The sequence below is a fragment of the Carassius gibelio genome, chromosome B4 (assembly GCF_023724105.1).
Source record: "Carassius gibelio isolate Cgi1373 ecotype wild population from Czech Republic chromosome B4, carGib1.2-hapl.c, whole genome shotgun sequence".
Taxonomy (NCBI): Eukaryota; Metazoa; Chordata; class Actinopteri; order Cypriniformes; family Cyprinidae; genus Carassius; species Carassius gibelio.
This window is the reverse complement of record NC_068399.1, coordinates 162323-277409: the sequence shown is the minus strand read 5'-3', so window position 1 is coordinate 277409 and position 115087 is coordinate 162323. Positions and strand designations below refer to the sequence as shown.

General features: G+C 41.7%; 4 protein-coding genes across 6 annotated transcripts in view; 1 reads left to right on the top strand and 3 right to left on the bottom strand.

Annotated features, from left to right (window-relative positions):
* Positions 1-5241: 5241 nt before the first annotated feature.
* On the bottom strand, positions 5242-19508 carry si:dkey-286j15.1 (uncharacterized protein LOC796378 homolog). The gene is given in 12 exon segments (XM_052554149.1): positions 5242-5467; positions 5469-5532; positions 5535-5544; positions 8562-8685; positions 9551-9569; positions 9691-9783; positions 10744-10909; positions 11018-11094; positions 11776-11783; positions 13165-13256; positions 13785-13900; positions 19472-19508. Coding segments are annotated over 12 exon segments (1032 nt in total).
* A 7268-nt stretch (positions 19509-26776) lies between these two features.
* Positions 26777-39071, bottom strand: LOC127956159 (tripartite motif-containing protein 16-like protein). Of its 2 annotated transcripts, XM_052553904.1 has the most exons (9): positions 38553-39071; positions 38024-38319; positions 36561-36623; positions 36391-36425; positions 34173-34268; positions 33853-34086; positions 28945-29104; positions 28744-28791; positions 26777-28027 (listed from the first exon to the last, which is right to left on the bottom strand). In XM_052553904.1, the coding sequence occupies exons 2-9, from the start codon at positions 38277-38279 to the stop codon at positions 27504-27506; spliced, it is 1416 nt and encodes a 471-aa protein (XP_052409864.1). In that variant the 5' UTR covers positions 38280-38319; positions 38553-39071; the 3' UTR covers positions 26777-27503. The 2 variants fall into 2 exon arrangements, with proteins under 2 accessions (XP_052409864.1, XP_052409865.1); XM_052553905.1 differs by lacking the exon at positions 38553-39071 and having other exon boundaries at positions 38024-38353.
* Positions 39072-58155: 19084 nt separating this feature from the next.
* On the bottom strand, positions 58156-79989 carry kdm5a (lysine (K)-specific demethylase 5A). Of its 2 annotated transcripts, none has more exons than XM_052553886.1 (27): positions 79492-79989; positions 76698-76775; positions 76486-76608; positions 72451-72621; positions 72228-72371; positions 72076-72133; positions 71896-71990; positions 70937-71095; positions 70735-70854; positions 70470-70628; positions 66587-66768; positions 66351-66513; positions 66055-66174; positions 65750-65944; positions 64448-64629; positions 64241-64365; positions 64016-64166; positions 63813-63936; positions 63376-63731; positions 63129-63267; positions 62153-62332; positions 60849-61553; positions 60647-60775; positions 60417-60561; positions 60121-60341; positions 59612-60040; positions 58156-58823 (listed from the first exon to the last, which is right to left on the bottom strand). In XM_052553886.1, the coding sequence occupies exons 1-27, from the start codon at positions 79636-79638 to the stop codon at positions 58608-58610; spliced, it is 5016 nt and encodes a 1671-aa protein (XP_052409846.1). In that variant the 5' UTR covers positions 79639-79989; the 3' UTR covers positions 58156-58607. The 2 variants fall into 2 exon arrangements, with proteins under 2 accessions (XP_052409846.1, XP_052409847.1); XM_052553887.1 differs by having other exon boundaries at positions 63813-63933; positions 79492-79949.
* Positions 79990-112187: 32198 nt separating this feature from the next.
* LOC127956153 (patched domain-containing protein 3) overlaps positions 112188-115087 on the top strand; it is a 3463-nt gene continuing 563 nt past the window's right edge. The window contains exons 1-4 of the mRNA XM_052553889.1: positions 112188-112935; positions 113221-113348; positions 113426-113571; positions 113643-115087. The exon at positions 113643-115087 is cut by the window's right edge and continues 563 nt beyond it. Of these exons, the coding sequence (XP_052409849.1) occupies positions 112243-112935; positions 113221-113348; positions 113426-113571; positions 113643-115087 (2412 nt within the window). The 5' untranslated portion in view covers positions 112188-112242. The remainder of the gene's footprint in view (positions 112936-113220; positions 113349-113425; positions 113572-113642) is intronic.

Below are 115087 nucleotides of genomic sequence, written 5' to 3'. Positions count from 1 at the left end.
TATGCAAAGTGATGCATTTGTGTAAAAAAATACCCATATTTAACAAGCTATAAAGTAAAATACCTAGCTTCCACCAAACCACTTTCAACTTACAAAGTGTAAAACTCTCGCTGTTCAAAAGGTGTACACTATGTCCTACACCTTCCCTATTAAACTAATGGGAAAAGTAACTATCGTGACGCCAGAACCGTTTTTTTTTTACTTTAATACATAAGGCTGTCTGGCGGAAGCTACATATTTTTGTTTAAATATTTTTAGTTTTGTTTCTTTTTTCCACAGATGCATCGCTTCGCTTCAGAAGGCCTTTATTAACCCCACAGGAGCCGTGTGGAGTATGTTTATGATGGATGGATGTGGACAGAAGCAGGTATCAGTCACTGCCATTATAAGACTTGGAAACTTCAGGATATTAACCCTTGTGGGTTGTTGGGGACGTTTTCGTCCACTAGGGGGTAAAGTTGAGTCTTATTTTGGCCACAACTTTCTCTTTGTTTGAGCTAATGCTTTTAAATTTTTCAAAAACTCAACGGTACACTATGGGCAAATTCACTACCCTTTCGGGATGTTCGTGGGTGAAAACATCCACTCAATTAAACTGCTGTTAAAATGTACCAGATAAATATTTTTTTCAATTTTTTACATAAATCTATTAATCAACCTCATTCCTGATCAAAACTACCAATTTTTTTTTAATTCCAAGATTTTAACTTTTTAATTACCAAGTTCATAAATGATGTCATTGATTTGGAAAAAAAACCCCACACAAAATTACATATTTTCAATATAATAAGTGATTGTGGGCAGGATATTTTTTTATATATCACAGTCTTGGGCATGTCAAAGATTAGTAACAAGATTGGCTTTGATGCATTGTTAGTTTTTGTGCAGCATTAGATGAAATTTTTTCTCCCTAATTAGTTGTTGGTGGCTGTTTTTAACCCATTGACTTCCATTATAACGACATTTTTTGATTGCAAAGCCATGACACCATATAATCATGCATTCTTGATTGTTTGTGGTTTTCTCTTAACCCTTTAAATAGGCCTGTGCAAAAAAAAAAAAAGCTTAGTTTCTGGCTTGTATGGAGTTATATGGAGTATAATAGCAAATTAGGCCAGTGACACACTGGATGTGTGGCGTCTCTGCTGCGTGCCAGAAGCGTGGTGGTTGCTTCGCGTTTTCTGTGTCTTTACACACCAGAAGCGTGCCTGACACGGCGCTGGCGCGCTGCTGCTGCTGTAGGAGACATAGAGGGAGGCCGCCGAAAAACCAGGCTCTTGTCTTCATGACAACAATATCAACTTTTTTTTACAGACCTACTGATAGGACACCGTTAACAGTATTGACGGCAAAATAGAGTATGTTTGACAGGTGCAATATTTGAAAATCTATAATAATTTATTTTATTTTTTAAATGACATTTATATCTGAATTTATACCAACCTATAGACTTTCAAATATCAAAATGTCATGAATGAATATGTATTTGTGTACAAAATGACATATAAACATATTTTCCTAGTATATTTTGCCTTGAAACGCTTCCGACACGCGCGCGTCGCGTGAAAAATAGGCGTCGGGTTCTATTTCTAGTATGCACGTGTTTTCGGCGCGTCTCACGCAGGCAGTCTACAAGCTCTAACCTGTTAACATGGGAGCCGAATTAAAAACAGACACGCCGCGCAGCTGAGACACTTGCACCATGCATCCAGTGTGTCGCCGGCCTTATAGTGTGTGTGTGTGTGTGTGTGAGAGAGAGAGAAAGAGAGGGTGTGAGAGAGACCTTTGTACACTAAACCTTGATGTACAGTATCTGAAAAAATCCAAATATGCACCTCATGCTCTCAGAACTACATGGAGTAAACAATATAAAAAGAAGTTTGTTCATGCACCTGCTGCCTTTTGATGGTGAAAAGTACAGATGGCCTATATGTGAAATGCTCCTCTTTTTTTGATGGTAAAGCCAGTTTAAAACCTTAAAGGGGGGGGGGGGGGGGGTGAAATGCTATTTCATGCATACTGAGTTTTTTACACTGTTAAAGAGTTGGATTCCCATGCTAAACATGGACAAAGTTTCAAAAATTAAGTTGTACGTTTGAAGGAGTATTTTTCGAAATTAGTAAACAATGTTGTTACTAATCTTTGACATGCCCAAGACTAAAAAAAAAAAAAATCCAGCCACAATTACTTTTATATTGAAAATAAGTCATTTTATGTGTTTTTCCCCCCCAAATCAGTGACATCATTTATGAACTTGGCAATTAAAGAGTTAAAATCTTGGGATTTTTTTAAAAAACATTTGGTAGTTTTGATCAGGACTGAGGTTGATTAAAAGATTTATGCAAAAAAAAAAAAAAAAAATGAATCTGATACATTTTTACAGCAGTTTAATTGAGTGGATGTTTTCATCCCGAACAACTCGAAAGGGTAGTGAATTTGAACAATCCACAAGGGTTAGTTAGTAAAGGTTAATTAGTAATACATCAGAAAGAAGAAAGTCTATGGATGGCTTGAGGGTCAGTAAAGCTTGGGCTAGTTCTCATTTGAAAGTGAACTAATCCTTTAAAAGTAATTCATATTGTGATGTATCTGGTTGTCAAAACAGAAAGCAATAATGTCAAATAATGTTAGATTTACCTCAGGAAAGACATTTAATGAATTAAACTGATATGATATGGCTGACATGAAACATTTTATCAAGATCTTTTTTGTCCATTTCCTGTGAAACACAGATGAGTGTAGGCTCCATGAATGAAATGAGCACAGCACAACACTGTTTCTGTGTGCCTTTCAGAAATCAGGTTTTGTTTTACTTGTTTAAAGAAATGTTACAATTATAATAAAAAACAAAACTAATTCTGTGAGTTATACAAATGTCAAATGAAAACTGTAAAGGGAACAGGCCTTCATTTCTGGCCCTTTCCACCATTTTAAAGATTTTTCTAAATACAGATTCAGACACAAATAATTCTGAGATGACTACAGATATTGGCTCCTTTGCACACCCCTATTATTACTATTATTACCTTAGCGATTCTAATCCCTAATAAAAAGTGATATATATATATCCCTAATAAAAGATGAAACTTGTGTGTTTAAGGCTGTGGTTTTCCTCCTGCATTTTGAATTTTCAGGATTTATCCTGACAAGAAACCTGTAAATACAAAAAAATTTAAAGATGTGTGATCACAATATGTAGCATCATCTCTAATAAGTCATGTCACAATAAGGGATAAGCTCTAAACATCTTTGCATTTATGAAAAGCCCATTGGTGTTACTAATATAAACTAATTTGTAACAAAAGTGTATGAATGAAATAACATTTTGTTTTAGCCAAGTATTCTGAAAATACTCCAGCAACATCCCTTATACTTGAACATTATTTCATGCTGATGCCTCTAGTCATATAGTGCCTCACTGTAATATACACAGATCTACCCCACAGTCTTAAAAATACAGCAGCGCTGGTTCTTCAGAGAACTTTCTTCTTGTCAAGAAACTGTTTTCATCGTATATGGTTCTTGAGTTGAGCTAAACGCTTCTCTGGAGATGAAAGAAGGTTCATTACAGGTTCTTTAGATAAGTACGGTTCTTCAAGGTGAGGTTAGCCCTGAGGTGCAGTTTCCTGCCGAATCTGTCTTTGTCTTTCTGCACATCCAAACTTATACCTGTGTTTCTGACAAAGTATTTTTACTTCACTACTGTACTTCGCTCGTACAAATACTTGAAAAATCTACTTGAGTAGTTTTATTTTGTGTAACTTTCACTCAGTACTCCTCTAATTTGAAATGAAGAAATCATGACATGGTCCGAGATGCAAAAGCGGTGTCCTATTTATAAACCAACTGATTCTTTCCTACACTATTACAGTTTTCTACAAATGCAAACAAGTTTTTTTTTCCAAACTCTTCACACAGTGAACACAACAGAAGTCTGTGTGAGCTAAACAGAGGATCAATTATCATTGCTTTGGCACAAAATGCATTCAGACTACATCTCTCAAATCTGTACGCACGGGCCAATTTACACACGCTTACATACTGTTTTCACAACTGTTAAACTTATGTTCAAAACAATAACGATACAAAACTGAATAAAACAGCAATTTACTACATTACTACAGTAATATTTAAATGAAATATATTTTAAATCTTACAGTTTTTTTCAACTGCTTACACACATTTTCCAAAGTTTTCCTCTTTTTTTCAAAACTTAACACACAAGAATTGCACACACAAGACGCAAAATGCCCCACATCTCTTTCAAAATGAAACACCACAGTCAAAATATCACAAACATATTTCAGAAGCAAACATTTGTCTTACGTTGTAAACACCTTTACCATAATGTTATATTTTTGATTATGTCATATACACACTGTTATTCAAAACCTAAAGCTCTTTTAAAAGCTCACATGTACATGATTGAATGTGATTGGGAGAGAGCGGTTGAATATATAAAGTAAAAACAAAAGTAAACTTGAAAGCAAACTTTTTATTTATGTTTTTATTTGTGGTTGTAAATGTAGTATTAGTGTACACAGTTTGAAAAGAAAAAAAAAATACATCAAAAATATGTAGTGTTGTAGCATGTAGTGTAAAACCAAACATAATGTGTGTGCTTGCGTGTGGAGATGGTTGGGTGTATCTAGCTCCATCTCTCCTCCACAATACTTCATCCACGGCTCATGCTATATTCTCTCTTGCCAGACAGCGTTGAAAGAACCTTCTTGTATGCGTATCCAACCTTGGATGGAGGCAGCATCAGTGTCTCCACATGCCTCCTCCATTGCCTGGAGAAGTGTCATGTTAACATAGGGACGACGATCGTACACTTTCCAGCGCCATGTGGAGAAAAAATGGTGAATATGGAGGCAGCTAGACAACAGAAAAATGGGGATGCATAGCAAACCAGTTTTGGACCTGATGGGCATGATGAAAGCTGACATTATCCCAGATGATGACAAATCTTGCCTGGTCTTCATTCTGCAGACCCTGAACAAGCATGTCATGAATAGTTTCCATTGGGTTAAAATCCTGTTGGGTTAAAAGTTACATTTTCAAGTGTATCAATTAATATTAATATCAAAGCACACAAATGTGCACATACGGTTCATAAATGAGATGAACATAACATAAACATAATAATAAAACAAAACATAATCATAAACACAACTAATAATTATAACAATAATCTGCTAGCTGCTGGACCTACTGATGATTAGTAAAATAAGAAGTTTTTTACTGATTACTAAATACAAAGTTTTTAAGGAGGAGGCAGTGTGCAGAAGGAACTCTTCCTGGAATATTGAAGACTGTGTGTTACAAAAACTCCCAAATATGAGCAGAGGGCTTTGGGAAGAGGATGTCATATACAAAGAAAAGTTCGAAACACAGATCGACTGCTTGTAGAATCATCTTCTGTTCCATCGCCTCCCCGTTTAAAATAATAAAAACTTGGGAGGAGTTCCTTGTCACCGAGCACCAGGACATGTGGATTCTGGCTTATCTCGTGATTCAAGTACAGCACTAATTAGTGCCAACCTTAAAAGAATTAAAAAAGTTTAGTTAACATGCATTGTGATGATATTTCATGGATACAATAACTTTACAAATGAGAAATAAATGAGAAATAAATAATAAATTTAAATAAGGCTATAGATCATTGGTTCCCAACATTTTTCAACTCGGCCCACATAACAAAACACATGTTTGTGCGACCCCCTGCAAAGTGCAAAAAAATGAATTGACCCCTCTATTGTTGGGTTACTAACTTAGTACTCAGAAGCTAGATTGTTAACTGTCTTTATTGAATGAACTAGCAATGAACAGAAAATAACTCGGTGTGGCACCGCTCAACAAGATGGCAAAACCAGACCCAGGCAGAGCTCGGCAGAGGGTAGACAATCAGTGAAGCAAACAGTCAGGAGGGAACATGAAGAGCAGTGTTGAGACGAGAAGTCAAAACCAGCAGAGAACTAGAGCACTGCACAAAGACTAGAGTCAGACTCGAGTGATGAGCGCAAACGGAGAGCAGATATAGAGCGAAAAAGCTGGTGAGAAACCAATGAGCAGCTGCTGCATTGAAGGGAAAACAAAAACACGATTTATTCTTAAACCAATCAGCGAGCTCGAATAGTGGAAGCATAGTTACAGTTTAATATTTATATTAGTTAATTCTAAATGTTATTTAATTATATATATATATATTTTGACACAAAATGTATGAAGCACAAAATATTGACAAAATGTAAGAAGCCCTTTTGTTGGTTTGATATACACCATAGCAAATACAAAAACATGAACAGCTGAAAACATGTAAAACCTCTCTAACTTCCTTTTTTTTGCTCCATGACCAGTGTGTGACGACTGGGTGAAGGAGAAGCTGGAAACAAGTGAGAGTATGAACAAGGTTTAATTAAAGACAAAAACAAGCTGGAAAACGAACAATGCTGGGAAGACGGTAATCCAAGATGGTGGAGGCGGTGAGTAATCCAGATGGTGGTGGAGAGTTGGCAGCAGGAGAGGATGGCACAGGAACTGCGGGGAATCGAGCCGAAGGTAAGTGGTGATGCTTGTGATTGTTGCAAAGAGTGGACGAGTAGTGATGTGACATTTGAACCGAGGCGTCGGAGCTTGTGTGGAGAAAAAAGGGGCGTGCCAGATGAAGCTGTGATTCGAGGCTTGTGTTGTTGACATGGACATCACGTGACTGATGACAAACGAGGCCTCGGTTTGTGTGGGCACGTCATCGGTTCGGTCCAAGTGTCGGTTGTGTCGTCATCGTTATTGTGTCATATATGTGTTACGGCTGTATATTATTAGATTATATCAGGTTAGATTAGTTATAGTATATTGTTATTATTAATTAAAGTAGTTATATTATAGTATTTTTATTTTAATTAGATAAGATTTCTTTGGAATGATTTTATTTTATTTATTTTTTTTGGACTGGGCTGCTTTTTGATTTGGATCGCCCTTTTGGATTTGTTTGCTTTTTGTGACCTCTTCCTTTTTCCTTGTAATGGAGCCAGCAAGAAAGAGGAAATCCTCCTCTGTCTGGGAGTTTTTTGAAATGGTTGGTCACAATAAAGTATGTGTATTATTATTATTATTGTTATTGTCTTGATCTAATAATAATACTCACTATAAGGCTGTATTATATTTCATGTCTATTTGTTTATGTTTCTAGGTGAAATGCTTGCTGTGCCTAAAGGAGCTGACATACAACAATAACACCTCCTCCATGCTCAGGCATTATCGAGCACTGCACAAGCATGCACAGACCACTTTTCAATCAAATCAATATTTATCTGAAGTGAATCTCACAAGATCTGAGGATCCACTAGTATATTGGGCTCAACATAAACATCTGTATCCTTATTTATACCAGCTGACACCGACATTCCTCTGTTCCATGCGAAAGGACCTTTTCCAAGGCTGGAGAGGTTCTGTCCAATAGGAGGAATCGTCTAAGCCCCAACACAGAAAAAATTCTGTTCCTCAATAAAAAGAATGTGTGATCCTTCCTTCACCCACCCAGTGTTGCAGTTTGTTCCTCTAAATCCATAGTCCCATGAACACAACACTGCACTAAAACTAGTAACAGTTTACTGCACAAAACACACCAGAAACAATTCTTAACCTTTCCCACCCCACACTTTTCTGTTGTAATTTGCGTTATTACACTCCCTCCACTATAAGAACTACACTCAACACAGTCTCACTTCTGTTGTTCCTACAGTCACTATCCAAACAATTTATGAATAATGAATGAACTGTGTGTGACAGTTGTCTCTGCACAAGTAAATTCAGACAGACAGAGAAACATATTTTATTTGATACCCAGGCAATGGACAAATGTCTGCTCAGGTCATTGATTCAGTATTTTTATTGGTCTGCTATTTCTTTGCACAGTAGCTAGGTGTCACTAGTGAGCAATAATGAATGAAGCTTCGAGTAATGAACCTTTTGGTGAAGCAATGGGCTGCAAGGTCTCAGTGGTTCAGGAAGCCTCATTTTGCCACCACTATGGATGAGGTTCCGGGGGAAGACACGGACATCCAGACCCAGAACAACACAGAAGACTTCACCCAAAAGGTGCAAACACCCCGAGATCACGGTTTACCAACCGTGACACAGTGTCAGAAATGGAGTAGCGCAGCCTGCTGTTCCACAAGGTTTGTTCATAAAAAGTGTGAACCTCTAGGCAGTGATTACAAATTTAACTGGTTGATAATAATATGTCACTACAGTGTGTGTGTGTGTGTGTGTGTTTTGGAGAGCATGTGCGATTCACAGTGGGAGGAAACAACGACAAATACTAAAGTTTAGCGATCAATTTAAAGTAGGCATCATCAAATGATGCGTGTAGGCCCAAGTTATGTGGGAAATCTGTAGCAGTTTAGAAAAATTGCAAGCTCCTCTGAATTATGCATTTAGTTTTATTTTGCATTAAATTCATCTATTGCAGAATTGCAAAATCCTGGAGGGACTGAGTATAACAAAAAAAAAAAAAAAAGCATCTGAAGTCAGGATGAAATATATAACCTATGTCCAACTATTGCAAGTGTTTCCAGATTTCCTGGAAGGACATTTAAAGCCCTGGGTTCTTTCTTTGCAAAGAGTAAAATCTGGTCAGTGATGACAGGAGCCCAGAATTCATAAAGTGCAACAAACAACAGACTGCAACAAAAGAATAAATAAGCTTAAGCATTTTAGTTAAATTAATGTAGTATTTCTGCTACGCTAAGGCCCGGCATACACTGTGCGATTTTCATCCGATTTTGAGCCGAATTCTGACTCGTGTGACTCTTTTTCGTGGTCGGGCCGAATTTCAGCATTTTCGTGCGTTGTTTGTTGTGCAGTGTTCGTGCAGTGTACAAGGGGAAACGAGAGGCGATAAGCCTCTCACGACCGGCAATCGTTTGGTCGGATGGAGTTATGACATGTAAGAAATTTTGGTCGCCTCTCGTGAGGTATCACACTATTGAAGCAGGGCTACGAACCGATTTTCCGTGTTTCCCTCACTGCGCGTGCGTGAAACCATAAACGAAACCATGGTGACACCTGACACGGCGTGTAGTGTGGACTGGTGTGATGGAGGGATAACTTGTGGAGTTATGGCAAAGAAAAATAAAAGAGGCGAAAAAATGCCTGCTTACCTCCAGTTCGCGTTGCAAAATGGATTGACCATATTGGCCACGTCTTCCCAGCCACCTGTGCGTCTAGCCGACGCTTTTTTTTTTTTTTTTGGACGTTTCAGCACACACAAATATCACCAAAGCAGTGCGTTTATCCCGGGAAAGCATGTTTATTCTGAAACAGCCACAAACATCCGGGTTCTGAGGGATCCTACGTGTTGATTCGGTTGATTCCTCACGTATAGTGTGAGCAGTCAAATCGCAACTCAACTATCGGACCGTACAGTGAGCGCACAAAAATCGTGAGCTTTGGCTTTACATCACATGCGATCTACCCGTACAGTGTGAGTTGGTACCTTGCCGAAATCGCACAGAAATCGCACAGTGTATGCCCGCCTTAAGACAACCCTTCAGAAAAGTCTTGTACTGCAAATCATTATACTCACCATTCCAGGAATGTCACAAAGTCTTGGATATTCTGTGTTGATTTCCTCAACAGTTTTTGTTCCAGAAGTTCAAATCCATGCAGCCCTATGAGGTGCTGTACGTTTCATGAACTCCTCAACTTGACTGTGAGGGCTTCTGTTGTTCTTTAGCCACTCAATCATTGTGTTAATGTCAGTCAAAGACAACTCAGACTCTGCTGATGTCAAAACATTCAAATGAGGGGGAAAAATTACGAGAGAAAAAAACAAAGACATTCAGAATGTTTACAGCTGGAATAGTCTAGGTGTGACCGGTGAAATCTGCGTTGCGTTTTCTTTCCTTAATAACCAGACGGACATCAGTTGACGGTTCTTCATTTACTGTTAAACATAACACAAGTCTATTACAGTGAGTTTTCACCCTTGTCTTTTCTGTTTAATGAATGTCAAGTTCAATGCAATCAACACATGCTTCAAGTGCATCAATCCACAGAAAACTAATTAAACTAAGTGAAAATACAGAAATAAATCAAATATGCATGTAAAATAATATAATATAGGATTTAAATAGAGTATTAAAGTATAAAAGTGATTTTTAAAGCAAAGATGAAATTGGATTGATCAGAGCCAATTAGAAACCCTCCTCTCCCATGTACAGACAGCGCAGAAAGGGAAGAGGCGCAAAGACAGGAAATTAAAACCAATTCTTCCATCAGAAATTTAGAGGGGAAAGTGCACACACAGACAGACATATTCAGGAATACATATTGAACAGTTTTTGTGTAATTCTATATATGAAATGAACATTAATTTCCATACCTGTTAAATAGGATCTTAGTTGATAACCACTGTGCCAACTTATTCTATGCCCTAAAAGTATACTCTTTTTGTGACTGTTACCATGTTCTGTATTTTTCTGTTTTCAACATTGATAATCAGCATATTAGAATGGTTTCTGACACACTACAACAGGGCTATTCAAATTTTGTCCTGGAGGGCCAGTGTACTGCGGAGTTTAGCTCCAACCCTGATCAAACCCGCCTAGCTGTGATTTTCTAATGATCCCAGAGACATTGATTAACAGGCTCAGGTGTGTTTGATCAGGGTTGGAGCTGGCCCTCCAGGGCAAAATTTGAATATATATATCTCCATCGTGACCCATCCCAAGCTCTAACCTGGCAGTGGAAAACTTGGTCGAGAAGAGGAATTCTGAGATGAATGTGGCTGCCTGTACTGTCTCTGGCTGTGTGGGGGTCTAAGCCATTTCCTCAAGTTGTGCAGTCTTTCTTCTTAATACCTGGTTTCAGGGTGAAGATAACGACCAGGTGTATGCAATGCCTCCTGCAAAAATATTGAAAAATTAAAATAAAAATCAGTCATAAAGTGGAGACTGGTTCTCATTGCCAGTTTGTGATTATCTTTTAATCATAATCTGTTAGCACAACTTACACATCCATGTCCCTCACTATTTTTCAAACAAGGAAACTGGCAAGTTAGCGCTAGAGCCATCTACTTTTTGATCTCAGCTGTTTACAAAGAAACAACATATGAACATTCATATAGGCCTTATTTGTGTAGTTTTTTTTATTTAACCCTTATGCGTTGTTGGGGAAGTTTTCGTCCACTAGGGGGTAAAGTTGAGTGTATTGAAGACTGTAGTATGCACTGATTACTGTTACGGTTCTAAATCACCTTAGAGGACTATTTACACCACTAATGTCCAGTAACTAGGAGAGGATTCAAGAAGCCAGAATCATGTGTCCAATTCACTCAATGTATGAATGAAAAAATGAATTATTTTCTCAGAATGTTAACACAATGTAAATGACACAATAAAACAGTGTAGGCCTACGCAAAATAACCAAAACAATAAAACAATATTCCTAAAATCAGAAGATACAATAATGTTGATATAAGGCAGTGAAATGTGTTGTTGAGAATACTCAGTCCCAACTAGTCCCAGTTTTCCAGAGAATGTCCATGTAATGAAAGGAAGGCACAGATATCTTCAGACGTCGATCCTCAGACGTGATGTCATCACATTTGGAACTTGAACAGACGGTATGTTAGTAGGAATCTTTGTTTGATACTGATAGGGTTAATATGATGTGGTGATAACAGTGAGGCCTGTAGCTTCGTGTGCTGCGATATTCAGTGTGTGTGTTGGGTTTGTGTGATTACAGTCTGCTGGACAAACGTGGATAAACGTGTGGTTCTATAATGAAACAAATAAACTCAATCAGTCTCTGTTACATTTCGTACAACAAAGTGCTGTGTCATTATCACTTCACATGATTAAACGCGAGAGATATCGAAAACATATGATAAAAGCATAATATAACAGCTGTTCTTTTATAACTGAAGAACTGTTGGTAATACTTTATAATAACGGCACACTATTAATCATTAATTAAGCATTAGTAAACAGATAATTCATAATTTATAAAGCATTAATAGACAGTAATAATCAGTTTATAAATACAGATATAAATGCTTTATTCTTGATTTAAAAGCATATCTATAATGTGTAATTTCATACTTTATTCATGATCAATTTATAATTTCTCAATGAAGTATAGCATTATTTACAAACCAGTTATTTAGGAGTTGCCAGTGATTCATAAGATCACAAGAAATGTAGTAAATTCAGGTAGTTATAAAGCATTTAGTAGTGGTCAGTTAACTATTTTTGTGAGCTCATCTAAAGTGAGGACTAGTTATGCCCTGTAAAGCATTTATAAAGGATATTTAAAGGCTCCGTTATCTTCTAAACAAAAAAACAGAAACAAACACAACACACTGATACAGAACATAGAAATATTAACAGCCTTTAAATGTCATTTGTAAAAGCTTTACAAGGCATAAATAGTCCTCACTTTAGATGAGCTCACAAAAATAGTTAACTAACAACTACATATGTTTTATAACTACCTGAATTAACCCTGAATTACAGTAGAAATACATGTTAATAAATCATTTATTAACACTATAAGTAACTATTACTATATGTCTGAATAAAAAGATGTATGAATGCACATTTAAATAGTTTATTAATCATTTACTTAGAATTTCTAAGTGATCTTATGAACCACTGACAACTCCTTAATAACTGATGTGTAAATAATGCTATACTTAATTTAGAAATGATAAATTGATCATTAATAAAGTATGAAAAAACAATTATTAAATACATTATAGATATGTTTTAAATCAGGTATAAAGCATTTATATCTGTATTTATAAACTGCTTATAAATGTCTATTAATGGTTTATAAATGATGAATTAACTGTTTCCTAATGCTTAACTAATGATTAATAGCATGCAGTTATTATAAAGTGTTACCAAAACATTTGGTAGTTTTGATTTACAGATAACAGATTTATGCAAAAAAAAAAAAAAGGAAAAAAAATATGAATCTGATTAATTTTTACAGCAGTTTAATTGAGTGGATGTTTTCATCCCGAACATACCGAGAGGGTAGTGAATTTGAATAATCCACAAGAGTTAAGAAATTTTGTCAAGTGATTATACTTTAATACTTCAATCAATCAATTGATTGATTGATTGATTGATTGACTTTAATACTTCTACTCACTTTTCCCCAAATCTCTCCATCAACTGAGAAACCAACAACCGCACCATCTGACGTCGCTCTTTGAGATGTATCCATGTAGAATTGGTCTCACCCTTCCCAATTCTCATACATGTGTATTTATCTACCCAACCCCGCTTAACCCATAGTGACAAGTGTGTGAAAAGTTTAAAGAGGTGCTTGCATGCACATTCTGAGGCAAATGAGTCTGGTTAAAAAGGAAACCTAGAGAGGAACTGAATATAGTGGCATTAGTGCATGGAGCACTAAAAACGCCGATACCTTAATGGTCATCATCAGAGTCAAATGGCTTAACTGCATGTAAATGGGTGAAAATCATGCAGTTCACTGACACTAAGTGCTTCCACTGCCTGGTTAGGAACAACAGCGTAGGCAAAGTAAAGTAATTATTTTAATATGTGCCTCTTATATGACCACAAATAATTGAATTTTCTGTTGCAGCCATTTTCACAACATCTGAAGTGCTAGCACTATTAATGCTATGAACCAAACTTAGATGTGCAAAAAGTTTTGTGTCCCCTGAAATTGATCGTTTGCATTTGAAACATGTGATAAAAAAGTGATTCAAAAATTAAATCATCATGGCTTAGTGCAAACTTAACTCCCAAAAACTCTGAATGAAACTTTTTGAATTTAACCCTGAGACCAATTCTTGGGATTAGTGCAGCAATGCTGGTGTCATCCAGCAGCATAAAACTTGGTTTATCCACTCCTTCCTCTGTGATAAGATGAAGCAGAAGGAGAAATATTTTATAGATTGTGGTGAGTGGGGCGGGGCCGAGGGACTTGGGAACAAGGAGTGAGGCCGGCGGAATGATTGGGAAATCAGCGACACCTGCGACCCACCGCCGGTCTCGAGTCCCATGTAGGAGATGGAAGGATATAAAACTGGAGCGACGATAGTGAAGGACGAGAGAGGACCAGGCCTGGGCTTTTAGTTGTGTTTTGGGTTTATTTTGTGATTATTAAAGTTTCTGTTTGATTGTGCGCCGGTTCCCGCCTCCTTCTTCCCGATGATTACAAAGGTTGAATTCATTACATCGATAAAATACGAAATTAGTTAAAGATGCTCAATTATGGCAAAAATATAAACACTCATTTTAGTCAATACTGAAATCATGATTATTTAGCATAATTATTGGTATTCATTATGAATAAAGTCTTTCATGAAATTAGCAATTTTAAATATCAGAGAAGTTTCACATTTATAATACTTAATCAAAAACTAGTACTAGGTTAACTTATGTGAGTAAATTATACCACCCTTTACATATTTGACTGATTCGGTCATTAAGTTTGGACTTGTAGAGAGGAACAAAAGTACACTGTAAATGAAAGGAAGCTTTGTTGGACGAAATGTTGCAGCAACACACTTATCATTTCATAATTGTTGGAAGTCAAAGGTCTAATTAAAACTTACAAGTATCCGTAGCCACTTCATCTACAGCGATATCGTTGACTTGATTGCAAATAAATGCACAGACACTATTTCAACTGAACAGTGATGACATCACTGAATTCAATGATGAACTGCCTTTAACTATCATTTTGCATTATTGAGACACTGTTTTCCAAATGAATGTTGTTCAGTGCTTTGACAATGTATTTTGTTTAAAGCGCTATATAAAGAAAGGTGATTGATTGATTGATTGATTGAACAGATGAAAATCCTCTAGTTTACCCCCCATTAAAACGCTTCTCACTGAATTTGGTGTCTGTCGCATGATGGCTCAAACAGTTTCATTCAGTGGTCCAATCCGATAAATGGTCAGAGCGGCTTTTCTAGCTTAATACTAATGATTTCGTTGACCTTTCACATTTCCCAGACAATTTTATTAATGTTAAATAATACTTATCTAAATAATAATAATAATAATAATAATTCCTTACATTTATATAGCGCTTTTCTAGACACTCAAAGCGCTTTACATAGACAGGGGGTATCTCCTCATCCACCACCAGTGTGCAGCATCCACCTGGATGATACGACGGCAGCCATAGTGCGCCAGAACGCCCACCACACACCAGCTTATTGGTGGAGAGGAGACAGAGTGATGAAGCCAATCAGCAGATATGGGGACTGTTAGGAGGCCATGATGGTCAGAGACCAATGGGCGAATTTAGCCAGGATGCCGAGGTCACACCTCTACTCTTTCCGAAAGACATCCTGGGATTTTTAATGACCACAGAGAGTCAGGACCTCGGTTTAACGTCTCATCCGAAGGAAACAGTTTTGCTAGTGTTTCAGCTGATGTTTTAATGTATTAATGCTAGCGGGCAAACGGGAATAATAATTTACAATCGATCTGATTCTCTGGGGAAGAAAAAAAAACTAAATGGAATTAAAACTTTTTTAAAGAATAATAATAATATATATATATGTATCAGTACACATAACTTAAATGTTATAACAGTTATATACATCATAAAATTATATCAACAGTTACTTACCTTTAATAATCATGCAGGCTGCCGTTCATGTCCGCCTCAGACGCTGACTGGACCGTTAAAATTTGAACTGAGTGAAGCGGGAAACATATTTAACCTAACAGTTGGGTTATAATTGAAAATAACCCAATGACAAAAAAAACATGACCCAACAAATTTTAAGATAACCCAACACAGTGACCAAATATGTGTAACCCAATGGTTGTGTTAAAAAAAACAACCCAACGTTTTTTGCTGTGTAATATTTAACAATATGGTCAGATTGTCTTAAAGTTGGGTGTTTTATTGTACAGTTTGATACCTTACCAAACTGTGACCAATGCAATGCTCTGTAGTAAAGGAATGCAAGGGTACTACAGTAAAATATATGTATTATAGTATAGACCTATTGTTTGTTATGGTAAAAAAGCCATTATGTGTACATTAGCACATGTGTACATTACATTAGATTGTTACACACCGGTTCTCATTTCTAAAGGTTCGAACTATACCCGCCACAGACTCTCAGTCCAGCCTCTCTCATTGTTAAACCATGGTTTATCACATGATCGACTACTGTACCCCTAATCTCATTCGAGACCACTCTTTTTGTTCCTTGTCCTCCTCCATTTCTGACTCGTCCTCTTCCTCCTCTTGCTCCTCTTAGTCGAACTCGTCCTCTGGCTCTCCCTCCAACTCCTCTTACTCTGTCTGCAGTGTTTGCATCCATTGTCCAAAACCTATTACTTGACCTTTGGCCTATTTATAGGCCACTAGTAAAGTTATGATTGGTTGTTGTTAAGTAAAGCAGGAAGTGTTTGCGCATGTGAGGAGTTAGTGTGAGGCGCTGATGAATTATTGTGGCATTTTGATTGGTTGTGTTTATAAAAGGAAATCAAGAAACTTCCTGTCAGATTTTTGTGTTGCATAGAAAATTGTGTGTTGTTTTTTGCAAAAAGTGTTTAAAGAAATTGAAAACTGAGTAAAAGGCCAAAAATTTGTGTATGGTTTTGCAGATTTAGTGTGTGGTTCTGGTGTTTGAGAGTCAGGTTTTAGAAATTGTGTGACAAGTAATAATTTTGTGTGTAAGCAGTTGAAAAAAACTGTAAATTAAATGCTATAAAAACAATTGGACAATTAGTAGATTAGCATTACTATTTCATCTGTATCAGTGGATGGTGTACACAAATTATTTTACTTTGGAATTATTCAGTGCAAAAAAAATGTAAATAAGTGAATGACATAAAATATTGTCGAATGCTGCATCATGTCTGATTCATTCCAGTAACATATTTTGTAGTGAATTATAAACAGATGTGTCCTTGTTTTACACAAGAAAACATTGTATAATGTGTTTTACAGGTGATTGTTTTGTGGATGACAAAGTGTGTTTGTCATTTGTGTTTTGGAAGAATGAGTTGATTTGAGACCTGAAGAAAGTGTTTTGGTAGTTATAGTGCATTTTGAATGTGAAAGGAACTGCTTTGCCAAGCTTAAAGTTTGTTAGGAGAACTGTGTGAAGAGCTTTGAGAAGTATTGAGAAATGTGTCCTAGCTTCTGTAAAAAACTGGCCTAACACACATAGCTACAGAATAGACATCTATTATCTGCGTCTTTTTTTTCTATTTTCGAGAGTTTGCTCATTTACATTGTCTCTATTAAGAAGTTTGCTGTATACATTTATGAATTATCTATAAGCTTTTTATGTTGGGTAATGTATGTATTTGATGTGTCAGATATTCTGTGTATCAACATATAAAAGAGTATTTCATGGAGGTAAGAGCTAATGTTAAAAATATAAAAAGGTTAAACATAATAAATATAATTCAGATAATAAATACATATATATATTTTTTTAATGTTAAAATATCAGCTTTTTTTTTTTTTTTATTAAAATATGTCAAAGTACTTAAAGTTCTAGGTTTACCACAACCTCAAAAGCCTGCCACTTTCCTCTAATACATTGGAATGTTCAGCAGAAAACATGTTGGCTACATAAAACCAATGTGTGAAATTGTAGAATTATTGTTCTTTTTAAGAAAAAACTAAATTGATTCAAATGGAACCATTTACAGGTGATACATACATATATAATTAACAAGTAAATGCTGATTTCAAGATGACCAGGAAGTCAAGTCAAGTCAAGTCCCCTTTCTTTATATAGCACATTAAACAAAATACATTGCGTCAAAGCAACTGAACAACATTCATTTGGAAAACAGTGTGTCAATAATGCAAAATGATAGTTAAAGGCAGTTCATCATTGAAATTCAGAAAAAAACCTTGGGAGAAACCAGGCTCAGTTGAAAATAAGAGAGAAACAGACTAATATTAGCGTAGATGCCATTCTTCTAATGATGTAGCAAGTACATCGGGTGTTATGGGAAGTGTTACGGTTCCAGTTTACCTAATTAATGCAGCCTAAAATCCTTTAACGGATTTGGATATTAAAAGCATATTAGTATGTTATGTGTAAGCCAGGTTAAAGAGATGGGTCTTTAATCTAGATTTAAACTGCAAGAGTGTGTCTGCCTCCCGAACAATGTTAGGTAGGTTATTCAGGTATGGTTTTCAGGGTGTCCTTTGATAAATTTGCTTGCAAACAAACCCTACACCATATTGTCCTGCCAGGACACTTAAGCTAAAAAATGTGCAAAGTTTTTCCCGCACATCGTAAGTCTCTCTGCATCCCCTATTTCCACCCATGTTTGTAGCAGGGGCTAGCACTTCCTCTCTCTCTTCTGCCTCATCCAACCACCTTTGATTGTCCGATGGGTTTGTTGTGAAGGAAGTTGTGAAGAATGCAGGCTGCAGTTACAATAGAGTCTTGGATTGCCTGGCTTCACGTTGATCTGTGTATGGAGTACCCTCCATCTGGATGACAGAATGCCAAAGGCACATTCTACAACCATTCTTGCTCGTGACAGTCAGTAATTGAACATTTGTCTCCATTGTGGGATTCTGTTCCCTGGAAAGGGTCTCATCAAATATGTTTTCAGTGGGAATGCAGCATCACCCACCATGGTGTACGGCAAGGGGCCTTGTACACCAGATTGTTTCCCCCTGTATAACATATGCAGTGTATATACATTTATAAACTCTAATATTAATACACATTTATGTGTTTTACAGTGAACGACTGTAAGCGAAGATGGAAGTTGTTGAGAGATTTTTAACAGAAACAAGAAGCAAGAAGCAGAAAAAATTGCCCAGTGGTTCTGCAGGTGGCACAATCAGAGAATGGAAGTACGATAAAGTAATATCATTTCTGTTGCCATACATGCAGCCTAGAAGGTTAGTATGTCACTTGTTGATCTCATATCTTACTCTAATGATTTTTTAAATTCTGTTATGGACAGTTACTACAAAATATTGTTTCAGTGAGAATGAGTACTGTACATTATTATTTGTGTGTAATCTAAAAAAATACATACGTGTTAGTGCCAATATATTAATGTAATATATTTATTAACTTGTAGTTCCAGACACACTTTGCAGAGGGGAAGTCGTGGCCTAATGGTTAGAGAGTCGGACTCGAAGGGTTGTGAGTTCGAGTCCCGGGCCGGCAGGAATTGTGGGTGGGGGGAGTGCATGTACAGTTCTCTCTCCACCTTCAATACCACGACTTAGGTGCCCTTGAGCAAGGCATCGAACCCCCAACTGCTCCCCGGGCGCCGCAGCATAAATGTCTGCCCACTGCTCCTGTGAAAGATCAGCTACCCCCACACCACTGCCGAGAACCTACACACCACAAATAACACCCCTACCCCCACTATACATCCCAGGGTTCCTGGATTTCAGCCTATTAACCCCAAACCCACCTACAGAGAGGAACAAACTCATCACCCCCAACATATCACACCTCCATCAATCTCCATCATGCCTGGGGCTTGTACCATGATGGTAGCTGAACAAATTCAGAGTTACAGGATTAGTTTTGAGTTGACAAAACCAAACCTCTCCAATCCGGCTTTGTTGGTACCATGATGCTGTTCATTAACTTTCTTTGTCAACTCAGGCTTTGATCCTGAGTTTGTGGAGCGCATGCACATGAATGTGTGACATCACTGGCAAACAGCCAATCACAAGCCTTGCAACACAAAGCAAGTTTGATTTACTTCTCGTGAGAGACCCAGCGAGATTTAAAACTGAAGGTTAAATGTTTTGCCTAAGGTTAAGAGATTGAAGAATATGACCAATTTAAAAATCATATAAAAAATAAAGGAGGACAAATAAAATAAATAATCTTGCTTCTTTCAGTGCAGTGACAAGTGAAACTTGTTAAATTAGTTTATACATTTAAAAATATATAGAGACTCGAACATGTAAGGTCAGATTTTTTATTTTTTAAGTAGTGCAATCTTTTGATACTACGGCTTTTTTATATTACATGATCTGTATACATTAAAATTTATTTAAAATAAATGATTTAAAATAACTGTTAAACTAAAATTGCTTGTGTGTAAAAGATAAATAATAATAATGATAACATGAATCACAATAATTATATAAATCATAAAATGACTCAGTAATTATCATTAAAGCCAGACTTCTATTTTATTTTTATTTTTTTGCATTAGTGACCTTTAATTTGGAGCAAAATAAACTGTAGTGTCTTTGTGTCAGACATGTGTCACTTCTCTCACATCTGATTGGTTCACCTTCAGTTTGAGATCTCTAACCCAGAACATAACCTGCCCCGGAGCAGGTTAGCCGTGCAGCGCAAGATACCATGGCAACGAACACCGATTAAAGCTGAGCTACTTTCATAGTACCTAAAACCCAGGGTTGGCGGAAACTAAACTGAAACATAGCTGGCTAGCCACCTAATCCAGCTTTATGGTACAGGCCCCTGAACAGCATTCCTCTGTTTACCATCAACTGTACTAATACAATTTAACATTACAATGGTTTTAATTTATTTTATCCAAAATTATGTTGTAAATAGTTTCAATGTAATAGTTTTTTGAAGGGTTATTTTTGTACTATTTTTCATGTAAACATATTGTTAATCATGCTTGGTTTATAACTTCCTGCATAACTTTGTTTTGATTTTTGTTCAATTTACTTAATAAATCCTTTTTATTTCTTGATACCCAAGTCAAAGTTATTTCTTTGCAGTTTGGAACTAGTGCAATAAATGTTTAACTAACTTATTCAAACAAAAAGTAAATGTATACATAAATATTTACAAATACATAGATTAATATTTGATCTAGATTTTATCACTGACGTGTTGATACCTCAGTGTAACTGCAAGTCGCTGCTTAGGTTCAATGGACTGCCTGTTGTTTGTTGTTTGCCTTGAAAGGTGGCCTCCAATTAGGGAAAGAATGTGATCCATTTGTTCTGCACTAATCCTGAAGTACTTTAGATGCTGGTCACGGTCAAGACGCAGTTCAGCGACAAGATGGTTTTATGCACCATGTTATCTCCTACGTCGGTTAATGGGATGAACCCAAAGTCTGCGTCTTTTTCGTAGTCTCCTTAATAACAAATATAGGATGATGGCATTCCGTCTATCAACAACGACGCAACAAAAGTTACAATGAAATTATTAATTAAAAAAAGCTTCTTGCCTAGTCTTTTTAAATGTATTTGAAATGGAAATAAAGAAATGAGAACTCATCCATTATAGATTACTCGGTCCAAAATCCGCTGTTCAGTTGCGCGCTGCCTCCACTGCCGGTGTGAAAGCAAAATAGCCGCGCGTAGCTTCCACTCTGCTGCAGCTTGTGGTGTGAACCTGGCCTTTCTCTTTCAATTTCATTACAAAAGGAGACAACTGCTGTACAGTTTTTTATTGTGATGTAAACATGGACCCAGCCAGAAATAGAGAAGTGGTTGAAAGAGGAAGAAGAGTGGCTGGGAGTGGCGTGGTGGAAGAAGAATAAGAGGAAGATCAAGAGCTGTAGTCTCATGTAGTAAATAATGGTCTCTCAATGAGAGAGTGCAGCCAAATCTGCAACGCTCTACAGTGGCATCCATTGTCAAGAGTTTTCCGGCAAACCAACAAGTAACTTGTATTCTGCAAGGGCATTTGCACATTACAGAAGTAAATAAACTTGTGTGTAATTGTTTTTGCATTTCTGCTTAGGACTCGACGGTTACCTCACACAGATGAGAGAGCAAGGATGCTCACTGATGTGCAGGAAACTAGTCTCACGTTACGTATGTAACCATAGTTCCCTGAGTAGGGAACGAGACACTGCGTTCTCTAGGGGCCACTTTAGGGAACACCTCGTCGTGACCCGTGTCTGAAGCATACATTAAAAAAACACTAACTTGTTGGCCGGCGACAGCCTCCGACATCACTACCGGCGTGACTATAAATGAGCACCGGGAGAGTACGTCATTATTTTCTTAGTCTGAAGCTTGCGTCCGAAGCATGGCAGGGAGCTAGAGGACGCAGTGTCTCGTTCCCTACTCAGGAAACTATGGTTACATACGTAACCTAAGACAGTTCCCTTTCGAGGGAACTTCGAACTGCGTCCTCTAGGGGTCGTTTTGGGGAACAGTATACCCACGCTGCCATTCTGAGGGGAGTGCAGGCCAGAATCATGGCGAGTACTAAGTACCAACTCTACCATTTCCATGGGCGTGGCCCCTGGGACGTTTAGATGTTAAAAGTTGAAAGTTAGTTAGGAGAACTGTGTGAAGAGGTTTGCAAAAGTGACTTAAGGATTGAGAAATTTGTCCTAGCATCTGTAAAAAACTGTATTTCTTGCAATTGTGAATCAGATAAAGTCTGAATTGCAAGATGTAAACTCGCAATTCCAAGAATAGAAGTCCAAAATGTGAGATAAAAGGTTCAAAATTACCGTTTTTACTTTTTATATCCTGTGACTGAAACAAGCTTGCATAGTAACCAAAGGCCATGTATGTTGTAATTTCTGATCTCTGGCATCAGCTACCATCCACATCCAACCCCGACCCACAGTTCAGAAAGCAACTTCAGTCAAGGTTCAGTTGAATTTCTGCATAGACGACCCCATTTTTCTATTGTACATTCTATAAAGTAATGATATATTCAGTTTTAGACAGTATGTTGCCAAGAATGAATAAATTCAACACTTAAAAAATTTAAAATTGGTTTCAGTTGAAGGTAACTTAATTGCAAAAAACAATGGAATTTTGGAACATTTAACAATTTTGCACTGATCTGTTTTACTATAATAGTAAACTAGAAAAAAAAGTTTGTTAAGACAAACTTTAGGTTGGCTTGAGAAAGCCTAGCCTGAAAGTTTTTAGCAGTTGTTGCCTGACTAGAGAGTTTGAAAAAGTTTGAAAAGTTTATAAGTTTTAAGTTTGATGGCAAGTTACAAGCATGTCACTAGCATGAATAGCGTGTTACTATCATTTTCCTAGCATGATTTACAAGTGACTAGCATGTCGCTAGCACGTTTCTAGCATGATTAGCATGTTACTAGCATTTATCTATCATGATTAGCAAATGACTAGCATGTCGCTAGCATGTTTCTAGCATGATTAACATGTTACTAGCATGATCAACAAGTGACTAGCATGTCACTAGCATGATAAGCAAGTGGCTAGCATGTTCCTATTATGATTAGCAAGTGACTAGCATGTTGCTAGCATGATTACCAAGTTACTAACATGATGCTAGCATGAGACTAGCATGTTTCTAGCATGATTAGCAGGTTACTTGCATGTTTGTAGCAAGTGACTAGCATATTCCGAACATGATTACCCTTACGAAAAATAAGTTTATTCAAGTGTGCTATTAGTATACTTCTTTTAAACTAAAAATAGGAAAGTATACTTTTAGTTTACTTTTTATGTACTACTCAGAAATGCTCTTTATGTACTTCTCAGAAATATACTTAAAATTTTATACTTTAAGTATACTTAAGTATACTTGACTTATACTTACAAAAAGTCTAAATATATTTGAGCTATACTCCTAGAATCTGTGTTTTCATTGTTTTATGGTAGAGGGTGCTAGTATGCATCTTATGTACACAATTTTAAAAAATACACAAGTGAAGAAGAAAAAGAAACACCACCCAGCAGGCACAGTGCATCAATGTGACTTCAGGAAGACGTTGAACTCCAACTAATCCAACGTCAGTCAGACGTCATATTTTGGTTGAAAATTAAAGTTGGGTTGACGTCTAAACCCAAATTTGTTTGACGTCAAACTCCGACATCAGACAGACGTTGAATTTTGGTTGGAATAAGCACCACAATGCAAAAATGGGTGAAATGCAAGGCAGCACATTAAATATCTCAAGATCTCAGTAGAGGAGGATTAAACAACTCCACAAACAGCATTACCAGCTTCACGTATTACTAACCAGACTGACTTTATTTCTGTCAGACATCTACAAAAGCTTTTATTGAAAATTAACGGGGGTTTAACTCTAATGTGTTTAATTTCCAAAACAGCATAACAGTTAAACACCATACATGTGATTAGTGTTTCCATTAGTTGGGCTCTTAACACTTATTATATGTTTTGGCTATTGTGAGTGTGTTTGTTGAGCACATTTGCAGCATCAAAGAAAGCTAAAGTTACATGAGATCAAGTGATGGCTGTTATCTGTTAATGGTTTTATATGCATGATTTATATGCATGATAATCATAAGCATGATTAGCAAGTGACTAGCATTTATTCAATTCAGACACATTACTTAAGTCAAACATCCAGTAGTGTGTCTGAATTCAGTCAAACATCCAGTAGTGTGTCTGAATTCAGTCAAACATCCAGTAGTGTGTCTGAATTCAGTCAAACATCCAGTAGTTTTACTGAATTCAGTCAAACATCCAGTGGTGCGTCTGAAATCAGTCAAACATTCAGTAGTGCGTCTGAATTCAGTCAAACATCCAGTAGTGTGTCTGAATTCAGTCAAACATCCAGTAGTTTTACTGAATTCAGTCAAACATCCAGTAGTTTTACTGAATTCAGTCAAACATCCAGTGGTGCGTCTGAAATCAGTCAAACATCCAGTAGTGCGTCTGAATTCAGTCAAACATCCAGTAGTGCGTCTGAATTCAGTCAAACATCCAGTAGTGCGTCTGAATTCAGTCAAACATCCAGTAGTGCGTCTGAATTCAGTCAAACATCCAGTAGTGCGTCTGAATTCAGTCAAACATCCAGTAGTGCGTCTGAATTCAGTCAAACATTCAGTAGTGCGTCTGAATTCAGTCAAACATCCAGTAGTGCGTCTGAATTCAGTCAAACATCCAGTAGTGCGTCTGAATTCAGTCAAACATCCAGTAGTGTGTCTGAATTCAGTCAAACATCCAGTAGTGCATAATGCACACCTCCTATAAATATAAGTTTATATTTATACTTTTTGTACAATTTCTAGCCATTTTTCATGTCACAGTTTTAACCTATTAATCTTGATTTCTCATAACTTATATTTTTATTGTCATGGTGTGAGTCAAGAGTAAGTTGCGATGCGAATAGAGTGATGAACGTGCAGCCTTGCACAGAGAGGACCAACAACCAAGGTATGGATTTTTCATTCAGAAACTTAGACTGAAATGACAGCTCCTTAATACAACATAAGGAAATTATGAAGTTTTAATGGTTTTTATAATGACTGTTAAATTACCATAAGATACAGTAAGAGCCTTTATGTAATTTTTTATGCATTGTGCTGCACATATGACTATCACACATTTTGAAATTAACTTTCAATTAATTTTCTGAGTGTTAAAGATTTTATAATGTTTAATTATAATGTTATAGTTTTATTTTGTTATTTGATCTTCTTTTACAAAACAAAATATAAATTTCAGTCAGTTTGCAAACTCCCTTTATGCCACCTGGTGGAACAACTTCAACACGTGACTGACTTGCAGTTAACGCTGTGGAAATGTGGCGGCAGTACACACGGCAGGAGTAGCCATTTTGGTTGGCCACCTATTGTATAATTGGGCTTTTTATATTGACTAATGACTATGTATTCTGTTAGTTTTTCTAATTGGTATGTCTCTCTGGGCAACGAAAAAATATAAAGCTGAGTATCATCATTAGAACAGTGAAAGCTAACACCATGTTTCCTGATGATATCATTGATGGCTGTAATATATGTAAAATTTGAACCATGCTAATGCACTTCCATTACTGTGTAACACCTCATTTCTTTAAAGCTGTTACTCTGAGGGGTTCAACAGATTTTTAACATGTACTGATTAAAATACTCTTCACAACACAAATGATCTTTGTATCTTAATTTATTCTTCCCACCAGTGTACATGTTCATACAGGAACAAAAACCAACAAATAAACCAAAGTCAATTTAAACACCCTTCGTCTTCTAACTCAGTCAGTGATATGAAATAAACTTATCATTCCATGTAGAGTTGAAGTAAGAGAATTGATGAGTGATAGTCCACAAAGTTATTTGAGTCTGATGCAATGTTTTCCTATATCCCCTAGTGTTGTTGGCATTGGGCGTGTTGCTGTCCTGTATGCCGCATTGGATGAACCCAAAATTGAATTAAGATGCATCCATTCAATTACACCCGAAGAAAGCAATCATTTGTAGGACAGACAAGTGTAGACAGACTAAATAAAGTCCTTTCTAAAAAGAAAGCAGATGGCTGACATCAGTAACTACATTGTACAGATGTTGTAAGATAATTAAACCAAACCATACTCACAGCTGAGCGGAAACTCAAAGAGTTCTCAACCAAGGACTTTCATAGAGGAAGCCGGTAGCATGAGTTCAACCAAATGGTTTCCCTCTACCAAACGAACTGACTTACTCTATGGTGAACAGGCTTATATATCCGGTCACCTCCAGACAATAGCACCCTCAAGCTGCTCCTAGAGGTACTACATGTAACCCAAATACATTACCTACGCAAACCACCAAGAGAAGTGGAGAGAAACACACAGTAGTCTAATGAGAAACAAAGTAATGTTTTTGTCCGTTACAACTGTCAACAAAGTTTTCTAGTCTATGCAAAAGAATGTTGTGTTCGACAGTGTCGAAAGTGGACATATACTTGAAGTGGTCTTCATTTTTGTAGTGTACTGCTTGCAAATGCTTACCTGCATAGCTTGTGTGACCTACAATGCAATAGTCAGCTGACAGCATTTTGTGTGTGGGTGTGTAAAAATAAACTTAGTACTGCTGAAAAATAAGATTCAATATACAATTTTATTAAATCAAACAAGGTACATTCGTATACACTTTATTCAATTATTCATTAAAGGATAAATACTCACTAATCACTTATGTAAAGGATATAATGAAAATGAGGTGGAACATCAGTTCTGATTCCCTTCATTATCAACACAAACAAAATTTGAGAAAATCAAAGATACACATTGCCGTTCGGCACGATTCACACACACTGATCTTACTGCCTGTATAAGAATTTCTAACACATTTATTCTGACATGTCATTTCAGTGACACAAGTTCATCTGCAGGATTAATGTCATTAAGAGAAAAGAAGAGACTATAATATCACTGTTACTGATTATCATGCAGCTCAGTCAGTGTTGGGAAGGCTACTTTGGAATCAATTTGAGACTTTAGCATTAGCTGTTTTTACTTTGAGATCGTTTTGTGGTTAAATACTGATTTAAAATCATAAGATTTACATTGATGTATATACACTGTTATTAAAATCAAATCTTTGCATAGTGATGACAGGAAACTCTGGCATCTAATAGTGCCTTGAGAAAAAAAAGTTAATGTACAAATAAAGCCAATGCACAAACCCCAAAAGAAAAGAAAATATTTATCAAATATGCATGTGTCCTATTCTGTGTTTTAAACTTCTGAAGCCTTTTCTCTCAGTAACTGCAACAGATTACAGAGTACATTTATTTTGTAACTAGTTACTCCCCAACACTGAGCTCAAATCATAACGAGTAGAATCTCTGATTAATCTATTCTAATTTATCAACACAGTTTCACTGATGATCCATAATCAACACTAAACCCAGGAAAGAGCGGCTGAGTGAATGTGGTCTGTTCTGTGTGGATGAGACTCATTGTGTTTTTGGAGACGCTGTAGAAGGACAGAGTTCCTGCACTGTGATCCACAAACACTCCTATTCTAGGGCTGCTGATGGGCTCAACAGGGAGAAGCATAGATTTGCTATTGTGCATAAAGAAATTTTGCGTGGGTGTGCAGTACAAAGTCCAGGACTTATTATTTTGTCCAAACCAACACTCATCACGTCCCTTCCTGCTTATGCTCTTATATGACACTGCAATATACACAGTATTTCCACTCCACTCCAGCTCCCAGTAACAGCGTTCAGACACACTCTCTCTACACAACACTTGATTATTCACACCAAATCTCTCTGGATGATCTGGTAATGGCACGATATTGCCATTGTAAGCCATCACTCTGTTTCTCTCAGAGAGTTGGATGCAAAGATGCGCTGTGTTTGGATCCAGAGTGAACTGATGGTGATCTAATGGAGATAAAACACATCAGAATCTGTAAAAATGAATCCGTTTGATCTTTTCATTTAGCCGCACTATTCATGTTCAGTGCATCTTACAAGATATCCTGTGTAAATCATCATTTACATCATTACATACATTAAGCCCTGTTCATTCCACCAGTGACAAACAGCATGATTCTGTTCATTAAAAGTGGAGAGCTGGGGACGACCAGTGACATGAGCGACAATGACCACTGACAAAAGAGTGGAGCTCAAGTGTAGACACACTCTGATTTATGAATTACATATGCACGTAAAAGACACTTTAAACAATCTGAGTGTTTATGATTCATACACTGATGATTTTTTAAAACATTTTAGGACTGATGCAGTTCATATTAAAACAGTTTTTCCCTGTATAATGTTTAATATTAGAGACGAGTCAAATTTAAAATTACATTTTGGACATATTTGGCAGCGTGAGTTTAAATTATGTATTGTTAGATCATTCATCTGGTCAATGATTCAGTGATCCATAGTTTATAACACTCTCCAATAGCACAACTGATGTAACAAGAAAACCAATTCCTATTTAAATTAGAATGCTAGTTTTATCAGCAATATATCATGTGATCACATTTGCTGAAGCTATGTCCACATGAGCACTTTACCAATAGCATTAGTGGGATAGGAACATTGAGCGACAAGTCACTGATGGTGTGAACGCAGCTTTAGTGACTTACATTGAAGGAGGTCATTCCTGGTCTTAGAAGCAATGCTGTTGTACGTGACTGTGGAGATCAACAGAGACAAGAACAGTGTGATTCTCATGATCCTGTATCCATTCCTGACACATTTCTAATATGATGTTCTCCAAGATATCAGATGATGGAAGACTCATTTCTGAGAGCAGATGAATTTTAACCTCTGTCTGAGGACTTTACCTCTGTCTGAGATGTTCAAGATCTCCTCTTTGCAGACATCATTCAGTTTGTCTGTCAGCTGACGGACAGTTTCTTTCAGGCCATCAAAAGAGAAGAAAGAACCAAAGGGAATTTTGGGTACATCTGTAGATTCAGGAGGTGCTGAGAGAGACTGGAAACTCTACAGAGAACAGAAATCAATTTCCATCACCTCAAAAATGAATAATAAAAAATAGTAAAAACATGAATGACATTCAGGGCCATGCACAAAACTACGTAAATATGAGGTGCAATATATGAGCTTCAACTCTGCTCTGGGTCCCTTTTAAACATTGTGTAAATGTTAGTTCTGCTGATTATCTATAAAGATCTGAGTTGTTTAGCTTCCCAGTATCTCAGTGAACTTCTGTTGCATTTCAGCCCTTCACATCCATTATGATCTCAAAATCTACATTCCGTAATATCAAAATCAACTGCGGGCGCGCACCTTTTCCTATTTAGCACCTAAACTCTGGAATAACCTAATTAAACATTGTTCGGGAGGCAAACACACTCTCAGGGCTGGGAAGGTTACTTTTAAAATGTATTCCACTACAGATTACAAAATACAGTAATGTATTTCATTAGATTACTCAGGTTAAGTAACTTAATCTAAATACTTTAGAATACTTTGAAATACTTAAGCTTTGTAATACAAAGGAACATATTAACTTGATGTCTTGATTTTATTCTTTCCAACATTTACCAGCCATAAGATTTGTGTTTTTTTGTTTTTGCATTTTATTTTTAAGAACATCAATTTTCCATAGGATTTCTATGAACAACAAAATATGGTTATGTCATTTAAATCTTCCAATCAATATAAATTCAATTTGAATACAATGAATGGGATTCTGTGCTGTTTCTTGCTGAATTCCAAGCTTCAAAATGAATCCATACACACAAAAACATAATAAAAGTAGCCAAAACAACTGGCACAGTTGTCCTATTTATACAATAGATTTGTTTAATGAATGGACAAAACTTTAAGTGCAAAAGAATCGCTGAGTCAAAATTGACAGAGCTCATTTCCCATGGCCACAAGCAATGTCGTTATTAACAATGCTTTTGGGAAACACACCTGAGGGGTTGCGATTTCAAAATCCCTGGTAGCCCTTCGGGCAGGCATTCTTCAGGTTTTGGTAGCCCAAAATGAATTTAACTAACCCGGAATAAAATAAAAAAAAGACATTTACTGAACTTTTCTCTGGACAAATCTGCATGATCAGCAAAAACCATTGAATTACTATCCAAAAAAACCACGCAAATCAAGATAGGAATTTTACATCACTATTCACGAGAGCCCATCGGGCAAGGCTATGATATATTTTGGAGCTGACTGGAAAACACAATAGCCCCGGGACGTCGGAGCCCTGCACCTCAGATCTATCCAGTTTGGGAACCAGTGTAGATCTGCACCCAGGAATACCACAACATAGCCCTCAATGAGACGAGCCTTGAGCACAGACCTCAGACGGATGCTGATGCTGCAGGTGAGGCAAGTTACGTGGTGAGTGAGCTGATCGTTAAAACGGGAACGCCATTCACAGAAGGGCAGTTTAGAAAGGATTGCACGCTGACATTCTTTGTCCAGAAAAGAAAAACATGTTCAACAATCACAGTGGCAGAGCAGATCAGCAAGTTATTGAGTGAGATTTATGATAATTTACTCAGCAAATCTTTTCACTGCATACTCTGTGGCACTTGACGAAAAGCACAGACATAACCGACAGGGCTCAGTTAGAAATTTTCATCCGGGGTATTAATGACCGATTTGAAGTGACAGAAGAGTTGCTGAGTTTGTGTCCAATGCACGGCCGTACCACAGCCAAAGATATATTTCAGCAGCTGTGTGAAGAAATTGAGTCAACACATGGTGATGTACCTTAGTTTACTGAGGTCCGCTGCTCAGCAGGAGGAATGTCCTGAAGAGATTGTTTGAGTTAAGATCCGAGGTGAAGAGATTCATGGAAGATGGCTGAATTTGACGATCCTAAATGGGTCATGGACCTTGCATTCTTACTTGACATACTTGACATAACCTGAAGCTCCAGGGCCTAGGTCAGCTCATCACAGCATTGTGAAAGCCTTCTCCACAAAACTAAGATTGTGGAAAACTCAGTTTCCTGCAAAAAACCTCAGTCATTTCCCAACATCCAGATCTCTTGTGGAGGAGGGCACAGCATTCAGTGGTGATAAATATGCCTCTGCTATTGAAAACCTACTGAAGGAATTTGATCAATGTTTTGCTGACTTCAAGACACATCGTGGCACTTTCCAGCTGTTTGCAGACCCCTTCTCAGCTGATGTGGAGAGTGTCCCAAATCTTTTGCAAATGGAACTAATTGACTTGCAGTGCAACAGTGAGCTAAAAACTAAATTCAGAGAGGACAAGCAGACAAGACTGGACAGTTTTTAAGAGAATTACCTCCATGCTTCCTAGAGCTGTCCAAAGTGTTCAGTCGGGTAATGTGCCTTTTTGGAAGTACATATCTGTGTGAGAAACTTTTCTCAACTATGAACTTCAATAAATGCAAGTACAGGTCCAGGCTTAGTGATGCCCATCTTAAAGCTGTACTCAGAGTTTCACCTGTGATCTCCTTCAGGGCAAACTTGTTCAAATATATATATATACTGTTATAATAATGATAGAGACACCTCTGTGTAAATGTTTTGTTAAGTTTGATGAAAATATTTAAGCAGTGTCATTTGAAGTAAATTAAAAAAGCAATGAGGTGTCAATCACAGCACTGGCCCCCAGTCCCGGGTGTTAGGCCCGATGAAAACCCTGGGCCAAAGCGGGCCAGCTGGGGCTAGAGGAGTGGTTATGAACAAGGACTGTGTTTCTCCACGTCTGGAGATCATCAGCCGCGGATCATTTCAGAGAGATAACAGCTTTAACACCAGCATTAAAGAAAGCATGAAACTCTCAGCTCTCAGGTTCTGTCCATTTTATTACGAAATTCAGACAAAATACCGTTTTGGCACTAAATGAGACGTGACAGATTGCTTTAGCGCCTCAGTTTAAGTAAACCAATCTATCGTATATATGCCTCATAATTAATATCGATCAATCAGTCAATAAAACAGCAGGAGAACAATTATGAAACAGAACATTACATTAACCTCAAGAAAGCATTTTAAAGACCATAGCAGGTTAGTTGAAAAAATATTTTTAATATTAATAATACATTATATATATATATATATATAACATTTGATTATGCAATATCTGAAAACGGTGCTATTCATGATAATTTTACTTATTTTATTACTGCCTGTTCACTTGTCTTCATTAATGTTTGAACTTAATAGTTAGTGTTTATTGTGGTATTGAAATTGGAATTGTGAAATGAGATTGCAGCTTATTTACAAAGAAAACAATAGCTATTTTATATTTATTTATTTGTTCGTTTATGTATTTATTTTTGGCAGGGTACACTTTTGAACCCTAGCATTGCGCTCTGCATTTGAATATATAAACCTACTTCATGATTTTTAATAAAGTCCTTTTATTATGTTAAGAAAATTTTTAAATAAATCACTACACAATGTTCTTTGTCTTAAATACTCTATGGTCTTAATACTACTATCAGCAGCCAATAGGTCTGAGGTAATTTGTGTAAATTAATATACAAAAAAAACCCACAATAATAAATAATATAATGAGCTTAAATCAGCTCCACAACTAGCTTTTTTCAGGTCTTAAAATTTTCTATTTCTAATCTGAAAAGTGGTGCATGTGTCTTTTTCTTTACTGCACACTTTTTGGCAGCAAAGAACATTTTTTATAACATACTGTGTCTCCATTGCACTTCTCAGCTCCTGAAGCGTGGCGACATCCGGGTCAGACTCATCAGTGGCGGCGGCGAGATGTTTGGCCTGTAAACTTGTAGCACTCCCATGGAGTGGAGCGCCGCGGCTGCTTGACCTGCTGATGAATAAGCACGCCCGGCGAGCGCCGACGTCATACGGCAGGGTTTGGAGAGATGGTTGGCCTTGGCTTTCCATCCAATAGCCGTGGGCGGGCAGAGATGTGGATCAGGACCAGATCACTTGTGGCAGCAGAGGGACATTGGTCTGGCTGTATAAAGAGGACTGGGAAACCCCCTCTGGACGGAAAAGCCGGCGTGAGCTCGCTTTCATCCTGTTGCTTTAATCCTCTGCCCCGCCTTTTCTTCCTGTTCCTTCGGCTTGCGGGAGGAAGAAAACAGGAGGGCGCGAGGAGCGATATTGCTCTCTGAAAAGAAAGCAATTCACAAGCGCAGAGAGGCGATATTCATGTTCTTGCAATGAGGACAGGAATTCCCCAAGCACGCAACACACTCGCTGTGCCTGTCATCAGCGTGCAGAGTGGCATTTGAAACAACGCCGTAGAAAAGGCTTTTCTAGAGAAATTTGCTCTTTCAATCTCTCTCGCCGGATGGCCGCAGGGAAGCGATGTATCTGCAGCGGGGACCGGCAGTGAAGCGATGTGACGTCGTCGCTGAAGGAGAAATCTGAATTCCAGTCGAAGCAGCCAATATATAGCCAGATCCCCCGCCCATTTTGGCGGGCTTCGCTGCCATAGGTTCGTGCAGCACTGCTGCCTAGTCATTGGTTTGTTTTAATAACACTGCACGAACCAATGGCTGTTTTCAGGAGAAAAAAGGAGTTTTTTTTCCCTATAAGCGTCTTCAAAGCAGTACGAGTGAAGTATTGAAACGGAACCTGATTCGGGTCAGGGGAGCTCATAAACCGAGGCACTAAGGCCATACATAGGTGTTTCAGACAAGAAACATACAAAAAGTGCACTTTGGGGGAGATTTCCAGAGTTGAAGTCCATTTATAAGTGCTCCTTAGTCTCCTGTCATAGCAGGATCTAGCTTAAATCCACTAGATCTTTGTTACCTTCAGGAACTGGATGTGATCCTGTGTGTGTGAAAGCTGCTCCAGCTCAGCATCTCTCCTCCTCAGATCACTGATCTCCTGCTCCAGTCGCTTCAGTCCTTCTCTAGCTCGACTCACTGCAGTCTTTTCCTGATCTCTGAATCGCTGTGACACTTCATAGCAGCTTTTCTCAATGGTGCGGATGAGCTCTTTAAACATCTTCTCACTGTCCTCCACTGCTGCTCTTGCAGAGGACTGAAAATAAATCACACAACTTCAGTGGGACTGAAAGAGATCCAGCTCTGGAGGAGAGTCTTAACGGAAACTCCTCAAAAACTCACCTCATAAGATTTCACAGCCTCTTCCAGCTGCTGAAGATCTTTCTGTCTCTGCTGGATTTTCTGCCGGAACATCCTCTGTGTTATCTTCAAATCGAGCTGGAAGATAAACCAGTCAAGTTTATTCACTATTTGATTTAACATTGAAAGCAGGAAAAATTGTTAATAGTGCTTTTTTTTTTACACCACAGAAACAAAAACATTTATTCAGGCTGATTTTATTCTTTTTAGGTTCAGGTATAGACATTAATAAACAGCTGGAATATAACATTTCCATGTGTCGTCAGGCATGAAACAACCCCTTTCACTGATTTGTCAGCCAAATATCAACATGTGCTATCATCAATTCTCCCACAGTTCCATGTGACAGAATAATAATCCTACTCTGGTATAGTTATAGGATATATAAGAATCTTGGAGAGAATCCTTCTTACAATCCTTCTTGATTTTTGCCGTTATAGGCTATATCAACTAATACAACCATTAAACAGAATGTTAAGAAATGCCAAAAACCATTCTGAACAGTGCCATGCAGACAGGACTTTCTTCTGTGTAAGCACAGGTTTGGCTACCAAGGTATGCCAAAGAGATTTGTGTCAGCATCTGCACCTAATTTACCCCTAAACCTACCTCTTTGGCGCATCACCTGAATTATTTAGCTACTACTAAAATATGTATGTCACAGCTGCGCAACCCACTGGACAGCATGGAGTGGATCCATTTGTGTTGTAGGATAACTGTCAGTTGTCAGATGTTAGTTCATCATCACTGGTCCTGCCCCAATAAGCAGTAAAAATGCATGTTAGGCTATATCTCAGCAATGGTTTGGCGTATTGAGACCAAACTTGGTTTGTGTTATAATAACTATGACCTGAGACTAACTGCTGTGTTTTGACGCAGTGCCACCTAGTGGTCAGGAGATATTTAAAATGCATATTTTTGCTAATAACTTCTGAATGGTTAAGACAAAAATCACAAAACTGGCTTCTTTAGATTTGGTAGAGTCGAATGATATCCAATTTTCCCCTGTCAGTCATTTTGCTGTATTTTTTTAACGCATTATCATATCGTTACGAAAATAATTACAAAAATCTTTGGCTTCATGTCCTAAAGGTACTCAAAAAGTTTGGTGGCTTTATAATGTAAGTTATAATAAAATATCTAAAGAATGCTAAAGCTTTTAATAAATCAGACTATTGAAATGAAAATGGTCTACCTAAATTCGTTGGGTCATGCCGAGAACATCGATACCAATTATGCCAAAATTGGCCATCCTTCCTGTTCGCCATTTTGATTAATGTTGAAAACCTACTTTTTCGAACTCCTCCTAGACCGTTAGTCCAATTCTCACCAAATTTGATGGCCAAAAGTTATGGATTTTGTGTCGATAAACAAAATGGTTCTCATTTAGTGTGTCAACAAATTTGCTGGAAAGATGCCAAAAAATGCATCTGAGGCTGTATTTCTGCAAAGCTTTGACATATTTTCACCAAACTTTATATGTGCCATGGACACCTCACATTGACCATGCCAAAACAATTTGGTAACAGCAACACCTATTGGTCAAGAGTAACAAACCATTCATTAATAATGACATTCATAAAAATGCTACTAACTTTTGATTGAATTAGCCTATTGCAATGAAATTGGTCTCAAAATATTATGTGGCTTATGCCGAAAGCATAAATGCAAAATATGCCACAGTAAGCTGAACTTCCTGTCTGCCATTTTGATTTATGTTGAAAACCAAAACTAAATTTTGTGTTGATAGACAAAACTGTTTTTGCATGGCAACACAACGAATTTGAGGCATCATGTCAAAATGACACTTCAGTCTGTATCTCTGCAATGCTTTGGCATATTGACACAAAACTTTTTTGTGCTATTGTCATCTCACACAGAACATGACAAAATGATTTGATTACAGTGCCACCTGTTGGTCAAAAGTGATAAGTCATTTAATCATATTACTAGTGGTTGTATTTATGATTTTTCAGCCATTACAATTATAATCATCCTAAAATTGCTGTAATTGCTCATTGTTGCATTTGGTATGATGCTCTATTCCATGCTTAGCTCCTCAATTTGCTGGTGGAGTGCTTAGCCCCATAATTGCTGCTTGCAGCTATATTTATTATTATTATTATTACTATTTTATCAGGGGCTAGTTTAAAAGGGATTGTTAATTTAAAAGTTTGAAATTCTGTCATCATTTACTCACCCTCATGTCTTCCCAATCTTCTATGGTTTTCTTGTCTATTATTAAACACACACACATATAATTTGAAGATATAGATCATGACACAATAACCATGAGGTTTTTTATGTTACTGGTGTATAGCCACGTGATTTGGGGTATGTATACATTAGATGACAGTAACCAATATATACCCCCAATCGGTTCTGATTCGGCTCCAGCAGGGGCAGGATCCTTAATACTGCTCTCATCCTGAGCTGTGTGAGAGAGAAAAACAGATCAGAGTGAATATACAACAAGATTAAACTACACAAATACTGTACATCAGCAAAGAGGAAAGTTTGAGCCGAAATATGTATGTGTGAATATACAGTACAGACCAAAAGTTTAAAAAGTTTTCTTTATTTTACGAAAATTGTAGAGTCACACTGAAGGCATCAAGGGCTATTTGACCAAGAAGGAGAGTGATGGGGTGCTGCTCCAGATGACCTGACCTCCACAGTCACCGGACCTGAACCCAGTCCAGATGGTTTAGGGCTGAGCTGGACCGCAGACCAAAGGCAAAAGGGCCAACAAGTGCTAAGCATCTCTCGGGGAACTCCTTCAAGACTGTTGGAAGACCATTTCAGGTGACTACCTCTTGAAGCTCATCAAGAGAATGCCAAGAGTGTGCAAAGCAGTCATCAAAGCAAAAGGTGGCTACTTTGAAGAACCTACAATATGACATATTTTCAGTTGTTTCACACTTTTTTGTTATGTACATAATTCCACATGTGTTAATTCATAGTTTTGATGCCTTCAGTGTGAATCTACAATTTTCATAGTCATGAAAATAAAGAAAACTCTTTGTATTGGAAGGTGTGTCCAAACTTTTGGTCTGTACTGTATATATATATATATATATATATATATATATATATATATATATGTATCCAAGCCAATAGGTGTGCTGTTGTGGGTACCTGCAGCAGGTGTGAATAACTGGCTGCTTTGACCACTTTGTAGCTATCGTAAAATGAATAATATCTAGTTAGTTAATCTGCATAATTTTTTTCAATAGGTATCCCCACAGTGGGCGAAACAAGGCAAAACCATTTAAATGGATGATATGATTGGTCGACTAGAATGTGAGGGCCCTGATAGTTCCCCTCTGGTCAGTCATTTGTAAGGTGTGGAGTTTCTTCAATGTAAAACAATGGTAGAGCTGTCTTACAGATTAATCACTCCTTGTCTCTGTGGATCTGCTTAACAATGTATTGAACTTTTTTACATTCATGAAATTCTCTCTAGCCTCTACTATTTTGTCTGTCTACACATGACATGACATGTATTGCATAAAGCACAAGATGTCACTAGACAACATTTAGCAGATTCACAAAGCCACCAATGCTGTTAAGTCAGTTGATCCAGTTCAGTTCAGTGTGAATGTCATTGGTGAAGGAAACAATGTTTTGGGGCATTTGTAGTCAGCCGTAAGGCACAAGGAGATTATTTGTCCTATGCAAATGATTCTTGGTTTGTCCACCTTTACTTTGTTTATCAAACAGATTTGCATTGTGAATATTATTGTTATATTTGTTTTATTTTGTTGTTTGTTTGTTTGATGGCCCATGATTAGTCATTTTATTTTTTTTAGATTTTTACTTTAATGTGTTACCTTTCTTGTGTTTGTCCTCTAACTCTTCGGCCACATGGTTCTGGTTCATCTTCCTCAGGATGTCCACCGTGATCTTCACAGCTTCTTCTGGTCCAAAACGCTTCATCATCAGATCCACTGTGTCATGAGCGTCTGCCTTCTCCAGATGAGCAACTGAAAACCCCTTATAATTCTTAAAGTGCCATTTAAACCTCTTCAGTTCATCTGCATCTAGATCATCCAGAGCGGCCAGAAGCTGCTCTGAAACAGACGCCATCACCCTTCACTGATCCACTCTGGCAGGACAAGTAGAAAAACTGCAGAAGATACAGAAAGTTATCTCATTTTTTTTATCTGAGTTTTACTTCATCTCTATAGTCAGGTGAATCTACATTCTCCAGGATCAATGTTAGGCACCCCTAGATTAAAAGTTTTTTAAGTGTTATAGTGTAATAAATTAATAATTATTAAAATAAACTATTGTGATATTGTGAAAGTCTAGAATCAATTGAAACTTAAGATATAGATAGGTCTGTATTTAATAACTTACCGTGGTAAATGAGAACGTTTGAAGGCTTCTCATTCCACCTGTGATCTGGGATCTTGAGAAAAAGCTCTGAAAACTCTTCTCCGGGAAAACCAGTAAAGCTGGTTTTTCAAGAGACCGGAGAGAAGCTCTGGGGTTTGTCATCTTACACACCTACATCTTATCTGATATATGCAGTAGATTGATTGTGATAGATTGAGAAATAACTGGTAGAGTAAAATACAGTACTGATGCAGATGATTCTGATATAATATACACGTTTCATTTTTTGAACAGAATTTGTGAAATTAATCAACTTTTTGATGATATTCTAATTATATGAACAGCACCTGTACATTAGTAAACTGAAGCAGAAAGGAAAGAATAAGCGTGTCTTCAGTTGTTTCATAAGACTTCTCATTCAACAACTGTAACAGACACACCAGGTTCCATCAATCACAATCACAGCACACTCCCTCACCTGAGTACTAATCACTCCCACCTGCTCCTCATCCACCTGCAATCACCAGTTCACTATAAATACCACACTCTTCCGGCATCCCCATCACCAGCGAGCACTTCAGCTGACAACACCACCACTTCCTCACCAGCTGTGCACACCAGTCCCATGACCAAGCCAGCGCCCTTCTCTGGTTCTGCGGAGGAATGAAGCGGATTCCTGCTCCAATGCTCGCTGGTCTTGGAGATGCAACCGCACTTGTACCCCACTGAACGATCAAAAGTGGCCTTTCTGATATCCCAACTCCAAGGTAAAGCACTTCAGTGGGCCGATTCTATTTGGATACAAAATTACCCTGTTATCCAGTCTTATTCTAGCTTCATCGACCATTTCCAAGAAGTTTTTGGCAGACCTGCTTGGGATTCTTCTATAGGTGAGAAGCTTTATAAATTAAAACAAGGGAAAATATCTATCAATGAATATGCTCTTAAGTTCAGGACTCTTGCGGCCACTAGCGGATGGAATTAGCAGGACATACTGACCACATACCATCAGGGATTGGAACCTCGAGTGTGGTTTCATCTCGCTGCATACGAGGACACCATCAGGCTCAAATGCTTCATTCAACTCTCCATCCGCTTTGCCACTCGTATGCGGTCGTGCCTTTAAGAGCACCAGGGCCAGGTGTATTCCAACTCGCCACTCTGCCGACCAGAGACCATCAGCTCCCCAGAACCAGCTAGCGAGCCCATGCTCGTCGACTCTTATAGACTCACTGGTGCTGAACGGCAAAGAGAGCTGGCCCAAAATCTCTGCCTCTACTGTGCATCTCTGGGGGGAAAATCATCTCCGTATGTCCTGTCCATCCTCCTCGTCCCATGGTGAGTGCAATTTGATGTCCTTTGATGTATCAAATGAAACCACTCACCACTATAGTGACACTTACTGCCACTGACATCTCTCTCCCAGTTTCCACCCTCCTCAATTCTGGGTCAGCTGGCAACTTCATCTCCGGCGCCCTCTCCAGTCAGCTCAAGCTCACTACCACGGCAACGCCATCAGCCTACGAGGTCCATACAATAACTGGTAAACCACTGAGTCGAAGATGTATTCGTCACAGTGTTGGTCCAGTAATTCTCCAAACCTGGCTACTTCATAAGGAGGGGATCCATCTGCTGGTTCTGGAGGAATCCACTGCTGACGTCATCCATGGTTGGAGCAGCATAACCCAGTTATCTCATGGAAGATGGGCGAAGTCCTGAAGTGGGGCGACTCCTGTTTCCAGGGCTGTATTACTGGATTCCCTGTTCCAGCCAAATTCTCCCCTGAACCTCTACCTGTCTGTCTGTAAAAGCAATCTATTACCATTCCAACCTGTTATGCCCCCTTCAGTGACGTATTCTGCCCCAAACAGGCCTCCAAGCTGCCTCCACACCGGCCAAGGGATTGTGCCATCAATCTGCTTCCGGGTGAACCAGTGCCTAAAGTAAGGATCTACCCCCTTTCCATCCCGGAAGAGAAGGCCATGGAGGACTACATGTAGGAGGCGCTGGTGCAAGGTTACATCCGTCCATCTACCTCCAGTGCTGCATCAAGCTTCTTCTTCATGGAAAAGAAGAACGGAGGCTTGATTACCGTGCCCTCAACAACATCACTGTTAAATTCCATTATCCTCTTCCCCTCTCCGTGGTGCTACTGCATTCACCAAGTTGGACCTCCGCAGCGCTTACAACCTCATCCGGATACGTAAGGGGGACGAGTGAAAGACATCTTTTATCACCCCTATTGGCCACTATGAATACCTGGTGATGCCGTATGGACTAGTCAACACCCCCTCCATATTCCAGTATTTCTAACATGAGGTGCTCCGGGAGTTCCTACACAAGTTCGTACTCATCTACATTGATGACATCCTCATTTATTCCCGGAGCTTAGCTGAACATCGTCGCCACGTTGCCTTAATGCAGAGAAATGCTCCTTACATCAGCCCTCAGTGCAGTTCCTTGGGTATAACTTCAACAGCAGTGGCATCTGGATGGACGATGGGAAGGTGAACACTGTCAGGAACTGGCCCACTCCTACCACCATCAAAGAACTCCAACTCCAAGAACTTCCTCTGCTTTGCTTATTTCTACCGGCGATTCATCCAAAACTACAGCTCCATCACCAACCCACTCACCAGTCTCCTCCTTAATAAGCCCAAGTCTCTGTCCTGGACCCCTGCCGCCACGGAGGCCTTCAACTCTCTCAAAGAGGCTGTCACTACCGCTCCACTCCTGGTGCATCCTGACCCAAATCGACCCTTCGTCGTCGAAGTCACTGCCTCCACCACCATCAAGGCTGACACCCTGTCCCGGTGTCACGCCCCTGAGGAAAGCCTGGAAGAATCTGAAACTATACTTTCTTCCTCAGTCTTATTACATGGTCAACCAAGAACCTTCCCTCCTCCAATCCCTCCACCAACACTCCGCCGGGTTGCCCACCAGGACGGCAATATATCCCCAGGACACGGCGCACTCCACTCATCCACTCTGCACATACCTCTCTTGGCAGTGGTCACCCGGGGGTCAATGAAACCCTCTCGCTGCTAAGGGAATGCTTCTGGTGGCCCAATATGGCATTGGACATCAGAAGGTACGTGCACAGATGTAAAGACTGCGCCATCTTCAAGAGTACAGGAACCAGTTCCTAGGGTGGTCCGAGTACGCGCAGAACTCCCTACGACAACCTACCACTGGACTCACTCCATTTCAGTGCGTGCTCGGCTACCAACCACCACTATAACCATGGTCAGGTGAATCCGCCTGCGCCTACCATGCCGCAAGCTAAGTCCCAGATTCATTGGCCCATTCACCATCACCGAGCAGGTCAATCCGGTCACTTTCAAACTCCACCTGCCACCTGAGTACCGGATATCACCCCACCTTACCATCCTTCTGTTTCTCCCTCCACAGAGCCTGGCGTAGCCGAATCCCCCCTTCTTCTCATCCTTGATGACGGAGCTGCCTACGACGTTCATGACATCCTGGACTCCTGGCGGCATGGTGGACAACTTGAGTACCTAGTGGACTGGGAAGGATATGGTCCAGAGGAACGCTCATGGGTCCCACGCAATGACATCCTGGATCCAAACCTACTAGACACCTTCCACTCCAATCACTATGAAAGACCGGCTCCACGAGGAAGAGGAAATCCACCATGTCGTCGGGGTCCTCGTCCCTCAGGAGCAGGCCAGGGGGAGGGGGGTACTGTAACAGACACGGCAGGTTCCATCACCAACCAATCACAGCACACTCCCTCACCTGAGTACTAATAACTCCCACCTGCTCCTCATCCACCTGCAATCACCAGTTTACTATAAATACCACACACATGCACCCAGTCAGCGTCCGGTCTCATTTGCAACAAGGTCTAACCTGCATGCTTACTCTAAAGACTAACGATCTCTCTACTTACCTCTCTCCAGTGTCTCCAGTGTGTCCACTACCTCCAGCGTCTGGAACTCTTCTCCAACGAATCCCATCTACACTACCTCCAGCACCTATACTTCACCCTGCACTACCTGCTCCTCTGCTTGTGTGTCAATAAACTGGTTCACTGTAAAAACAACGTGATCTCATGAGTATTCATTTGTATTAAATGTAAAATGCAGTTCTACAATGTACACATTTGCAAGGACAGTAAAGGGCACCTATTATGCAAATTCACTTTTACATGGTATTTGGTAACTGTGTGTTCCACCCTACAATGATAATAATCCATTCACTCCTAATTTTTTAAACCCCTTTAATGTGCTCTTATTCTAATTTGCCAGTCATTGCATAATTTTTATGCATTGTACTTTATTTGAAACCAATTTTTAGATCAGATTTGGTTGAATTCAACTTTACTGTCATTATGCAGAGTACAAGTACAGAGCTAATTAAATGCAGTAATTATATAACCAGAAGTGCAAGAATATAGAGTTTTATATCCAATCCAATACACTTTATTTATATAGCACAATTTAAACAAACCACAAGATTACCAAAGTGCTTTACAGAGATAAAAATATAAAACAAAAACAAACAACATAGAGTACAACAGCTCTTATGGTGAGTCAAAAGCCAGGGAATAAAAGAAAATGTATTCTAAAATATACAGGGGGCCAGTGGAGCAAGGCCAAAATAGAAGTAATGTGTTCATGTTTCTGGGTTCCTGTTAACAGATGAGCAGCTGTATTTTGGACTAACTGTAGGCGTGAAAGGGAAATTTGGTTCAAGCCCATGTAAAGTGTATTACAGTAATTCAAACGGGTTGAAATAAAAGCATGAATCACATGCTCAAAAATATTAAAATATAAAACAGGTTTAGTTTTGGCTAAAAGCCTTAATTTATAAAAACCATGTTTATCTGCTTGTCAAGCTTAAATTCACTATCAATTTTAATGCCTGAATTGGTCACTACTGGCTTTACATATTGCTGCAGGGATCCAAGGTCTACGGGAGTGGAGTTTTCTTCGTTTTTAATAAAAAAATTTAAAAGACATCCAGGTTTTAATATCCTTGAGACATTCAAGTAATGGAGTCAGACAACTGTTTGCATCTCTCCTCAGTGGTAAATAGATTTGCGAGTCATCAGCATAAAAATGGTAAGAAATACCATGTCTTTTAAAAATATTTCCAAGAGGGAGAGGAGAACAGTAGTGGTCCTAGAACTGAGCCTTGAGGGACTCCACAGAGAAGGGGGGCGATAGATGATGTAGAGTCACCAAGTTTTACAGAAAAAGACCGGGCAGACAAATATGATCTGAACCACTGCAGGGCAGATTCTCGGATGATAAGAATAGCATGATTAATTGTGTCAAAGCAGCAGTAAGGTCTAAAAGCACAAGAATAACTGAGTCTCCACGGTCTATAGTTAACAAAGGATCATTAAAAACTCTTAAAAGTGCAGTCTCAGTACTATAAAAAGCTTTAAAACCAGATTGAAAAGTTTCTAAAATACCATTTGTATCTAAATAGGACTGTAATTGTGAAAAAACAAATTTTTCTAAGATTTTAGAAATAAAAGGAAGCTTTGATATCGGTCGGTAGTTAGCTAAAATAGTGGTGTCCAAATTCTGCTTTTTAGTTAGAGGTACAACAGTTGCCTCTTTTGTTAATAATTTTTTGGACATTTGGCACTATAGTGGTCCAGACCTCCTTAAAAAGGCAAGGGGGGACAATGTCTGTGGGACATACTGAGGGATTAAGCTGTACAATTAATTTATTGAGGCAAGAAAGCAGTGTTTGGAATGACGGCGTTTAAAAGAACGGCGTTAGGTAACAACGTTATTTTTTCAGTAACGGGGTAATCTAACTAATTACTTTTCCCGTTGTTACAACGCCTTTACCATTACTGAACGTTAAATGCGGTGTGTTACTATGCATTGATTTAATAAACTAAGTAATCCGAACGCACCCCTGGCTCACACAGCGAGATAAGCGATTATGATTGGCTAAGGCAGAGTCATGTGTTTCATGGTAGCCAATCAGAGCCCGTTTTTTTACACACATGCCAGCACAAGAGCCAGCGGCGCCAAACACACACACACACACACACACATGCAACAGCTAAACAGAGATTCGCAGCAGCAGCAGAAATGGCGAGTCAGGAGCAATCCGATGAAAAGTTGGCATTTTCAAGGTGGAGATAAAAGCACTACTTCAAATTCATTGTGGTCAAAGGCAAGAACGTGCATGTAATATGTACATGTAATGTGTGGCACACGCATCTACAAAGCTAGTGGCCAAAAACACTTTTCTTACAAAGATAATACTTGAAGTGCAGGATAAAACTATTGCTGTCTGTTTATGTGCAATAAATATCGAAAGTAATGTACGAACACCTGTCTGTTCTACTCATTTCAACTGACTTGTAAAAACTAAAAAAAAAAAAAAAAAAAAAATTCTTTGACATTTTTTTTTTTTTACAGTAACGCAAATAGTTACTTACCCTGGTAACGAGTTACTTTTATTATAGAGTAATTCAGTTACTAACTCAGTTACTTTTTGGAACAAGTAGTGCTTTTGAATCTTTCCTTAAAAATTTCATAAAAGACAGGAAGCTTGTCTTTCTTCCACCAACGCTCTGTTCTCCTGCACTCGCTCCTTGCTGCATGGGTAGTGTTATTAAACCATGGCTCAGATTTAGGTCTGGGGCGCAAAACTTTTCAAGCAAGTTCTCTGTGTCTACTATGATACCAGTATAAAACTGAGATGATTTTTGAAAAAGACAATAAAACTGAGCAGCAGTGGTCGGCTTAAACACACGACCTAGGCGTGCAGGGGCATTTGATTTAGATTTAAGACATGAAAAGTAAAAATCAATTAAAACTGGCATATGATCATAAAATACAGCATCCTGTGTCTGAATATTCAAAATGGGCAAACCATAGGATAACACAAGATCTAACGTGTGCCCCTGTTCCTAGGTCCACTGACATGTTTAAAAAAGTTAAAAGTATCATTCATAAAAAATCTAAAAAATCTTTAGTAAGTGGTTTGGAGGGACAACAGACATGTACATTAAAATCACCAACAATTAAAACTCTGTCATAGCCTATCATAATACTGGCTAAAAATTAAAAGAACTCTTTTATAAAATATTTGTTATATTTCGGCGTGCGATATATCACCACACACAGTACGGGATCCAAACGGCCTAAAACAAACAAGCTCAATTCAAATGATGAAAAAAGAGATGGTGCCAAAAGCTTACAATTTAAGCTGCTCTTTAAGACAGTTACTATTCCTCCTCCACGTCCAGTGGTCCTTGGGGAGTAGAGCTGCAACTAACGATTTTTTTTTCTGTCGACTAATCTAACGATTATTTTTATTACAATAAATAGTTAATCTAATGTTCTTTTTTTAATAGCTAATGAATCCTTTGGATAACTTTACAAAAAAATTATAAGTACAACTTCTAATATAATATTTCAACCTTTATTCATTTTCAACCTATGTGGTTGAAGTTTTTACAGTATAAAATAATAAAGAGGCAAAGAAAATTATTTTACTATGGTAAATATGAGCTTATGATGGCGTTTATAATTAAACCACAGTAGCCATAAATTTACAGTTGTCTGAGACGTCATGAAATGTTCTTTAGCATCAGAAACAATAAAATGTAGTCGGGGTTCTGCCATGGTTTAGCATGGTTATAAGAATCCGGAGATGATTCGGGGTAGCTCGGTGGTTTGTGACTGTTGTCTAGTGGCGCGCTGTCTTTTAAGGGGCCGTTCACATATCACGTCTTTTGCGCGCTCAAGTTCATTATTTCCAATGTAGGCGCGTGATAAGCGCACTCATAATGGAAGTGACGCGGTTTTATTTGCCATTTTATTTGTCCTCTGTTTAAAGTATTCCCATACTTTTGATAACAGTGGTCTCTGTTTTTGTGATAGAATGCATCTTTCTCCATTCCCAGTATGCCATTACGCGAGATGCAAACAAACAGTGGGACGCGTATTTTTGTAGTCAATGTAATCGATGACGTCGATGCGTCGTTGCAGCACTATTGGGGAGTTTAAAGCATGAGCTGACCAGCACAGCAGCCAAAGGTTGCTGTAGTTACTTCTGCCAGGACTTCGGGAACGTGGCACACAGATGTGCAGACCATGTCCCTCCTCGTACAGGCGACAAAAGGTATCAACCAGCTGCTAGTTGGAACAAGGCTGCAATGAGCGACAAGGCGTTGAAAACATCGGTTAAGGCCATGCCTTAATCTGGACTAGCCAGCTGCTACGCACCCCTCTATGTCTGCTTCTCCGGAGAGGTGGAGCCTCGATGCAGATCAAAAGAGCTGGGACATCCGTCAAGAGTGGAGGAGGAAATGTTTTTGAACCACCCTGGGGGTAGTTTGTTGTAAAGTCCACCGTACTTTTGATTTTAAGTAACTCCTGATGATCATACACCAACAGAGAATGAAGGATCTTTTGGACAGACAGCACAAACCACACAAACATAACAAAGACTGCCAGGGTAAGACGTCAAGCCAGAAACACTGGCGCCATCTTCCAGCCTCCTATATATGCATATAAGTGCAGAATAAGTGAAGCTATGATTTACAGAATGTACAGTGAAGTTACTAAATACAGTATTGAGCAGAGAATATACAGAATATAAATAGGAATGTAATGTAGGAATTATAAGTACATTATGAACAATGTAGGATTATATGCACATTATGAACAACAGCAACGTAAGGACAGTGGTAATAAATACTGTTGGATGAGTGTGCAATAGTATTGTTAAACAATGTATTCTATGCAAAATAACAGTAGTGCAATGATATGTTTTATATTATACTGTGCTTTGTACAATAACAACTTTAGACAGTTTATAGTGTATAGCTTTAACAATGTGCAGTCTGTGCAAAATATGACTAGTTTAAATACATGTATGTAAAGTACTGTGACCAGTGCAGTAATAAAGCAGATGCAGGATAGATTGGTGGTGTTGCATTCAGAAGTGTCACAGCCTTGCTGGAGTGCTCTGTTGTCAGATACGGTACATTCAATGGTACAGCGGTAGAATTCAGCAAGGATCCTGGGACTCAGTAGGCCTGTAGGCTGACTTATCGTCAAAAGGATGACCTTTAACTATGTTGGAACACCGTTTGTTGATGTCCAAACTAAGTGACTGTTTACTATAGCTGTAGTTTGCGTAACAGAATCAAGTGAACATAAAGGAATAAAAAACAAGTAAATTAACACAATTTTCCAAAATCTGGTAAGACACTAAGCCTCGTGATGTGTTTGCACCACCATCATGGTCTTGTAGTCATCATGGTTTGTAGTATTTAGTTTTATTGCTATATATTTATGCATTTATGCACATCAGCCTGCCACACCTGGTCTGCTGCTGCCTGGTGTTGTTTTACTTCCCTCACTCATTCCATCTATGACATCATCCCCCCATTCTCCTATTGGTGACATCACTTCCCAAATGACTTTTCTCTCCCCCATCTCTTCTCCAAATGTAACCCCACCGATGGTGCTACATCAGTCTCAGGTCAAGGGTGAATTGGACGGTCTGAAGCCAGGGAAAGCAGTGGGGCCTGATGATATTGGGCCGAGACTGTTGAGGACATGCTCTACCCAGTTGAGTGGTATTTTTACATACCTGTTTAACCTAAGCCTGGATCTACAAAAGGTCCCGAAATTGTGGAAAACATCTTGTTTGATCCCAATTCCAAAGAAGAGATATCCATCTAACCATAACGATTACAGACCTGTAGCACTCACCTCACATATTTTGAAGACGTTTGAGAGACAGGTCTTTTTTTACATCAAGGCCAGTATGACAAATTACGTGGATCCTTTGCAGTTTGCATATCAGTCCAACATGGGTGTGGATGATGCCCTTATTTACATGCTACAAAGAACCTATGCACATCTGGACACTCCTGATGCATCTGTGAGGTTCACTTTTTTTGACTTCTCAAGCGCCTTCAACACGATCCAGCCCCAACTGCTGTGTGAGAAGATGAGGAGGATGCAGCTGGATTCATCACTGGTCCAGTGGTGTATGAACTATTTATCCAGTAGACCACAGTACGTGCGACTGCAGAATAGTGTCTCTAATACTATTCTGAGTAATACGGGGGTGCCGCAAGGAACCGTGCAGGCCCTGTTACTGTTTACTATCTATACAGCAGACTTTCAGTACAATAGTGGCAGTTGCTTCCTCCAGAAATTCTCAGACGATACGGTTATTGTTGGCTTAATTAAAGGAGGTGATGTGGAGGAGTACAGGAGAACTGTTACAGAGTTTTGTGGGTTGGAGTAACCACAACTATCTCCAACTTAATACCTCAAAAACAAAGGAAATGGTTGTAGATTTTAGGAAGAGGAAGAGGAAGAAGACACCGATAATCCCAATCACAATCCAGGGCAGTGAAGTGGAGTTGGTCTCCAGTCACAGATATCTCGGTGTACAGCTAGATGATAAGCTGGACTGGAAGAGCCACATGGAGAAAGTGTATAAAAAGGGTCAAAGCTGACTTTATTTTCTAAAAAGGCTGAGGTCATTCAACATCTGCCGTCCTATATTGTGCAACGTCTATCAGACAGTGGTGACAAGTGCTCTGTTTTTTGCTGTGGTGTGCTGGGGAGAGGGTGCTCGCATGGGAGATCTAAATCAAGTTAACAAATTGATTAAGAAAGCAGGCTCGGTTGTGGGGACTGAATTTGATGTGATCGAGCACGTGGCTGACAAAAGAATGCTATCTAAGCTAAAATCAATCATGGACAATTCCTCACATCCAATCCATGTGCTGGGGTTGATCAATAAGAGCACCCTCAGCCATAGGTTGATTGCACAAAAGTGCAAGTCTGAACGTACCAGGAAGTCCTTTGTACCAGCGGCCATTAGAAGGTTTAATGTGTTATGAATATTCATATGTTACTGAATATTCTATATTTACTTCTGTTATTGAATATTCTGTACTGAATATTCTATATAGGTATTATTATTTATTTTTGGTTGTTGTTGTTTAACTGTAGATTGGTTGGAAGTAATTTGTTCTGTTAAATGTGGTGTCTGAGTGTTAAGCTGCTGTGACTATAATTTCCTGCAAAGGATCAATAAAGTATCAACAAACAACAAACAAACAAACAACAAATTTGTCTTGGTTTTCTTTTCTTTTTGTGAACTACCCATATTATATAAATTTTTCTATTTTGTGAAAAATTTATGAGTAACACAGTATAAATGTTTGTGTGTAGTATAAACTATTAGGCCTACATATGTTAATGTAAGCTTACAAAATGGACAACAATCAGAGGTCAGCTCATGTGCTGTAAAATGGCAACGCTTCCCTCCTGTGATGTTAGGCTCTGATAATAATAGCTTTATAGGACTAGACATTATTTGGATAATTAGTCAAGTCAGCTTTATTAATATAGCGCTTTAAACAAAATACATTGCGTCAAAGCAACAGAACAGCATTCATTTGGAAAACAGTGTGTCAATAAAGCAGAATGATAGTTAAAGGCAGTTCATCATTGAATTCAGTGATGTCATCTCTGTTCAGTTTAAATAGTGTCTGTGCATTTATTTGCAATCAAGTCAATGATATCGCTGTAGATGAAGTGACCCCTACTAAGCAAGCCAGAGGCGACAGCGGCAAGGAACCGAAACTCCATCGGTGACAGAATGGAGAAAAAAACCTTGGGAGAAACCAGGCTCAGTTGGGGGGTCAGTTCTCCTCTGACCAGACGAAACCAGTAGTTGAATTCCAGACTGCAGCAAAGTCAGATTGTGCAGAAGAATCATCTGTTTCCTGTGGTCTTGTCCTGGTGCTCCTCTGAGACAAGGTCTTTACAAGGGATCTGTATCTGGGGCTCTAGTTCAGTGGTTTTCAAACTTTTTCAAGAGCTACCCTTTTTTTTTTTTTTTACGCGACCCATAGGCTTATTCTTAAGACAAGCATTAGAATAACAATAACAATCGCTTTTGATGATGCATGTGCACTGGATTATCATTGACGCGATTGCAATGCATAGTTGATTCTGCACTAATTTCTGGTTTTGTAACAGAGGTTTGCAATTTCATGGCCTTGATATCATCTGCAAGAGACTGCAACTCCAAATTAAAGTTAACCAAGTCAGTCATTTCTCTAACCATTTTCATTATCTTCTTGTTCATGTCTTCGTGTTTTCACATAAGTTGAATAATTCTTCTTATCCTAAAAACAATTTCCTGCTGCTCCATCAGTTGATCTCCTCTTCTGCTTCTCTCGACGTTTGTCTTTCTTCTTTTGTCGTTTGACCTTCTTGCTCCAGTCTCTTTGGAGGCCTTCAACCAGTAGATCATCAAAATCAATCTTTAATTTACCTGGTTCATTATTAAATTTAGCTAGTGAGACACGACTGGGAATATTGTGATTGGGGGACCCCATTCCTAAATTGGGAATCTACCAAACAAAGTCAAATCAATTCAAGTCACCTTTACTTATATAGCGCAATGCAACTGAACAACATTCATTATTAAAACAGTGTGTCAATAATGCAAAATGATAGTTAAAGGCAGTTCATCATTGAATTCAGTGATGTCATCTCTGTTCAGTTAAATAGTGTCTGTGCATTTATTTGCAATCAAGTCAACAATATAGCTGTAGATGAAGTGACCCCAACTAAGCAAGCCAGAGGCGACAGCGGCAAGAAATAATAATAATAATAATAATAATAATAATAATAATAATAATACATTTTATTTATATTGCACTTTACACATGAAGAACACATCTCAAAGTGCCACAGGTGCACAGATAAAAAAACTGAACATAAAAACTGTCAAAAACAGCAATAAAACGGAATGATATTAAGAAGATGCAATACAAAATAAGTGAGTCTTTAGATTATTTTTAACAACCTCAATAGATCGTGGCATCCTTAGGTGGTTGGGGAGGGTATTCCACAGTCGAGGCGCAGCCACCTGGAAGGCCCTATCTCCCATAGTGCGGAGTTTGGACTTGGGGACCTGGTGTTGGTGGCTATCAGAGGAACGGAGATGTCGGGTTGGGTTTTGCCTATTGATGAGGTCTTGGAGGTACACTGGTGCTCTGCCGTGGACACACTGATAGGTCAGGAGACATATCTTATACTCAATCCTGAACCTAACAGGAAGCCAGTGAAGTTTATGGAGGATGGGTGTAATGTGCTCAGATTTACGCACCCTCATCAGAACCCTGGCAGCACAGTTCTGAATGTACTGTAGTCTCTGCAGGCTCCTGCCAGGGATCCCGATGAGGAGTGCATTGCAGTAGTCGGGCCTGGAGGAGACAAAGGCATGAACCAGCTTCTCTGAATCGCAAAAGGAGAGGGAGGGGCGGAGTTTGAAGATGTTCTGGAGATGAAAGAATGCAGTCTTACAGATAAGTTGGATGTGAGTGTTAAGTGATAGGTGGGGGTCAAATCGGACCCCCAAGTTTGTTATAGAGGATGTGAGAGAAATGTCATGGCCAGCAAATGAGTAAATGGTCAGGGTGGAGGATCGGAGTTGGTGTGGGGTCCCAATGAGGAGACCTTTAGTTTTGGAACTGTTTAGCTGAAGGAAGTTGTCAGTCATCCATGACTTTGTCTCCTCCAGACAGGCAGTTAGAGTGAGGAGTGATGATGTAGGGGATTGTGGGGTCCAACCTGACATAGAGCTGAGTATCATCAGCATAGCAGTGGAAGGCAACTCCATGCCTGCTTATGATGTGGCCCAGGGAAAGCATATAAATGGAGAAAAAGGTGGGGCCGAGAGACCGAACCCTGAGGCACTTCACATGTGACTGTGTGGGACCTCGACCTGGCTCCCCCCAGGGCCACATACTCAACTCTTATCAGTCAGGTAGGACTGAAAACACTGAAATGCTGTGTGTGAAATGCAGATGAAGTGTTGCAGACGGTGGAGAAGGATGGCAAGGTCAACAGTGTCGAAGGCGGTCCAAGAGCAGGAGAAGGGATGGATAGCCCTGGTCAGCGGCCACAAGCAGATAGTTTATGACCCTGACCAGGGCTGTCTCAGTACTATGAGCGGAGCGAAAACCAGACTGGAATGTTTCATAGAGACTGTGTGAGTGGAGGTGATTGTGGATTTGAGTGACAATGACTTTTTCAATGACTTTAGAGAGAAATGGGAGGTTAGAAATAGGCCAGTAATTTGATAAAACATCAGGATCGAGGGAGGGTTTCTTAAGCCGAGGGTTGATAAGTGCAGTTTTTAGAGAGATTGGAAATTGCCAGATTGCATGGAAGAGTTTATAATGGTGGTGATGAGAGGGCTAAGGAAAGTCATATTTCATTTAATCAGAGCAGTGGGAAAGGGGTCCAGTGAGCACATTGAGGGTCTCATACTGTGTATGAGAGTCTCAACCTGTCTGTGTGTGGGGAGAATGAAATGAGAGAATGTTGGTGCTGAGGTTGAGGGGATGGATGGAATGAAATTGCTGGGTGTTAGGTTAGAACGGATGGTAGTTATTTTTGTGGTGAAATAATTTATTGCACTGATCGTCTGTACTGTTATTTTGCCTCAGGGTTGGTGGACTGAGAAGATGATTTATTGTTTTAAAGAGCTGTTTTGAATTTCCTGGGTTATTGTTAATGATGTTGGAACAGTATTGTGATCGTGCCTGACTGAGTAATTTGGAAAATTATCTTTGGTGCTCTCTATAAGCAGTTTTATGGACAGTCAGCCCAGAGGCAACATAGCGCCTCTCAAGAACCCTCCCAGCAGCCTTCTGTCTACGCAGCGCACCAGTGTACCATGGGGCAGAGCGTGTAAATGTTACAGTTTGTGTCTTGAGGGGCGCATGGGCATCAAGTATCTCTTGCAGTCCGGTATTGTAATGATCAACAAGTGCATCAGGAGTGATGGGCGGATATGGCCAGGTTTTGTAGGTCGTAAGACAGGTGTTCAGGGTTAATTTCTTTTGTTTTGCGAAAGCATGTTTTGTGTTTAGGCTTGTTGAGTGAGGTCAGGAATGAAAAGTCTAATGATATGGCATTATGATCAGATATGCCTAAATCATGTACATGAACAATGTTAACAAGAAAATTTGTTATAATGAGGTCCAGTATGTGCCCTTTTGTATGGGTAGGAACTGTCAAGAGTTGTCTGAGACTGAGTGTATCAAGAAGTTGTAATAATTCTATAGTATAATGACTAGTGGGAGAATTAACATGGATATTAAAGTCTCCAAGAATTGCCACATTGTTTGATATGGTGCACACTGACAAGAGTAGCTCTGTTAATTCTGAAATGAAACGTGGGTATGGTTTAGGTGGCCGGTATATGATGATGGTTGTAAGTGGCATGGGTTTTTTGCACGTAAATGCCAGGCATTCAAATGATGATAGCTTTGGCAATGTCACAGAGGACAGGTGCAAATCAGAGTGATGAATAACCGCCAAACCCCTTCCATGTCCAATACCCCTGGCTTTTTCCAGATATGTATAGCCAGAAGGGCATGCTTAATTAAGTGCAGAATACACTTCTGATTTGTGCCAGGTCTCAGTGAGGCACATAAAATCAATTTTCTGATCAAAAATATAGTTGTGGATAAAGGATGACTTAGTGGTAAGTGATTGACAGTTTAACAGTTCCATTTTATTTACTGAAGATGGAGTCCACTTTACCAGAGAGCGCAGCACAGTATGGTTCACTCCGCTTTTCCCCCGGGTGCGCAGAGAGTGGTTCCGCCAGCAGGGGGCCTGGTTGTGGCCGGTTATAATTTTTTAGACCTGAACCATGAGAGCTCTGATAACGCATCCGATGATGTCATTGACGCGCGCCACCAGCAGCTGTCCACAGGCTTGTAATTGAGCCCTGGGGGTAAACAAAATGCAGCCGTGACCCTCTATGGACGTAGCGGGGTCGGCGAAGAATGCCCAATTGCTTGAAAGCAAAGATGTTTGATGGGGTGAAGCGAGTGTTAAGTTCCAAGAGTTGGTTCGGCAGGTACCGGAGCATGGTGGATAGAAGAGTCGCTGTAATGCTACAGTTAGCAGTTATCCATGGATCCGGCAAACGTGGATGAATGATGACTAAGCACACCAAGACAAGCGGCAGTGCCCGCAGCAACCCAAGGGCCAAGCGTGGCACACATTGGAGGTGAGGGGAGCCTACGCGAACTACAGAAGACCTGGTTTCAGGACAGCATCTGGTGTCAGCAGCCGGTTAGCCTAACCATGGACCAATGCAGCTCACTTGGTGAGAAAGCCCCAGCCAGCCACTACACTGTGAACCGTTCAAGGGTCCACACCCTTCCAACATCCAAACAAAGCTCAATATCTGCCACCAGCAGAGCAGACAGACAGAACAGTCACAGCAGTCCAGCAGGCTGAGAAGCGGCGAACACACGACGCCAGCGTCCCCTCAGCAGAATGCCTCTCAGTAAGAACCGAAACTCCATTGTGACAGAATGGAGAAAAAAACCTCGGGAGAAACCAGGCTCAGTTGGGGGGCCAGTTCTCCTCTGACCAGATGAAACAGTAGTAAAATTCCAGGCTGCAGCAAAGTCAGATTGTGCAGAAGAATCATCTGTTTCCTGTGGTCTTGTCCTGGTGCTTCTCTGAGACAAGGTCTTTACAGGGGATCTGTATCTGGGGCTCTAGTTGTCCTGGTCTCCGCTGTCTTTCAGGGCAGTAGAGGTCCTTTCTAGGTGCTGATCCACCATCTGGTCTGGATACGTACTGGATCCGGGCGACTGCAGTGACCCTCTGATCTGGATACAGACTGGATCTGGTGGCTACGGTGACCTCGGAACAAGAGAGAAACAGACAAATATTAGCGTAGATGCCATTCTTCTAATGATGTAGCAAGTACATCCGGTGGTATGGGAAGTGTCCTGGTTCCGGTTTACCTAATTAATGCAGCCTAAGAATCCTTTAACGGATTTGGATATTAAAACCTCTTAGCCTGCACCCTGACGCCCTCGTCCTCAAAGCCACTTAACTCGCACGTGTCAGTGTTTATGAATAGATTAAATGAAACGGGACAAATTTAATCTTGATAAACTATGTATCATTATAAAGATCTAAGCCTCAAGCATCGACGACAGATCGCTGTTTCTAAATGGAAAGCTTATAAAGACTGTATTTGCTACATTTGTGTAAGCAGTACACATACAAACATGAACATTAAAAATGCTGTACATACCAGATCCGTGGTAATAACGAGTCATAAACACATCCACAGCTGTAAATCCCGGTTTAGTTAGAAAGGTAAGGGTCAGGGATGTAGTGGAGGCTAAACGTGATTACCATCTGTTTGAGTGCAAATCAGCTCGCTATTACTGAATGATCACGGCTATCAAAGTGAACGCGTCTATATGAATAGAGTGAGTGGATTATTTACTTTGGCACATTTGTGTTATTACCATCTGTATAAGTGGCCATTATCACATCAGCACTTATTTGCATCGTAATTCATTGTAAATGATGCATTTCTAGCAATCTCAGGATTATTTTTACATTTTTCTTACTCAAATTATTCTTGTATTTTTCTAGTGCTCATATAAATCACTTATATGATGTCTAAGTTTCTGTCTAGTGTTTTATAATTGAAAAAGCTATACAGTGGTATGTTTACTGACTAAATAGTTTGTTTACTGACTAAATAGTTCTAAAAGAGAAGAAAAGTAATCGGACCTAGCAGTTTTTAATGCTTTTCTATAGGATATGCTACTTTCCCGCCAAGCAATACGAAATACCTCTAGTTTTGTTTTCCTCCAGCTGCGCTCCATTTTTCGGGCTGCTCTCTTTAGGGTGCGAGTATGCTCATTATACCATGGTGTAAAACTGTTTTCCTTAACCTTCCTTAAGCGTAAAGGAGCAACTGTATTTAAAGTGCTAGAAAAGAGAGAGTCCATAGTTTCTGTTACATCATCAAGTTGTTCTGAGGTTTTGGATATGCTAAGGAATTTGGATACATCAGGAAGATAACTTAAAAAGCAGTCTTTTGTGGTAGAAGTGATGGTTCTTCGATACTTGTAACAAGAAGTAGAATTTACAATTTTGGCTATATGAAGTTTACTCAGAACTAAATAATGATCTGAGATATCATCACTTGGCTGAATAATTTCAACACTATCAACATCAATTCCATGTGACAGTATTAAATCTAAAGTATGATTTCGACAATGAGTAGGTCCTGAAACATGTTGTCTAACACCAATAGAGTTCAGAATGTCTATAAATGCTGATCCCAATGCATCTTTTTCATTATCGACATGGATATTAAAATCACCAACTATTAAGACTTTATCTGCAGCCAGAACTAACTCGGATGTAAAATCACCAAACTCTTTAATAAAGTCTGTATGGTGCCCTGGTGGCCTGTATACAGTAGCCAGTACAAACATAACAGGGGATTTATCATTAACATTTGTTTCTCTGGATAATGTTATATGAAGCACCATTACTTCAAACGAGTTATACTTGGGCACCACTTAGACATCCAGCCATTGAGTGATGACAATCTGCTATGCATCTCGTCACCACGGTAAGCAGGGAGGGGACCAGAGCATATTACAGTGTCTGACATCGTGCTTGCAAGTTCACACACCTCTTTAAAGTTATTTTTTGTGATCTCCGACTGGCGAAGTCGAACATCATTAGCGCCGGCATGAATAACAATCTTACTGTATTTACGTTTAGCATTAGCCAGCACTTTTAAATTTGCCAAGATGTCAGGCGCTCTGGCTCCCGGTAAACATTTGACTATGGTGGCTGGTGTCTCTATATTCATGTCCGTACAATAGAATCGCCAATAACTAGAGCACTTTCATCAGGTTTCTCAGTGGGTGCATCACTGAGTGGGGAGAAGCTGTTTAATGTTTTGATCGGAACAGAAGAGCGGTGTTTTGACCCAGGACTACGCTGCCTCACCGTCACCCAGTTGCCCTGCTGCAGGGGCTCTGCTGGAACCGGACAATGTAGAGGAATCCCTGAGCTAGACGCATCCAAAGCCGTATCTAGAGCCCTAACATTCTTACTGTCCTCAATTAAAGTTTGGATGCGTGTCTCTAATTCTGAAATCTTCTCTGTCAGCCTAACCCCTGCGTTTATCACATGTGAATCCCTCATCAGCGACAGGATAGATAAACTGTACATGTGGCAAGAGGTGCAAATAACAATACCAGGAGAAGCCATTACTCACCGTGCTTGATGAAATATTCTTACTGCGGTTGTTTGATGAACTTGTGGAAAACTGCAGCGTGAGAGAGGAGAGGAGAAAAGAAAACGCTAATGACAAGCTAACGAGTGCTAACGCTTTGCAGGTGTGCTGCAGTCACGGAAGAGTGAACGATCAAAGTTAATCTGATAAGATTGATCGGTAATATCAGAAATATGGTGTGAATTAAGTTATATTTTACAACTTAAAAAACAAACAAACAAACAGACAGTGATAGTAAGAAAGATTATAGAGAAAAAATATAAAATAAAAACAGCTACATGGAGCTATGATTAGCTACAGAAGGCCAACAGGAAGTAGAGAAAACACTGTCCAACAGCGACACCAACAGGCAGGAGATCAATGAGACCAATCGACATCTAGTCATCTAGTGAATGAGACTCAAACTGAAATCGTGAAATTTGTTAACATGGTCAAGTATCTCACAGCATCAAATTAGGTTTTTGTATTTCTTCAAAACTGTTGGACAGAAGAGAACACTTTATTAGCAGTGAAATTCACAATCAGTCACAAACTTGACATGTATCATCATCATCATTTATCAATCATCAATCATCTTTCTTTATTTGACAAAAGCTGAGAAAAAGACCTCCCCATCATTGACTGCTTAAAAACCACATACATAATAAATAGATTCACTAAATACAAGCATTACGTGCCCCGTCCTCCGTATGCTGAGGGCAGAGACTCGGTGCGAACAGGAGGTTCACTGCTGCAGGATCTCATGGTGACGCAGCAGATCAAGCTAGTTTAGGTTCTGAGCTGCAGAGATTTCCCCGCACCATGTTTATTCAGTCTTGATACATCACCAGGGGGCTCCTTCAGGACTACAGTAATAATAATAATAATAATAAAGAGCTAAATGTGTGGGGCCCAGGAGGTGATGCAGCAGCTGCTTGTGTGTTTGTGAGGTTAGCTGCTCTCCGGAGGATTGGTTTGGAGCAGCGCTGGGACAGACACCGGCGAGGACATCACCACAGTCTCCGCTCCCACTGTGACAGCCGCCGAGGCTTTATGTGAGCAGGCCGAGCAGATGTAGTCTTCATTCTCAGCCATCTCACAGGACACCCCCACACACACCTGATGAAACCACTCGTCACAGCCGCCGTCACACTGGACCCAGTCCACCTGCAGCCAGAGGAGAGCCAACACAGAGAATCACACCAGGCCATCTGAACCGTGCCCCGAACTACTGCGATCGCTCCGGTTCATCTGGTCCCTGGCTCGTTAGAAGAGTAGTGTGAGCGCTAACCGCACCGGAGCAGAGCTTCTGATACATGCAGGGTGATTTCTGATCTCTTAGGGTCACCGCGTCCCAGACTCAAAATAATGAAGCACAAAGTTAACAAATGGATGCACTCCACTGTGCTGAGTGAGAGCGCTGCTGCCTTCCACGGCTATCCAGACTTCCTATTTCCTGCTAATAAAGTTGTGATTATGAGCTCGTTGTATTCAAGTGATGTGTAGTTAGAAAGAATAAAATCTAATATTCTACTGATCAATAACAAAAAACATTCACCGCACTAGACGGTCAAATACATGCCTCTTTCATTGTTTATAATCCACAGGCTATAACTGCTTTAAATGCCTATATATAAATAGGCACAATTTTAACGACAAGGTGATGTAGTTGTTGAAATAAAATAATGATAAAAAAAATAATAATAATAAAGAAGAACAGCATCTACAGCAGAAGTCCCTTTAGGTCCTACCTAACTCCCAGTAATCTCCCAGGAGTACACATGACTTGAGAGGCTGTTCATGTCCAATCTCTGATAAAGAAACTCATATTTACAATGATTCTGGGCCAGACTGTAAAGTGTAATGTGAGTGCAGGGCAGCGGGGACAGTTACGCTCCGGCTGGGGTCAAGGTTAGTGAGAGTAGTTCCTCTGTAAACAGTGAAGGGTCACTCACCTTGTCTTTGCACGGCCGCTGGCAGTTCTTAGCAGCGCAGACGGCGTTCTCGTCGTTGGAGTCCTCCGCTCCAGACCAGTCGTACTTGGAGGGAATGTCCAGAATCTTCCGGCTCTTCTTCTCCAGGCCCTCCTTGGGAAACTCCACCTTGGCCGCCGCCTTCTCCTTCCTCTTGCGCTCCTTCTCCTCTTTAGCGAGACGCTTGGCCAGCTGCTTCAGCTCACGGGACTTGTCTGGGTTCAGCTTCAGCTTCTTCTTCTTGGGCTTGAGCTCCAGAACCCGCTTCATGTCTTTGGACTTGGACCGTCCCTGCACGCCACCGGCGGCCAGAAGCAGCTGCTGCTCGGCTCGCTCCAGCTTCCTCTTCCTCTTCTTCTCCATGTCCTTCAGCTTCAGCTTGACGTGTTTGTCCAGCGAAGTGTCCTCAGGCTGCGGGAGCACAGCAGGTTAAAGAGGTCAATGCGTGGACACAAGATACACCTGCATGCACAGGGTTTTGAGTATCTCACCTCCATGACCTGCATGAACTTGTCCTCTGAGGGTGGGTGTGTGGCCTGCAGGATCCTCCAGATGTGCTGCGTCTCGTCCAGAGACACCTCCAGCAGGTCTCCCTCCATCATCAGCTCCTCCAGCTGGGCCTTGGCGGCCGGAGACAGCTCCAGCACCGGAGGCTCCAGGCTGCGCGGCACCAGCGGGGTCTTCCTGGGCTGCTTGCGCGGCGCCGCCGGATCTGAGGAGAGATCAGGCTACATCAGGTCTACTGGACTCTTCACTCTACATGTGTAAGTGTGTAGTGACTTCTCACTCTGAGGACAGGACTTGGAGGCAGAGGAGTACGCGTGCTCAGTGCAGAAAGAGGGCATCGTGGGCCACATGTGACTGACCACCTCCTCCGACTTCACAGGAATCTCCTCGTCACAGAACAAGTACGGCTTCACCTCTCCAGAGTCCTGCGGAGAGAAACACGAGACAGAGAGACTGAGACAGATCTAGTGATGGCTGACTGTGTGTGAGAGGATTCAGGGATTCACATACCTTCATGTCATATCCGTAAGTCTCTCTGATGTCCTCGTCTGAGTCCGTCTCTTCATCATCGTAGTCCATCGAGGGCCGTGGTGACGTGGCCCTGCTGAAGCCGGCCTGCTGAAAGGTCTGGATGTGGCCCTGAGAGTGAAACAGAAGTTAGTGGTGGAGCCCTGATATGATCAGTGGTGATGTGTGGTGTGGGGTCACGTGCCTGCAGGTCGGGGTTGGCGGCCGCCTTCTGCAGCTCAGCGTTGATGATCTTCTCGGTCTTCTCTCGCGCGGCCAGCTCCACCATGCGCTGGCTGAGCACCGAGAGCTTGGCCAGGGCGGAGGAGAGCTCGTCGGTGGCCAGGGCCTGTCGAGCGCGGTCCTGCCAGCCCATGGCTCTCTCGGTCAGACACTGCAGCGCCTCTCCCTCGGGCAGCCGCACCGGCAGCTTCTGCAGCGACACCAGCAGGGACAGGATGGTCTCCAGCCGCGGACGCCGCGAGCGCTGGCACAGCGGGCACAGGAACTTGCTCTCTTTGCTGCCGGACACCAGCTTCTTCTGCGAGCCGGCTTTGGGCAGCGGCACACAGGCGCCGTGGAACCAGTCCCTGCACAGCTCACACTGCAGCATGAAGCCACCGGCCGTCTTACGACACAGACAGAACTTCACCTCCTCGATGCGCTCCACCAGGGCCATCTTGGCCAGGTTAGCGGCGCGGAGCGAGTGGATGGCCTCCAGCTCCTGCCGCTCTCTGGCTTTGAAGGAGGCCACGACGGTGGCAGGGTCACGTGTGTCCTCCACACTGTCCTCCAGGTCACTCAGAGCGTCCAGCTCCAGGCCACGCTCCTTCTCCAGCAGCTCTTTGACACGCTTGCGTTTGCTCTTGCTGGTGCCGTACACGCCGATGTCCACACGTGGACTGAGCACCTGCAAGAGTTCAACCGCAGGTGAGTACAGATGAACACCACAGGGTCACTCAGCGGCTGATTCTCCTGACCTCACTGGTTCTTCTTTTCAGACTTGACCCGCAATTTACATACATTTCTCAGAAAACAAGACTTCTTCTTAAGACATTCTGCTTCTCAAGTAAATGCATCTTGATTTAAGCTATTTGTACCAGAAAACAAAACAAAAAATACTGAGGAAGAACATTATGTTTAGTTCTCCAACTACCATGTGTGCCATGAGGACATTTATATTCATGAAACACTGGTCAAAATTAAACTAAATTTTACTAAACCAAATAATTAGTACATCATTTTCTACATATTTCACTAGTGTAGGAGTTCTGGGGCTGGAGCGAGGGTCATATTCCTGCAGAGTTCAGCTCCAGCCTTGACCTTGAACTCACCTGTCTGTACTACTAGCAATCCTAAACACCTTGATTAGAGTTTGAGCTGAACTCAGCAGGAAAGTGGACCTCGAGGGCCAGAGCTGAGACCCCTGCACTAGTGTGTCATTGTGTGTCACCTGCTGTAAGGGGTGTGTGTGTCACCTGCTGTAAGGGGTGTGTGTGTGTGTGTCACCTGCAGCAGGGTGTAGGTGGAGTTCTTCTTCAGGAAGGTGCGGGCGGTTCTCTCTCTCCAGGCTCTGGCAGAAGCCACCTGTGACTCCACCTGTGGCAGAGCCTCTAATCTGACCGGGATGGAGCGTCCTCTCCCTAACAGACCCTCCAGCTGCTCCAGGTAGGCGTAGTTACTGCCGTTCTGCTCGTGGAGATCGAGACACGGGTCACATGACGTGCTACAACTACAACATCACAGTGATAATCTCTTCCACAGCATTTATACCTTTGATATTTTCAGAAATATCTGTGAACTAGCATGCTGTTCAAGCATGACCCGTATGTCTGCATGTCTTGAGTTTACTCTAACTTCTCTCTTTTTGGGGCCAGGGACCCCTTACATGGGGGAAAAGTTTTAAAGGACCCCCTTATAATCCTAACAGTGATTAATCATCTGCTTACTTCAATGTGCACTCCTAGATTCCATTGGAACTTCTGTTTTTCTGGAATTAGTAATTTTTCTGATTACATTAAAATGTTTAGAATATATCAGGACCATATGAATTTCATTTTATTATTTCTCAAATTTGGTTTTATTGTTCTCAAATTCAGTAGCCAGCTTGCTCCTAATTCCACTCGCTCTTCCATTTACATTCCCCCCAGAAATGTGAACGAACCCTCGTAGTACCATCACAGAGAGACACAAAATCACCCTCCACAACATTTTCTTTAAATACACCTTGATGGTGAAATGATCTCCCTACACACATCCTGAATGAAGAATCTTTACTGTCCATTAATAAATCACTGTTCCAGCTTGTACTATCCTGTACAAAAGCTGACACCTTTTATTACTAACATTTCTTGTGTTTTTGTCTCTTTCAGATGAGTAGTTTGTTGTATTCCTCATTTGTAAGTCACTTTAGATGAAAGCCCTTGTGAAATGAATAAATGTAAACAGAAGTGCTCAGGCATGACCCAGTGAAACACACGGTCACCTGAATGGCCTCCACTTTGGCCGTCCACTCTTTGGCTTTGTGCAGGGCGTCTCTGAGGGCCAGAACATTGGGCAGGTATGCTGGGATATTCTTGGCCTCATTTACGATGCTTTCCAGCGTCAGCAGACTGTGGCGAGGCCTGCAGGGAGACAGAAGGAAGACAGTCACAACCACAGAATTTCACAACAACCCAGGACTACTATACACCCATTTACTCGTTTGACTTTTGTCTATAATGGGAGGTCACCTGGCCTGCAGGCAGGCGCGCGCCCGCTCCTCCCAGTGCTCAGACAGCGTCAGCAGCTCCTGCAGCTCGGCCATGGCCTTCTCCACGGCGTGATGGGGCGGCAGACCCACGCCGGAGTCGATCAGCCGCTTCATCAGCTCCAGCGTGAGGCGCTGCGGCTCCATCAGTGTGAGCCGCACCTCGTCCAGCCAGCGCGCCTGCTGCAGCTCCTGCTTGAGACGGGGCAGCTCCGGCAGCTCCAGCTCCAGCCCCGAGCCCAGCTCCAGCAGCGCCTGCAGCTTCCCAGAGTCTGGAGTCTCGTCGGCCAGCGCCGCCTGTGCCCGCTCGTGGAAGTCCTGCACGCTCTCCAGCAGCTCCTGCGGCGCAGACACACACCAGGGAACATGTCAGACCGTATACCAGACGGCTCAGACGGCTGCGGAGGCTCGTGGACTCACCTTGACGTGTCGGGCCTGACTGATGACGCAGGGCAGGCGGTACAGCTGCTCCACAAACACCTTCAGCTCCTCCACCGTCAGCTTGCTGCGTGCTTTCTGTGCGCTGCTCTCGGGACGCTCTCTTCTTAACACACACACACACACACACACAGGGCTGAGTGACGGGACACACACACATATCTCACACTAGTCTAGTGACTGACCTGTGCCTCTGTTTGTGGCTGAGCAGCAGCTGAGCCACAGACGAGCAGGTCTCGGCCTCCTTCACCGTGTCTCTGAGGCTGTGCAGCAGGCTGTTCTCAGGGTACTTCCTGTCCTCTGCATCCTCCAGCAGCACCTTCAGCTCGATCAGATCTGTGGAAGCACAAGCGACCCGTTTATAACCCGCAGATGTGGACTAACGGTGGTGACTGTGTGTCGTGTCTGACCTTTCTTGCTCTTGTTATCAGCAGCCAGTGCCTCGGTGACCCTCTTGGCCCAGGTGTCGTAAGACTGCGCACGTGACTTCACCCCGTAGAGCATGGCGGGAAACTCGTCCTGATCGTACCTGAACCTGCAGAGAGCAGTGAAAGCTTCTAGTTTAATCAGGACTGATGCACTGATGTGTAGCGAGGCGGAGTGTGTCACAGTCGTACCGCAGGCACTTGTTGCTGGCTGCGCAGCTGCAGAGCTCGGCAGCGTGATGCAGACACACCAGACGCTGCGGGCTGCAGCTGCAGGTGAGCGCAGACAGGAAGCAGGTGGTCTTGCACTTCCAGCACTGCCGCTCATCATCAGGCACCAGCTCAAACACCTCCTGCTCCGAGCACAGCACCCCCTGCAGGACGGGAGGAGCTTCATGACCACCAGGGGCAAACACACTCAAGCAGGAACAGGCGCTCAGCTTTGGATTTTATTCAGCTTCAACGGTGTCTTTTTTCTATCTTTATCATTTCTACTGCTTTTATAAAATTCCATTACTGATACTTTCAAGATGTCGTCTATTTATATGAATTTCTAACAATATTAAAAGACAATATTAAACTGATTTTTTTTAACTTTATAAGGGCATTTTTTTCAGTAAACCTGTTAAATGTGTGTCACGTTTTGTCAAATTATTACATTTAAACAATTAATTCAATTAGAATAATACGATACTAAAGGGTTGTTACAATTGCATAATTGTACATAAAGTTCATAAAGATATCAAAGTACCTCTACTGTGTTTTGCGTGGAGAATCACAGCACTTCTGCTCTAACTTTGTTTCAAACTATTTTCATTCAGCAAAATTTACAGCATTGTTTCAAAAATGTCATTTAATGATAACTTCAAGTTTTTTAACTGTTGTATAAAATCTATATTACATTTCCAAGAGAACCAATATTCAAGAAAATATCACTCTTACCAGGTATTCTGCAGAAATGTTAAGCTCAAATTTAAGACTTTTTAAGACCTGCACAAATAATCGTTTTTTCTTAAGCCATTTTTTCTGAAAGTGTTAAATATCCCCCTCTTCCCAAATACTGAAGCCTGACTGGTTTTGCTTGCGTGGGAGCAATTGAGCTCCCAGACGCATATGACACACGTGTTTCTTGTCTGGGCCGAGCCCACGCAGAGGCCATGCTGGAAGGGTCAGAGCAAATGACAGTCCAAACCCTTCGGGACACTATTTCTGTGATCCTAAACTGCACGTAGGCTAATCCATTGCCTCGGCCCCCTGTCCAGCTGCAGGAGGAAAGGCCGAGTGATAGTAGGTGGCTCCACCCCTAACTCCAGCACTCGAGCGTCTACAATTTACAGTCGCGATGTATTTCAGGCTTCAGTATTTGGGAGGAGGATAACCCCAAGTGTAAGCTATGCAGGGTCTCATTCCCTTAATGCAGCTCTGAGGGACATGGAAAACTTTAACCTACAATTACATATGCATAAGTAATGTTTAGATATTTTGAACTCTCACCGTCTCCTGCACAGCTGCTCTGAGCCGGCTCTCCTCCTCGATCATGTGTCCAAGCTCTCGGACCACAGCCGCCGCCAGCTCCACATCCAGACTCTCCGGATCGGCCGCCATCTTACACACCAGCTCCTCGTGGGAGAAGACGCAGTAGCGCTGCAGACGCCGGTAATGAGCCACACACTGCCTCCCGATGGGCAGCTGCACAACACACACACACACACGTATGTCGTCACACACATCTACACACAAACACAGCAAACCACACGCTGCTCAGTTATGTGTTGATTCACTGGCTCTAGAGGACACACCCAGTCTGCAGTGCAGAAGTTGACTGCCTCAGCAAAGTTGTAGCCTTGATTGAAGCCGCTGTGATAGGCTCTTGGGAAGGTGACGACAAACTCTCCCGCACACTGATTGGTCCGGTACACCTGTATGATAATGAGGCCTGTCAGTGACTGCTGAGGATCTCTGTCAGATAACACTGTCCTAAAATACTGCTGCGAGGGGTGAAAGATTAATCTCTTTGTTCATTTCTTAAGCAGGTGTGAAGCTGGTTTTGCCGGATATGATCAGAACACAGGGCAGATGAAGAGGGGGCTGTTACCGGGACGCCGTGCTCCATGAGGAGGTTGGGGTTCATCAGGGTGACCAGCTGGTGCAGGAGGTCCGGCTGAGAGTCGAAGAGCTCCGGAGCCACTTTCTTCATGACGGACTCCAGCTGCTCAGCGGCGTGTGCTGGGACACCGTACCAGGTCTTGGGCTCACCCCTGATCAACAGACACACGTCACTGGTCTCTGCCGCGCTTCCACACGCTCAACATCAGCACACGCAGGACTCACCAGTGCAGGTAGTTGATGGAGTAGCTCCAGTGGTCCTCGATGTGCCAGCAGAAGGACGAGAAGCACATGCCCACGTACAGCCAGGGCACCTTCATGCCGCTGATGTCTCCACTGATGTGCGTCAGCACCGACTGCTCCAGAACCGGCATGTTGTTCAGGTTCCAGCCCGAGTTTGCGTACTCCTGCACACACCACATCACCAGAGAAATCAACACTCAAATGACAATCAGGAAGACCTGTCTATGGACATATCTCACCACAGAATCACAAGACAAAAAGAGTAAACACACACACATATATACACAGGTGCTTCTCAACATATTAGAATGTCGTGGAAAAGTTCATTTCAGTAATTCAACTCAAACTGTGAAAATCATGCATTAAATAAATTCAATGCACACAGACTGAAGTAGTTTAAGTCTTTGGTTCTTTTATTTGTGTTGATTTTGGCTTACATTTAACAAAAACCCACCAATTCACTCTCAACAAATTAGTATATGGTGACATGACAATCAGCTAATCAGCTCAAAACTAGGGGTGCTCCGATCACGATAGGCCGATCGTTATGCGCATCTCATCAGTAAAACTGGTTCTTTAATCAGCGGTTAATTCCATCAGGTGCGTGATTTCACGTAGAGCAGCTGTTACTACACAGAGCCATTGTTAATAGAGAAGATGCGCAAATCCACTTCATTTTCAGTGTTTTTTGGCGCATCTTCTCTATTAACAACGGCTCTGTGTAGTAACAGCTGCTCTACGTGAAATCACGCACCTGATGGAATTAACCCCTACTCAAAACACCTGCAAAGGTTTCCTGAGCCTTTACAATGGTCTCTCAGTTTGGTTCACTGGGCTACACAATCATGAGGAAGACTGCTGATCTGACAGTTGTCCAGAAGACAATCACTGACACCCTTCACAAGGAGGGTAAGTCAAAAACATTAATTCCCAAAGAAGCTGTTCACAGAGTGCTGTATCCAAGCATGTTAACAGAAAGTTGAGTGTGTGGAAAAAGAGTGGAAGAAAAAGAAGAGAACCGCAGCCTTATGAGGATTGTCAAGCAAACTGGATTCAAGAATTTGAGTGAACTTCACAAGGAATAGACTGAGGCTGGGGTCAAGGCATCAAGAGCATCACTACAGTTGTTGAATTTCTCTTGTTAAACCACTCCTGAACCACAGACAACAAAAGAAGAACTGGACTGTTGCCCAGTGGTCCAAATTCCTCTTTTCAGATGAGAGCTAGTTTTGTGTTTCATTTGGAAACCAAGGTCCTAGTGTCTGGAGGTAGGGTGGTGAAGCTCATAGCCCAAGTTGCTTGAAGTCCAGTGTTAAGTTTCCACAGTCTGTGATGATTTTAAAGTACGTCATGCTTCCTACTACTGACCAGCTTTTTGAAGATGCTGATTTCATTCTCCAGCAGGATTTGGCACCTGCTCACACTGCCAAAAGCACCAGAAGTTGGTTGAATGACCATGGTGTTGGTGTGCTTGACTGACCAGCCAACTCACCAGACCTGAACCCCAGAGAGAATCTATGGGCTATTGTCAAGAGGACAATACAAAACAATGCAGATGAGCTGAAGACCACTGTCAAAGAAACCTGTGCTTCAGACCACCTTAGCGGTGCCACAAACTGATCACTTCCACGCCACGGCGAACTGAGGCAGTAATTACAGCACAAGGAGCCCCTACCAAGTATTGAGTACATGTACAGTACATGAACATACTTTCCAGAAGGCCAACAATTCACTAAAAAAAATTTTTTATTGGTCTTATGAAGTATTCTAATTTGTTGAGATTGGTGGGTTTTTGTTAAATGTAAGCCAAAATCATCACGATTAAAAGAACCAAAGACTTAAACTACTTCAGTCTGTGTGCAACACGAGTTTCACAATTTGAGCTGAATTACTGAAATTAACTTTTCCATGACATTCTAATTTATTGAGATTCACCTGCATACACACACACACACACACACACACACACACACACTAGGGCTGTCACTTTTTATTCGATATTCGAATATGCATTCGAACATGACGTGAAATATCCGTAATCGAACTATAAATAAAATATTTTTAAAATGCCACATGTAGTGCATTTTTTACAGTCTATGATTAGACCGTTTTTTTTTTATTTAATTCTTTGCCATTTTATCCAGTATATGGCACTCTAGACGTATTGTAGTGTAGACCCATGACACAAATAGAGCGAATAAGAGCTAGTAGCCAGGCAGGTCTGTAATCTCCGAACGTGTGTTGTCCACCGCGAGGAACATTGTAAAGAAAAAGAGAGTTGATAGACTGGTGTTTCTTGCAAACAATATTAAGAAATGAATTAATAATAATAATAAATATAGGCTAATTAGGCTAGGCTATATGCTTCAGTCCTGCTGCTAAGTTGTCACATTATTGTTTGTGCCTGTTCTGAATCGTTTTTTTATTTTATTTTTTCATAAAAGGGGGGGTGGAATGCTATTTCATGCATACTGAGTTTTTTACACTGTTAAAGAGTTGGATTCCCATGCTAAACATGGACAAAGTTTCAAAAATTAAGTTGTACGTTTGAAGGAGTATTTCTGTTCCAAAAATACTCCTTCCGGTTTGTCACAAGTTTCGGAAAGTTTTTTTCGAGTATGGCTCTGTGTGACGTTAGATGGAGCAGAATTTCCTTATATGGGTCCTGAGGCACTTCTGCCGGAAGAGCGGGCTCCCGTATAGCAGAGCACTGAGAGCACAACAGACTTCACTGATCAGAGCGAGAGCGGCGCCAAATGTCACAAAAGAAGTGTGTTTTTGGTTGCCAGGGCAAGACAACCCTGCACAGATTACCAAAAGAGAAACAGCATAAAGGGACCAGTGGATGGAGTTTATTTTTACAGAGCATCAACGGAGTTGTGCAAGTGTTTGTGTTTGTTCCCTGCATTTCGAAGATGCTTGTTTTACAAACAAGGCCCAGGTTGACGACGGATTTGCACATTGTTTATTTCTTAAGGATGATGCAATCCCAACGGAAAAGGGTCACGATCGTGTGTTGGATCCGCATGCGGTGAGTAAAACTGCTTCAAATATCTCTGCCTCCTTGTTAGTGCGTCCGCCTCCCATGCCGAGACCCGGGTTCGAGCCCCGCTCGGAGCGAGTCGTTGCTGCTGCTGCTCTCGTTCAGTTTCAGCCTCGGGATCTGATTCTGGATCATAAATAAACGGCTGAATCTGACTGTTAGCCATGGTTTGTTTTGGATGATGGTTTTTTCCTCACGGTAATGTCACAGCTTCCAAACGCTCTCAACGCAAAAGCCTACTGGCGCTCATGATTCTTTAGCTCCGCCCACACGTCACGCCTCCAGTCGCTCGTGTTTTTCCGGGAAAAATCGGCACAGACTATCTTTCTCTTATGAATATAATAAAACTAAAGACTTTCTGGAGTTATGAAGGATGCAGTACTACTCTATAGGTACTCAAGATTAACAGGAGATGCATTTCACCCCCCCTTTAAGCCTAATGTTGTGAGAGATGCATAGTGGCACTTCATATAAGTTGATATTCTAAGTTGATAACCTGCTGTTTCAAACATTAAGTAAAAAAATAATAATCCAGATAGTCCTGTTTATGACTCACTGTTAATACATTTGTCACTGAATCTCCATTAGGCTACAATGTTTTTTTTTCACGTAGATATTCAAATATATTTGACTACAATGCATGATATTCGATATCCGTGACAGTGACAGCCCTAACACACACACACACACACACACACACACACACACACGCACATATATGTGTGTGTGTGTGTGTGTGTGTGTGTGTATGTATAAAATGTATGAATGAAATTTCTTCATGCACTAGTATGGGATGCAGTCATATGAAATGAAGCATCTTACGTCCTCATCGCCGATGAGTTTCCTCTTGCCGTCTCGCACTGGGAATCCACTGCCCATGTCCTTGGAGCTGATATCAGCGCCGTACTCCACGATCACGTCCTCCTCGATGCTGCTGACCAGACGCCAGAACTCCTTCTCCACCAGCTCCGTGGGCACCATCTGACACACACACGCAGCATGTTAACATGTGTTAGCACTGCACCCTGAACCCAGAACTCTGCTTTAAATGCTGGAGACTGTGCAGACAGTCTTGAACAACACTTACGTGAACAGGCATGTTAAAGTAATCAGACTTGAAGTGGTCAGCCATCTCGCCAAAGCTCTGGAGCGTGTACTCGCGCACAGCCTGCTCGAAGCCGAACGCCTCCCGGGGCTTGCTGCACTCCTGTGTGACAGGCAGCAGGACTTTAGTGCATCACAGAGAAGCTTTCGTTACAGCATGTGTGTGTGTGTGTGTTGAGCTGTACCTCTGCCACACACTTGGGACAGCGCCAGTCTCCTTTGGGCACGTCCTGCAGCGGCGGGATCAGGCAGAAGGTGTGGTAGCTGTCATCACAGCCGTCACACAGCAGGAGGCGGTCCTCCTCGTCGCCCCGCCCACACGCCATGCACATGTACAGGTCGATCTGTCAGTCACACACACATACACTCTTGAGTTTTAGGTCAAAAACACAGTGTTCTGCAGAGGATATGCTCAAAACATCAGAACAGAAGACAGCACTGAGTCTAAAGATGTGCTTAGAAATGATGAACTGCTGACTCTCCAGTACTGAAGCATGGAGTGCCACAGGGCTCAGTATTAGGTCCTTTACTCTTCTCCTTGTACAAGCTCCTCTTGTACAAGGAGAAGATATTATCACAAATATCACTCCTCTGATATTATCACAAAGCATTAGCATCAGTTTTCACTGTCAATCAGATGACTTTCAGCTTTATATTTCCTCCAGACATAGCAAATTTGAGCTCATTTAAATTTTCTTTTAAATTCTGACAAAACAGAAGTGATGCAAATCTCGACTGCATGACTGTTTATATCCTTGCACAACGTAACTTTATTATCATTCAGCTGTAATCTGCTCTATTAGACAAAGCATAAATATATTATAAACATTAACTGGTTAGTGGAAATGAGCCAGAAATCACATCACTAGCTGGTCTCTAGCTGGACATCAAGTCAGCCATTGTGATGGTAATAAAGCTGAGCTCATGTTCATAAAACACTACAGACTGGTAATGACAGTAAGAGTCTGATCGCTGGAAGCTTGATTCCACACAGATGGCTTGGACAGAGATGCTGATGCTTTGCTCCTGTATTCAAATCAGGTCAGATACAGAGGTATAATGGTCCTTTAGTGCGGTCTGTACTGTAGAAGCTCAAACACAGGAACAGATATAATGCATTATGACACACAAACGTCATACTCACATAATTGACCTCCAGCACCTCCTTGCGTGGACGCATTTTAATAGCAAACGCCTGCGCCCTCATGTGCTTCTGTTTCCTGAGGAAGCCCTCGTCATCTGGACACACACACACACACAGTCTTAGACGCCGCTGTCTGCTGAACAGCACTGATGTCTGTTAGAGAAGCGCTGAGCGTCTCACCTGCTGTCATGATGTCTAACCTGAACACCTGCACAGCTTTGGGCTCCGTGTTTTCACTCTGAGACACAAGCATCACATCAGCACAGGCTCACAGGACAACATCCAAGAAATACAAGAAGATTGTCTGTATGAGTCCTGACAGAGAAACTGACCTCATCCCTGAGCCGTCGAGGGGAACGTCTCTCCACGCGTCTCTCCTTCTCTTCATCCTCTTCTGCGGCCTCTTCCTCTGCACCTCCAATGCCTTCATCTACATCCTCACTGTCAGGGGCTTCTGGGTAAAGCCTGGGAACGCTCTACACACACACACACACACACGTCAGGAGCGACACGAGGCACACGTCACATCACAGCAGCTGCAGGAGTCAGACTCACGCTCAGCGTCGCTCCCGTCTGGAAGAGCTCATATGGATACAGGATCCGCTCAAAGTGGGAGCGCAGCAGTGTCCCCACACCTTTCCCAGCCGGAAAACCCATGCGACTGCTGATCCTGGACCAGCGCTTCTCCTTACAGACCGCCTCGAACCCTCCTTCAGCACGCACCAGCTGCCGTGACACAGAGAGAGGAGATCAGCTCTTCATCAGTGTCGTTTTTAAGAGACCAACTAAACACACAGTTCAGAAGCATGAGTAAGAGTTGAGTCTCTTCTGCTCACCAGATTCACTCAAATCTTCTGAGGAAATCAGCTCAGTTCACAGAATGTTCTAAAGTGCAGTTCTTGAAAAATTCTCAAGTTATCAAATATATTCTTAAGAAGAAAATAACACCTGGGTAAACTCATGACGCACTGACAAACTCACACTTTATTGTCTTTTGTTGCTTCCTGCAGATTACCCTAATAATCACAAGATTTTCATCAAGAGTTTGACTGGTGCTCAGCTTCACGTTTTAATGCACCATGTTTTTGAACAGTTACTTTAAGAAAAGCCTGTCTCAAGCTGCAGTGATGTTTCATTAGCCCCTTTAGCCTTCTCTCTCTCTCTCTCAGAGTGAACGCTTCTGCTATGTGTCCACGCTTCTACAGCGTCCTGTGCGTTCAGGTGCGCTGAATACTGACAGAGATTATGCACTATTTATACGCTTACATTTATAGTGTTCAGTTAAAGCTCCCTATCGGACTCGTTTTAGAGTTGCTAGTATATGTAACTAGTGCTGTTGTGATGAATAAATATATCCCCATAAATTAATTTAATAATCCTTACTGTTTGGGATTTAAGAGAAGTCTGGGGCTGTTGTTCATGATGATTTTTAAAAAGATTCTTTTCAGGACGTTTTGTCTTAAGAACAATGTTGAAAAAATTAAATAAAATCATTAAATATATATATATATATATATATTTTTTTTTTTTAAGATGATTTTTTAAGAATACGAAATATTCTTAACCTTTTTCTAAAAAAATAAGAGGACAATTGCAGTAGAGAAGAAATTTCTTCTTAAGAATGTTTTGTGAATCTGGCTCCAGTGCTGCAATTACAGGTGCTGGTCATATAAAAAGAATATCATCAAAAAGTTGATATATTTCACTAATTCCATTCAAAAAGTGAAACTCGTATATTATATTCATTCATTACACACAGACTGATATATTTCAAATGTTTATTTCTTTTAATTTTGATGATTAGAACTGACAACTAAGGAAAATTCAGTATCTCAGGAAAGTAGAATATAACTTAAGACCAATACAAAGAAAGGATTTTTAGAAATCTTGGCCAACTGAAAAGTATGAAAATGAAAAGTATGAGCATGTACAGCACTCAGTACTTAGTTGTGGCTCTTTTGTCTGAATGACTGCAGCAGTGCAGCATGGCATGGAGTCGGTCAGTCTGTATTGTTTCATTGGGGAAGTCGTGGCCTAATGGTTAGAGGGTTGGACTCCCAATCGAAGGGTTGTGGGTTCTAGTCTCGGGCCGGCAGGAATTGTGGGTGGGGGGAGTGCATGTACAGTGCTCTCTCCACCTTCAATACCACGACTTAAGTGTCCTTGAACAAGGCATCGAACCCCCAACTGCTCCCCGGGCGCCGCAGCATAAATGATGAACACTGCTCCGGGTGTGTGCTCACAGTGTGTGTGTGTGTGTGTGTGTTCACTGCTCTGTGTGTGTGCATTTCGGATGGGTTAAATACAGAGCACAAATTCTGAGTATGGGTCACCATACTTGGCTGAATGTCACTTCACTTTCACTTTCACTGCTCAGGTGTTATGAGAGACCAGGTTACTCTGATAGTGGCCTTCAGCTCCTCTGCTGAGGTGAGTTTGGACACAGAGCTCTGTGAACAGCCAGCCTCTTTTGCAATGACCTTTTGTGTCTTGTCCTCCTTGTGCAAGGTGTCAATGGTCATCTTTTGGACAACTGTCAAGTCAGCAGTCTTCCCCATGATTGTGTGTAATCTACAGAACTAGACTGAGAGAGCATTTAAAGGCTTGGCAGGTGTTTTGAGTTAATTAGCTGATTACAGTGTGGCACCAGGTGTCTTCAGTATTGAACCTTTTCACAATATTCTAATTTTCTTAGATACTGATTCTGGGATTTTCCTTAGTTGTCAGTTATAATCATCAAAATAATTTTTTTTTACCAAACAGATATATATATAAAAATACATGAAATGAGTCCTGGAGCAATCTAGAAAAGTAATGGGTTGAAAGTCACATGTCTCATGAGTTTCTATTTCAAATATGAATAAGATATCATGAAAAATGAGACTCCTGCAAATATTTTTATGAGACTATGTCTACACCCCCCACCCCCCAAATATAAAAAATACTGTTTTGAAGGCTTCCACAAACTATTTAGTCAGTAAACATACCACTGCACATTTTTTTCAATTATAAAACACTAGACAGAAACTTAGACATCATATAAATGATTTATTTGAGCACTAGAAAAATACAATAAGAATAATTTGAGTAAGATAAATAAGAATAATAAGAAAAATAATTCAATTAATAATAAGATTTAGCTTTGTTTGCCAACTACAGAACTTCCTGAGATTGCTAGAGATGCATATTTTACAATGAATTACGATGCAAATAAGTGCTGATGTGCTGATGGCCACTTATACAGATGGTAATAACACAAATGTGCCAAAGTAAATAATCCACTCTCTCTCTATTCATATAGACGCGTTCACTTTGATAGCCGTGATCATACAGTGATAGCCAGCTGATTTGGGCTGATTTGCACTCAAACAGATGGTAATCATGCAGATACATTCACATTCAACATAAAACACACTCTCACATATATAAAAACTGTTGGAAAATAAAACAAAGGAATATGCGATCGCTGTAAGCTCCGCCTCCACCAGCTGACAGGTGCATCAGAGTGCGTCACGCCTCATTCTGTTTGTGACACTGTATGCTGCAAAACCATGCCGTGTTTTTACTACCAAGATGCAGTTTCCGACCGTGAGTTATTCCATAAGGGACGCAAACAGTTCTGTCGCTGAAGAACTGAAACGTAAACAAAGGAATTATGATCCATATTACAACGCGATTTCTTCGTTGGACTAAACATGCTCCATGAGATGTCCTTCAGTGGACCCTTACCTTCCTAACTGAACCGGGATTTACAGCTGTGGATGTGTTTATGACTCTTTATTACCACGGATCTGGTATGTACAGCCTTAACATTGTTCATGTTTTTAAGTGTACTGAATACACAAATGTAGCAAATACAGTCTTTATAAGCTTTCCATTGAAAAACAGCGATCTGTCGTCGATGCTTGAGGCTTAGATCTTTATAATGATACATAGTTTATCAAGATTAAATTTGTCCTGTTTCATTTAATCAATTCATAATCACTGACACGTGCGAGTTTAGAGGCGTTGAGGACGAGGGCGTCGGGGTGCAGGTTAACAGGTCAATGTCACTTTAGATCAATTTAATGTGTTCTTGATAAAAGTATTGATTATAACAACTCTCTAAAGCATGAATGCTGAAGTGAGCATGTGTATGCAGCACACTCACACAGACACAGTCTCACACACACACACACACACACATTGTGAACACACACCCGGAGCAGTGAACACACACACACACACACACACTTGTTTGTTTTTGTGTAAAATGTGTTCATCCCATAAGTGTAATGGTTTTTATACTGTACAAACTGTATATTCTTCTTGTAATACCTGTGTCATACCCATGTCATTATACAGAGCTGTGTCCTGATATGATACAAAAACAAGATCACACACACACCTGGAGCAGTGAACACACACACACATGCACAGACACACACACACACTCTCTCTCACACACACACACACACAGACAGACAGACAGATGGACAGACACAGTCTCACACTGACACACACACACTTAAAGTCTCTCATACACACACACACACACACACACACACACACACACACACACAGACAGTCTCACACACAGACAAGGGTTACCTTGCTCAGCAGGTACAGGTCCAGCACTTTTCTCTCCACGTGAGGAAGGCGCAGTTTGCAGCCCTGGAGCTCCCAGAACTTGGCGATCTGGTCGAAGAAGTTGAGCTTGACTCTGGTGAGGGCCTGAAGAGAGGAGACACCAGGTGAGAACACACACAGCCATCTTCATCATCATCATCATCATCATCACAGGACCGAGAGACTGAACTCACCTCCAGCTCATTGAGCCGCTGGATTCGAGGAGTGAAGCGGAAGCTGCGCACATCACAGGCGAAGGGAGGCTGCCAGCCCTACAACACACACACACAAACACACACACACACAGCAGCTATGAGTCTGAACAGAGCAGCTGCATCCATACACACATTCACACACACACTTCAACCAGAGCTGACCCTGGGAAACCAACCCATCACTTCAGCATTTAAAATAATGACAACATTTACTTTCATGTACTAAACTAGCCAAAACATCATACAGACAAGTAAAAAATACATACAAATGGGAAAAAAAGATGGTTTCACTACGGTAGAACTGTTACTGTTACGGTACCTGCGGCGGTCAGATCCGGTCTTTTACCATGTTTTACTATGGTAGATCGTTGTTACTATGGTACATCGCTATTACGGTACCTTCGGTGGTCGGATCCGGTGTTTTACCGTGTTTCACTATGGTAGATCGCTGTTACGGTACCTGGGGCGGTCGGATACGGTCTTTTACCGTGTTTTACTATGGTAGATCGCTGTTACTATGGTAGATCGCTGTTACAGTACCTGAGGCGGTCGGATCCGGTGTTTTACCGTGTTTCGCTATGGTAGATCGTTGTTACTATGGTACATTGCTGTTACGGTACCTTCGGTGGTCGGATCCGGTCTTTTAACGTGTTTTACTATGGTAGATCGCTGTTACTATGGTACATCGCTGTTACGGTACCTGCGGCGGTTGGATCTGGTGTTTTACTGTGTTTTACTATGGTAGATCGCTGTTACGGTACCTGAGGCGGTCGGATCCGGTCTTTTACCATGTTTCACTATGGTAGATCGTTGTTACTATGGTACATTGCTGTTACGGTACCTTTGGTGGTCGGATCCGTTCTTTTACCGTGTTTTACTATGGTAGATCACTGTTACGGTACCTGCAGTGGTTGGATCCGGTGTTTTACCGTGTTTCACTACGGTAGATCGCTGTTACGGTACCTGAGGCGGTCGGATCCGGTCTTTTACCGTGTTTTACTATGATAGATCACTGTTACTATGGTACATCGCTGTTACGGTACCTGAGGCGGTCGGATCCGGTCTTTTACCGTGTTTTACTATGGTAGATCGTTGTTACTATGGTACATTGCTGTTACGGTACCTTTGGTGGTCGGATCCGGTCTTTTACCGTGTTTTACTATGGTAGATCGCTGTTACTATGGTACATCGCTGTTACGGTACCTGCGGCGGTTGGATCTGGTGTTTTACTGTGTTTTACTATGGTAGATTGCGGTTATGTTACTTGCGGTGGTTGGATCCGGTGTTTTACCGTGTTTCACTATGGTAGATCGCTGTTACGGTACCTGAGGCGGTCGGATCCGGTCTTTTACCGTGTTTTACTATGGTAGATCACTGTTACTATGGTACATCGCTGTTACGGTACCTGCGGCGGTTGGATCTGGTGTTTTACCGTGTTTCACTATGGTAGATCGCTGTTACGGTACCTGGGGCGGTCGGATACGGTCTTTTACCGTGTTTTACTATGGTAGATCGCTGTTACTATGGTAGATCGCTGTTACAGTACCTGAGGCGGTCGGATCCGGTGTTTTACCGTGTTTCGCTATGGTAGATCGTTGTTACTATGGTACATTGCTGTTACGGTACCTTCGGTGGTCGGATCCGGTCTTTTAACGTGTTTTACTATGGTAGATCGCTGTTACTATGGTACATCGCTGTTACGGTACCTGCGGCGGTTGGATCTGGTGTTTTACTGTGTTTTACTATGGTAGATCGCTGTTACGGTACCTGAGGCGGTCGGATCCGGTCTTTTACCATGTTTCACTATGGTAGATCGTTGTTACTATGGTACATTGCTGTTACGGTACCTTTGGTGGTCGGATCCGTTCTTTTACCGTGTTTTACTATGGTAGATCACTGTTACGGTACCTGCAGTGGTTGGATCCGGTGTTTTACCGTGTTTCACTACGGTAGATCGCTGTTACGGTACCTGAGGCGGTCGGATCCGGTCTTTTACCGTGTTTTACTATGATAGATCACTGTTACTATGGTACATCGCTGTTACGGTACCTGAGGCGGTCGGATCCGGTCTTTTACCGTGTTTTACTATGGTAGATCGTTGTTACTATGGTACATTGCTGTTACGGTACCTTTGGTGGTCGGATCCGGTCTTTTACCGTGTTTTACTATGGTAGATCGCTGTTACTATGGTACATCGCTGTTACGGTACCTGCGGCGGTTGGATCTGGTGTTTTACTGTGTTTTACTATGGTAGATTGCGGTTATGTTACTTGCGGTGGTTGGATCCGGTGTTTTACCGTGTTTCACTATGGTAGATCGCTGTTACGGTACCTGAGGCGGTCGGATCCGGTCTTTTACCGTGTTTTACTATGGTAGATCACTGTTACTATGGTACATCGCTGTTACGGTACCTGCGGCGGTTGGATCTGGTGTTTTACCGTGTTTTACTATGGTAGATTGCGGTTATGTTACTTGCGGTGGTCGGATCCGGTGTTTTACCGTGTTTCACTATGGTAGATCGCTGTTACGGTACCTGAGGAGGTCGGATCCGGTGTTTTACCGTGTTTCACTATGGTAGATCGCTGTTACTACGGTAGATCGCTGTTACGGTATCTGCGGCGGTCGGATCCGGTGTTTTACCGTGTTTTACTATGGGAGATCGCTGTTGCTACGGTAGATCGCTGTTACAGTATCTGCGGCGGTCGGATCTGGTGTTTTACCGTGTTTTACTACGGTAGATCGCTGTTGCTACGGTAGATCGCTGTTACAGTACCTGCGGCGGTCGGATCTTGCAGATGCCCGTGTTCTCGGCGATCTCTCGGATCCTGTGGATGAAGCTGAACGGATCGCTGAAGTCCTGCCAGCTGGGCTCGAACACCGGACACTCCGGAGGAGCCTGGAACTCGCGGAAGAGCGCCATAAGTAACCACTGCGCCACGGGCCGAGCGTTAGATCATGGTCACGGGTCGAATCCTGTCTGCGTTCGTCAGCTGGGGGTTTGTTTATTACGCGAACAAAAGCTGCCGCCGCTTCCAGTCACTTCCTCTCACTTCCGCGCTGGTTCCTCTGTATAACACGCGTCAGTCGCCTTCAGCGATCATATCCGTCAGTAATCCGAGGGATCCAGCGGGTTTAGTCCGCTAATAATTAGACTATACTCAAACAGACGCTGGTAGCATCTTCCGCTAGCCTCCGCTCCAATGTTTCCGGAAGTGTTACCCTTCAGCTTCCGCTGGAGAAGCCCAGGAGAAGGCGCCATCTACTGTATCGGAGTGTGTAACAGACAGAACACCTCAAAGAGACTTCAGTAACGTCACAACTTCATCGTGATCTGAAATTCTTCTAATTAAGACACTTTATAAAAATACATATATATATTTCTGAAGTACACCATCATCATATAATCCCTGATATCCTACAGCATTAATCATTTCTTCAATCATAACACTGAAACAGTTCTGACCACATTTCCTCATTAATATTAAAAAAAAGACGTGTCCATCCTGCTTTTACTATTATTGACCTGTTAGTTAAACATATCAAAACCCAAAGTCTGCTACTTCCTATATTACTAATTTTAATCAATAATCCTCTCTACGTGGATTCAAATTATTTTTCTATATACAAATAAACTGTCATCATTCCGTCCCTATTGAAAATCATACTGATTAATCCATTTCATTTCTCATTTCAACCATAGCATCTGTAATATACCTACCTTTTTTAAAATGACTGACTTCTTTGATTTTAATCATTTTTTCCATCCACATGATGTGATGTTAGATCACTAGGCCTCTATATTTTTCAGGATCTTCCCAGGTTTTTGAAAAGGTAAATGCTCTTTTCCACTGTCCAGGGACTTCACCTTCACGCCAGATCCTCTATAAAAACTCCAAGATAACCTCCAGAGCCTCTTCTGGCAGATGATGGACATCATACAGCTCAGTGCATCTCGTCCAGGGCCTGAATCTTCACATCCATAGGTGCATTTCTCCTTTTTCTCTTAGCCTTGCTGCTTTCCTTTTCTTATGACAATCACATTCCTCCTGGTTATCCATACTCATGTTTTCCTGAAATGTTTAAGAGCACAATTCTTTCATTGATATCAAACATTCATCATTCCACCGTGGAACTAGTTTCTTGTTTTGATTGATAGGATATGATGGAGGAATGTATTCTTCTGCAGCATTTACTACCATTGAGCTGGCTTTAATCATACAAATATCTACATTTCCATTCATTCATATAAACAGAGTTTATCTTTTATACTGTTCCTCACAGTTTGCTTTGACAAAACTCCATTTGTAAACATAATTTACATTACATTTACATTCAGTCATTTAGCAGACGCTTTTATCCAAAGCGACTTACAAATGAGGACAATGGAAGCAATCAAAAACAACAAAAGAGCAAAGATATATTCAATTCAATTCAAGTTTATTTGTATAGCGCTTTTTACAATACGAATCATTACAAAGCAACTTTACAGAAAATTACGTTTCTACAATATTTAGTAGTAGTTTATAAGTGGTGAATGTCAGTTTGTGCGCATATGCCAGATTTTTCAGAAAAATTTATACAAGACGTAGTCAGCCAGACGATTAAAACTATTAACAGCAATTATTATATGATGCAGTCACACTTGTAGCAATATTTGTTAGTTCTGTTGTTGATTCAGGGTTAGCATCATCTGAGGTCCTCTGAGGGTCAGCATCATCTCTTCTCAGGTGTTCTGGATCCAGACTGGAGCTTGTGTAAATCCTAGTTACCACGGGATGAAGATCCAGCAGAAACAGAGAAACACATAGAGACATCATTAGCATAGCTGCTGATCCAACAAAGTAAAATTAGTTTAACCCAAGCTAATGAATAAAAATGCACATTTGATCAGATGCAACTACACTCACAATTTAAGAGATACATTATTCGAATGCTTGGTGAAAGAGATGTGTTTTTAATCTAGATTTAAACAGAGAGAGTGTGTCTGAACCCCGAACATTATCAGGAAGGCTATTCCAGAGTTTGGGAGCCAAATGTGAGAAAGCTCTACCTCCTTTAGTGGACTTTGCTATCCTAGGAACGACCAAAAGTCCAGTGTTTTGTGACCTTAGGGAGCGTGATGGGTTGTAGCGTGGTAGAAGGCTAGTTAGGTACGCAGGAGCTAAACCATTTAGGGCCTTATAGGCAGAGGTGGGTAGAGTACCCAAAAACTGTACTCAAGTAAAAGTAAAAGTACTTCTCGAAATATTTACTCAAGTAAAAGTACTAGTCTGAATAGTTACTTGAGTAAAAGTAAAAGAGTATCGAATAAAAAAAAATCTACTCAAGTAGTTAGTTACTAGTTACTTTGGGTCATAGAGTAACCCTAACCCTAATATATACTAAGTCTATTTTTATTTAGATATATAGATAAAATGTATGTAATGTATGTGTGTGTATATAAATGTATATATTTAATCAGCCTTTACTCCAATTTATGTAATTTATTATAAAACCATGTCTATTTAAGCAACAGATATAATTTTCATGCCATAACATATTTTTAATACGACTGACTTTATATTAAATGTGAATTTAACATTGAAAGTTAATGTGATAAAATATTGCTACTAATCTTTCATTGTTCAGAAAGAGAGTAAATAACATTTACATTATTAAAGATCATTTTCACTGACAGTCTAGAGTTCAATCACTCTCAGAAACTCCCATTAAAAAAAAAGAAAAAAAAAAAAGAGCCAGTATAGTCTAGATGGAAATAGGGGTCCACGCGCACCCCCGGCTTTTTTTATGCCACCTGATTTTTTTAAATCCTTAAAGTGTCTATTTTCATAATCTGCCAGGTGCCAAGCTGAAATAATGTCCCAAAGGGTTCTTTTTTAAACCTTTGCTGCACCTGAAAGGAACTCGAAAAATCAAAAAGTGATATACAAAGTGGCCTAACATTAGAAGTAAACAACATACAGAGACAAATGAACACATTTTCCCATACAATTCTGACCCCAGGAATTTAATGGAATGGTTATATTTGACATTTGACAACATATTGACCTTATTTCTGGACAAAAATAGCAAAAAATGGCCAAAGATCTGTAGAGGATAAACAATTTTTTCGTTTTCTCAAGCGCATAGGGTGATTTTTTTTCCTCAACATATTATTTCTTTATCATTCAAGTGTCTATTATAAGATTAAATTGGGTACCAAGCTGAAATAATCTCCAAAATGCTTGATTTTGAACCCTTTGCACCAAACCCGAAAAATCTAAATATGATTTAAAGTGGCATAACTTTTGATGTAAACAACTCACAGAGACAAATGGACACATTTTTCAATACAATTCTGATCCCAGAAATTGTTATTTGTCATGTTTTTTAACATTTTGACCATCTGTGGTCAAAAAGAGCAAAAAAAGTTCATTTGACAGCATTTTTATTATACCTAACAGCCTGAAATAGGGTTTATTTGAACCTTTTACTTCACCTATCCTGAACCTGAAGAAATTTAAAATAGTTTTACTTTTGAAGTTAATTCATTTTCAATTTTTAAGACATAAGTGTACATTGAATCGATTTTCCATGTCTAAAAAAAGACGTTTCCTTTTTCAACAGCAAATAACGGACGAACGTAAAGGGAGCACTGGAAACGCACAAGTCAGCAATATTTCTTATTTATTGGCATTTCGTGCAGAATAACAGCAACAGGAGTGCAACATTCTCGAAAATATACAGAGTATATACTGTCATAACAAAAGAAAAACATCGCTGCAGGCTTCCAGCTGCATTTATGATTTAGGCAACACAGACTGGTGCGCAAATAACAGCCTGTAACTGCTATCTACCAAGCAAACAGCATTTCACTTGCACGTTTTAGTAATAGACAGTAGGCGTAAATTAGAATAAACGCATAAAAATAGATTTACATAATAAACAAATAACATAATAAACATAAAAACTTACGTGTGGTAGCCTAGCTGGTCAGATAAATCTCTGTTGACAGCTTTGTTTGATGATATTTTTTATTATTTTTTGGCGCTTCTGACTGAAGTCCGTGCTACGGATGTGGACCGTATCTGCAAGACGACAGTCAAGCGAGACCCAGCGTTTACTTGGCACTTTTGGCGCTGTCGTAAAACAGACCTAAAACAGAGCTCAAACGGACCTGTGCTGTAACGGACCTTATAGCATCACAAAATGTTACTGTATAGTTTTTAAACACTGATAATATTGCTCAGCTTAATGACAATGCATTTATCTCATGCTCTAGATAGAAAAAAAATATGCAGACAGGTAACCATGTTGTTTTGAAAATGTTTATTACACGGAGTTCTTCACACAGTTTGAGAAAAGTATTTCGGATGTGGTCCACATCAGGTAGTCTCTGACAGTCTATGGTCAAAACAGTGTTGGCTCAAATTCGTTTTGCAGATATGGGCCAGAGCAGTTTTTAGCCCTTTTTTAAATGCAGTCGGCTCAGATATGTATCACAGATTCGGGCCACACCAGTGTAGCCTATGTGAAAACAGTATCAGCTCAGATTCATATTGCAGATCTGGACCAAATCAGTGTCAGACACAGCTAATGTCTTTCGGTTACCTATGGGAAAAGTGATCTGGGCTGGGCCAGATCTGTAAAATGATATAAATACTGAACTGATGACAGTTAGAATGTTTAAGCTGAAACCTTTATCTGGCACGGATCTGGTTCACAATCAGAAAACATCTCTAAGATAGAAACGGAGGCAAGGGGCTTAAAACGGATCCGGGCCAAATGTAATTGCTATCTGGGTCGTATGCACATTATTGCTGTTACTGTATTTGGGTGTGTTGTTGCAAAACTTAATTGTAAACTTTTCATGATTATGAGGTTTTTAACTGACTAAAGTTATGATTACTGACTTTATATATTTGAATGTTTGATAGACTTGATGCCATAACGTCATCGCCAATGCCAGTCATTACGTCGAGCGTAAAAGAACCAGTGAACTGTTTTTTTCAACCGGTTTATTGAATCAAACCGTCCGAAAAAACCGGTTCACGGAAAAGAATCGGGCTTCCCATCACTAATCGACACTGATATCCAGTGAGTGATGTGTGTGTTTCGTCTGCAAGCATGAGATGATATGCTACTACTGCCTGCCGGTGTGGTGCAGTAAAATGACAGAAGGGGAGACATTCATTAATTTATCATCTCAATTTTATGCTAGTTTTATTGTTACAAATGACGCGACTCGACTGTACTCGGAAAATATTTTCCGAGTCCAAAATGTTTAAGTCCATGTCAAGTCTGAGTACAAATTCACCTGAGTGCGTGACAAGTCCGAGTTCATTCAAAATTAGACTCGAGTCCGGACTCGAGTCCGAGTCCAAGTTCGAGTACCCCAACTCTACATGCTGAGTTTCTGAATATCCTTAAATATCATTAAAAATATTTTTGGATGACTCGTAACCACGGACGCATCACTGTCAGGAGCTGATAAAACAGGTGTGATACATAGTAAAGCTTTGACATCACTTTTGCCTCTATTGGTCTTACCTGTCCTTGACCCACTTCTTTGCCCAAGTACATAACTGTAGATTGACCAAATTCACATTTGACCAGATTTAACGTCAGTGAAGCTTTGGCAAGGTGGTCAAATACCTCTCTCAACGTTGAGATATGTGCGGACCAATTAAGTGAATAAATTACAAGATCATCCAAATACGCACTACAGTTTCGGACACCCGCGAGCACAATGTTAATGCCGAACGCCATAACGCAATATTGCAGGAAATCATCTTGGGTCACAAAAGCAGAAATATCAGATGCACGTGACATTAAAGGCACCTGCCAGTAACCTTTCAGTAAATCTAATTTACTGACAAATTTAGCGGACCCCAGATTGTCCACACAGTCCTCCATACGAGGTAGCGCAAAACAATCAGGAACAGTTACTGTGGTTACCTTTCGATAATCCGTGCAAAATCTAGCAGATCCATCACTCTTAGTCACAAGTAAACACGGAGAACTCCATGGGTTAAAACTCTGCTTAGCTAGACCATTTTCACACAAATACTCAACTTCAGATTTCATCACAGAACGAAGTAGCATTACCCACGTCAATGTAGTGTTGCAACAGTAGTATGAGAAGGAATGTCATAAAATAATGAAGGAAAGTCATGTATTACTTTTTTCACATCATTTCTATGAGACTCGGACAGATGAGACAAATGAGAATCGAAATTGGCCAGCACCTCAAGAGTTCTTCAACCTGGCGCACTGCTGATATGTGTGTCGTATCAAAACTCCATCATCTTCCTTGTCCTGCATAGCAGTGAAATCAAATGCCTCACACGTAAGTGCAGTAGCACAAGATGTACTCGACTCATTAACTTTCAAAACATCTTGCAATGACTCTCTAACATGATATGCCTTCAACATATTTACATGACATACGCAATATTTCTTTCGACGATCCAGAGTACAAATCACGTTATCAATGTCGCTTATTTTACTAGTCTGCTAGATTTTCAGGACCGTTTAAACTGACAATGCAGAACCAACTACAGGCAATAAAACTAGCACCTGATCACCCTCCTTAAAATGACGTTGAACAGTTTTACGGTCAAATTTACTCTTCATTGCCACTTGAGCATTTAGTAATGATTCTCGTGCCATTGTACAAGCCTTGTGCAGTCTCTCATGAAATGTACTTACGTAATCAAGCACCGTGGTAGTAGCACTCGACTCGTTAGCTAGAATATCTTCTTTAAGCATCTTTAAAGGACCCCTCACAGTATGACTGAAAACAAGGTCAGCAGGACTAAATCCCAAACTATCTTGTTCTGCTTCTCTAGCAGCAAACAAAACTAAAGGTATCCCCTTGTCCCAGTCTTTACTCGTATCTATACAATACCGGCGCAACATTGCTTTCATGGTCTGATGAAACCGTTCCAACACTCTGGATGGTAGGCACTCGAAATTCTGTGAGAAATATTCAAAGTCTTTATGAACGGGACTAATAGATCGGTAGGGGTGTTGATGCTAATCCACCACGGGACTCCGGTAAGAAGTGTGACAGGAGACAGGGCACTGTTCAACTCTTTATCTGAAGTATTTGAGGGTTCACAGCAGATGGCACAACATTGCTCCAATTAAACTGGATATTGTACAAGTTATGGCCACAAAGTGTTAAATGTGGTCTTTCTGAAATAAACAGAATAAACAAACATCAGTTTACATCTGCTAAATGTAAATTACAGACGTGTAATGGAACTAACAACTTGCTACTGTCACATTATACATTAATCAACATGAGAGGATTAACGGTAGTGAGCTTACACATTTGAATCACGGTATATCTTGAAAATAACAACATTATAAACTATGTAAAGTTCGATTACACAAGTTGAATATTTAAACACAACAACGAAATAAACATAGCTGACCTATAATCAGAAATGATTAAATAAACTTACATTCAATCACGCACATTAACACCTGATGAAAATGGCGGAGCAATCGGCTATTGAAAGTGAAAGTGAATAGCGGAATAGCGGAACTCACATAAACTAGCGGCACACATTCATAATAATAGTCCTTCCACTATAAACACACATAGGGAATTTAGAACAGCCGCCCCCAGATTAGCATAGCTAATATGTCTAATGATAAATTCCCTAGTTGTTGGAGTCCGCTTCACCTCCGTCCGGAAGTGCCGGAAGTCTGACAAGTTTGGCCACAGGTCGTAGGTATAGGCGATCATTGACCTGTACTTGAGCTGACCTGACGTGTCCATCAGCACTGGGTATCAGTTTGACAACCCGACCAATTGGTCATTGGGCTCTGGGAAGCTGCGGGTCGATTATCATGACTACCGTGTTCTCAGCTAGATCTTGAGTCTGGAGACCCGTTAGGGAAAGTGCCGTGTAAAGTAAGACCAGAAATGATCGATGATAGTCTGGGAATGACGCCAGCGACGCTTGGACAAGGGCTCAGGGGTGTAGACCACCTGGGGAAGCGAGGCGTCTCGCCGCCCCATGAGAAGCATATTTGGGGTAATTGGATCCAAGTCTGCCACGTCGGATGAAACGTATCCCAAGGGCTTGCTGTTCAGGATACCCTCTACTTCGATCAGTACAGTCTGCAGAACATCTTCAGGCACAGACTGACTCCCGATGACTACTCGCAGTGCAGACTTTACAGATCGGATCTCCCTTTCCCATGCGCCTCCGAAGTGGGGTGCGGCGGGAGGATTCATCCTAAAAGTGATCTGATAGCTAGCCAGCTGCTCCTGCAGTCTGGGCTCCATCTCCTTGAAAGCTTCTCTCAGTTCGGTCTCGGCTCCCCGGAAGTTAGTACCCTGATCTGATATGATCTCAGATGGGGTTCCTCCTATGAAGCGCCTTAATGCCAGTAAGAATGCATCAGTGTCGATACTGCTGAGCAGGTCAAGTTGAATGCATCTGGTTGTCAGGCACTTGAAGATGACGCCCCATCGCTTCTCCGTCTGACGGCCAATCTTAACCATGAATGGCCCGAAGCAGTCGACTCCAGTAGAGAAGAAGGGGGGTTGGTACAATCGTAGGCGAGCTGAGGGTAAGTCAGACATAATAGGTAGAGTCGGCTTAGCTCTCCACTTCTGACATTCTACGCACTCTCTCTGGTGTCGTTTGATGGCTTGCCTGCCCCTTAGGATCCAGAAATGGCGACGTAGCTCTGCGAAGACCCTATCAGGTCCTGGATGGAGTAGACGCTCATCAAAGTGCTTAACGATGAGTTTTGTCACCTGATGATGGGGATCTAGAACCACTGGGTGTATCTCGGTTTTGCTGAAGCCATCCAATCGCCATAGCCTACTTCCCACATGAATTAGACAGAACTCAGGGTTGAACTCGGGTGCAAGCGTGTTCAGACGGCTGGCTGTGGGCACCTGGTTCCCTGATTTTAAAGCCTTGAATTCCTCTGGGAAAGATTCCTCCTGACATTGACTCAAGATGAGAGCTTCTGCACGCCTGTATTCTACGGATGCTTTACTAGTATCTTGGGTGGAGGGACCGGTAGGTCGCATCGACTAAGGCACTCCAAGAAGTATACTGAGATGCATCAAGCATGTCTGGATTTCGATTGTCTGTGACTAATCCACAGAAAACAGCTTTCCTTGTTTCTGAGGCATCCTCTTGGGCCTCTGCAAGGGGCTTGACTGGCCAATGATCTGGCGGTTCATGGAGGAATCCTGGGCCTTGACTCCACATGTTAGAGTTTGCCAACTCCTTGAGCGTCCTCCCTCTGGTAATATCGTCCGCTGGGTTATTTGAGGAGTCAACGTATCTCCAAGAGTGGAGCTCAGTCAACTCTTGTATTTCTGCCACCCTTGTCCCGACGAACACCTTGTATCTACAGGACTCAGACTGGATCCAGGTGAGCACTGTAGTCGAGTCAGTCCATAATGTCTCTGTCTCTATGGCAATGGTTAGCTCCTGTTTGAGAAACTGTGCAAGCTGAGCGCTAATCAATGCTGCACACAGCTCGAGACGTGGCATCGACAGTTGACGCTTGGGGGCTACCCTAGAGTGAGCCATGACAAAGGTGGTGTGGATCTTACCGTGCTGCTCTGCACGGAGATAAGCCACCGACCCATAAGCAACCTCAGATGCATCGCCAAACACATGAAAGCTTAATTTTGATTTCTCCACATCAAAGTCGACAGGAAGATAGCACCTTGGAAGCTTGAGCTTACAGAGATCAGGCAGCTCCTTCTCCCATACGTTCCACTTCTCCAGCAGGTCTGCAGGAAGATTCGGATCATCCCAATCCCTCGGTTTGTTCCAGAGTCTCTGAACGAGAACCTTGGCTCGGGTGGTGAAAGGAATGGAGAATCCTAGAGGGTCATATTGCGTTGCCAAGACTTTATAAATATACCTCATGGTCGGATGATCCTTTGCTAGTGTACGATGCCTGTAACCCAGGCTGTCTTCTAGGCAGTGCCACATTAAGCCAAGAGCCGGCTCCAACGGGTCTGAATGATTTTGCCGTAACCACAATTCGATGCTCTCTGAACGAGCCTTAGATGGGAGGTGCTGGACAACAGAAGGGATATTAGTAGCCCACTGTCTGATTTCAAAGCCCCCGGAGGCTAAGAGAGGCCTCATCTTGTCAATTAGTCGCTTGGCTTCCTCAGCAGTGGGAAGGCTCTGTAGGCAGTTGTCCACGTAGGAGCTCCGCTCTATGGACTGCAATACTTCCTCATTCCCGAACTGCTGGCAGCGAACATGCATCTGCAGCGCAAAGGTGGCGCAGCAGGGGCTGCAGGTCGTCCCGAAAGGCAAGACTTGCTATTCATAGATGTCTGGCGGGTCCTTTCTGCGCATGTTCCTCCAAATGAACCTCAGAAGGGGTCTATCCTCTGGTAGGAGTCTCACTTGGTGGAACATACCACGTATATCCCCACTGATGGCGACTGCGTACTGCCGGAACCGCAGAAGTACTCCTAGCAGTGAGGCACCGGAGGGCAGGACCTGGAAGCAACTGCTGGTTAAGAGACATACCTTGGTAGGCAAAGGAACAATTGAAGACCAACCTGTATTTGCCGTTATGCTGCACGAGGTGGTGTGGTATGAACCACAACTCCTCGTCTACCTGCTGGCCTTCTGATGGTACCCTGACAACATACCCTGAATCAAGGAGCTTCTGTATTTCAGCTTCATACACCTTAGCCCTCTCAGGGTCTCTACTCAGATGTTTCTCAGTGTTCCTGAGGCTGGACAAAATGGATTCCATAGTCCCCTTCAGGAGTGGATCGTTTGGCGCACGAAGGAGTGGAGTAGCGTAGCGCCAGACTCGGTCAACTTCTACTCGTCGCGTCTTGGTCTCCAACATGTCTGCAGCCATCTGATCCTGTTTAGACCGAGTTATCACTTTCTTGCTGCGAGATGGAAGGACATCAAGCTGCCAGAGTCGTTCAACATGCTGATAGACAGGATCTCGCAGTGGTGTAAGAGAAGTGAACAAACACTGAGATGAAGGTATCTGATGTGGAAGCAATCCATCTGGTCCCTGGAGGACCCAACCGAGCTGCGTACGTACAGCGAATGGTCCGCCTGTACGTACCTGTATGTAATGAGACCTGTACTCTCTCTGTCTGGTAGCGCTGCACCATCTTGGTAGATAAACGCTGTGCTTCAGCATTGACCTTCAACAAGTCAGAAAGGTCATGCAGGTTATATGGATTGAGGCTGTCAGTGTGCAATCGGCCTTGCAACTGTAAATGCTCTATAAAGCTGTCTCGGTAGTGTTTGGGCAACTTACTGAGTAATCTATCGACATGCCCTGTACAAGAGAGCTCTCGCCCCTGTGGCCCCTCAAGTGAAATCAGCATACCAACTAGTAAGTCAACATTGAGTGCAAAACTCTGAAAGGCCTTTGCATCACCAACTCTAATATCAGGTGAGTTTAGCAGGGCTGCGATCTCGCTCTGTGCCAGTTGATAAGGCTGGCCATATTGCCGTTGCAATGCTATCATAGCTGCCATATAGGGCGCAGGATGATGCCGGCATGCTTGTGCAATCAACCTAGCTTCCTCAAGAACCAACTTCTCCATCAGTACCCTGTATTTATAGTGCTCTGTAAGCTCGGTGTGAGGATTGAGAAGATTATCCAAGGCCATCTTCAGGTCTGTGAACTCCCTCTCACTATCGTTCACAAGCTTAAGCAAGGTTGGAATGGGAACTGGTTGTAGCTGGGGTGTAACTGGCAGAGGCTGGTAAACCGGAAAAGGAGGTGGTGGCTGGCGAACCACTGAAGGGGGATTCCCAGGCTGCACAGGAGTGTGGACGGGAGGCTGAACAGGGTGATACCCAACAGTCTGTAGAGGAGGGCGATACGGGTCAGAGACAGCGAACAACTGCCGTGTGGCTTGGCTCGGCATGTGAGCCTGTAACTGATATACAGGGGGCACTAAAGGCCTATACGTTGTAGTGGTCAAAGGCAGCTTCACTGAGGTAACAGTATGTGGCAGTGATGAGGTAAGCTGACATGTAGAATCTACTGTGCTGAACAGAACTCCCTGCTGTGGCGTTACATGTGGTACAGATAAGGTGGGAGCACCATGGTATGTCGAAGTAGTACCATATGCAGCAGGAAGGGTGCCTTGTGTTACGTGCCACAAAACTGACTGCTGAGAAATATCAATGTGGGCTGTCTGAGCTTGAAATGACTGGCCTAAATGCGGAAGCAGGACAGATGAGACTGCAGTAGCCTTTGGTCTGACTACAGGTGGTGAAATAGCTTGGGCTCGTACATCTACCTGGAATATGGGTGATGCAGCACCACTACTGAATGAATCACCCTCGGATGAGCTGTGATACCCTGGAGGAGCTACTAAAGAGCTAAGATGACCAACAGATCTCTCAACATCCAGCTGATGACTCATAGCGGATACTTCTCCATACTGCACCAGCGATAGATCACCCATGGGCAGCTGCTCCACAGTCTAGACTGGCTCGGCCTGTCCACTGAGGTCAAACTGCACTGCTGGAGAATCGATCCTTGGTAGGTGGTATGAACTTTCGTGAAGAACAGGGTCTGTTATGAGAGACTTCGGCAAGGCTACATCATAATCTTGCAGGCGTGTGGAAAGCTGACGTGCTCCCGCTTGTGTGCGAACACAGTGTGTCGTATCAGGGGAATGAAGTAGGTTCTGTTGCTCCATATCACCGAAGTGAATATAGCATCCGGCTCGAAGGACCAAAATGAACGGGACTAATAGATCGGTAGGGGTGTTGATGCTAATCCACCACGGGACTCCGGTAAGAAGTGTGACAGGAGACAGGGCACTGTTCAACTCTTTATCTGAAGTATTTGAGGGTTCACAGCAGACGGCACAACATTGCTCCAATTAAACTGGATATTGTACAAGTTATGGCCACAAAGTGTTAAATGTGGTCTTTCTGAAATAAACAGAATAAACAAACATCAGTTTACATCTGCTAAATGTAAATTACAGACGTGTAATGGAACTAACAACTTGCTACTGTCATATTATACATTAATCAACATGAGAGGATTAATGGTAGTGAGCTTAAACATTTGAATCACGGTATATCTTAAATATAACAACATTATAAACAATGTAAAGTTCGATTACACAAGTTGAATATTTAAACACAACAACGAAATAAACTGACCTATAATCAGAAATGATTAAATAAACTTACATTCAATCACGCACATTAACACCTGATGAAAATGGCAGAGCAATAGGCTATTGAAAGTGAAAGTGAAACCGGAATAGCGGAACTCACATAAACTAGCGGCACACATTCATAATAATAGTCCTTCCACTATAAACACACATAGGGAATTTGGAACACTTTAAAACTTGTGTAAAAATATTTGACAAAAAATTTGTACCTCAGAGTGCACAATCTTCGGTAATCCAAACATTGAAAAGAATTCTACAAGCACATTGCTAATCACTGGCGCCGTAACTTTCCTCAGTGGTATCGCTTCGGGAAAACGCGTCGCTGTACACATTATTGTTAACAAGTATTGATTAACAGATCTTGATTTTGGTAGAGGGCAAACACAGTCCACAATAACATGCTGAAAAGGCTCTCCCATCACTGGTATAGGAACCAGTGGTGTGTGCGGAATCACCTGGTTTAGCTTACCTGACAATTGACGTCACACATGTTCTACAAAATTTAGCCACATCAGCCTTCATTCGGGGCCAAAAAATGTGTCTCAGAATTCAATGGTACGTTTTCTTAATACCCAAGTGTCCAGACAACTCAGCGATAGTACTAAATGTCTATAACACATAGGAATGACAATTTGGACCACAGAAGTCCAATCCGAATCACTTTTCTCACTGGTGTCTTGTAAGTTTAAATCATCTGACTTCAAAACAGTGACTGTCATTTGGCTTACCCATCTCAGTCAACAGAGCATCGTTCGCAATCGCAGGTACCATGTAAGTGGAGGATAAATCGTCTGCATCAGCGAATTTATGAGCTTGTGCTCGTGTCACAGCACAAACAGGAAAAAACTCAGGGAATTTCTCTCACAATTCATCAGTGCAATCCGACAAAACAGGTTTATCACAGACTTCCAGCAGAGGAAAAATTTTACCACCTGCTATATCATTACCAAGACTGAAGTTCACTCCATGCACTGGTAAACAGTCACACACTACAACTTTCACAAGTCAAATAAAGTTCAAATAAAGTTCATGCAAAGAAACCTTCATAGTACTCATTTCGAGACCAAGTACTAACATGTGACTTCCACAAAATTATGCTTAGAGAATGGTATTGTATCAGCCACTATAAATGACTGCATTGCCCCTGTATCCTGCAACATAGTCACCTTGACTTGATCCAGAGGTTGTTCACTAACAGACACAAATCCTTCCATCGGGAAAGGCTGATAACTAACACTCAAGTCATCACAACTCTCACACTCTGTGCAATCAACAGTCTTAACAAAGGCGACACTTTAAGTACTGGCATTCTGCTCCTTGCATTTTAAAAAGTCAGCAATAAAGTGTCATGGCTTACGACAATAAAAACATTGACAATGATGTCACCTTTGGCTCATTAAGATATACAACAATACGCTCTGGAGTACAACTTTTAAATTCCTCCAACAAAACCAACTCACGTAAAGCATGAAAATCTGACACTTTATTCGATGAGCACTATCAAACAACATACTCTTTTCTCGTGCAAATTCAACGAACGTCTGATCTGAACCTTTCCTATGATTCCTAAATTGCTACCTGTATGCCTCCGGTACGAGCTCATAAGCCCTCAAAATTGCTGTTTTAATAACATCATAATCTAAACTATCTTCCAAAGATAGTGCAGCACATACTTCTTGAGCTTTTCCCTTTAACTTACATTGAAGCAGCAACGGCCACAAATCCCTGGACCAGTTAAGCATAGAAGCAACTCTTTCAAATACATTAAAGTATGAGTCAACTTCAGCTTCTCTGAACTGTGGAACAAGAGAAATGTTTTTACTCACGTCAAATGTACTTGAACTCGCACCTGATGCAACAGCAGCCGGCTGCACAGGTTGATCAGACGATACAGGAAGCAGACAAGGAACCGGTGTGTCTCGGGCTACTCTTAACTCCAACTCACGCAACCTGACTTGTGTGTCCGCCTCTATTTCCAGACGGTGGACTTGAAGTTGCAGATCCAACTGAGCTTTACGATCCTCTGCCCTCTCGCGCTCTTCCTGTTGGGCTCTTGTCACTCAGAGTCTGAGAAAAAGGTTCGAAGGGCGGCAAGACTGCCTTGGCTTCAGAACCCTCCACCTCACCAGTCTCATTTTTAGTGGATGCAGTTACTAGGACCAAGACAAACAATATAAAGGTTTAAAGAATAATAAAAGAATAGAATACAAGAGTGTCGCCAAAGTAATGAAACAATCAAAACATAAATACCATAGCTAGTTTACCCAACCTCTAAACTAACTATAAAAAGTAAAATGTTGAAAAAAAAAAAACGAAATCTTCAGCGGATTCGCCACCTTAGCTAATAAACAAATATAACAGTGGCGATCACTCGGTCTAGAAAACAAGAAAACATACTGCCTACCGTTGGTTTATGATGTATGGTCCACAAACGGTAGAATCAACTCAGTAGCAGTGCACTAAACAGGTTATGTTACATGCACAAGCAAATGCAACATCAGAATTAACAACACCAATGAGTATTACTCCCATCACAGAGACTAGGCAAAAACTCAAAACATTAACAGATCATAACTTTGAGGAAAAAGAACAAATCAGTTCACGCTAGTTGGCTGAAATCTGGCGAAAGACCTCTCGTTCTCCTTATGAATGGGCCTTTTAAACCCGGTGACGCACCACCGGATTGGTCAACCAGCTGCTATGACGCGTGCGATAGTAACGATACGCCTCCCGAACAGCCATGTAATGAATGAACCCACACATTTGTGTTAGTTCGTTATCTGGCTCGGCTCGGTGTTCATCTTCAGTTCTCTCTTCACATCAGTTCAGTCAGTGTACTGTTTGAGTAAATGAATTACTCCGGGATATTGGTTTGTTTTAACTCAGAGGGAGTGTCAGCCACATTAAAAAAGTTAACAGCTTAAGTAATTTGCTGATTAATGCTTATTGGTGACGTGAACCAGAGATGGGGACTCGAGTTTGAGACTCGGACTCGAGTGCGACTTAAGTCGCACAAACAGTGACTTCAGACTCGACTTGAGACTCGTCCTCGAAAGACTTCAGACTCGACTCGGACTCGAGCTCCGGGACTCGTGAACAATGTTAATTTTTAGTAAACGTCAGATGAGCTCGCTGTTAGAGTTGTGACGTTCGCGAACGAACCGATTCTTTTGAACGGCTCAAAACCGAGTCACGGCTGGAGGGGAGCCGTTCTTTCTGTCGCTCTTTTTTCCTATGCGTGTTTCAGAGCGCGTGTTTCACACAGATGCACACAAATGAGCTCCTCCGCGAGACAGAACAGTTATAGGGGGAGGGGCGCACCCAGCGCAGGCCAACCCTTTATAGCGTGATGATATTAGTTATTAGTTGTGCACGCATCCTTCACGTGAGTACTCCAGTGGAAAAAAACCTGCGTGCCTCTGTCATTGGGTAGGAGCAGAGCCATGACGTTTTGCACAGATATTCATTGCAGCCCACTTTGTTATTGTTCATTGACTTGAAGGGGCTGATGTCCTATTTGCAAAGTTTACAGTAGTAATAGTATGTAGACATTTCCATTTTATTTATTCGAATTTTATCTACTTTAAATATTTTTGGTTCTCTATCAAAATGTTCTTGTGTGATAACAATGTTCTTGTGTGGAAGTGTTTGTAGTAAAAGCTGTTTTGCACAGAAATTCATTGCAGCCGGCTTTGTTTTTGATGTTTATTTGTGAGTAGGTATTGTATGAATAACATAAGTCAGCGTAGCTTTGTTCATTCTTAAGCCAGACAAGAGGTGTGCAGCTATACAGCCAGGACAGACAGAAGGCCATTACTGAATCCATAAATGCAAAATACAGATATTAACTTAAAAGTAAAGCATTCTTGGTGTTTTTGTCATGTTGCAATAGCCTGTTTACACTGATTATATACCAAAATCAAAGTTGATATTGTATGCTAATAAATAGAGTTGTCATAATAACATATTACATGCATTGAATTCCTTATATATAGCAATGCAGTGTTCTAAGCAGCTTGGATGGATCGATGTACGTGATGCAAAATTTATTATAACCAGAGACTTAATATAATAAAGAGACTTGAGACTTGACTTGGACTCTAGCTCAGAGACTTGAGACTTGACTTGGACTCTAGCTCAGAGACTTGAGACTTGACTTGGACTCTAGCTCAGAGACTTGAGACTTGACTTGGACTCTAGCTCAGAGACTTGTGAGCATCTCTGACGTGAACCATTTCAAACGATTCAGTTCGATTTGGTGAACTGGTTCAAGAAGATCAGGTTACATCGAATGATTTGTTTGCGAACCGGATATCACTACACTGTAGTGAATGTGCTCACAACAGACCCAGAAGAGAAGACAATGCTGAATAAAGTTGTAGTTTTTGCTATTTTTGGACCAAAATGTATTTTTGATGCTTCAAAAAATTTTATGGACCCTCTGATGTCACATGGACTACTTTGATGATTTTTTTCTTACCTTTCTGGACATGGACAGTAGACCGTTCACACAGCTTCAATGGAGGGACTGAGAGCTTTCAGACTAAATCTAAAATATCTTAAACTGTGTTTAAGGTTTCACGGGTTTGGAACGACATGAGGGTGAGTTATTAATGACATAATTTTCCTTTTTGGATGAACTATCCCTGTAAGATGAAAAGAATCACAATAACGGGCTGCTCTTTTACATACAATAGACTTAAAGCTGCTCCTACAGTGATGACATTATCAGAAAGAGCCAGCATACACTCTTATTAGGAACACCGGTTCAATTTCTCATTAATGCAATTATCTAATCAACCAATCACATGGCAGTTGCTTCAATGCATTTAGGGGTGTGGTCCTGGTCAAGACAATCTCCTGAACTCCAAACTGAATTTCAGAATGGGAAAGAAAGGTCATTTAAGCAATTTTGAGCATGGAATAGTTGTTGGTGCCAGACGGGCCGGTCTGAGTATTTCACAATCTGCTCAGTTACTGGGATTTTCACACACAATCATTTCTAGGGTTTACAAAGAATGATATTCTTTGATTCAGTTGTTCAGAGCACACGCTCACTGAATTCTTAATCTACAATAATGAATTCTCTCATTATTTTACAGAAAGATGAATAATTATGAGATTTTGTATTATTTCATTTTTTTTATTTTTTTTAGTGTGGACAGCTTCATGTCTGTGTGTGTGCACTTTGGATGGGATAAATGCAGAGCACATATTTGACTCTGGAGGAGATCAGTGTATCGGGGCTCCTTTATAAAATGTGCTCTACAATCAAATCTGTGCATACACAATTTTATAAATGAGGCCCCTGATTCACTGCAATTTTCATATTTATAAAATCGGTCTTTAACGTGGAAAAGAGCTTAACACCACATCAGGGTCTGAGCAGATGTGCACACATTTTTTTGCCCAAGTGTTGCTGGTTTATGGAAATATAAGTCATTCTTGCAAAAGATCTTGTAAAAGGTTTGGACATTGGCAGGTGCTCTTTTATAAGTCAGTGACATTAATTAGACATCATTTACGCGGCGCAGATCTGAAACTGTTCACCTGCCTGCAAATTCAAGATCATTTGCGATTCATAGATTTCACATCTGAAAGAGATACGTACTTGTATTTTCTGTGCCTATGATCATTCTATGAATCCCACATACGCATTTATGAGAAATGATTGTAAAATCTAATTTAGGATGGTTTCTGTGCAACATTTTATAAACAAGGCCCCTGGACACTATATGATAGAGCCGCAGGAACATATGATGGGGGGACAGGGCTTGATGTTGCAGTTGGCATTTTAAACAAAATCTTAATATTAAACAACTATAAATGTTAAACAATTTTGATCTTTGGTTGAGTGGACAGCGACTGGCAAATTCAGATTCAAGTAGCTCTACAAAGAACTGACAATGCTATGAAAGATTTTGTTGAGATTTATCAAATTCAGAGGCTACTGTATGCAGCAAATCAGGCAGTGATTTACAGCTCTGATCCAGAAGTCAACAACATATAAAAACTAAAGAATTACTGTAAAGAAGTTATCTTTAGAGTAATTTTATTTACAAATATGGAAAATTAAGGTAATACTTTATTTTGTTAGTCCACATTAGACATTCATTCATTCATAACAGTAAGTAATTTTGCATCTACATGTGAACTAGCAGTTAATAGAGTATTAGTACACTCTCTGCTTAATATCTTCTAACACTTTCTTTGTTAACTTATTGTCAACTTATACTAACCCTTAACCTACCCTAACAGTCTACTCTGAGAGTTAGTAGACATGTAGTGTCACAGTGTCTGGGTTGTTGTTCCCCGGGGTTCCACTAGATGTCCTCCTTCTCACGGTGTCTGTCCCAGATCACTTCCTGTTCCCTTATATGGTCACCTTCCTCCTTGTTGCATAATTGATTGTTCCCCCCACCTGTCTCCTGTTTCCCCATTATCCTTCTGTGTATAAATACCCAGTCTGTCTTAGTCTATGTTACGGAGTCCTTGTTTAATGTCAGGTTATTTCTTGTCCGTCATCTTTGCCTTGTCTTGCCTTGCCTTGTCTTCGTGTCTTGTTTTTATGTGGATGGATGTTTTGTTTTCGACCCCTGCCTGGACTGTTTACCCCTCTGGATTATCCCTTGAATAAATATTACTTACCTGCAATTGGTTCTCTCGCCGTCTTTCAAGCACCTCGTAACGTGACATGTAGTTGCAAATAATGAGATTTAGTTGATTTGTAGTTACTTGTAGTATGTAGTTACTTGTAGTAGTGTGATATGTAGTTACTTGTTGATATGTAGTTACTATACTACTTTCAGGAGCCTCCGGACAAGGACCACAAGATTCAGGAATTCAAGATTCAAGATTAATCTCCTTGCTGAACTCTGCCCTCTGACACCCCTCAACACCCCCCACACCACACATAGACTCCTCCCCCTCTTCAACACTCTGATTTATTTATTGATTCACAGCAAGCAAAAAACAGTAACTTGTTATTACTTGCACGACTTCCTGTTCATCCAGGAACACTGAATAATCCATTTGCACACTGAAATATTTTTTCTATGCACTTTACTGTCCATTGCAATACTCTAAATTATGTTCATAGTTCTGCCTATAGTGTACATACACTTTTACATAGCCCATCTGTATAGTATGTTCATAGTACACCTATCTGTATATCGTGCTTATAGTATTTAATATCTGTAAATTATGTCCATAATACTTACATATTATAGACCTTTATTCTGTACTTACTGCTTATTGCACTTCTGGTTAGATGCTAACTGCATTTCGTTGCCTTGTACTTACATGTGCAGTGACAATAAAGTTGAATCTAATCTAATCTAATCTTATAGTTAGGGGAATGTCTTAAGTGGACAATCAAATAAAAGTGTAACCAAAATTAAATTAGTAGATAAAACATTCAAGCCATGTCATCTTAGATTTCAGTGCAGTAAAACAGCAATGCTATATGATGATTGAATCATCATAAATAACCACCTCTGATCAGATTTTCAATTTTTTTACTATAACAAATTTGCTTTAGAAACACAGCTACAGTAGCCATAGAAAAATAATGTTAAAAAGTCAAAGGTCAAGAGCTCAACTAAAACAAACACTTATATATATTACGGTGACTTCAAACTTTATTATTTTCAATAAAACATCAACATCTAAATTTGTTAATTCTCAATAAGAAATTTAGCTTGAATGCAAAAAGTCAGACTGGTTTGTAATAAAAAGGAAATGTTAAGATCTATTGAGATCTGTTTTTTTTTGCTGCCAGTCATGTGAAATTTTATTTTTATATATTTGATTTATTACAGTGAAGGTGTTTGATCATACTAATTCAGGAAATACCTGTAGACTAACAATGTAACCAGCTTAAATAAGGAGATTTGACTTTAACTGACTGTTGCTGCTAGTCATTTGACCATTTTATCATCTAAAGATTTTTTTATTGTATTAATTACAGATTATTACTGTAACTGTGAATAAATTTTTATGTAATTAAAAAAAACAGGAAGATACTTTATAAAATACAGTAATCTTCTGTAGAAAAAAAAGTGAATTACTGTAATTTGTCATTAACATCATAATGCTAAAAATAACAGAAAGGTATTTAATTTAGATATACTTTTACAGTTTTCACAACAATTTAAAATAATAGAAACAACCCCAGAAGAAACCAGTTATTTTCAGTAAAATTATGATTTTATTTACAGTGAAAACACTCCACACGCAGCATTACCAGCTTCTCTTATTACTAACCAGACTGACTTTATTTCTGTCGGACGTCTAGAGAAGATTGTACTGAGAATTAGCAGAGATTGATGATTTATTGTTTCATTTGACGTTTCCATTGTGGAGATCAGTGTTCCTGACCCTAGAATTTTGAACATTAGTTTTTTTTTTTTTTTGCTAATATCTATAATTTTTAAGATGCTTTAAGATACATTGTCTTTATTATCATCTACTGCCCTGCTTCAATGATTTCACCCAGATTCCAATTATATGGGTGTTGTTTTATATTTTATATTTATGACACCTCAGTGATTCTTCAGCATGAGATCCATCAGTGCTACAACAACCAGAAAACATTTAAAAATCATCCATGTCTCCCAGCTTGCACTGTGGCAGGTATAAATTATTCAGCTAAATTGTCATTTATTTTTCTTACAATGAGCTTTTATTTTTGCTTTCATTAACGTTTCATTAACGTCTTTTGTAATGTTCAGAGATTTTGTTTATTTTGTTGATGTCACTGTTTCTGAGATTCATTCAGTGATTCTTGATGTGTGTGTGTGTGTGTGTGTGTGTGTCATAATACTTCAGAGCTTTTTTATTGTTAATGTGTTTAACAGTCTTTCATAATTGTTTGCACAGCACTGCTTGCACATTTGCTCTAGTTTTACAATGGCGGTAACATAAAATTTAAGCATATTATATAAGAAAAAAGACACTCAATAAAACCAGTTAATCAAGCATTACATGATGATAATTATGTCTTATCACAACATAACCAACAATACAAAAAAAATCACTAAGTTTTCTCCCCATAGGTATTTTACAAACAATCAGGTAATCAACAAACAGTTAATGTTAAAAAGTCAAAGATCAGGAGCCCGACTAGAGCAAACACTGATCTCCATCATGGTAGTGTGTTGCAGGTCAGAGCGGACCACCAATTTAACGGGTCTCGCTCCTCCCTCCAACTTCCACCTCGAGGAGGTCCCACAACACCCCTATGAACGGACAGACAACCAAGATTAAAATGTAACCATTTTATTTATTTAAAAGTTTGGGGAAAGGGTAGGGGAAACTTTAAAACTACTAATGACTCAAACTATTTTTGTCCACAGATACGGATTCCAGTCCTCGATAACACTCCTCTTCAGCCCTTCCTCGACAACACTCCACTTCAGCCCTTAATTTCCAGCCGACTCCACTCCAGGTAAGTTTAAAGCACTAGTGGACAAGGGGATGCACACATACAGCGGGAGCTGCAGACTCACAAGCACTCCAATTGCAGGTAAGTACAGAGCGCAATATATGGGTAGATACTCACAGAGCTAGGCGGTTGACGTGCAGGGACTTTCTGGCTCTGGGGGGGGGGTAGACTTCAAGACCCAAGGCTGGGCTGTGGGCTGCTGGGGTCCTTGCCCTCAAGTAAGTACAAAGTTCCATACACAGGTGGATGAGCACAAGCTGGGCTATTAGCTCACCGGGGCTCTAGCGTTCAGGTAAGTACAGAGTTCAGAACACAGGTAGGTATTCACAGGGCTGAGCTGTTAGTGTGCAGGGGTTCTAGCTCCCAGGTAAGTACAGCGTTCAATACACAGGTGGGTATTCACAGGGCTGAGCTGTTAGCGTGCAGGGGTTCTAGCTCTCAGGTAAGTACAAAGTTCAATACACAGGTAAGTATTCACAGGGCTGGGCTGTTAGCGTGCAGGGGTTCTAGCTCTCAGGTAAGTACAGCGTTCAATACACAGGTGGGTATTCACAGGGCTGGGCTGTTAGCGTGCAGGGGTTCTAGCTCTCAGGTAAGTACAGCGTTCAATACACAGGTGGGTATTCACAGGGCTGGGCTGTTAGCGTGCAGGGGTTCTAACTCCCAGGTAAGTACAGAGTTCAATACACAGGTGGGTATTCACAGGGCTGAGCTGTTAGCGTGCAGGGGTTCTAGCTCTCGGGTAAGTACAAAGTTCAATACAAAGGTGAGTATTCACAGGGCTGGGCTGTTAGCGTGCAGGGGTTCTAGCTCTCAGGTAAGTACAGCGTTCAATACACAGGTGGGTATTCACAGGGCTGGGCTGTTAGCGTGCAGGGGTTCTAACTCCCAGGTAAGTACAGAGTTCAATACACAGGTGAGTATTCACAGGGCTGGGCTGTTAGTGTGCAGGGGTTCTAGCTATCAGGTAAGTACAGCGTTCAATACACAGGTGGGTATTCACAGGGCTGGGCTGTTAGCGTGCAGGGGTTTTAACTCCCAGGTAAGTACAGAGTTCAATACACAGGTGGGTATTCACAGGGCTGAGCTGTTAGCGTGCAGGGGTTCTAGCTCTCAGGTAAATACAGAGTCCAATACACAGGTGGGTATTCGCAGGGCTGGGCTGTTAACTGGCTACTCACCACTGAAGATATTCAGAGGTCGGTATTTCAAGCAGATACGGTTTTGGTCGATGACTGATGGCTGGTGGGCCTTACAGGTGAGACTGTAAACAATACTGGGCTTCCCGCCCAGCTTGGCAAGGGGGCACACAGGGGAGGATCGGCTGTTCTCCTTCGCTTCCCTCATCGAAGAGACAGCACAGACGACACGCACAAGGCCGATGGTTGCTCCTCCAGAGGTGCCTCCAACACGTCCAAGCTCCAGCTTACTTAAGGTAAAGACTGGTCGCCACCAATACACTGCTCCTCTCCATCAGGCCTCTTACGACCGGGGACACAGCCACGGACAAACACCACACACCACAAAGGCACTACAATTCTTCTTGTGTGTACACTTCAATATAGCAGCACTCACCGCACTCCACACACTCAGTGAAAGAAGATCCGTGGTGTATTCCCGTTTCGGGCTCAGAGTCCTGGCGGGGCGTGTCAGATGGACGAAGGCAGGGGGCAGAACACAGCAGGCGTATATATCCTACACCGGAGTCTCTCCATTTTTCCCAGCGATCTCCAACACAAGGCACTACTATCAACACTGAGTAAACACACAAGCACTGAGGATTATTAGATCAACACAAGAGAGGGGGGGGGATTACCCACTGCTACGGAGAAATATGCAGTCGGAACCCTTTCTTAAAGGCAGTTAGTCTCCTTCCACATCCATCATCCACTCTCCACAATATACAAGAAATGTTCATAAAGTCTTCACCCACCAGTACACAGTGTTGTCCTCTCCCAATACGAATTCAATGATCTCCTTCACTCAGTGGCCTTCCAAACATAGGATCGCTCCTTCAACTCAATCCACAAAAAGATGTAAACACAACATACAAAAGGTTGATCACTTAACTTCCTCCGCACTTCCAATATCCACTTTCCTTGGATTCTCCGTTGCTGCCCGTAAATCACAACATCCACGCCACACCAGCCACTTCCGTATCGTGTGGAACAACCGCGGAACAAACTACACCCTTCCTGTTCATAAACCAGCCCCTTTTATATCTCTGCTTCCTTCCCGATCCTCCAATCGGTATCCGACACGTCCTCTTCCCACACCTGACGTGTATCTTGGATAATTTCCCCGCCTTGGGCCAACCGGAACAGAACTCGTGTTTCACTTAAATTAGTCCGGAAAAAAAGTTCTGCTCGGATTAATCACCCGGTGACATCCTCCCCCGCCAAATCGTTCTAGTCCCTAGAACGTGGTTGTTCAACCCAGTCTCCATACCTCTCGGGGGGCCGTCCTCGGTTCTCTCGTTGGGACCGTCTGGGTGGTGATCCGGGATCCAGTCCCCTTGGCTCAGCCTCTGGAAGCCTCGGAACTACGGCCCATCCTTGCAACGGCGGAGCGCACACAGTCGGGGCTGGTGGCACCTCTAGAGGAGGTCTAGGGTAGTTCGGGCATGGCCGAATCAAATTGCGATGTAATACCCGTTCTGGTCCAGCCTTCCCTTCAGGTCGAAGTACATAGACCGGCTGCCCCAGCCGCTGCTGGTGCTGCACCACATATGGAACAGGCTCCCAACGGTCACTCAACTTCCCTTTCCCCTGTCGCCGGTTGTCCCGTACCAGCACTCTCTCTCCTGGTAACAATGGGGCTTCTCGGGCCGTTCAATCATACATCTGCTTGTTCTTAATTGCGGCAGCATTTATCCTCCCCGAGACTTGCTCATAGGCGGAGTGAAGGCGCTGGTGGTGGCATCCTACCCACTCGGTCAAACTCGAGGTCTCATCCAACGTTGCCACCCCCAATACCAAGTCCGTCGGCAACCACACGTCTCTCCCGAACATCAGGTAGGTCGGGGCGTACCCCGTAGTGCTGTGGATGCTGTTGTTATAGGCCTGGACCAGTGCAGGAAGGTTATTCACCCAATCGTTCTGACGTTCCTGGTCCAGCGTACCCAGTAGACTCAACAGAGTCTGGTTGAAGCATTTGCAGCACCCATTCCCTTGGGGATGGTAGGGGGTAGTATGGGTCTTAGTATATCCATACACCCGACACAACTCCCTGATCACTCTGGACTCAAAGTTCGGCCCCTGGTCGCTGTGCAAGAATTCTGGGCATCCGAAAGGCTGAATCACTGCCCTCCATAAAGCGGTGGCGGTCACGTTGGCTGTCTGATCCAAAGTCGGGATGGCCTAAGCATACTTGGTAAACAGGTCGGTGACCACCAAGATGTTTTGGTAGCGGTCCATTGGCCTGCCCAGGGTCAGATAATCCATGGCCAGGATATGCAATGGGGCCCTGGCCTGTATCGAAACCATCGGGGCTTTCGCCTCCTTCCGAGCCTTAAACAGGGTACATCGAGGGCATGCTTGAATGAACAAACTCACAGCGGCCTTCATCCTGGGCCAGTAGAAATGTCGCCACAAGAGCGACAACGTCCTCTCATTCCCCTGATGCCCCAATTGTGTATGGTAGGCCTCTAACAAAGCCTGCACCTGGCCTCCTGGCACCACCACCTGGCAGACCTCTTCTCCCGACTTCGGGTCTTTAATCATCCTGCACATCACCCCATCCCTCAAGCCAAGGTGTGCCCACTGCCCCAGCAGCTTCCTCACCTTGTGAGTCTGGGCTCGCCGTTCCACCTTCGTTGGCCCCCTCCTCCGTCTTAACCAATGACCTAACGTTCTCAAATCATGGTCCTCCTCCTGACGCTCCCTCCATCGTTGCGGGTCCCAGCCCAACTCACTGGCACAGCCTCCTGCGGAGCCCCCAGTACCTCCACAACCCCCACTGTCAGCCCTTCCTCCGGGCCTATCGGTAACTCTCGTTCACCCTCCGTCTGCTGTGCCTTCGGGAGTCTGGACAAGACGTCGGCATTTGTGTGCTCTCGGCCTGGCCGATATTGGATCTGGTAGTCAAAGTTTGCCAGCTGGGCCACCCATCTTTGCTCCACTGCCCTCAGCTTTGCCGTCTGTAAGTGGACCAAGGGGTTGTTGTCTGTTACCACCTGTTTAGCACCGCATTAGTAGTCTTTGAATTTTTCACTCAGGGCCCACTTCAAAGCCAGCAACTCCAGCTTAAATGAACTGTAATTCGAATCGTTCCTTTCTGCCAGGTGGAGGCTTCAGCTAGCATAGGCGATCACTCGCTCTACCCCTTGCTGCTGCTGAGCTAACACCGCCCGAGCCCGAGGTTGCTGGCGTCTGTGTACAAGGTGAAAGGTTGTGAATAATCCGCATAGCCCAAGATCGGAGCCTGGAGCAGCTCTTGCTTCAGCCTTTGAAACGCCGATTCACACACTGGGCTCCAAGCAATGGAGGGAGACCCACGGCCTCGAGGGCGCCCAGTCCCTGCCAACAGCTGATTTAAGGGTTTGGCAATTTTTGAAAAATCTTTGACGAATCGCCGATAATATCCGACGAAGCCCAAAAAGGACCGAACTTGCCTCACGGTTTTCGGCGCCTCCCAGCCCTGCACAGCCGCCACCTTCTCGGGATCCACCGAGTCCCCCAAGGCACTCACACAATGGCCCAGAAACTTCACCTCCTTCCTCAACAGGTGGCACTTCTCTGGCTGCAGCTTCAATCCGTACTGCTCCATGGCCCAGAACACATCCTCCAGGTGTCGCAGATGGGACTCAAAATCTGGGTAATAGACGATGACATCATCTAGATATACCAGCGTAGAGTCCACCAACTGGCCGCCCAGACACCGCTGCATCAGCCGTTGGAACATGGCCGGTGCATTGCATAGGCCAAAGGGCATATGGTCCCACTCGAAAAGCCCAAAGGGAGTGGTGAAAGCAGTCTTGTCTCGGTCGACCCCCTCGACCTGGACTTGCCAATACCCACTTGCAAGATCCAAAGTGGAGTACCATACAGACCGTGTCAGGCTGGCAAGAGAGTCCTCTATCCGCGGCAGTGGAAAAGCATCTTTCTTTGTGACTTGATTTAATTTCCTACACAAAATCTCCAAACTCCCGTCTTCTTCTGGACGAGGACAATCGGGGCCGCCCATGGACTACTGCTCTCCCGGACAATCCCCTTGTCCAGCATTCCCTGCAGCAGGGTACAAACCTCAGAATACAGAGTGGGTGGTACTGGACGGTATCTCTCATGACTAGGCGGGGCGTCGCCAGTGGGGATCTGATGTTTCACTATGCCGGTACAGCCATAGTCCTCATCATGTCTGGAGAACACATGTTGCCACTTGGTAAGGAGATCCTGCAATTGTTTACTCTGGCTTTCCTCTAGCCCTTCTCCCTGTAGGGACTCTCTGGCCAGGTGAGCAGGCACCTCATTTCCGATCTGTTCCAGGGATGAGTCTGTCTGGGCCAAGGTCACTTCTACGACCGTAGGACACACCTGCCGGAAGCTGACTTCCCGGCCCTCTCACACCTGGTGGGCATCCACCATGGTCACCAGGACCAACCGCTGGTGACGATGTAAATTGACGGGGTAAGGGTTCTCGTTCCATATCTTCACCGGGACTCGGCCTCGGTGAAACACTGCCAGTCCATGGGCCACTGCTACACTCTGGCAGTCCATATGGGGCTCGACCAGCACCCAGCCTGATGACCTGCACTTGTGCGATGGTACTCTTGCCCAGACAATGGCCTCACTCCTTGCCGGTATAGAAACTGCGTATCGGCAGGCAACCCGCCCGATACCTTCTTGACTCCTCCGTGCCTTGGCCATGTGTACCTGGCGACAATCGGCCTCTATCCTTTCCCATTCTTGTCTTTCTGCTGGTGGTAGGGTTTTCTTAGGCCTAGCCTGAAACAACTCCTCCCAGCAGTCTGCATCCCCAACAGGGCTTTATGGGTTCCTAGGCAATGATCTTGGACAATAACGACCCCCTTTTGGGGCACAGTGATTCCATGAATCTCCAAATCTGTGTCTAGATATCCGCCATAGGGGATCTCCAGTCCATTAGCCCCCCGTAAGGTCAGCCAGGGTGCTTCTGTTCCCTGTACCTGGCTACCCTGAAACAGCTCCTTGGACAGGCCCTTTGAGACTAAGGTGACTTGAGACTCAGTGTCTACCAGACAACGTATCTTCACCCCATGGATCCGTACCTCTACCACTGGGCTATGCCCGATCAGCTGATTCCTGGGGCCGCTCATTCAATTTGGGTCACTCACAGAGGTCCCAGCCACTTGACCCACAGTGGCCGGCCGGCCTAAAAATCCCCTATGGAACCCCGTCGATAGCCGCATTGGCGACTATAATGCCCTGGCTCACCACACTGGTTACAAATGGGGCGTCCCTGTTTGTCCCACTGAAAACGGGCTCGGGCCTCCCGTACTGGACATCTCTCCAGACCTAGTCCTCCCTCGGAGTGCGACCGCTCCCGTGACATTGGTGGTAAGCGTTGGGGGCCTAGTCGCATCTCTTCTAGGAGGGTTTTAGATAACTCTGCCATCTGCTCTCGGACATCCTTCAAGAGCTCAGAACGTCAGGCCTGTTTCCAATCCCCTGATCCAGAGGCAGCTGCCACTTCTCCACTCACGGCCGCACTCACTGGGGAATCCACCACTCCCGCCTGATCTGCTTCTAGGGCCAGAGCCTCTGCTCTCAGGTCTTCAAACGTCATAGCTGGGTCTCTGAGAAATTGGACGCATAGACTCTGACGGACTGGGCCCTCTCGCAGCCCCAACAGGAACTGGTCTCGTAAGAGAGTCTCTCCCTCTCCCAAGCCATGGTCCCGCTTCTCTCGCAGCCTGATGAACTGATCCCGCAGCCTTAGTGCGAAGGCCCTTAAGGATTGTTGCTGCCCTTGCTTGCAATTGAAAAACTGGGCCCAAAGGACCGCTACTGGGGTCGCATCTGGGGCAGCCTGGACCTCCCGTCGGACTTCCCCCTTCTGGGGGGCACTCAATCCTTGAATCCCAGCCAGATATTTGACCTGGGCTTTCCATTCCGACAGCCGTATCTCAGATCCCGGCCCTCCATACTTCGGTGCCCAGGGGGCTCCCAGAAAAATGGGAATGACTCGGGGTGGGGCCTCAGGCACTGCCTCGTCCACCATTGGGGAGCCGCGGTCGCTCAACTCGAGTTGGAACCCTGCCGACTACGCCAAAATCTGTTGCAGGTCAGAGCGGACCACCAATTTAACGGGTCTCGCTCCTCCCTCTAACTTCCACCTCGAGGAGGTCCCACAACACCCTAATGAACGGACAGACAACCAAGATTCAAATGTAACAATTTTATTTATTTAAAAGTTTGGGAAAAGGGGAGGGGAAACTTTAAAAATACTAATGACTTGAACTATTTTTGTCCACAGATATGGATTCCAGTCCTCGATAATACTCCTCTTCAGCCCTTCCTCGACAACACTCCACTTCAGCCCTTAATTTCCAGCCGACTCCACTCCAGGTAAGTTTAAAGCACTAGTGGACAAGGGGATGCACACATACAGCGGGAGCTGCAGACTCACAAGGACTCCAATTGCAGGTAAGTACAGAGCGCAATATATGGGTAGAGACTCACAGAGCTAGGCGGTTGACGTGCACTTTTTTTCCGGGCGGAACTGAAGTGTGGGAAATATTTCCACCCGGAAAAAAAGTTCCGCTTGGATTAGTCATCCGGTGACAAGTGTCATACAAAACATCAACATTTAAACCTCTGTTAACTCTCAATAGCTGCATTTCCACTGTCAGGCCAGTGTGAGCCAGGGCTTAAAGAGGGCCGGGCAGGGCTCATAGCCTCAGGCCAGTAGCACCGAGGCCAGAATAGCGCAGGGTTTCCACAGTGGAGCCTGAAGTATGCTGCACATCACTAAAACACGCCCTTTACACGCCTCTCAGAACAATGTCATGCAACCTCATTATTTCACCAACAAAGAGAAGTTATCAGAAAACTAAGAAATAAATCACTGAACATGTGTGATCACACAGGAACATGATAAAAGCTGCCATTTGTTTGCATGCTTTGTTATATATTCAAATTCAAAAGCATCAATGTTTTAACTATAGAATACATGATACATTGATAATATTGATTTAATTTATCGGGACTCAAAATTAATCACAAATAAATACAATTATTTCTATTTTATTTATTTATTTTTAACACTTATGGACATGCTTATGCAGTCAAGCCTGTTTTTGTTTATTTGTAGCCACGGTAGCCGTCACATTTAGAATGGATAATTATATCTCTATTTTTATAAAAGCTCCCGAACATAAAACATTATTATATTTTTTTATGATAAAGCTAAATGAATAAATTATGATGAGCTAAACTCTCGAGATGAGACTTGTGACGGATAATATAAGTTACCAAATAAATACACAATTGTGATAGAGAATAAGAAGCTGACGTCTGATTTCTTTAAGTGGTCATATTTACCGTGTTTACTATGGTAACGTTAATGTTTAGCGTCCATATCTTTTTCATCGCTTATAAATATTTCTGCCTTGTTGAGGATTTTGCTTTAAAGTTTAAAGTAGTAGTAGTAGTAATATACTTTATTGTCTTTGAAAGGAAATTTGTTGTGGACTACATGTTGTTGCATAAACATAAAAGAAATAAAATAATAAAAAAGTTAAATTAAGACTTACAAATTTAAAATTAATAAAATTAAGCTGTTTCGTATATTCGTACATATACAGGCATAAAATAATTCTTATACCTATTAAATTTACACATAGAGACTCTATATCTTCTACCGGAAGAGCATTTCATACTGTGCATGCAGGAAGTGAGTTTGGTCCCCCACGATTTTCTGTACCCAATTCAGAATGCAATTCTCATAAAAATGTTGAAGATTCAAATAATCTTCATGTCCAACATTTGTTTGTGCTGTCAACACCAGGTGTGCTAATTTAGATTTAAGCTGTATAGTTAGGTTTCCAAATCATACTGTGACAGGGAACTTAAAGTATGTAATGAAGTGAAATACTTTATATAACTGATGACCTGTCTGATGATAGGGATATTTACAGACAGTGTTGTACGCTGTATGCCCAGGCCAATATGTTGATTTGTAAATTTGGTATGTGCTCAGGATCTGTTAAAGTATTCTGTACCCCTATGTATACTGGTCATTTGTGGTGGCATTACAGAAAGAGAAACATGCAAAGACTTAATGTAGCTTATAGTAATGGTATGTAATTGCTGCTTAAGGTGCCACGATGGAGCAGTGCAAGCCAAATGTTTGTTAGTGCTCGTGTGCCAACCAGCGCTGCTGTGTTGCATAATCTCATGTACAGGTGTATGTGTAGGTTATCAGAATCTGCAAACAGTATAATTTTAACACTTACGAACTTTGCACTAAGTTCAGTCAGGCTTTTTTTCAAATATGTGGAATCATTGTTTTTTTTTGTACACAGGTAAATATGTGATATTGTGGATTTTGTTCTTGTGTGTGTATTTGTATGTTGTTATTGATGTGTCTGCTGGACCGAGTGTGTCCTTAATAAAATTTGATGATGACTATAGTTATATCAGATATTTTCCAGAATAGATGATTTCCTTGGGTGTTGAGGGACCTAGTTACAGTCCCTTAAGGTTAAAAACAACCCATTGGTTAAGCATGCAGTTCCCGGCAGCGATGAAGAGGGCAAGTCCTGACAAGGAAGTTTGTTAATGAGCAACCTTATTTTGTTCATGAGTAACAAATGGGTGGTTAGTGGTCAGCTCTACAAGTATGTAATGACAACAGTGAGTCATTGAAATAGGAGAATGCTTCTGAAGAGCAAGAGATTCCCAGCAGACTGTTGAGGAGTCTGGAGGATGGCGAAGTGTAAAACAGACTGCATTGAGCAGCCCCTGTCTCTGGCCTTTCAAAAGCTTGGTTGTTTTGTTGGTAGACATCCATGTGTGTTTCTTTTAGTAGCTTTATTTGTAGCTGCTGCCCTTGGAGCCGGTTTCATCTTTCTTCAGGAGAGGAAGGCAAATGATATTGAAGACCAGTTCACGCCCGTCAATGGACCTGCCAAAATGGAGAGAGCGTTTGTGGTGGAAAATTTCCCACAATCGGAAGAGTTTTCTCAGCTACGGCTTTCATCCGATGGCACTTATGCCTCTTTGATCATCACAGGCTTACATGGAGAAAATATATTAACTGAAGCAGCTTTTAACAACATTATTGAGTTAGACAGACAAGTGAAAAATATAGCGGCAGGAAACACTTTTGAAGAGCTCTGTGCCAAAGCAAATGGAAGGTGCATATCAAATGCAATTTTAGACATTATAAATTACAATGCTGCTGAAATAGTTTCTTCAGCCATAACATATCCAATGAATAATGGCACGTTTTTGGGAACAAGTATTGGTGGTGTAAAGCTAAAGCAAGGTAGCTTAGAGATACTGTGTGCAAAAGCGGTCAGGCTTTTTTATTTCCTAGATGAGGAGAAGACAAAGAACAACTCTGAGTGGCTCGATGGCTTTCTAAAACTCTTCTTAAACTATACACAACAGAAAATGGTAAGACAAAATAAATGTTATGAGTTATATCTAGATGAATACAGATGCCTGATGTACCTCAGAAGACAATCAAATATTATCTAATAACTCTAACTCACCAAGTCATGTGGGAAAACGTTCCAATGTTTTGATGAAATGAACCAAACAAATTTACATTTGCTTGATTTCCTGCAGGATATTCATATTCTGTCATCATTTGCTGTTTCTTCATTGTGCTTGAACTCGGTGTAACACATTCACATAAGCAGTAACTACACTGAAGTGTTTTATGTTGAATCTCTACAGCTCCATCTGTCTTACTTTACATCAGTATCAAGACAGAAAGAGTTGGAGACCAATGCAGATTCTGTGATCCCCCTCTTCTCTGTTACGTATTTCCTGGCCATTACCATTTCAATTCTGTCTTGTTTAAGGTATTGTAGAGAATTAAAACCACATTAGTACATTTCTATCTCTAGCTATGTCATTTATCTCTTGTCTCGTTCTGCAGGTTAGACTGTGTCAGGACAAAGGTTTGGGTGGCTGCATTCGGGGTCGTCTCCGCCGGTTTGGCCGTGTTGGCCAGCTTTGGACTGCTGCTGTTTTCTGGAGTGCCATTTGCCATGACCGTGGCCACAGCCCCGTTTCTGATTCTGGGTAAACTTCATTCATTTCATCACCTATTCGAGGTCTCATAGCGGATGTTCACAGTCTCTGCTTTCCTGCAGGTGTTGGTGTTGATGACATGTTCATAATGATCTCCTGCTGGCAGAAGACTGAAGTTGATAAAGCTGTTGAAGTTCGCTTAGCAGAGACGTATAAGGAGGCTGGCGTGTCCATCACTATCACCACACTGACGGATGTGCTGGCATTCTACATCGGCCTCCTGACGCCGTTCCGCTCCGTTCAGTCTTTCTGCATGTACACCAGCACAGCTCTTCTGTTCTGCTACGTCTTCAACATCACCTTCTTTGGCGCCTGTCTTGCGTTCAACGGGAGACGAGAGGAAGGCAACAGACACTGGCTGACCTGCATGAGAGTCCCAGAAGCCAGTGGTGATACTAAAGGGTGTTGTGTTGGTGGATCTTATGATAAAAACACACATAAGGAGTTTGAAGTGCCAATGGATTCATTCTTTAAAAAATATTACGGCCCTTTCCTGACAAGAGTGTGGGTTAAGGTGCTTGTGTGTCTGATCTATGCCGGGTATTTGGCAGTCAGTATCTACGGGTGCTTCCAGATACAGGAAGGTCTAGATCTGAAACATTTAGCAGTTGACAGCTCATATGTTGGTGATTACTATGACAATGAGGATGAATTCTTCTCTGATTTTGGTCCTAATGTCATGTTAGTTATAAAGGATGAGAATTTCCAGTACTGGAACCCCACTGCTCGTGAAAGTCTTGACTTGTGTTTGAAACACTTTCAAAATCTGACAATGGCAGATTCATACATTCGGCCTGTTTCTTGGCTTCATGAGTATGTGGAGTTTAATGCTGGTTTTAATGTGAACAATGAAACACAATTTAAAAGCCATCTAACCACATTCCTTAATCATTCTGGTTTTAGTCAAGATGTCAATTTCACTAACAATCAAATTCATGCATCACGTTTGTTTATTCAGACGGTGAACGTCCACACTGCAATCGATGAAAAGAACATGCTGAATGCATTTAGAGAAACCACAGCTGAATGTGGGAAATTGCAGACGCCTGTGGATCTGATAGTGTACCACCCTGCGTTTATCTATTTTGACCAATATGCAGTCATCATCCCTAATACGATCCAAAATATAGTAGTTGCTACTTGTGCCATGTTACTCATTTCACTCCTGCTGATCCCAAACCCGCTCTGCTCTCTCTGGGTGACGTTCGCCATCGCATCTGTCATTGTAGGAGTGACCGGATTCATGGCATTATGGGATGTTAGTTTAGACTCTGTGTCTATGATTAATCTTGTCATCTGTATTGGGTTTTCTGTGGACTTCTCTGCTCATATATCCTATGCTTTTGTGTCAAGTGAAAAATCGTCAGCGAATGAGAAAGCCATGGATGCCATCACTAAACTGGGCTATCCGATCGTTCAGGGAGCTGTGTCCACTATCGCAGGTGTGGTGGTCCTCGCGGCTGCTAAAAGCTACATCTTCAGGACTTTCTTCAAGATCATGTTCTTA

Excerpts from the sequence above, each read along its gene's own strand:
- LOC127956159 (XM_052553904.1), bottom strand. The coding sequence starts at position 38,279 with ATGGCGTCTGTTTCAGAGCAGCTTCTGGCCGCTCTGGATGATCTAGAT. Across the intron at positions 34,087-34,172 it reads AGGCTGTGAAATCTTATGAG|TCCTCTGCAAGAGCAGCAGT; the intron begins GTGAGTTTTTGA and ends ATTTATTTTCAG. Across the intron at positions 28,028-28,743 it reads CAGGAATGACCTCCTTCAAT|ATCACCATCAGTTCACTCTG; the intron begins GTAAGTCACTAA and ends TATCTCCATTAG.
- kdm5a (XM_052553886.1), bottom strand. The coding sequence starts at position 79,638 with ATGGCGCTCTTCCGCGAGTTCCAGGCTCCTCCGGAGTGTCCGGTGTTC. Across the intron at positions 71,096-71,895 it reads AGGTGCTGGAGGTCAATTAT|ATCGACCTGTACATGTGCAT; the intron begins GTGAGTATGACG and ends TGTGACTGACAG. Across the intron at positions 70,855-70,936 it reads GTCCCAAGTGTGTGGCAGAG|GAGTGCAGCAAGCCCCGGGA; the intron begins GTACAGCTCAAC and ends CCTGTCACACAG.